Source organism: Trichomycterus rosablanca, chromosome 23, assembly GCF_030014385.1.
Source record: "Trichomycterus rosablanca isolate fTriRos1 chromosome 23, fTriRos1.hap1, whole genome shotgun sequence".
Lineage (NCBI taxonomy): Eukaryota > Metazoa > Chordata > Actinopteri > Siluriformes > Trichomycteridae > Trichomycterus > Trichomycterus rosablanca.
In genome coordinates, this window is record NC_086010.1 from 648907 (window position 1) to 766579 (window position 117673).

At 40.4% G+C, this 117673-nt stretch overlaps 4 protein-coding genes and 2 long non-coding RNA genes across 7 annotated transcripts; 1 reads left to right on the forward strand and 5 right to left on the reverse strand.

The window, feature by feature from the left end:
- Positions 1-12818: 12818 nt before the first annotated feature.
- LOC134301404 (uncharacterized) lies at positions 12819-25923 on the reverse strand. The gene is made up of 3 exons (XR_010007446.1): positions 25247-25923; positions 15353-15498; positions 12819-13290 (listed from the first exon to the last, which is right to left on the reverse strand). It is a non-coding gene; the product is annotated as an uncharacterized LOC134301404 (long non-coding RNA).
- Positions 25924-29642: 3719 nt separating this feature from the next.
- alkbh8 (alkB homolog 8, tRNA methyltransferase) lies at positions 29643-35969 on the reverse strand. The gene is made up of 11 exons (XM_062986059.1): positions 35835-35969; positions 34556-34790; positions 34091-34219; positions 33701-33796; positions 33500-33604; positions 33120-33190; positions 31802-31908; positions 31181-31332; positions 30830-31086; positions 30472-30621; positions 29643-30309 (listed from the first exon to the last, which is right to left on the reverse strand). Exons 1-11 carry the CDS (start codon positions 35967-35969, stop codon positions 29788-29790), a joined length of 1959 nt encoding a protein of 652 aa, XP_062842129.1. The 3' UTR covers positions 29643-29787.
- Positions 35970-37685: 1716 nt separating this feature from the next.
- Positions 37686-47232, reverse strand: fbl (fibrillarin). Its single transcript, XM_062986088.1, has 9 exons — positions 47149-47232; positions 42020-42142; positions 41676-41837; positions 41502-41596; positions 40255-40425; positions 40018-40150; positions 39050-39162; positions 38806-38951; positions 37686-38075 (listed from the first exon to the last, which is right to left on the reverse strand). The coding sequence occupies exons 1-9, from the start codon at positions 47156-47158 to the stop codon at positions 38051-38053; spliced, it is 978 nt and encodes a 325-aa protein (XP_062842158.1). The 5' UTR covers positions 47159-47232; the 3' UTR covers positions 37686-38050.
- A 1263-nt stretch (positions 47233-48495) lies between these two features.
- On the reverse strand, positions 48496-71859 carry fli1rs (Fli-1 proto-oncogene, ETS transcription factor-related sequence). Of its 2 annotated transcripts, XM_062986078.1 has the most exons (9): positions 71792-71859; positions 58656-58840; positions 57287-57444; positions 54512-54715; positions 54104-54175; positions 52292-52357; positions 51108-51173; positions 50896-50943; positions 48496-50567 (listed from the first exon to the last, which is right to left on the reverse strand). In XM_062986078.1, exons 1-9 carry the CDS (start codon positions 71807-71809, stop codon positions 50044-50046), a joined length of 1341 nt encoding a protein of 446 aa, XP_062842148.1. In that variant the 5' UTR covers positions 71810-71859; the 3' UTR covers positions 48496-50043. The 2 variants fall into 2 exon arrangements, with proteins under 2 accessions (XP_062842148.1, XP_062842149.1); XM_062986079.1 differs by lacking the exon at positions 50896-50943.
- A 5491-nt stretch (positions 71860-77350) lies between these two features.
- Positions 77351-83588, forward strand: etsrp (ETS1-related protein). The gene is made up of 8 exons (XM_062986100.1): positions 77351-77398; positions 78284-78365; positions 79202-79312; positions 80264-80338; positions 80755-80940; positions 81659-81901; positions 82076-82194; positions 82892-83588. Exons 2-8 carry the CDS (start codon positions 78284-78286, stop codon positions 83153-83155), a joined length of 1080 nt encoding a protein of 359 aa, XP_062842170.1. The 5' UTR covers positions 77351-77398; the 3' UTR covers positions 83156-83588.
- On the reverse strand, positions 81829-83060 carry LOC134301405 (uncharacterized). The gene is made up of 3 exons (XR_010007447.1): positions 82698-83060; positions 82026-82186; positions 81829-81917 (listed from the first exon to the last, which is right to left on the reverse strand). It is a non-coding gene; the product is annotated as an uncharacterized LOC134301405 (long non-coding RNA).
- Positions 83589-117673: the final 34085 nt, after the last annotated feature.

The following is a 117673-nucleotide window of genomic DNA, read 5'->3' on the forward strand; positions in this document are numbered from 1 at the left end:
CTGGAATACTTTTCCACTCCTCCATGACGACATCACGGAGCTGGCGGATATTCGAGACTTTGCGCTCCTCCACCTTCCGCTTGAGGATGCCCCAAAGATGTTCTATTGGGTTTAGGTCTGGAGACATGCTTGGCCAGTCCATCACCTTTACCCTCAGCCTCTTCAATAAAGCAGTGGTCGTCTTAGAGGTGTGTTTGGGGTCATTATCATGCTGGAACACTGCCCTGCGACCCAGTTTCCGGAGGGAGGGGATCATGCTCTGCTTCAGTATTTCACAGTACATATTGGAGTTCATGTGTCCCTCAATGAAATGTAACTCCCCAACACCTGCTGCACTCATGCAGCCCCAGACCATGGCATTCCCACCACCATGCTTGACTGTAGGCATGACACACTTATCTTTGTACTCCTCACCTGATTGCCGCCACACATGCTTGAGACCATCTGAACCAAACAAATTAATCTTGGTCTCATCAGACCATAGGACATGGTTCCAGTAATCCATGTCCTTTGTTGACATGTCTTCAGCAAACTGTTTGCGGGCTTTCTTGTGTAGAGACTTCAGAAGAGGCCTCCTTCTGGGGTGACAGCCATGCAGACCAATTTGATGTAGTGTGCGGCGTATGGTCTGAGCACTGACAGGCTGACCCCCCACCTTTTCAATCTCTGCAGCAATGCTGACAGCACTCCTGCGCCTATCTTTCAAAGACAGCAGTTGGATGTGACGCTGAGCACGTGCACTCAGCTTCTTTGGACGACCAACGCGAGGTCTGTTCTGAGTGGACCCTGCTCTTTTAAAACGCTGGATGATCTTGGCCACTGTGCTGCAGCTCAGTTTCAGGGTGTTGGCAATCTTCTTGTAGCCTTGGCCATCTTCATGTAGTGCAACAATTCGTCTTTTAAGATCCTCAGAGAGTTCTTTGCCATGAGGTGCCATGTTGGAACTTTCAGTGACCAGTATGAGAGAGTGTGAGAGCTGTACTACTAAATTGAACACACCTGCTCCCTATGCACACCTGAGACCTAGTAACACTAACAAATCACATGACATTTTGGAGGGAAAATGACAAGCAGTGCTCAATTTGGACATTTAGGGGTGTAGTCTCTTAGGGGTGTACTCACTTTTGTTGCCGGTGGTTTAGACATTAATGGCTGTATATTGAGTTATTTTGAGGGAAGAATAAATTTACACTGTTATATAAGCTGCACACAGACTACTTTTCATTGTGTCAAAGTGTCATTTTGTCAGTGTTGTCCCATGAAAAGATATACTTAAATATCTGCAGAAATGTGAGGGGTGTACTCACTTTTGAGATACACTGTATATATATATATATATATATATATATATATATATATATATATATATGTTTAGTTATATACTGTCATGGGCTAAAGTTTAGATACTCCTGCTTATTGATTTAAGTGAAAATAAAAGTCAAGATACGTGTTTTTTTTATTCATTCATCAAGTGACAATAAGTGTAATAAAATCACATATACAAGAAACCAGCATTAGTGCATAACTTATATTAATTTACTGAATTTAGACACATTGTATTTTTTTCTCCAGTATGGCAAAATCTATAAATAAACATAAAATGCAAAAGAAAATACTTTTATATTTAAATGTGCAGTTTTGTTCTCAGTGAATGATGTGTGTACGTACTTACACTGACAAAATCAACGAAAAATGGAATCTGGGCAGAGGTTTCCATACTGTACTTTATATACAATGAGATGTATTTAAATACCCAATTCTGCTATTAAATAATATTGGAAATATATCATAGGCAAGGCAACCTTCTATTTAAAAACACTTTTAATACATTTACATTTTCGTCAATTAGCCAACGCTTTTATCCAAAGCGACTTACAGTACTGTGACAGTATACAATCTAAGCAATAGTGTTAAGGGCCTTGCTCAAGGGTCCAACAGTGACAACCTTGCAGTGGTGGGGCTTGAACCAGCAACCTTTTGATTTCTTATCCTGTACCTTAACTGCGAGGCTACAACTGCCCCACAGTTGTAATACAGCAGTATGAAATTCATCGGGTAGTGAACTAAAAATATATAAGCTAAATTAAGCTTTAAAAAGGGGATGTGACTGGGTTCTATTAAAACTAATATATATATATATATATATATATATATATATATATATATATATCACTATATATCACTAACATGCAGAAGTAGTTGTGCCTCCAGATTTTCTTAGCGGTTAAATTATCCTGTTTAAATTAACTTCATACATTTTAAAAGCTATAAAACAATTAAGAATGTGTAGATTTGAGCACATTTCATCACAACTCTCAACATTCTTGCTTAAATGACCATTTTACAACCGTAATCACTTAAACTATTATATATTTATATATTTTACACATGTGTAACCTGAATGAAACACAAACGTCTCACATTGATTCACAAGTAAACGTGTTTAATGATGGCGAATACAAAGCCAGATTAGAATTAAATTCGCAGTTATAATAAATAATAAATGTATTCAATTGATTTATTTATTAAATTATTTGTGTTTATTTCACATTTCTGACTTCTGACCAACTTTTCTGGCGCCTCTGTGCTAAAGCGCGCGGCCGCCACGCGCGCACGCGCCCAACACTCAGCTCTCGCCTGCGCGCGCCAGTCTCCACCTCCCGCTTCATCCAGCCCGCCCGCGTGCGCCGCGCCTTTCGAAAGCTCTTGTTGCTATCCGACGCCACGGCAGCTCGCCTGTGATTGGCCCGATCGGGTTCATTCGCCGGTTTCGATTGGTCGGTTACGAAGCGTGGGCGGAGCACAGAGGCTGCCCTTTCTCCCCCCCCCCTCCCGCTGGTCTCCAACAGGCAGCGAGGAGCCGGAATGGCGCGGCCGCCAAAATAACATTAGAGTCCTTCTGTAGGTAAACTGATCCGAGTACTGAGAGACTGAGGAGCCTCACCTCAGGATCCCAAATCATCAGCCATTACACACCATAACAAGCTTTACAACAATTCATTCGATATAACCTATTACATATATAAAACACATTATTATACATTTATCTGTGTGTCTTCAAACAATGTATTCAGTAAGCTTAAAATTTCCTGAGGTAATTCATTGTTTAAAATTTCTTTCCACTATACAAAAGCATTTAGTATTTGGATACACAACCTCTTTTAATAACCATCCTGGTCAGAGTCACAGTGGGCCCAGTTCCACCATAATACACTGGTCTTTGTCCACCTCATCTTTCCATCATTACATTTGTTTACTTGTTATTTAGCAGATGCTTATATCCAAAGTTCCAAAGTGAGTTACATTTGTGTGCAATTCAAGCCGATAAGGGTTAGGGGTCTTGCTCAGGGGCCCAACAGTCACATCTTGGCAGCAGTGGGGCTCAAACCAGTGACCTTCTGATTATCAGTCCAGTACCTTAACCACTGAGCTAACATTGCCAACATAATCAATCATGTCTTTGTTAATAACTTTGTTGTCCAGATTCAAACCCAGATCTGGGGTACTGGCCGCTGCACCCTGCATGAATAAGTGTGCAATACCATTTGATAAACTGTTGTCTCGTCCAGGGTGTTTTCCTGCTTTGACCCAAGTTAAATAAGTGCTTAAAGATTTAGGCATTATTTTGTGGTGACCCATGATGTTTAAGTCTACTTTTGCTCTAACAGGGTGTTAATACACATCGTACAACTTTTGTTTAATGCATTTCATAGAACAGACACTTGTTAAAAGTAATTAAAATTTACAAGGGCAGCATGATGACTTATAAAACATATCCTGTTACTAATATTTTTAGCCCAGAATCTATCATACACTGCATGAGATTAAGTGCATTTACATTTAGTAAATGTAAGCAGAATTTAGTAGACACTTTTATCTAAAACGACTTACAGTTGTGACAATGTATTGTCTAAGCAATTGAGGGTTAAGGGTCTTGCTCAGGGGCCCAACAGTGGCAACCTGGCAGTGGTGGGGCTTAAATCAGCTATCTTTTGATTACTAGTCCAGGAGTATTGGTATAAGGGCTGACAATGGCCTAAAATGACCACTGGTATTAAATCAGACTAACATGACACAGATTGTGAATATAAACGTAAGAACTAAAGTAATGCGTGTCAGTGATGCTTTACATAACTGGCTTGGAAAGTCAAAAGTTGTTTAATTTAACTTTTTTAACTTTATCAAATATCACCCGGTTATGTTAAAGAAACCTGTAAATATTTTTTTAAATCAAGGAATGAAATGTAAGCCACTACTGAGCAAACTTTTAAACACGTGACTAATGTCCTCTAAATAAAAAACTTGTTCAAACCAAACATACTTCACAGGAACAAGTTATAATGATCCATAACAACATAACCTGTTTTTAATCTATAAAAAGCTCATGGATACCACTGTGAATAGGGCTGTTTCTGAGTTTTCATTCTAATAATAGACGCACATTAAATAAAAAGTTATTGCCTTGTGCAGGTGCTCTAATCCTTAACAGGATGTGTTTCTCCACTATTCAAAAGCACACAGATTAAATAGGTGTTTCTCTATGCAGGTACATGAATCATAATCTTTACTGCAATATTACAACTTATATAAAGTATTTCCATGTGACCTCAAACACCACAAAGTGTTTGTACACAAAAGTAAAGGAGGAAAACACAGAAACAGTGTTTTATTTCACTTTACTGACTGCAGTGCACAACCATTTACCATACTGCAACTTTTTAAACTGGGATTTTAATCATACAAAATAAATCTTTACATAAATAAAGTCTAAATAGGCTTAGTATTAAAAAGATTAAATACATTCTATAACTAAAGTATTAATAATAGGAACATGGTTTCCTTTCGTATTGCTCTGAGCAGGTGCATGTATGCTCATAAAGCGTACCTTTACATACAGTAGTTAATATAATATAATATAAGGTTACTTTTCCACATCATGCATGAGCTCAAACACCATAAAATTGCAAAACAGTCCAAAATTTTACAGAAAAGTGCTTATATTATATAAAAGTTTGAACACCTATGATTAAATTGTATGCTTTGCTTTGTTCACAATACAAAGAATAAAGTTACTGCACAGTTTCAATTACTGTTATAATGTTGTGTTTTTATACAATAATACTGGACCTTCATTCCTGTTTTCGGAGGAAATTTTTCCCCAATTTAGTCATATCTGATTCCCTGATCGTATTGCCCCTGTACTGGTGCAGACCTCCACTCCTGACCGAGGAGTGTCGTGAGTGACCCCTCCGAGACATGTGCAGCACCGACCGCTTCTTTTCACCCACACCAGGGTGAATATGGAGATCTGTATAACGCACGGAGAGTCAGTCATCCTTTGTCTCTGTGTAGCGCACAGAGACCCCTCGTACAAGCCCGTCGTCGTCCCACGTTAATTATATTCCCCTCCCGAAACCGGGTGTAAATCAGCCAGATTCCGTTTGTTTGTTTACTAGGATTTTAACGTGATGTTTTACACTTTGCTTACATTCATGACAGGAACGGTAGCCACTCATTACACAAGATTCATCAGATCTCAAGGTTATATTGAACACACTCATGGACAATTTAGTATCTCCAGTTCACATCACTTGCATGTCTTTGGACTGTGGGAGGAAACCGGAGCACCCAGAGGAGAACATGCAAACTCCACACAGAAAGGACCCGGACCGCTCCACCTGGGGATCGAAAACAGGACCCTCTTGCTGTGAGGCGACAGTGCTACCCACCGAGCCACCGTGCCGCCCGCCAGATTCCGTAAAATTTTATTGTTTTTAATGCAACTGTAGTTTGAAAGATTTAAAAACATTTAGATTTAGAGTTCAGGAAAATTTCTGAGGTTTTGAACTGTAAGGCAAATCTGGCAACCCTGATAGAAGTGGATTTGAATGCTTCTGCCTTTGGTCATATCCAATTCCTTATTTTTAGGCAAACTCTGCTTGTGAAACGATCCGGTTCAAGGTTCAGACTCGAATTCTACTGACATGGAACCGTGATGATTATAAGTAAACATGATTACATGGGTTACACTGTTTTGGGGATGGGTACCCTAGTAAAACACGACAATATAAAACACAAAAATGAAGATATTGGGGAAGAATGATTAGAATGATGAATATATAAGTTATAAATCCTGTTTGCAAATCTAACAGAGACCCGAGAGTCAAAAAAAAGGAAAAAGAAAAAGAAAGAAAGAGAAAAAAACGCCAAGGCGAAGATTCCGGGACTCACGTGCCTCAGAGCGAAATTCCACCCGGCAACTACACAGTGTGCCATGGCAACAGCCTCGCCATTGGTCCTCGGTGCGTTTTGAACTGACCAATGGGAGGGCCGGAAGCGGGTGATGCGTGTTGCTAGGTAAACATGATGCAGTGGGAAGAAGACACGGTTCAGGCGGAACTTGACTGAGGAAGAAGCAGCAGCAGCTAAAGGAGCGAATTACAATATTCCACTGCAGGAAGCTTTAGTTTCAACTGCACACGTTTATCCCCTCATTCCTCTCTTATAATAATAATAATAATAATCCAGCACACTCATCTCATACTGATCAGGATTTCTGAGCAAACCTACAACCACAAGGAGCCATAAAGCTTCCAGTTCCTTTATTTATTTTCTCTTACTGGGAGGCAGAAAGTGCCAGATATACATCACATACTTTCCACCCTGTCCAGCAACACGCCGGGCTATTTAAAATCCAACTTTATAAAGCCACAAGCTACCCACCATTTGACCCCTCGCTCCCAAAATATTCAACATTGCATATCTGAAATCTAGTGTTCCTCTGCTGTTAAAAACATGGCTGTGATCGGGGGGGCTGTCAGCATTATGTATGAAACGTTTAGTGATCGTGAACTGTGACGAATGGTTGTGATTGTCCTTGTTGAAATAATTTGAAGTAGAAATTCTATAAAGTTCTTTTGTCTTGACCTCCTAATTTAATCATTAGTGATTGAGTGACATCTGGTGACGTCTTTGTGACTATATAAATAAGGCCTAACTATATAACTCTACATAACTACACAGCCTAGCAGTTAGTTAAGGTACTGGACTAGTAATCGAAAGGACGTTGGTTCAAAACCTACTCTGTCTAGGTCGCCTCTGTTGGGCCCTTGAGCAAGGCCCTTATCATTCAATTGCTTAGACAATGTGTACTATCACAGTACTGTAAGTCTCTTTGGATAAAAAATGTAAATGTAAATAACTAAGCCATAAACCTCACTATCGGGACAGTTCTTAAAAATCTCAGGAAGCAGATCACAGATTTTCAATCACCCCAAGATTATTCATATCTGTGTACAAATGGAACAGTGTGTTCTTGGCTAGGGTTGAACAGAAAAACTTAAAATATGCTCCTAATATAGATTCCATATAACTCATTATAAACACAGAAAGGTCAGTAAACAGTAAAACATCTTCATAAAAAAGCAAATCTTATAATTGCCATCTAAATAGTTAGATAAGAGATAACCTACTTCTTGGCCTGTCACAATTATTACATAACTTGAGCTATCCATGCTTAGATCAGACTGCATTTAACCATCAGGTTACACAATCCTACATTCTCATGTACTAGGAAACAGTTTTAATTATTAATAGCCGTCAACATAATTAAATCACTGTTTATCATATTGTTTAGTTGTTTAACAGTTATTCATGCAGTGGATTTTATAAAAAAGAAATAACCCTGCTGTGTTAATCAGAAAAAAGTTTGTATATAAGTTTAACATCCATACTAGGTATATATCTATACAAAGTATATATGTATTATTATAGTTTTGTAGGATTGATCATGGACCTGCTGTGTGTTCTGCATGACTTCAGATTTAAAAATATAGGATTGCTGGATAATAATATTAATATTAATAGACTAGTGATCAAAAGGTTCAAATTCTAGTTTAAGCCCCACGACTGCCAAGCTGCCCGTGTGGGTCCCCTGAGCAATGCCCTTGACGCTCAATTGTTTAATTGCTTGCATTGTTTCAGTCACAATTTTATGAGCTTTGGATAAAAAAGTTAAACCCCATACATGTAAATCAGATGACTAAGTGATAGATGTGACAGGTCCAGGAAGCAGATATCAGATTTACTTCAGCCAAATGTGATATCAAGATACTTCACAAACTGCCAGACGCTTAACAATCCGTTTTAATAAAACATTACACAAACAAAAACTGAGTAACAACGTGCTCAGCAGGACAACTGAAGTTAGCGTTCATCACTAATCATATTATGTCAATACAAGTTTAATCATTGTAGTACTTCAGTAAGACTTGGTCTGCAGGAGGAAAATTAGTTCGACTGGGACCAAAATGGCTCAACGTTGCTAGCAAGGTTGCTAGGAAGGTGTCCATTAGAAAAGTTTTGCAGTGGCATCCATAAATAGGGGCCCTTAAGTTGAAGAACATGACACCAAAACAACTCACAGTGTCTATTAAAAATAGGTATGCTAAGGCATGAGCGAATACCAAGTTTATTACAGTTTATCATGTTATCTTTTGGACAGCATTCATGTTTGATGCTGCCTATAAAGCTTGCCAAAATAAAAACCCCTAGAACACAAATATACTAAGCTCACTTATAACCAGTTATTCCCGGTCAGTCACAGTGCTGAGAGCGAGAAGTTTACATACACGTCTAAAACACAAGATTTTTAATGCTTTTTATTATTTTAAATCATTGCAATACATCACTTTTAGAAAGTCTAGTTCTTTTTTGTGAAGACTTTTTTTTCTAAAACCATTTAAAATTGTTCTGTGTAAAGAAATATACAAGAGAGGAATAATTTGGTGGTCCTGAAAGTTCATAATTTAATTTGGTTAAATTAACCTAATTTCTTAATGTTTTAATGCTCAATAATCCAGATACGCAATCCCAAAAAGCTGAATTAGTTGAATCTCAAAACAAGGCTTGGTGTGAAGATACGTTTCATTGCTGATTCAAGTTCATTGTGTCCAGATGAACTGATTTAACAAACAGTACAGTACATGGAATAATAGTCTCTTGCCAAGATTTTGAGGAAAATGTTAATAATCAGTCACCTTATACTGAGAGAAAATGTGCCTGGATGGGTAAACGTAAAACATAAGTGAAACCGTCCACAGTAGAATGAGTTCACTTACACAAATTCTTAAACAAAAGTAGTAGTACCTCAGTGGTTAAGGTACTGAACTAGTGATCAGAAGGTTGCTGGTTTAATCCCACCTGTTGAGACCCTGAGCGAGGCTGTTGATTATGAAGTGCTTGCAATATATCCGGACAAAATGTAGAGCTAAAGTTACAAAAATTATCAACATGTCTCATACAAGTATATATAAATAAAGCTATAATTTGCCTTCTTCCATTTTTAATCAATTACAAGGCAAAATTCCACATAAAATCAGAAGGGTATTTGTTTGTAAGATTTGTAGTACACATCAGAAATAATTCATTAAGAGTTCACAGACAGTTTAAGGTTAAAATTCGAACTTAAGTGCTTTAAGAACTTTCAGAGATTGCAGGAACTCACCCTGAAGCTTTATGAGGGTAAAATGAATCGTGTGTGTGTGTGTGTGTGCAGTGATTGAGGTGAATGAGGAGTATTTGCTGTGTATTTGCTGCTGTTAGTGGCCAGACCTGCTCATTACACCCTCCATGTTCATGCACACTTTAAACATTCACACTGAACCTTGAACTCTGTGGGACTATTTGGGTGGTGGGAGGAAACCACAGAGTACCCGGAAAACCCCACAAAGACCCAGGAGAGAATGAGAATCTCCTCAGACAGTGACTGGAGCTAAGGATCCCTCCACGGTGGTGTGAGACGTCTACACATTCAGCTGTGTCTATGAGAAATGCAGGTAATAAATATATAATGGGACGATTCTTTATTCTTTATGCATTAATTTGTACGTTTAGCCGGTCAGGTTTTCATTTACACTGAGATCATATGTGAGTAGCTGTGTGGTGCAGCTATTAAAGTGGGTGCCGCAAAGCAACATGGGACACAGGGACCTGGGTTTGATCCTTGCCTTGTTTCCTTCCACCTTCTAAAAAGCTGCAGAAGGTGGACTGGCTGTTCTAAATTATGCCTAGGTGCAAATGCATGACTGTGTTGGCATGTGCTGGAGGGTTAAAACTTGTTAAAGCAGATGCCTTTTGGTTTTAACATTCTTATAGATTATACGGTTTCCAATTTGTTATACTCTTATATATTTAGCAGCATCATTATTGGAGCTGCACGTTTTATGTTCTTGCCATTATTGTTATTTATTGAAATAAGTTAGCTGGTTACCTGGCAGTACTGGCTGTATATAGTGAAGGACTTTTCAGGTCTTTGTAATTTGATTGCTGACTGATCAGATGGTATAGACTGTATATAATAATCGTATACTGTTATATTACAGTCTATACTCTGGGCTGATGGAGGGCAGAGCAGAAAAGCTCTTTCACTAGATATGCCACTGTAATCAGAAATATTTAACCGTCTTCAATCTAACAGGTATGATGTGTTGACGTGTTAGACTGCAATGAAAATCTACAACATAAAGTCTCAGTAAACTGAATATTTATTCACACATACAAGCAATTCTGAATGTAAATGAGAAGAATACAACTAGTTATTTATGATAAATGTCTGTGTGCACGATTTTTAAACCCCCAGCCTCAGTATTGGGTGGAATTACCAGCAAGGTTCAATTTTACCACAGATTTCTCCTCAAAATGCCCAGAATGTGTGTCTATAAATCCAAGATGTCAGTCAAGCGATTACAAGTTTCTGCAGCATCACCTCCATGCTTGTGGTCATAAGCCTCACCTTTCTTGCACCAGACGAACCACTGATCCAGATTTGAGATGGTCAGGTAGGTTTACTGCTGTGCCATAAGTCTGGAACCTCTGGACCTCTGGACCCAATGGTGTCTCTAAGAATGTTCAAGGTCTTGGGAATCTTATACCCAATGCCTGTTTAATGCAATGAAATTAGTTGTGCGATACCTAAATACTTAAATGCATGGGTGGTGTTTAGATAGCACATCACAGCTGAAGCAAACTAAGGGTCATTATTGAGTTCATAAAAGTTTAATCATGTTGTAACCCAACTTTGGGTCCTACAGACTAGCAGTAGGTTTATCAGCAATATTATGTAGAGGTTAAATAATTGTGCAAAATAGAAAAATACTGCTACTGCTACTAATAACACTACATCATTCATTCTTGTTTATTTACTGTATCATTGAACTGATAAATACTTTAACGTTTAGTTATAAATCATTATCGATTGCAGCTGTACACACTGAAGAGAAGCTTGGTCCTAAACTATAGTATTTAAGAAAACTTAATTTTAACCAGTATCCATTCTATAATGTCAAATTCACCAATCAATCACCAAAGAACAAACTGCTTACAGTGCATTATGGGTAATTCCCAGTTTCTCGCCCCTCACCGTGTCCTGTATGCACCATATAAACACACCCCCATATGGAAAAAAACACCATCAGAAAGTGGTCCTGTGTTCTGGAGTAATCTATACGATCAGTAATCGAGAGTAAAGCATTATGGGAAATGTATGCGGGCGGCACTGGGTCAGTCGCTCCTCCAAGAGAGACAAAAGTGGGTCAATTCAGAGGAGAAAGAAGAAAGACAGGAAGGAGTGAAACACAAGGGTTATATTTATAATAATTCCATCGTTCCATCCTAAACCACTGCACTACTGTAAGATTCAGCTGTGACTGAATATAATCCAAACAACTGAGGGGTTAAGGGCCCTGCTCAAGGGTCCAACAATGACAACCAGGCAGCTTCTCTCCAAGTACCAGTCCAGCACCTTCACCAGAAAGGGTGTCCCAAGACTTTTGTCCAAATATTGTATTGATAAGCCTTTACATAACAGACAATACATGAATCACTTACAGTATATTATAACAGGTATGTAGTCTATCCCAAAAATATTGGCCACAGGGAAGGAAGGAATACTTTCTGTCATTACCTGACATAACCGGACGACAGGGTCCAGTTACCCATAACAGCAGGAGTTTTGGGTGTTTTACTGATCCAGTGTGTTATTAAGGCACCTGTTATTAAATTACTGATTAAAATAAACAAAGTGATGGTTTTTTTTAATCCAATATCTGGTGATTGTCTAGTGTTACTCCAATTGAGCACATACAGTAAAATCTGCTGTATTAGTAAACTTATAAATTATTTATTAATATGTATTTGTTTATTAGGATTATAACGTGATGTTTTACACTTTGGTTCCATCCATGACAGGACGGGTAGTTACTGCTTACACAAGATTCATCAGTTCAGGTTTAATACTGAACACAGTCATGAACTATTTAGTATCTCCAGTTCACCTCACTTGCACGTGTTTGGACTGTGGGAGGAAACTTACAGACACGGGGAGAACATGCAAACTCCACACAGGAAGGACATGGATGGCTCCACCTGGGGAACGAACCCAGGACCTTTTCGCTGTGAGGCGACAGTGCTACCCACCGAGCCACCGTGCCGCCCTCTCCATACATATAGGTTATAATGCACCGTTTGTTTTATTTGTTTATTAGGATTATAACGTGATGTTTTACACTTTGGTTCCATCCATGACAGGACGGGTAGTTACTGCTTACACAAGATTCATCAGTCATGAACGATTTAGTATCTCCAGTTTACCAGTGGGAGGGAACCGGAGCTCCCGGAGGAAACCCACAAAGACACGGGGAGAACATGCAAACTCCACACAGAAAGGACCCAAACCACTTTACCTGTGGAATCAAACCCAGGACCTTCTCGCTGTGAGGCCACAGTGATACCCATTGAGCCGCCCTTATTTATTAGTAAACTTATAAAAACAACAAAAACATTTTATTTCACATCAGAAAAGAAACAGTGATGATCACTTTATGGGGTGTCTGTAATTGTCTGATTTCAGGTGATGATTCAGGGCTCTTCAGGATCAGCTTAACAGTGTCTCTAATAAACTGTTCTGATCTTCTTCTAGTTCCACCCACCCAGGCTCATGTGTTGGTACCGATGGTCCATCCTGAGAATAAAAAGGAACCCGTACAGCTCTGGAATCAGTTCCTGTTTGGTTCTGTACATGAGGATGAAATCTGGGTGTGAAATGTAAGTGAGCATGAATACACATAATAAAGAACACGTGTGTTTGGTGAACGTGACGTATCATGAGTGTGTCCTGCTCTCTGCGTGACTCTTTCTGATGATCTGGCGCTCTGTGATGACGTCTTCTCTCTGCTCCTCTTCAGAACCCCTGAACAGAACTCAACCCGGTCTCATGTAACCCTCACCACTGCTCTACAATTTACACAGAAATACTTTTCTTACTTAAATTAAGTGTCCAAAAAAGCAGGGCGAACTTACACTAAGAGCTAGCATAGTCTCACTGCTAACTGCACCTACTACGTTTATAGTTCTTTATATCTGCAACAAATGTGTGGAATGTTTAAAGAATCTGTAACAGCGAATACCAGAAGAAAGAAGAGAGAGGCGTGAGTGAGAGGACGACGATCACCAATAAACCACCACCACTACTCTCACCGTACTATACAGAGCCACGTTCAGGAAGCCTAAATGTTTATTAATTTAGGAACTACAGTTACAGATCCAGGGTTCGTTTCGGTTTCATTCACAACTATAAATATTGTGTGACAGATAATGTTGTTGTTTGGAAGTTGGGGTCAGAGCACAGGGTCGGGTATTGCATGGCGCCCCTGAAGCAGAGAGAGTTAAGGGCCTTGCTCAAGGGTCCAACAGTGGTTGAATGGCAGAGCTGGGATTTAAACTCTTGACCTTTCTGTGGATAGCCCAAAGCTCCACCCACTACGCTCCCACTGTAGTAAACCGTAGTACAACAGTAAAACTAAAGGTAAATTTCCCAGAGTGAATCCAAATTCTCTTCTAGCACCCAGGTGGTGCAGCAGGATATTCCGCTAGCACACCTGAACTCCTCGGTTCAAAACTCGGCATTGCCACCGGTCGGCTGGGCGCCATCTAGCGGGTATAATTGACAGTGCCTGCAGGGCGGGGTCTTCAAACGCTGTGTGTAAGGACCCTGATTGGCAGATAGAGGCGCCTGTGCAGAATGCATGGGTGGGAAAGAGTCGGAGGAGGCGTGAGCAGCAATATACCCACCCAACTACAATCAGGGATCCACGTGGTGTGATGGTGATGATTTGGTTTGTACCACCTCAGATTTCATCAGTACCACGGTAACCGTGATTGTCTCGTGTTGGTGGTTTAATGTGTTGGTGGTGATACATTTAATAATCAATATCTGAATATGAATGTGAGATGAAGACTTACCCAGCTCATCGTTTACAAGCCTTCTGATTGGGTCTGAAGTTTACTCATCTACTCCTCACCCACCGTCTTTCTCTCTCTCTTTCTCTCTCTCTCTCTCTCTCACGTATTTTTAAATCTCTTTTAAAACAGAATACCGCGGTACCTTGTAACTCAACGTCCCCCAAACTCAAAATCTTTGAAACTCAGCGCCCTTCGTCGAGAAATTTGTTCCCTTAAACTCAACGTGATCAGTTTGTTTTTTAAAAACGTATTTATTTCACTTCAAATTAACAATAAACTGTCGCTTTGTTCAGCGCTCAACTTCTGTGAATCTGATCTGAATCTGCATCAGTGTGGAATAAGGTGCAGATCCAGGGTTACAGCTCCACATGTATCTGTGTTTATCTGGATTCTCCTCCCTGTTTCACTTTTAAACTTGTGTTACAGCTCCAGCTTCTGAGAAACGGTGAGAATCAGAATCAGCTTCTCCCAGAGTCTAAAACGCTTCTGGTTGAAAATAAAGCTTAACGTGGTTTAATGTAGTAAAAGAAGGAGACAGGAGCACTAAACTTCTCTTCATTATTACTGCTCATAAGTTCCTCCACTAATCACATTCCTCACTCGCTGTTTTACTACAATAAGTCACGGTAGGTTTTGTTCTTATGTGAATGCGCCGGTGCTGAAGGGAATACGGTATTGCAACATCGAGCATCTCCAGCATTAAGAACCATCAGGAAACAATAAAGAAGTAAAACTAAAGTGCAGCTTTTATTGTATTTGTATTGATGTGTAACTGTTAGTAATTGTATTTCAGTGTGTTTATATTATATTTGTGTTATTTTCAGTGTTTAAGCGTCAAAAACAACCTCATTATTTTACATGAGACTAAAATATCTGCAGCTCCACGGGACCATGGACGCATTAACAGGTTCTCCAAACATCCTTATGGGGAAAAATACCTCGAAACTCAACGTCTTTAAAACTCAACACCCCTCCCAGAACCCACTGACGTTGAGTTTCAGGGTACCGCGGTATTATTCTGACACAAGAGTACCTGTGATGTGCATCCATCTACCTTCTCAAACTCCTTCTTCTCTTGCCTTCCTGTGGTTCCTTCACCTGCTCTTTACCTGTCCTGTCCTGTCCCCTGTTTTTATACCTGTCTGTCCGTCCTGCTGTCTCACTCACTCAGTGTCTGTTTCTCTCGGATGTATTAAGTAGCTGAAAGAGAAAAGCAGCACCACGGAGAGCAACCACCCTCACACCACACACACACACACACACACACACACACACACACACACACACACACATCACACATCACACACACACACACACACACACACACACACACACACACACACACACACACACACACACACACACACACACACACACACATCACACACACACATCACACACACATGTTACATACGTGTTCCTGTTTGTGTTTGAGATTCGGGCGGCTCTTTCTTTATTTGTATTATTCATTTATTTATATAATATGGGATTTATTTTCAAATTTCATTTCAGTTTTTTTACACATAAAACATTATTTAAACATTATTTTGCTTATAAAAGGACATTGTTTTATTTTTTAATAAATAATAAAAAGAAACTTTGTCATAATTTGTTTTCAATTTCATTTTTGTTTAAGAAAATCGGGGGGGAAATCGTATCGTGAATCGTATCGCATCGTGGGTAGAGTATATCGTTACATCCCTACGCATCACTATCATGGTTTTACTCTGGACGCGTCGCTAAACACCTGATTCAGTGTTTACACTGGACGCAAACAGGACAGTTAAGCGCTACACGACGTATATAGAATAGAACGCCTTTATTTGTCATATATACATATACCCGGCTCGTTCTGGAAGCTCGTTTGGGGGTCAGAGCGCAGGGTCGGCCATCGTCCAGCCTTGCTTAAGGACCCAGCAGTGGCAGCATGGCAGAGCCTGGATTCAAACTCTCAACCTTTCGATTGACAGCCCAAGGCTTCACCCACCAGGCTCCCACTGTTCCATATAGGGTGCAGAGGGTAATCCCTAGTGCAAGTGTGGTGTGAGCGCGTGATCATGTTGTACTGTTTCCTTCTACATGATCGTGACCTGTAACCTGGTGAGATCTCTCCTAATAATCTGCTCTGCTATGACAGACCGGAGATAAACACACTCACACCCTACACGTATATAACACTGAGAGATCTTACAGTGCCCCCTTGTGGCAGTGCTCGGAATACAGCGTGTTTCCTTAAAAATGAAACCAATGGAATCGAGACCTCCTCGCTCTGTAAACGTAGGCCGGTGTAGCCTAGCGGTTAAGGTACCAGACTAGTAATCAAAAGGTCGCTGGTTCAAGCCCCAGCACCGCCAGGTTGCCACTGTTGGGCCCTTGAGCAAGGCCCTTAACTTTTAATTGCTCAGACTGTCACAATGCTGTAAGTCGCTTTGGATAAAAGCGTCCGCTAAACGTCAACCTGAACGCGTCAAAATACAAACGATACACGCTAATAGCTTAAAGTAAACTAAATACAGCAATAAGAAATCGGGTATCTGAGCTAAAGCTGCTGCTACGACTTTGCTTTGATAAACCAAAAACTGGCTAGGCCAATCATCCGCTAAATACAGCGAGTGTAAGAGAACATCTGCATCATGCATCTGCACTTGGGGTCAAGATCGTCTTTCATTACTCTGAAACTAGTGATGGAGGCCTATATTCAAAGAAATAAATGAATGTGTTCAGGTCTCACGCAACTAAACACGTGTGAAATGCTAATGGCACTAAGTTAGCATCACCACATTAGCAATAACGTCATATATTTCAAAGTAATTCAAAGGTCGTGGATCAGCCACATATAAAACATCTGATGTTACTGGTTATTTGAAGGAGGTCCAGAACATAAAGCATGCTAGCAAAGATCTGATAGCATGACCCCGACTTAACAATGCTAACAGAAGTTACCAGTCATTTTTATCTAAGCTAAAAGATGCTAACTAGCTCCTAGCATCACGTACATGTAGTTAATCAGACTGAAGAACAAACAGATCATCATGAATGAGCCGGGACGCGGGAGGTAACGGTAACTATCGGGAGCTGGAACATTGGTCAGGGTCATGGTGGGTCCAGTTCTCCTGTAATTACAGGGTGCATCACGGTACCACACCCCAAACAGGACGCCAATCAATCACAAGTGCGACAGAACGTTTATTCCTGGCTGTGCTACACTGACGTGTCCATGTGTGATGATTGTGATGATTGTATATTGCTGCTGTAACACTGCAGCTTCCCTTCAGGGATCAATAAAGTACTCGATCGATCAATCAATCAATCAATCAATACCCTGACCCACCACCACAGAGACTGGAGCTGCGTCCCGAATCGCATACTTACAGAGTACGTACTAGATACGATGAAGTACGCGGCGCTCGGCCGGTAAAGAAGTACGCGGCGCTTTCAGTACAGAAGTGTGCAGTATGCAGTATGCACGCCACACACCTACATACTGCGTCCGCCATCTTACCAACGTCAAGTGATGACGTGAGGACGTGATATCACCATAGTTACAGACCGCGCCCTCATTACAAGCCCCATTCGGCAAAATTTGGGATATTTATCGTCTTTTTGCGCTAATCATAACGTTATTTAGGGTCGTATGCAATCATACCATTTTTATTTTGTTTATCTTACTTACACTCGTAAACAGAGGACTCTCCGTTTTCCGCCATCTTTCTTCTTCCACTTCGAACGCCTACGCAGGTCATCCGGGTACTTCTCACGTACCTCTTTATGTATACTGTGTGTTCGGACGTACCGACCGCTCTCGCGTACCGCTTCATTGAGTATGGAAGTATGCGATTTCGGACGCAGCTCGGGATTTGAGACTCAGGTGGCACCGGCCGGGTACGGCGCTCTACCGACACAAGTAACGGACATGAACGCCGTATCACGACAGTACTGACCCCTACTGTGTGGTCAGAGCGGGGGTCACTCCTTACACGTCTGGCCCCGGCTTCAAAACTGCCAAAGGACGCATGTACCAGCCAGCAAGGGTGTGGTGAGGTGTAACCGACGGGGGTAACCGGGGTGCACAGGGCAGAAAAATCCAAATTGGGACAAAACAAGGAACTGATTTACAAAATTAAATTGTTAACAACAATTATAATTCACTGTGAAATAGATTTTTATCATTTTAAATGTAATTTTATAGCATCAACCCGAATCTGGCCGAGGAGAGTCGCAGACTATCACGCACCCGCTCCGGCACATGAAGTCAGACCGCTTCTTCTACTGGCGGAGAGGCGTATCACGTACAGAGAGTCACGCTATGCCCTCTGTGTATCATTCACCACTTGTGCCGGCTGAGATCACAATTCCTGCAGCATCAATGAGGAAAAAGCCATCGACCTGTCATCCCTCAGGCACACCCCATAGTGCCTGTTATAAGCACGGCCAGGCTGATAGCACTCTGCTGTGATGCCCTAGCATATTAGATCCATGCACCATCCAAGCACCTCCATGTCATACATCACTTTTATGGTTCATACGGTACCAACATAGGCGCTCCGAGTACAAGACGTGCCCAATACTGATCCCAACACTGATCCCAACACTGATCCCAACACTGATCCCAACACTGATCCAATACTGATCCCAACGCTGATCCCAACACTGATCCCAATACTGATCCCAACACTGATCCAATACTGATCCCAACGCTGATCCCAACGCTGATCCCAACACTGATCCCAACACTGATCCCAATACTGATCCCAACACTGATCCCAACACTGATCCCAATACTGATCCCAACACTGATCCAATACTGATCCCAATGCTGATCCCAACACTGATCCCAATACTGATCCAATACTGATCCCAACGCTGATCCCAACGCTGATCCCAACGCTGATCCCAACACTGATCCCAACACTGATCCCAATACTGATCCCAACACTGATCCCAACACTGATCCCAATACTGATCCCAACACTGATCCCAATACTGATCCCAACACTGATCCCAACACTGATCCCAATACTGATCCCAATACTGATCCCAACACTGATCCCAACACTGATCCCAACACTGATCCCAATACTGATCCCAACACTGATCCAATACTGATCCCAATGCTGATCCCAACACTGATCCCAATACTGATCCCAACACTGATCCAATACTGATCCCAACGCTGATCCCAACGCTGATCCCAATACTGATCCCAACACTGATCCCAACACTGATCCCAACGCTGATCCCAACACTGATCCCAATACTGATCCCAACACTGATCCCAATACTGATCCCAATGCTGATCCCAACACTGATCCCAATACTGATCCAATACTGATCCCAACGCTGATCCCAACGCTGATCCCAACACTGATCCCAACACTGATCCCAACACTGATCCAATACTGATCCCAACGCTGATCCCAACACTGATCCCAATACTGATCCCAACACTGATCCAATACTGATCCCAACGCTGATCCCAACGCTGATCCCAACACTGATCCCAACACTGATCCCAATACTGATCCCAACACTGATCCCAACACTGATCCCAATACTGATCCCAACACTGATCCAATACTGATCCCAACGCTGATCCCAACACTGATCCCAATACTGATCCCAACACTGATCCAATACTGATCCCAACGCTGATCCCAACACTGATCCCAACACTGATCCCAACACTGATCCCAATACTGATCCCAACACTGATCCCAACACTGATCCCAATACTGATCCCAACACTGATCCAATACTGATCCCAATGCTGATCCCAACACTGATCCAATACTGATCCCAACGCTGATCCCAACGCTGATCCCAACACTGATCCCAACACTGATCCCAATACTGATCCCAACACTGATCCCAACACTGATCCCAATACTGATCCCAACACTGATCCCAACACTGATCCCAACACTGATCCAATACTGATCCCAATGCTGATCCCAACACTGATCCCAATACTGATCCCAACACTGATCCAATACTGATCCCAACGCTGATCCCAACGCTGATCCCAACACTGATCCCAACACTGATCCCAATACTGATCCCAACACTGATCCCAACACTGATCCCAACACTGATCCCAATACTGATCCCAATGCTGATCCCAACACTGATCCCAATACTGATCCCAACACTGATCCAATACTGATCCCAACGCTGATCCCAACGCTGATCCCAACACTGATCCCAACACTGATCCCAATACTGATCCCAACACTGATCCCAACACTGATCCCAATACTGATCCCAACACTGATCCCAATACTGATCCCAACACTGATCCCAATACTGATCCCAATACTGATCCCAACACTGATCCCAACACTGATCCCAACACTGATCCCAATACTGATCCCAACACTGATCCCAACACTGATCCCAACACTGATCCAATACTGATCCCAATGCTGATCCCAACACTGATCCCAACACTGATCCCAACGCTGATCCCAACGCTGATCCCAACACTGATCCCAATACTGATCCCAACACTGATCCAATACTGATCCCAACACTGATCCCAATATTGATCCAACACTGATCCAATACTGATCCCAATATTGATCCAACACTGATCCAACACTGATCCAACGCTGATCCCAACACTGATCCAACACTGATCCAAAGCTGATCCCAACACTGATCCCAATATTGATCCAACACTGATCCAATACTGATCCAACGCTGATCCCAATACTGATCCCAACACTGATCCAACGCTGATCCCAATACTGATCCCAACACTGATCCCAACACTGATCCCAACACCGATCCCAACACTGATCCAACACTGATCCAACGCTGATCCCAACACTGATCCCAACACTGATCCCAACACTGATCCCAATATTGATCCAACACTGATCCAATACTGATCCAACGCTGATCCCAATACTGATCCCAACACTGATCCCAACACTGATCCAACACTGATCCAACGCTGATCCCAATACTGATCCCAACACTGATCCAACACTGATCCCAACACTGATCCCAACACCGATCCCAACACTGATCCAACACTGATCCAACGCTGATCCCAACACTGATCCCAACACTGATCCCAACACTGATCCCAATATTGATCCAACACTGATCCAATACTGATCCAACGCTGATCCCAATACTGATCCCAACACTGATCCCAACACCGATCCCAACACTGATCCAACACTGATCCAAAGCTGATCCCAACACTGATCCCAACACTGATCCAACACCGATCCCAACACCGATCCCGACGCTGATCCCAATATTGATCCAACACTGATCCCAATACTGATCCAACACTGATCCAACGCTGATCCCAACACTGATCCCAACACTGATCCAATACTGATCCCAATACTGATCCCAACACTGATCCAACACTGATCCCAACACTGATCCCAACACTGATCCAACACCGATCCCAAGACCGATCCCAACACCGATCCCGACGCTGATCCCAACACTGATCCCAACACTGATCCCAACACTGATCCCAATATTGATCCAACACTGATCCAATACTGATCCAACGCTGATCCCAATACTGATCCCAACACTGATCCCAACACTGATCCAACACTGATCCAACGCTGATCCCAATACTGATCCCAACACTGATCCAACACTGATCCCAACACCGATCCCAACACTGATCCAACACTGATCCAACGCTGATCCCAACACTGATCCCAACACTGATCCCAACACTGATCCCAATATTGATCCAACACTGATCCAATACTGATCCAACGCTGATCCCAATACTGATCCCAACACTGATCCCAACACCGATCCCAACACTGATCCAACACTGATCCAAAGCTGATCCCAACACTGATCCCAACACTGATCCAACACCGATCCCAACACCGATCCCGACGCTGATCCCAATATTGATCCAACACTGATCCCAATACTGATCCAACACTGATCCAACGCTGATCCCAACACTGATCCCAACACTGATCCAATACTGATCCCAATACTGATCCCAACACTGATCCAACACTGATCCCAACACTGATCCCAACACTGATCCCAATACTGATCCCAATGCTGATCCCAACACTGATCCCAACACTGATCCCAATACTGATCCCAACACTGATCCAACGCTGATCCCAACACTGATCCCAACACTGATCCAACGCTGATCCCAACACTGATCCCAACACTGATCCAATACTGATCCCAATACTGATCCCAACACTGATCCAACACCGATCCCAAGACCGATCCCAACACCGATCCCGACGCTGATCCGACGCTGATCCAATATTGATCCAACACTGATCCAATACTGACATCCTTAGTAACTGAGTAGAGAGTGTTAGCGGATTATGCTACACATGTGAGGTGTGGTGGTGGGTGCTTTTGTGAATCATGTCAGAGTCAATCAGGTGATGGTTAAACAAGTATTAAGACTTATTATTTATTCGTTCATCTGCAAGAATTATTTTCACTTGGTCAGTATCACTCTGGGTCCAGAGAATCGATCCTGGACAGTACAACACACACACACACACACACACACACACACACACACACACACACACACACACTCATTCACACTCACATACACCAAAAAGCATCACGATTTAGCAAAAAAGGAAAAACACTCCTCACTGTAACCAAAGGAGAGGACTGAACCTTGGACAGTGGAGATGTGCAGCACCTACATCTGAGCAGAGCTGCCATACTGCAAGACTTTCGGTCCAACTAAACCAAATCAATAAAAACGCCATAAAAACTGAACTGAAGCAGTGCTATAGTGAGCAGCACGGTGATAGAGCAGAGTGGGTGCTGCACAGCGACCGGGGTCATGAGGACCTGGGTTTGAGCCGCATCAGATACACCTGTATACAGTACAACGGAATTCTCGTTCTGTGTATCCCAGCTTGTCTGAAGGTTGGGTTTAGAGCGCACAGTGTCAGCCACTGTACTGCGCACCTGAAGCCAGGAAGCTTAAGGGCCTTCCTCAAGGGCCCGACAGTGGCAGAGTCGGGATTCAAACTCTCAATCTTTACATTGGTAGCCCTTTCTCTATTGATACCACTGTCCCTGTGTTGTTGCCAGTACCAGCACAATGAGACCCCCATATTCCATCACACCTACCTGTCTGGAAGACTGATGGCTAGCATGTGCTTCCTCGTGAAAGACACTGCACTACGTGTTCTGAGGATTTGCTGAACGGGCCCGTTCTCACGGAGCTTGGAGACGCCCAAGTGGCTCATGGTCTCCGATTATTGAACTCTATTGGACCTCTGGTCAAAGTTGGCTTTCATGCTCCCAATGATTAAAGAGCTCTTAAAAAGCGATAACCTTACGCTTAATAGCCATCAAGCTAACACAACCGACTCACCTGACAGCGAACACTGGAGGTAAACCATCTAACTCCTACCAGTATTCCTTTCTTTGTAAGCTAGCTTGCAGCTCGCAGCCATTTCTCAGCATTAAACCCACCTAAAGTACACAAGCAGTGCATCATGGGTCATTCACACAGATCCTAACCCACCACACGTACGTACGCACGGATGTAAAATAAGCCCCGTTCTGAGCAGACGTCTCTTCCTGAGGATTTGGGATGGAGCCTTAAGATGGCTGAAGTTCTAGCGAGAACCCTAGGAACCGAGCGAATACCGCGTGCGCCCTCCGTAGTGCACTAGACGAAGCACGAATCCATTTTGAACCGGCACTGTAGTTCGGCAGATCCTTGCAGAAGGGTGTAGGCTCATCACACCACACACACACACACACACACACACACACACACACACACACACACACACACAAAAAAAAGCAAACGACACCCTCATAACCAGCTGACGAGACGGGATTGGGGTTGTTTCTTACACGTGTGGGGACGTTTGGGTGCAGCAGGAAACGTCAGCGGCTTGGATCTGTGACAAAATGTGACTGATAAAAATGCAACACCTGCTGAAGGCAATGCAATGGGCGAGTGACATGCAGCGCTGCAGATTTCCACCGATGTAACCGGCGTGTGTGTGTGTGTGTGTGTGTGTGTGTGAATGATTTTTCCCTCTATATGTTTAAAACAGAAATGAGAAACGAGATCAGAGTCATGAATGGAAGTATTAATACGTGACCAGTGATGAACCCCTAACATAAAACAATGCAAAATGCACCGGATGCACACTAGTGCAGATCCACACCGTTACTTCATGCATTTCTGAGCACAGATCTCATCTGATGAACACAATCAGACACCGTTAAATCTGATCTCTCCTGCATTAATCAGACCTGCTGCAAAGGCAGAAATCCCGTGTGCCGGAGCCTGCCCTGGTAACACCTGAATAACCTGCACGGGCGTTCTCACATGCTCATGCTCATGCTCATGCTCATATTCATGGTTAGATGCAGAAAATATAGGCTGGCTGAGGATTAGGAAGCGAGCGGTGTGCTTAATGACCGGCCTGCACATCACAGCACATCACATCTACACAGCTGCACAGCGGTGCTGCTGCTGCAGTGCACATTTAGGGGCTGAAATGGGTGTGTTAGGGCGAGAACTGAAATGAGCAATGTGCAGAAGATGGCATATACACAAATACATACATACATATATATATATACATATAGAGAGATTATACAGTCCTGCAACTAGGGTTTGTAAGGAAGGCAGAGGAGCATCTGATACTGGTATCCATGCAAAAAATTCACCATCCACCAGTGTGTGTGTGTGTGTGTGTGTGTGTGTGTGTGTGTGTGTGTGTGTGTGTGGGGCATGTGCATGCACTGCACACACACATCCACAAGTGCAAAAGTCTGCATGAGTCTATAGGTGATCATGTATGCATGTGTGTTATATGTGTACAGGTGTGTGCATGTTCATAACCGTGTGCAGAACTGAACGCATGAATATCAGTGTGTTCATGTGAGTACAGGTGTGTGTAGGTGTGTAGGTGTGTGTGTCATATCTCACATCAGGCGGCGGTGGTTCGATCCCGGGTTCCCGAATCAGCGGCGGCTGCAGGAGCCATTAGCGGCAGCCTCTCGTCTCTGCTCGGTTCCCGTCCTAAATCTCCACAATACCCCACAAAAAACCCCGGTGGACCCCGGTGGAACCCCCTCCCCCCCGGAATCAGCTCCCTTCTGCCGGGTGCGATTATCTCTCAGGGATAGAATCGCGTCTCCGGTTGTGGATGAAGATCCTCCTCAGATCAGGCGAGTCCCGGTCAGGTAAGAAAACTGTAAATATCGCGGGTAGTCCGGCGGTGTGGTGCTGACCGGTACAGCCTCCAGGACGGTGAGGTAAATGTCCAGTTATTCAGGTACACCCCTGTGATTTAGCGCTCGGCATCCCCGCGTCTGCCTCTCGGTTTCCCCAACTCACAGGGAGCGATGTTGTCGGTGTCGGCGCTAGCTCTCTCCGGCTAGGCTAGTCCGCACCGCCTGCCATTGCTTCGGCTGTGTGACCGTGTCCTGTCGTGGTGCGGCCGGCGGCCAGCCGAGGGGGCAACGAGACCGCGGATCGGATCCACAACACACCCGGCGAGTAGCCGAATAAAAGACAAAACACAGAGTGTCGCAGCGCTAGCCACAATTAGCTCAGTGGATCGGCGGTGAAGCAAGCCCCCCTCCGCTACCCGCTCATCTCGATCACTCCGCCACTGGCTGCTCTCCGCGCCCCCGAACCCGAGCGCGTTCCCGCTTCCCTGTGCTCGTCCCCGCACCCCTACCCGAGCGCGCGCGCCCGCCCGGCAGTTCAGTTCAGTTGACTCTTCTCTCCACACAAAATGGCCGCCTAAACAAACCCGAGCTGAGGGCTGAACATAATCGGTCCAAAAACTCCCAATAAAATTATAATAATAAACATTTAATCAGCGTTTATTATAAATAATCACAACTTTATATTATTAAACAAGAACTTTACACTATTACTGTAGTTATTACAACAACAATACATTGTCATTATGTTATTCATTCACACCTTACATTACCTAAACTTTTAGAAGAAGAATGCACCCTTATTTATAAACTTCACATACATAATTAAAATAGGCCTACATTTACAACGAATTATTGTATATCAAGTATACATTTGTACATTAATAAAACCCTACTTTAGTAATGTATGTATAAAAAGAACATAGTAAAACGTTTTGAATGTAATGTATTTGAATATCCCACAATTTGCTTATAACTATACATTAATGTACACTTTACATGTTTGGTTTTTTTTACTAAGGCTTTTAGTTTAGTATCAGTGTGCACTGTTTTATGTCGTGGTTTTAGTTGTTAAGATGTCTTAACTTTTGGTTATTTTTAGTATATTTTAATAATAATGATTATTATATATTTTTATTGATATGTTGTTTTGTAATGTTATTGTTTTTGCTTTGATTTTTAATTAACTACCAATACAATCACTTTTTAGCAGTGACATTTTTGGTGAATAACGTGTTGGATATTATTACTATATGTACTTTATCTTTGACTTAAATGATTATTAATTGATTGTATAAGACTTCTTGGGGATGTGCTTGTTTTTTAATATCAATTTAATTAATGTATGTAATTGTTATTACTTTGTTATTACTTTTTCTTTTTTTGCTAAGTGTTCCTGTTAGGTAAAGAAATTATTTGTGTTCTTTCATTTTAGTTATTTGCCCTGATCAGTATTCTTTACATTAGATCGGGGTAAATCCACCTTATTAAGCTCTAGTAGCTTTATTTTTTACTCACTTTTAAACCTTAATGATCTTGTTCAGAAATCTATTTGCTTACTATAATGCTAGACTTGTATGGTGAGTACAGTCAGGTGTTGCATACTCCATTATCACTCCCTTCAACCTCTTAAATGATTATTTAATTTAATTAATTAGTGTTATTTAATGTACTTTATCCTATTCTCACATGCTTTATATGTGTACATTTATATCTTTATATTTCTAAACTTTTGCCACTCTCAGTGCTGTATCAATGCAAATTTCCCCCGTGGGATAATAAAAGGATATCTTATCTTATGCGTTTATATTTTGTATATGTTTGTTCATGTAATTCGTGAATGTGTGAATTGAAAATGTTATGAATTATCATCCTATATCATTTTTACCAATAATTAAAAAATACAAAGACAATTTTGTGTAACATTCAGTATTTGTGTAAATGAGTAGAATACACAGCACCTAATTTACCAGTTATAAGTTAGTTTTAACTTCTTTTTCATTGTAAATCATTTTGTAATGTTACCTAAACATTTCATTTAAAATGCATGTATTAATCCATGTTTTATCCCCTAAAACATGTATTTAAATCATATTATTTATGAAGACATTGTAAATATTAATTGCAAAAGCATTCTCTCAGTAATGTGATGATAAATAACAGAAGGTTTGGGTTGTTTTTGTCTTTCTTTAGCTTCCATAAGTTACTCTCTGATACTGCAGTGTTGCCCACCTGTATCCAGACAAGCCCCGCCCCCCTGCACCGTCATTCGAGTGTCGTTTGTTGATTTGACCTTTCTTTTGAATCTGAACTCTTAGCCAATCACAGTGCAGAAAGCCAGATTCCATGAGCCAATCCAAATAAAAAACGAGTTTATTTAAATGTGGGTGGTAAAAAAAGTCGCGCGCTATTAACGGTTTAGTTTGTTTACAGTTATTAACACTGTAAGTTACTGTCCAGTCCTGAGTTTAAACAAAGCGGCTCGATCTCAAACAGCCGTATCTGCCCTTCTACACAGGTTACATGTATTCTACACTTTAGGTAGTGTACTTCATGTTTAATACAGAGTGATTTAGGATCAGACCAGGGCTGCTGAACTTTCCCGCAACTTTTCCCCCACTCAAAATGGCGGCGTTGTTGCTGTCAGTTCGATCTTGTCACAACTTTTTTCCTCATTAAAGTTGATTTATAACACAATAAAATCAAATTTTGGATAAACTCTAAACTGCTATTAAGCGTATTATTTTATTATCATTTAAATTATAATATTCGTACACTTGATTTACCAACTTTTTTGCTGTACTGTCTGAAAACATCAATAAAAACATCAATATGCTGCTAGAACTTTAAAGCAAATATAAAAATATACCATTAAATTAGTCATTACAGACTTAAAAGGGGTCAGATATTAAAAGTCTACAATAAATAACCTATTTCATGGCAGACGAGTTTCTGGAACACCTTAAATACTAATAAGATAGTTTAATAGATTAAAGTGTTTTTTTGAAGAGGAGAAACACTTTTATACAGTACTAGTATACTAGTATTTGTTTAATTTTACATACATTTGGATTTTTGTTGAGAACATGATCAAATATAGTTGTTAAAATGATAAAATCCTAGCTATTGTCATTCATACCTCAAACACAAACATGGTAGACTCCTGAGCCTTAAACAACTTGTTTTAATACTGTTATTACTGTACAATTAAAAACTATAAATGTACAGTAGTTGAAGACTGAATGTATGAGAATTGTGGCACATGTACGTATATGTCTGTGTATGTGTACATATGCACCTCTTTGCACATCCATCCACATATTTTGTATCTTAGCACTGTAGTTCATTTCATAATTTATACTTTACAGTTGATACTTTGCAATCTATACCAGCCTTACGAGGTATACTGAAATAACACCAGCCATATGTACTCACAGGACCTGTTGTTGTGATTATACAGGTACTTGTTTGTATAATGTGAATCTTTAGTTTGTACTATTAAGTAACCTGCTGCTGAGGCCCTAATTCCTTTTGGAATGAATAAAGTATCTATCTGTCTGTCTGTCTGTCTGTCTGTGTGTATCATAACTGTACAAGTATTTATTTAAGTTATTTTAGGGAGATTTATATGAAAATAATGTACTTACTAGTCACATTAAAAGCAATTACTAAAAACAATAGTACACATGCTCACTCACTTTAATCAGCTGCAAAAATTAGCTGTAAATTTGCATATTTATTAAAACAGAATTGTTTTAATTCACACACACACACACTCACACACTCACACACACATACAGGAACTACAGCTCTGATTTTGCGCCACCTAGTGGTGATCACAGCCCGATCAATCACCTTTAGAATTCCTTTAGATTCACGTTACAATAAAAGAATCCATGCGGCAAGTGGCACTGGGCACCACACACTCACACTCTCACAGCAGCCAATCCACCTTCTGCATGCTTTTTTTATATCTAGAGGAAACGTATGGGAGAACATGTCAAACTCCTGACAGGCAGCGACTGAAGGCAAGGATCAAATCCAGGAATCCTGGAGCTGTGTAACACCCACACTACCTGCTACACCACAGTACAGTCTGATAATAATATTAATTTATTAACATTAAAAATGTATGAAGTCTTTATGCTTCACATTCCTAATTATTTTATTACAACAGATCATTAATATTTTTATTTACAAACATTATTTGACTGAATCATGACACTCATCATTTTATTTTTTATTTATAATAAATAATCCAATTAAAACCATAAAACTCCCAGATCTGCTTCTGTGTTACTGGTGCATTTTCTGTAGAATCACACACCAGTTTCCCTGATCATAGTAGCTCTGCTGTACCTTCACTCCTCCCACTGACTCACTCAGACTCTCCAGCTCACCCTGCTGGAACACGTGGTAGAACCTGTGGAACACCGACTTCTCACTGGCCTTGGCTTCTCCTTTTAGGTGCCACGGAACCAGGAGGTCCTGAGAAGCGAACGCCGTACGATTGGTGTGGACGCTCAGCTTCGGGGGATTCGAATTTCCACAGTCCTGCTCCGAGCTCACGTTCACATCGTTTTTGTGATCTGTCTCCAGTTCCACACTCTCTTGGTTCTCCCGGGGGTTCCTCTCACCCTCCTGTTGGTTCTGCAGGTTCTCCTGGTTCTCATCTCGGTTCTCCTGGTTTCTGGAGGGTTTGAGGTAATTGGATTTTTGGTTCTTGTACTCCTGCTCCATGGCCCAGACGTAGATCAGAGCTCGGCCTCCGACCTTCAGCAGACGCACCAGCTCTGTAACCGCTGCCAGTCTCCTCTCCTGAACACACACACACACTGTAATCTCACCTGGCACTTTTTGCCAGTTACCTGAAAGCGCCACGCCCACTGTACCACATTATAGGGCCAAAAGTTTGTGGACACCCTCACTAATTGATGCATTCACCTATTTCAGCCACATACTGTTCTAAGGCGTATTTACCTGCGTGGAGAGGTGATGGATGACGGCGATGGAGACGACGGCGTCGAACGTGGAGCTGCACAGTGGGACGGATAAGGCGTCACAGACCAGCGATTGGAATCCTCGTTCGGCGCAAATGGACACCAGCTTGGCGCTGCGGTCACACCCCACCTGATATTAACAACAATGCATGTGTTAATGAATAGAAATGAATACAGCATTTTAACTCGGGCCAATGCATTCTCAACATCTGCCTCACACACGACGTCCATGCTGACCCAGGAGAACCACAGACTAGCACACGCCATGCGTGCACAACAGGAGGTGCTGTTGCTATCGAGTCCCACTTTCATAGAGACCCCCGTGTATGTGTGAGTACCGAGAACACACGAGGGTTGACGCCCAGGTATTTGCCATTCCCGCACCCGACGTCGGCCACCGTGGCGCCCTCCGGCAGCGACAGCAGGAAGTCTCGGACCCTCGGCCAGGGCGTGTGTCGCGTGCCGCTGAAGTGGGAGGAGATCTCCTCGTACACGCGGTGAACGTACTGCTCCTCCAGCTGACACGCGTCCGTCCGGGCGACTGGAACCCGGGGTGGGGACGGCGGGCGCTGAGTGTCGCACTCCGAGGGGTACGCTGAGGGGTAACACACACACACACACACTCACACAGTCATACTTGTGCTATAAGTGCTAGAACGTGTGTGTAAGAGTGTGTGTGTGTGTCTTACTGCAGTTACAAGGTGTGTGTCGGACTTTGCGGAAGGTGAACGACGTCCTGGTGCCACGCTGGGTTAGGGTCAGATTGCTGAGGTCCAGGTTCACCACGCCAGAGCCCTCGGCGTTCAACGCGGGCACCACGTCAAACTTCCTGGGTGTGATACTGACACACACACACACACACAGATTCTCCTTAAAGCTCAGCATGTCTGGAGGGTCGATCATTTATTCATGGGCTGTTTATCACAGCTTTATCCTGGTCAGGGTTGCAGTGGGTCTGATGCATTGGTAGAAAGACTGGCAACACCTGGACAGGTTGCCAGTCCATCACATGACACACACACACACACACACTCAGGGCAATTTTATACCTCCAGTTAACCTGACTGCACGTCTGTGTACCATGCAGACACAGGGAGAACATGCAAACCCCACACAGAAAGGACTCTGGGCGCCCAGCTGTGGAATCGAACCCAGGCCCTTCTTCCTGAGGTGACAGCACCACCCACTGAACCACTGTGCCACTCATGACTATATGATATAAATACAAAGTGGCTGCATTTTTACATTCCACTCCAACAGAAACACTCAATAATAATAATAATAATAATAATATATAATTATTTATTTACCCATGAGTCCAGAGGTAGCGACTCTCACCCTTCATCACTAACAAACTCCTCGCCGGTAAAACCACGGCGACAGATCGACCGTCAGGGTGTCGAAAATCCATCACGGTCTACAGAGAGAGGAACACCAACATCATCACCTCTCATCATCATCAGTTTATTTCATGTAATTCTAATTAATCCAAACGATCCTCTAGATCAGCGCTTCTCACACGGGGGTCTACAGTGGGGGTCCCAATGCATTTAATTAAGAAGTTTGTTTGTTTATTAAGATTTTAGCATCATGTTTTACACACTTTAGTTAGACTCATGACAGGACAAGTAGTTACTGCTTACACAAGATCAAACACAGTCATGAACTATTCAGTATCTCCAGTTCACCTCATTTACACGTCTTTGTACTGTGGGAGGAAACTCACACAGACACGGAGAGAACATGCAAACCACACAGAAAGGACCCGGGCCGCCCCACCGGGGGAACGAACCCAGGACCCTCTTGCTGTGAGGCGACAGTGCTACCCACCGAGCCACCGTGCCGCCCATTTAATTGAGAAGAGTTAAAAAGAATCACACGTGATGGGACGGGGAAATCAACAGGCTGTTGGCGTATGGGAGGTTTCTTGTAATGCTGTTCAGATCATATGGATTTATTTTTAACACCCTGTAGTCTACTGGGTCTTGAGATTAGACACATATTTGATTTAGCCACCCAAGAGTGAGAAAGATTCTGATTCAGTTGTTGATGCAGATCACAAAACCTTCACAAAACCTTCTATCATCCTCGCTGAAAGCGTAAGAATAACAGCATAACCCGTATTATGAAAAAGGGGGTCCAGGAATTTATTTTGAACGTGGGGGGTCTAAGAGAAAAAAGGTTGAGAACCTCTGCTCCAGGTCGGTTCTGGGTGCTTGTAACATTTAGGGAGCTTTCCTGTCACCCTCGGCTGCTCAACAGGGGATCTGAGATGATGTTTATTGCAAAAATTGCTGTCCAAATACATTTGACCTGACCTGACTGTATCATCATCCATCTGCAGTGTCAGTTATTGACTTAATATGGGGCTGAAATGTAAATTATAAATGTAAAATGAAGCCGAGGTTTCTAATGACTCGGACTGGGTTAACAGGAACCGTCCACATTTCCAGTGAGACAGAGGATGAAAAACCAGTGCTGTACATCACAAAACATCCCGGAGTCTTTTTAAAAGTTAAATAATTGTTTTATAAACGTTTTGGGACTGTAGGTATTGAGTACTGATACGACGACAGTCCGTTATTATTAGTGTTGATGAAGGTGTTCAGGTGTGGTTGAGTATCAGACCTTGGCTCCCAGACTGAGAGACAGGATGGTGTCTTCAAACGGCGAGTGTGTGTCCACATGAGGGGGGATACCTGCAAAAGAAAAAAACACATACATGTTTTCTACAAAAACCCTATTTACACCTACAGAAACCCCCCAAAACAACAACACAGAGGTTACAGAGCTCTGATTCCTTCTAGTTTGCATGTTTGTCTGAGTAAATTGTTTAATTACAGAAGAATAAAAAGTAATAAATATAAAAGCCTGGATGGGGTCACACACACATTCATTTCTTAAATTATGGAACTCCAGTGAACAAAAGTGAGAAGCATTATCTCCACATGGTTCTCCTCCCATTGGTGGAAGTGTGCATGTGTGTGTGTGTGTGTGTGTGTTCTCACCCTGTCCAATCTCATACTGGTTGACTGTGAGCTGATCAGGAAGAACGCTGATGTGACCCTCACACACACACTTCTGCAGCACAGCGTCACACACCGACGGCAAACCTGTGTGCGCACACACACACACACACACATATATTCAGACATAAAATGGAAAATATTTCTCAAAGTACAAACCCCCTTGCTCCGAGTAACACCTACCCCCAGGTAGAGGCTTGTCCTTATCCACGTTGTTGTTATCATAGCGGAACTCGTACCCATAATGCTTCACTCTCCGGTGCTTCAGTTCTTTCTGCACTGAAATCAAAACACCAGTCAGAAGTCACCTAACTTTTACCATTTTAATCAGTAAGGTATTGAATTTTCTGGCGATTGGGTGGCACAGCGATAATCACACTAGCCCACTACTACAGAGGTCCAGGGTTTGAATCTCAGTAGTGGTGCTATCAACCAGCCAGGCGTGACTGGGGTTTTGAAACAGCCAAGCTATTGGGAGGTGCCGGTCCCAAGCCTGGATACAATACGTAGGGGTCCATCAGGAATATCATCCAGCATAAAAACAGCAGCCAAATAAGTGTGTTCAGGTCTCACCTGTGACATCAGAATGCGACGTCCAGTCCACGGCCTGCAGCAGCCGCGCCTCTAGTTCAGGAGACACAAAATCTTCTAGTACACTCAGTCCAGGAGGAAGAGAGGAACACACACTCACCCCTCCATCCACTAATCAAGAAAAGAGATAAACAAAGCTTCAGATGGACATCCTAAATGTTCTCATACACAGAAATCTCTGGTTTCTGATTGGCTGACTGGCTGGTCTGGAGTAAACTGGAGTCAACACAATTCCTAGGGTTAGAGTTAGAGTCCACATTATCTAGATTATCTAGATTGAGTGTGTTTACCTCCGGTCTGTCATGACCAAGCAGTGGATTCGAGCTCAGAGCCTCTTCAGCGCTACAAACATGTTTATGAAGCTTCATCAGATCCTCTGACGTTCACTCGGAGAGGGCAACCGCTGATATATGAAGTACACGTACAGTGTGTAGTAGGTACATTTACCTTTATGTACGTAGCTGCAGTAGAGTGTGATGTCACGCCCGTTACACGTCAGCACTCGCCCGTTAAACAGCGCATGAGTGGCCCGACTCTCCTCCAGTGACGTGTAGGTGACATACGAGTACGGTTTATCAGGGGGCATGAGAAGCGACTCGACCGTACCCGCTTCATTCAGGAGGTCCGACAGCAGCTCTCTGCTCACACCGTTCCCCAAACCTCCATTAGATACGACCAGGTACTGTGAAGAACAGTCAGATTCATCAAAAATAACCAAATAAATATTTTAAATCCATATTTACTCACCCAACATGAGAAAAAAACCCTGTTTACTCACAACAAACGTACTACAGGTTAAATGTCACTAAATTTCATTCATTCATTGGGATCAACATTTTTGGCATCAATAATTCTTGTACCAGTCTAGACGATCAACCATCTTCATCTAGTACTTCCTTCATGATATATTAACCATACTGATTAAACTGGTGACTGTATGCAGCCATGAGAAACCAGTAAAGAACCAGTGTGTTTGTCCATTTTCTCTCCTGACTGTGGATGTTTGTGTTTATACTTGAATGCAGGATTTGTGTATTTTATTAAAAACTTCAGAGCTTTAATGTGCAGTTCATCTACAACCAACCAGTGTGGTGTAAAAATGTGCACCCAGTGCAGCCTGCACCCCAAGGACCTTTTGGTAGCTTTGTATTCGCATGATTTAAATGTGTTCAGGAAAACACAACTGACCCTTAGTATGTTTATTTAATCTGAATTAAATCAATAAATCTGATCTTTTAAAATATCACTCGGATTTGCTTACTGTGTTCCGTACAGTTTTCATTCTATTTTACTCAGGGCAATAAAACAAGTCTGTCCGCACACTGTCTCTCATTGATTCTCCAACAGAAGAAGACATAATTTGACCATAATTAAAAAAACAACAATTAAAACATGATGGTTTTAAGTTTAATGAAATACACGCACGGAACACTGTTACCTTACTTTAGCTACAAGTGCTAACTATGCAGTATTATACAAAAAGCTTCCAACTAAGCGTTTAATTCACTACGTTTCTTCAAGTTAAAATTTTAAATACATTTAAGTTAAAAAAAACATCTCAAAATAAAAAGCAAAAATATAAAAATTAAAAAATATTATTCTCGCAGAACCAGAAGTTTAGTGGGTGCAGGATATAGTGGGTGCAGGATTCAGTGTCACACCGCCCCGCTCCGTATGCAGCAGTATTACTGTGTAGCAGCCAGTTTAAGACGTGATGTTTTATTACCTTTGTAGGTTGAGTTGCAGTAATTATTCCTTCATGTTTCAGAAGCGTGTGAGAAGTTTTAATGTTTCTTTTAATCACTTTCTTCTCTTCTTTACTTCTTTTAACGCTCCTCACGTTCTGCACTGAGCCCTCCATCGGTGCATTAAACAAATCAGCCCTCACTGCAACAGGACGTGTAACATTAGTTCCTACGTGTTATTCAAGCGATGTCTCTGTTCCAATAAATGTGGTAGTTTTAAATGTTTTGTGAGCTAAAAAAAACATTTAAAAGACTTTATAACCTCAAAACACTCAGCTGACCATTATCACAAGAGTCTGCCATGTCTGGGTTTGATAAATGCAGGACCTTTAGGGTCTGTAACATGATTCTTTGTATTTCAGTTGCTGGTCTGATCAAATCCATCTGGTCCAGATTTTTTCAGTTGTTTTAATAGTAAGAACAATTTTAATCAGTGAATATTTACTTTTATGGCTTGAGTTATATTAAACTTCCCTGTTGAGTCCCCAAATATTTTACATATTATAAAATACTGTTAATTTAGTGTACACACACACACACACACTCCTCAGCTTTTGTTTTATATACTGTAGAATATAATTCATTTTGAACCTGTCAAAAGGTTTGTAGTTTTTGTGAGAGAAGTCATGCCGCACTGAATGCTGGGATTGATCTTCAGCGCTGAGGAGGCGTCGGACGCTCCCTCGTTATTCAGTCAGATCATCACTCAGAATTAAGGCGCCTCAGTTGGAGCATTTTAAGGGATCTAAGAATTGACACGCCCTCTTCTCAGGAGTGTAGGTTTTCAGACAGACCCCAGGACAACATAGAAGATTTCCCCCTTATTGCCAGGACTCCACAGTTTACACTCATCTGCAAGCTAACAGTCACTCATTTAATGATGATGTAGATTCTTGATAAAGGGAACGCTGGTTCGAACAGGGAGTCTAAGAGGGAACGATCCTCTCTTAACCTGAGCAAGAGGGGCTGAGAGTACACCATCGCCAACTTTCACCATCTTACAACTGATTGCAGCTTTATCCCAATCATGTGTGAAATGCAGTGGTGTTGCCAGTTTCGGTCTTTATGTAAATGTGCTCCATATAAGGTCAGGGTCAGACTGAAGGGGTCACTTGAATAAGTGATGAAATGTTTCTCCACACCAAACTTTGTGTCCTGATTCAACTTTGAGCACCAACAAATAAATGAAGAAGAAACAAAAGTGTCTCTGAGTAAAATTAATTTGGACCACACTTTTTACCTTGGAGCAGATTCAGATTCCAAAAATCCAAAATCCCCAAATGAGGAACAGGAAAAGCTCCCTAAAGATCATCAGGACTGCAGTGGATCAGTGGTTAAGGTACTGGTAATGAGAAGGTTCCTGGTTTGAGTGCCACCACTGCCTGGTTGGGCCCCTGGATAAGGCCCTTAACTTTTAACTGCTTATAATAAAGAGTCGCAAGTAAACCACACATTCACTCAGTGCATGTTTTTGGGATGTAGGAGGAATACAGAGCACCCAGAGGAAATTTGTGTGAATTGGGAGAACATGCTAAACTCCTAGATAGTAACCAGAGGTGAAGATGGAACCCAGGTTGCCGTGGAAGCAGGTATATCAGCAGTGCTACCATGCTTCCCCTTACAGTACATAGTGGTGATGTAGAACAACTCAAGAGGGAAAAGGTGCTGCTCAGTGATGTCTTTGCATGTGTCAATTAAACTTGGGGAGGCGGGACTAAAGACAAACATCATGACCTAAATAAGAATTAAAATGTAAATAAAGATTCTTATTTTCAACTCTAAATCACGTTCAGTGTTTGATAGCATCATGATTAAACACCACAACACAGATACACACGTTAGAGATTTTTAATAAAAAAAGATAAGTCTGTACAGTCACATGACCAACCCGACCAACAGAAAGCTATTTTTACTATCATAAACATCATAGAAGAAAATAAATCATAATCATTCACACGGACGTCGAGCTCAGTTCTCACGTCAGAAGTGACTATAATACAGATCAGAACTTCACTAAACGGGTTCCTGTGGTACCACGAGCCCTGATGAAGCTCGCTGAGGAGTAACGTTCCACTGGTAGCTGCTGAAGGGAAGTTCCTCTCCTGCAGAAGCAACACTATGAACCCTCCTGAGATAAGCAGACGGAGCAGTGAGGGAGGGGAAGGTCCAAAAAAAACAACAAAAAGCATCAGTCGCTTCATTTCTTCTGTTTGGTCAGCGGCCTGAGGAGGAGAAAACCAAAACACGGGTTACATGAATAATGAACCAGAACATCTTCTGCCCCATGGTCAGAGGTTCTCACAGAACATTCCACGCTCCGGATCCGCTCCCACACACAACAGACACCCGTCTGAGCGCCTGAGAAACTCCACACCGCCATCAAGAGGTGAAATTCTGCTCTGATGTTACACCAAAGATCCAAAAGTATGTGGACACCTGACCCTGAGATTGTTGGGCGTCATGTTCTTACACAGGGTTTGAGAGCATGTCTGAGGGAATTTGTGCCTATTCACTTAAACAGAGCATCAGAGAGGTGAGGAAGGTCTGAATCCCAGTCAATGTTCTAATTCAGACCATGTCTTTATAGACCTCGATTTGCTCTTGGGATAAAGTCATGAACAAGACAGGGACTTCCCTAAACTGTTGGCCAAAGTTAAACAGTAAGCATATTTATTTTATACACCTACTGGTAACCAGTGTGACTGGAACAGCAGCGATGAGGGCAGCGGAAGCTCAGTGGTTAAGATACTGGACTAGTAATCAGAAGGTTGCCGGGTTCAAGCCCCACCACCACAGCCAAGTTGCCACTGTTGGGCCCCTGAGCAAGGCCCTTAAGCCTCAATAGTCATTTTGGATACAAGCGTCTGCTAAATGCTGTAAACGTAAATGGACCACACGTACTCGGGAGAGGCGTCCACATACTTTCGGACAGCGGGAAGTGAAACCCCGTACCTGTAGATGCCGACCACGACGGCGTGATCCCTCTCGTACGGCTCCAGCGTGAGCTGCTCCTGCGGCTTCATGTTCTCGGCGCTCATCTTCTTCACCTCGGAGGCGAACACGGCCTCGGGGGGCGCCGTCGAGTCGATGCAGTTCGCCTGAACGTACAAACACGGAGCGTCAGGAACGATTCCACAGAGGACGGCTTCAATAACACCACCGCGGGGATTCGAACCGCCGCCGCCGCGCCGTTTACCTTAATACTGATGACGAAGTGGCCGCCGTTCTTGAGGAAGTTGTGAGCGTTTAGAGCCACGATTCTCGTCTGGTCGGGCTGAGCCACGTCGGCGAAGATCACGTCCACCATCCCTGACACACAGAGGTAAAATGATTTAGGATTTTATCATCGTCACTGCTTACACAAGATTCATCACATCAATTTTGTATCCCCAATTCACCTCCAGAAACCGGAGCTCCCGGAGGAAACCCACACAGACACGGGGAGAACATGCAAACTCCACACAGAAAGGACCCAGACTGCACCACCTGCCCCGTGCTGTGAGGTGACAGTGCTACCCTTTTAGGATTTTAATCGTTCCTTTGTATCAGGGCTTCATAATTCCTCATTTCTGATTATGACTGGCTACAGACCTCTGACTGACTTCTCTGTGCCCATATAAAAAAGCTACTTGGACTGACAATTGACTTTGGTATTTAGCAGACGCCTAATCCAAAACGACTTACAGTACAGTTACAGTATACAGTCTGAGCAAATGAGGGTTAAGGGCCTTGCTCAAGGGCCCGACAGCAACCAGGCAGTGGTGGGGCTTGAACCAGCGACCTTCTGGTTACAAGTCCATTACCTTAACCACTAGGCTCCCAACAGTGTCCTGTACACACACTTATATTTAGCAAGTATTAATATAATAAACATGGAACAGTGGTCCTCTTACCAAGGGCAGAAATGTTTTCCTTTCGTTATGGAATAAATAACAAATAAATAATTTCCTAATTAAGCTACAATCCCAGCCTGGTGTTCCTAAAGCCTAGGAGAAGTCCACACGGGTCCAATCTGCCGCCACTTCTCATCACCTGCCAGGGTTGGGTGGCGACACAGAGCTGTATCGCATACAGAGAGTCACGCTAAGCTCTGTGACCCCCTCCAACCTGTCAAACACGTCCGACTGTGGTTCATTTCTGATGATAAAAGCTTCATCTACTCACCGACCAGCATGCGGTACTTGTGTGGGTGCCGCGCGTCCTCGATGATGGGAATGATGTTGGTTCTCTTTTTAGCCACGTTGAGTAAATCTCGGCCGGACCTGTGTGAGAACTCCACGGCGTACACCAGCCCCTCCTGCACAAAAAAACCCCCAAAAACAACCCGATTCATCCGCCCGTCTGCGCCATCACACCAGACCGAGACCCCCGACTGTAAATATAGACACACGACAGACGTACCGGCCCGACGATGTCCGAGACGTGAGAGACGGTGGTCCCGGACGCTGCTCCCAGGTACATCACCCTCACTCCGGGTTTGATGTGGATCTGATCGACTCCGCCCAGGATGGCGGCGGCCAGTTTGGATCTGAACGGGTTCCAGGCGCGGTACTCGATCTTCGTCTCTGCTTCCTGAAAAACACCAGACGGGTTCCTCAGAAACGTGCACACACAAACGAGCCACCAGGGCAGGAATACCAATCCGAGTATTGATCCAATTCAGTAAGTTATTGGTTAACCCCCCCCCCCCCCCCACACACACACACACAACTGTAACAGATCCTCCAACAGAGGGCGCACTCGAGTGCTCAAAACTGCACCTATACGAACAATGATTGGCTTGTTCACGCATCAGTGCTGAGATTACTCCCTCTGCAGGCTGGTCGAGGTGCTGCACATTACATTAGCAACTTCACATTTTATTTATTTTATTAATTCAATGTCGTAAACTGTTTATATCTCATGAAAGTACTTTTTAAAAATCATGATCTGGGAATAAACAATAAATAAATTATTTCCTAATCAGGCTATAGTTCCTAAAGTCCAGGAGAAGTCCACACACCTCCCATCTGCCGCCACTTCTCATCACCTGCCAGTGTTTGGTTCCCACAAAGAGTCATGCTAAGCTCCATGTGACCCCAACCCTCCCTCCCATCATCAAACACGCCCGACTGCATGTGTGTGTGTGTGTGTGTGTGTGTGTGGACGCCCAATCAGGTCAGCAGCTCTGCTGGGATTCGAACTAAAATCAGTGTTTTGCTCAGCGAGGATTTAAGTCAAATGAATTTGCTAAATCTAACGATCATTTAATCATCATTTAAAATTAAACCAGTTTTTTGTTACATTAATGTAAACAAACAAGCTGCTCCCACATTTACAGAGACCTGAAACAAAACCTAACTCATCTGATATTCACATCTTATTTTTACATTAAATTGTTTCAGATCCAGTTTGTGCAAATAAAAAAGCAAAACTGAATAAATTTAATTAATAACAATAAATTATTTATTAATAAATTCCAAAATAACTGTAAACGTCTTGTATAATCAGCTCCCTGTGAGAATTGTAATGCTTAATAGTTTAAAATCACCACTTTATAACGTTCTACTGAATCCAAGAACAATAATAAACCCCCTCGACTCTCTGACGTTCCTGTAACTAGGATGAAGGATTTATATTTAATATTTCGGGCGGGGTCGGTCTCTCACCTCCACACTGAACCTCTTCTCTCCGTACACCGACTCCCCGATCACCATGTTCTTGGTCACCAGAGCGTCTTCTTTACCCCGACAGATAAACACGCCTGAAACACCAAACGTCATGTCACGCCCAGATTACAAACATTTTAATCCTTTATTACTGACCCGACCCGACCCGCTCACCTTCGTGTCTGTGTGGCTCCACCGTCACTTTCCTTCCTGCTCCGAACCCGCCGCGTCCTCCGCCGAACCCACCACGTCCACCGCGGCCCCTGGGGGTCCCACGGCCTCCTCCTCTCCCCCCTCTGAACCCGCCGTCGCCACCCGGGGATCTGAACCCTCCACCTACAAACACAGAGCAGGACTGAAGGACTGAGGACTAAAGAGGTCTGGAAACTTCTCTGTTCCACTTTAGCTGCTCAAACAGCTGTTAGCTCCGCCTGACCGTGATTGCAGTGTGTGAGGAGCTTGAACATGTGACCCTGAAGCAGTTTTGGAATCAAATCTGTGATAATGGTTTGTTTTACCTCCTCCTCCTCTCCCTCCTCTAAATCCTCCTCTAAATCCTCCTCGGTCTCCACCTCTGTCTCCACCTCGACCCCGTCCTCCGAAACCACCGCGGCCGCCGCCGCCTCCACGCGGACTGAATCCTATTGGAGTCAAACACACCGTCAGGGTTTAATTAACGAAGCTCTGTGTATAAACACACAGTCATAACGACCTAAAGCACAACACCAACGGCCCCTCGAGCCACTGGGTACATTTCACCTCAATTCTACACACCAGTAATTCTAACATCATTTCAGCACAGTTCTTTAAATAATCATTTTAGAGACAAACTGGTTGGTTTTGTAATTCTATATTTTAAATGATTGTTATTCTTACTGATGGCACAATGTTTCCTACCACATATTTATTAGATTAAAACAATAATAAAATGTTATAGCTGCTATTTTTGCATCAGCAAAATTCTAACTTGTAAATAAAAAATGATTTTATTTGCTTGTAATCGGTTTACTACAAAAACTTATTTTTTTACTGTTGATATTTCAGCTAAATTTACTGATTTTATTTAAAACTGCTTTTATTATATTTAAAATAAAAAAAGTAAAAAATTTAGTTTTAATAGGTGCAAGTTAAGGTAGTGAAAATGAGCTGCTTTAATGAGCTCATTAAAATAATAAATGCAAATTGATTTAAAGCTTAAATTTAAAAAATATATATATAATAATAAACAAACATTTCTGGCTATTAGATTCTAAAATCAGTGTTTTTCTCAGCTAAAATTTAAGTAAAATGAATTTGCTGAATATTATTTATCAAAACCACTTATTAAAAGAATATAAAATATAAAACGTAAAAATATATATATAAAAAAAAAAATATATATATTATATATATATATATATATATATATATACAGGGGTTGGACAATGAAACTGAAACACCTGGTTTTAGACCACAATAATTTATTAGTATGGTGTAGGACCTCCTTTTGCAGCCAATACAGCGTCAATTCGTCTTGGAAATGACATATACAAGTCCTGCACAGTGGTCAGAGGGATTTTAAGCCATTCTTCTTGCAGGATAGTGGCCAGGTCACTACGTGATGCTGGTGGAGGAAAACGTTTCCTGACTCGCTTCTCCAAAACACCACAAAGTGGCTCAATAATATTTAGATCTGGTGACTGTGCAGGCCATGGGAGATGTTCAACTTCACTTTCATGTTCATCAAACCAATCTTTCACCAGTCTTGCTGTGTGTATTGGTGCATTGTCATCCTGATACACGGCACCGCCTTCAGGATACAATGTTTGAACCATTGGATGCACATGGTCCTCCAGAATGGTTCGGTAGTCCTTGGCAGTGACGCGCCCATCTAGCACAAGTATTGGGCCAAGGGAATGCCATGATATGGCAGCCCAAACCATCACTGATCCACCCCCATGCTTCACTCTGGACATGCAACAGTCTGGGTGGTACGCTTCTTTGGGGCTTCTCCACACCGTAACTCTCCCGGATGTGGGGAAAACAGTAAAGGTGGACTCATCAGAGAACAATACATGTTTCACATTGTCCACAGCCCAAGATTTGCGCTCCTTGCACCATTGAAACCGACGTTTGGCATTGGCACGAGTGACCAAAGGTTTGGCTATAGCAGCCCGGCCGTGTATATTGACCCTGTGGAGCTCCCGACGGACAGTTCTGGTGGAAACAGGAGAGTTGAGGTGCACATTTAATTCTGCCGTGATTTGGGCAGCCGTGGTTTTATGTTTTTTGGATACAATCCGGGTTAGCACCCGAACATCCCTTTCAGACAGCTTCCTCTTGCGTCCACAGTTAATCCTGTCGGATGTGGTTTGTCCTTCTTGGTGGTATGCTGACATTACCCTGGATACCGTGGCTCTTGATACATCACAAAGACTTGCTGTCTTGGTCACAGATGCGCCAGCAAGACGTGCACCAACAATTTGTCCTCTTTTGAACTCTGGTATGTCACCCATAATGTTGTGTGCATTGCAATATTTTGAGCAAAACTGTGCTCTTACCCTGCTAATTGAACCTTCACACTCTGCTCTTACTGGTGCAATGTGCAATTAATGAAGATTGGCCACCAGACTGGTCCAATTTAGCCATGAAACCTCCCACACTAAAATGACAGGTGTTTCAGTTTCATTGTCCAACCCCTGTATGTATGTATGTATGTATGTATGTATGTATGTATGTATGTATGTATGTATGTATGTATGTATGTATGTATGTATGTATGTATGTATGTATGTATGTATGTATGTATGTATGTATGTATATATATACACACAGTGTATCACAAAAGTGAGTACACCCCTCACATTTTTGCAAATATTTTATTATATCTTTTCATGGGACAACACTATAGAAATAAAACTTGGATATAAGTTAGAGTAGTCAGTGTACAGCTTGTATAGCAGTGTAGATTTACTGTCTTCTGAAAATAACTCAACACACAGCCATTAATGTCTAAATAGCTGCAACATAAGTGAGTACACCCCACAGTGAACATGTCCAAATTGTGCCCAAAGTGTCAATATTTTGTGTGAGCACCATTATTATCCAGCACTGCCTTAACCCTCCTGGGCATGGAATTCACCAGAGCTGCACAGGTTGCTACTGGAATCCTCTTCCACTCCTCCATGATGACATCACGGAGCCGGTGGATGTTAGACACCTTGAACTCCTCCACCTTCCACTTGAGGATGCGCCACAGGTGCTCAATTGGGTTTAGTCCATCACCATTACCTTCAGCTTCCTCAGCAAGGCAGTTGTCATCTTGGAGGTTGTGTTTGGGGTCGTTATCCTGTTGGAAAACTGCCATGAGGCCCAGGGAGGGAGGGGATCATGCTCTGTTTCAGAATGTCACAGTACATGTTGGAATTCATGTTTCCCTCAATGAACTGCAGCTCCCCAGTGCCAGCAACACTCATGCAGCCCAAGACCATGATGCTACCACCACCATGCTTGACTGTAGGCAAGATACAGTTGTCTTGGTACTTCTCACCAGGGCGCTGCCACACATGCTGGACACCATCTGAGCCAAACAAGTTTATCTTGGTCTCGTCAGACCACAGGGCATTCCAGTAATCCATGTTCTTGGACTGCTTGTCTTCAGCAAACTATTTGCTGGCTTTCTTGTGCGTCAGCTTCCTTCTGGGATGACGACCATGCAGACCGAGTTGATGCAGTGTGCGGCGTATGGTCTGAGCACTGACAGGCTGACCTCCCACGTCTTCAACCTCTGCAGCGATGCTGGCAGCACTCATGTGTCTATTTTTTAAAGCCGACCTCTGAATATGACGCCGAACACGTGGACTCAACTTCTTTGGTCGACCCTGGCGAAGCCTGTTCCGAGTGGAACCTGTCCTGGAAAACCGCTGTATGACCTTGGCCACCATGCTGTAGCTCAGTTTCAGGGTGTTAGCAATCTTCTTATAGCCCAGGCCATCTTTGTGGAGAGCAATAATTCTATTTCTCACATCCTCAGAGAGTTCTTTGCCATGAGGTGCCATGTTGAATATCCAGTGGCCAGTATGAGAGAATTGTACCCAAAACACCAAATTTAACAGCGCTGCTCCCCATTTACACCTGGGACCTTGACACATGACACCAGGGAGGGACAACGACACATTTGGGCACAATTTGGACATGTTCACTGTGGGGTGTACTCACTTATGTTGCCAGCTATTTAGACATTAATGGCTGTGTGTTGTTATTTTCAGAAGACAGTAAATCTACACTGCTATACAAGCTGTACACTGACTACTCTAAGTTATATCCAAGTTTTATTTCTATAGTGTTGTCCCATGAAAAGATATAATAAAATATTTGCAGAGATGTGAGGGGTGTACTCACTTTTGTGATACACTGTATATACAGTATATATATATATGTGTCAGTGTTTTCTTCCACAAAATCTTCATATCAGAATATTTACACATTTTAAATAAACATTTAAAACTTAACCATAAACATTGTTATGACATTGATGTAAACAAACAAGCTGCTCCCACATTTAAAGGGACGTGCTACATAAACAGTGAAGCTCTCAGGTGAGATTAACCATTACTGATCTGATCTTCACGTCTCATTCTTACACTACACTGTTTCAGATCCAATAAAAGTTTGTGCAAATAAAAGACCTACTGGTATTCATTTAATCAATCAATTTACATCTGAAAGCAGCTCATGGATTTTTTATTAAACACTGTAGAAGAATCAGGATCCACAAGATTATAAAGTTAATTTGTTTTATCTTCAATCTGGATTAGAAACTTTGTTCAGGTAACTGGAGGTGAAAAAACGATCCAGATTACAGGAATAAAAGCAGAAAGTTAAAAGGCAAATCAAACCACAAACTAAATATATAGAAACTGAACTGATGTGTTAAAGTAAAGAAATAAAAGTAAACAAACTCGAATATAAAATTTTAATCAGTTTTATCAATTTGCTGAATTTTGAAAGGAATCAAAACAGTAAACTTGTACAAATACCACTTTATAAAAAAGTAATTACACATTAACTTTTCCCTTTGTAGATCATTATGTATCGATTATTATTATTATTATGATCGTGAATAATCGATGATTAATAATAAAATGTGATGAATCGTTCAGACTTGGTGAGAAGTGAAGCACATGGTGAGAACAACGTGGTCTCACACACCAACTTCAATCCAGAACATACAAACTGTACACACACATTTACTACTATTTATACCACTAAATTACTTAATCATTATTATTATTATTATTATTAATAATACATGAATTAAGTTACGAATTTAAGTGAGTGTAAAATCATTATTGTAATGATAAAACTCCAACACGTGGATGATAAGATGATAAACCTGCGTGATTAAACGTTTCCTAATTTACCAACATTCATTTGATTATGATAATGATATGCAATAAAGCACATAAGCGAGAAAATCTGCTCTTTAAATCATTTATATTAACGTAAAAAATTATATAAGGTAGTTAGCATTAGCCGCGGAGCTAACCGAGTACACGCGTGATTATTAAATCTACTATAAAACCACGTGTGTATTTATGTATCACGTATTAAACTAAACAGCGGTGATAATAAGATATAAATAACAATAATAATAAATAAAACTCACCGGGTTTCATGCTGGATGTGAGTATTTGGTGTGTTAATGTGTGTGAGTGTGCAGGATCTGATCTGTTCACTTCACCACGTGTTCTGCTACAGTCCTCTACCCAGCATGCACCGCGAGCCGCTTATCACGTGATCCGAACATTCCGCCTTTCAGAGCTGTTAATTCATTCGTTCAGCCTGGTCAGGGTCACAGTGCTTCCTGCGCCACCTAGAAACACTGGCATTAAACCCACATATGTGCAGCCAGTCCACATTTCTCGTGTCTGTGTGAGGTGGAAAGTAACCCTTGATCTTGGATGAAATCCACATGAAGATGAGAACATACCAAACTACACACAGACTATGTCTGTTCAGTAGTGTTAAGATCAAGGCCAGGTCCCTGGACCCATTTTGCTGGCTTTCATTTGAAAGAGTAGAGCAGTATTCGTATTTCACTCTTTCATTCACTCTTATACAGATATCTGTCCTGGTCAGGGTCACGGTGCTTCCTGTGCCACCCAGAAACACTTGCATTAAATTCTCACATTCGCAGCCAGTACACTTTCTTCGTGTTTTTGTAAGGTGGAAAGAAACTGTTGATCTTGGATGAAATCCACATAAAGATGGGGAGAACATACCAAACTCCATACAGATAGTGTCTGTTCAGTAGAGTCAAGATCAATTCCAGCTCCTTGGACCCATTTTTGCTGGCGTTCATTAAAAAGAGTAAAGCAGTATTCACTCTTTCATTCACTCTTAGGTGACACGGTGGCTCGGTGGGTAGCACTGTCACCTTACAGCAAGAAGGTTCTGGGTTCGATTCCCAGTTCTGCTCATTTACAGACCTGAAACCTTTCCTTTACATTTTCAGCATTTAGCAGATGCTTTTATCCAAAGCGACTTACAGTTCTGTGACAGTATATTATCTAAGCAACTTAGGTTTGAGGAAACCAGAGCACCCGGAGGAAACCCACACAGACACGGGGAGAACATGCAAACTCCACACAGAAAGGACCCGGATCGACCCACCTTGGGATCAAACCCAGACTGGGCGCTTGTTGATCAGTCGGTGTTCCGGTTCGTCCCAGAGCTGTTGAGTGGGGCTGAGATCAGGGCTCTGTGCAGGACGCTGGAGTTAATGTCTTTATAGAGCTCACTCATGCTGGAACAGGAAAGGTCCTTCCCTAAACTGTTGCTGCAAAGCCAGAAGCATCTCATTCCCTTTATATAATTGATTTATTACACCTGTTAGTATCTACTGTGGCTGAAACACATGAATTCAGTCATTAGAAGAGGCGTCCCAATACTTTTGTCTATTTGATGTCAATTCTAGATGTAATTATGTGAATAAAACAGAACTCGGTCTGACTGAGATTAATGAAATTCTTTTATTGGTTATAAAACGGTACAATATGAAATAAAGAAGTCACTTTAATAATGATGATTCTGTACAGCGACACAAACATCAGAACAATAATACAGAGGAACATTTCATACAGACCTGGGGGGTCTGAGGACGTCCCCAAAAATATTTACACCCCAGCCTGTGTGTGTGTGTGTGTGAATGTGTGTGTGTGTGTGTGTGTATGTGTATGTGTGTGTGTGTGTGTGTGTGTGTGTGTGTGCTGTACAAACCTAATGCAGATGTTCATTACTGTAACTGCTACAACTGATAGAAGGTTCATCACCCCAGGTTTTATTTAATAACGTCATGTTTTATTTACCAGAAGGTCCTCAGATCGAATCCCAATCTTGACAGAAAGCGACTGCTGGGATTCTGTCTGTCAAGTTTGGAGTTGATATTTAATAATAATAATGTGTTTAAAATTTTATTCGGCTGAAATATCTCTTTAATTTCTGCTAATCTTAATTGAACCTGGTTAGTCTGGTGAAGGGTCTAATTCCATTTAGAGACACTAGGTGGCGCAGCTAGAAAACGTGCAAACCCACCAGTGCTGACATCTCAAACTCTCTAATCTGAATGTCAGATGTGCTACCAGCAGGACGGGTGCCCACACAGACACTCAATCGACTGAACAGGGTTCCTCATTGCTGAAAGTGCCTGCACGGGAGGGGGCCCTGGTAGGTGAAAAGAAGCGATCAGCGGGCGTGTTGCAGCCTCGGCCCTACTCGATCGGGTTTGGCAACAACAAGAGAGGGAAGCTCCAGTTGGACACGGGGAAATTCGACTGGGGGAAACACTCACTCACTCATTCAATCATTTATGTATTAATTACTTATTTTTATTTATTAATTATTTTATTCATTAATTATTTTTATTCATTAATTATTTTTATTTATTAATTATTTTATTCATTAATTATTTTTATTCATTAATTATTTTTATTTATTAATTGTTTTATTCATTAATTATTTTTATTTATTAATTATTTTTATTTATTAATTATTTGTATTTTAAGATCATGTAATAATGAGAATTTAAAGGCAGATTAAACGAGGAACCAAAGAACGTCTGAGTGTTTCATTTGTGACCAAAAGTATTTGGACACCAGACCATCCTGTTCCAAAACCATCGGCTTTAAAACGTAGGTAACACGAGATGGACGAGATGGCCTGGCTCACATTCAGCATTCCAATTCATCCCTGATTCATCCTGAAGGTGTGAAAGCCATGTCTCTGTGGACGTCGCTGTGGGGTCGTGGGACAGGGTCATGTCCAAACAGGACAGAGTTGCTACAAGGTTAAAGGTTTGTCCACATACTTCCGCTGTATAATGTGAATAATTGAGGTGATTTGTTTGTTATTTGTTGAGTTATTATGATCATGACGTGACGGTGTTGTTGTGGTTGGGCGTCGGCTCTAAACCGTGTTTTTATTTCTTGATCTTCTCCTCCTTCTCGAGGCGGGTCGGACCCCGGGGCCCCGCTGAGGGACGTGATTAAGGATCAGAATGAATTCAGTAGTAAGAGTTTAAATGCGAGTGCGTGGCCGGGTGGCGCGGCATGGGCGAGCTGGGATAAACCACTCCGGTGGCCGAGTTCCAGTAGTTGGTGCTCGGGGAGAAGAATCCTCCCGAGGAGACGGGCATGGGGCCCGGGTGAGGGCCCACGAAGTTCACTTTGGGCTGGTGGCTGTGATATGTGGCGTAGGGCCCCTCGGCGGGGTACTTGATGACGGCGCCCTCTGTGGGGGGGTGGTTCTGGTGAGCCTGTGAGATGCCCTGGAAGTCGAACTTGTAGGCGTAGCGTTTGCCGTGGACCTTGGTCATGATGTTCTTGTCGTAGTAGTAGCGCAGCGCGCGGCTCAGCTTGTCGTAGTTCATGTTGGGTTTGCTCTTGCGCTCGCCCCAGCGCTTGGCCACCTCGTCCGGGTCGGTCATCTTGAACTCGCCGTTGGTTCCCTCCCAGGTGATGATCCCGGAGTTAGCGCTGTCCGACAGGAGCTCCAGCAGGAACTGCCACAGCTGGATCTGTCCAGAACCTGCTGGAGGGGGGTAACCCTAAATTAATCATTTATATATGTGTGCTAATGCTAACTGTAGTTACATCAGTTTATGTGTGCTAATGCTAACTGTAGCTACATCAGTTTATGTGTGCTAATGCTAACTGTAGCTACAGCAGTTTATGTGTGCTAATGCTATCTGTAGTTACATCAGTTTATGTGTGCTAATGCTAACTGTAGCTACATCAGTTTATGTGTGCTAATGCTAACTGTAGCTACATCACTTTATGTGTGCTAATGCTAACTGTAGTTACATCAGTTTATGTGTGCTAATGCTAACTGTATAACATGAGTAGGGTTTTTGTACCTGGATTAGCGAGGCGGCTGCTGATGGGTCCTAACGCCTGGTACGGATCTAAAAATAAAATAATCTAATATTTATATTTATATCACAGAACTAAATACCGCGGTGGTACTGTGTTTACAGTCAGAGTTCAGGGTGTGTGTGGAGGTGTTGGGTGTGTGTGTGGGGGTGTAGGGTGTGTGTGTGGGGGTGTAATTGTTTGGGGGTGTTGTTACCCTGAGCCAGTCGGGGTGAGGGTTCTGTGATCCTGCCTGGATTGTGTTGCTGCTCCACTGGAGAACCTGACAAACCACACAAACAACAACAGGATTATTACTGTCTCATTTACTCACTCACTGAGTGTACGAGTGTGTACAGAGTGTGTATCAGTGTGTATTGTTCTGTATGGGTGTGTATTAGTGTGTGTATTAGTGTGTGTATTATTCAGTATGGGTGTGTATGAGTGTGTGTATCAGTGTGTATTGTTCTGTATGGGTGTGTATTAGTGTGTGTATCAGAGTGTATTATTCTGTATGGGTGTGTATGAGTGTGTGTATCAGTGTGTATTGTTCTGTATGGGTGTGTATTAGTGTGTGTATCAGAGTGTATTATTCTGTATGGGTGTGTATGAGTGTGTGTATCAGTGTGTATTATTCTGTAAGGGTGTGTATTAGTGTGTGTATTATTCTGTATGGGTGTGTATGAGTGTGTGTATCAGTGTGTATTATTCTGTAAGGGTGTGTATTAGTGTGTGTATCAGTGTGTATTATTCTGTATGGGTGTGTATGAGTGTGTGTATCAGTGTGTATTATTCTGTATGGGTGTGTATGAGTGTGTATCTGTGTTTATTAGTGTGTGGGTGTGCATTAGTGTGTTATTAGTGTGTATAACTGTGTATTAGTGTGTATTAGTATATGGGTGGAGCAAACCACAAATAAACTTGTACACAAGCGCCCCCTTGTGGAGGCTTTGTGTTACATCTTGTAAACCACAGTGGGACCAGATTGTACAGAGAGCGTTAGATGAATTCTTTGTGTTGCCTGGGTCGCATGTATCAGAGTGTGTGTTATTGTATGTAAGTGTGTATTAGTGTGTATTATTGTGTGTTTTTGTGTATTAGTGTGTATTATTGTGTATGAGTGTGTATTATTATGTATTAGTGTGATTATTGTGTAATGATGTGTGTTGTTATGTATTAGTGTGTATTATTGTGTGTTATTAGTAAGCTATGGTTGTGTATGGGTGTATATAGGTGTGTATTTTTGTGTATGAGTGTGTATTGGAGTGTAAATAAACATGTATTATTGTGGATTAGTGTATTGGAATGTGTATTAGTGTAATTATTGTGTAACGGTGTATTATTGTGTGTTATGGGAGTGTATTATTGTGTAGTATAGTGTGTATGGGTGTGTATTATTACCTTTTGGAACACTCAGAGCTCCTGATGTCCAGCTGTTTCTCCTGCTGATCTCCTCAAAACTGTTTTCTGCACCAAAATCATCAAATTAATTGAACAAGATCAACAACAAACCGCTGCACATGAAACACAAATGTTCAGCTACATATAAAATATAAAATATAAGGTGATGATCGAAGCCCTGCCTTGTGTCCAGTGTTTCCCAGTAAACCCGGACCCACCGTGACCCTGACCAGGATGTAGCAGCTGATGAAACACAGCAGGTTTTAATTCTGATATAAATTTTAACATTTTAGCGGAAAGAAAAGCGACTTCACACAGATAACGCACCAAACCAGCAGCAGTGGAGGGAAATACAGGACTCGGGAGTGTTCAGGACTCGGGAGTGTTCAGGACTCGGGAGTGTTCAGAACTCGGTGGTTTTAACACATTCAGTGAATTTTTAACTCATTAGAATAAAATCTAAATCCATCCTGAAGGATTAAATCCCTACAGACTGTCACTCTCCTTAAATACTGAGTGTTCACCGCCTGCCTCACTGTGTTCTGAGATTTACGGGGTTCGTTTCCACTCTGAGGAAGCACATGACTGCTGTTATACTCCCAAACCAGAAATAATAAGTTTAAACGTTATTACACTTGTTTATTACACTTGTTTATTACACGTGTTTATAACCGTCCGTATATTTCTGGAGTCGGTGTTTACAGGACTGGATGATAGCGGGAGATTCAGCAGGAAGTGCAGGAAGGAAGTGCCGCTTTAAAGACGCCGCCGACCCGAACAAAGAAGCTGAAGGTGGGCTGAAGACGACCCACGATCCCTCGGGGCGAGAGTCCTGGCGTTCCAGTCTGAAGTATTCACGGCGAAATAGTCGATTGTGTCTGAACGGGGCACAAGAAGCCAGTTTCCTGTCCCAGAGCAGCTGCTTCCTGTCTGAAACTGTGACAAACGTGCGACGACTCGAGAGAGTTTTACTGCAAACTGAACTGAGACGACGAGTTTGAGCTTCTGAACGTTTCACTAACAATTGATTTTAATTCATTAATAAAGTAAATTAATAAATAGTGAAACACATTTTACTTCCTTAAATTATATAAATATAAATAAATATAATATATAATATCTGAGTGATTTCAGAACACACTGCATATATAACATCAGTTATATTCAACAGATTCTCTGCTATCAGCTTAGTGGCAACAGTTTAGGGAAGGTCGTGTGGTTTGGTGAGGAGGACTGATCTTAATCTGGCTGAACATCTATGGGATGAATTAGAATGCTGACTGTGAGTCAGGCCGTCTGCCCTTCACAAACGACTGATTTCAATTAATTACATAATAAAGTAAATTAATCAAAAGTGAAACTAATGATACTTCCTTAAATTATATAAATATTAATACAATTAAATATATATTAAATATAAAAACATTAAATATAAAAATATAAAAAATTTAATTAAATACAAAAATAGTAAATATAAAAACATTAAATATAAAAATATTAAATATAAAAATATTAAATATAAAAATATTAAATAAAAATAATAAAAATATTAAATATAAATATTAAAAATATTAAACATAAATATTAAAAATATTAAATATATATAAAAATTTATATTATATATATATTAAATACATTAACCTCTACACTTTTAATTTCCTTTAAAATTCCCTCTAAAATTAGACGAGGCGTTCTGATACTTTTGTCCATATACTGTATAAACGCCTTATCATGGTCAGGGCTGCGGTGGATCTAGGCGTGTTTACCGGACTGCATTTCCCAGAATTCCCTGTTCAGACGTTTGGGTCTTACCTGCTTTGACCTGCAGTCTCGGCTGCGGCTGTGTGTTGGTGGGGGTCGTCGGGTACGAGAACGTCGGGCTGCCTGCAGATCAAACACAATCCAAACGATAAATAAATAACTAATAATAAAATAATAAAAGGTTCGTCTACCCGTACACGTACCGCTTCTTTTCACCTGTGCCAGGCGGGTTCATACGGAGATCCGTATCGCGCACGAGGAGCCACACTTTATCCCCCGTCTCTGTGCAGTGCCATCGATCAGCCAGCAGAGGGCGTCACAGCTGCAGCAATGACGCCCTCTGCTGGCTGATTGATGATGCTGCACAGAGACCCCTCGGACAAACCCATCGTCATCCCACATTATTTATTTTCACCTCCCCAGACTGGGTGTATGATGGAAGTAACATGAGTCTCTTACTCTGGCGGAGGTAGGTGAGGTGAGACAGCAGGATGTCGGTGTTGTAGGCCGAGGTGAGACGCATCATGTCGTCTTTGGTCATCTTGCAGAGCGTCTTTCCGTCCAGCGAGAGGAAGAGCGAGACGTCCACGTCCCCCAGGCTGTACTCCTTGATCGCCCACTCCACCCACTGACGCACGTGGTCCTGCGTCCACACCTCCGGGTCTGAGAGAAACACCAGCCAGGAGAAAACTTATAAATCATGTCGCCTCATTAATAAATACACAACGTCCCCTAAACTCAACACCCTTCGTGGAGATATCTGATCTGAATCTGCATCAGTGTGGAATAAGCGTCAGATCCAGGGTTACAGCTCCACATGTATCTGTGTTTATCTGGATTCTCCTCCCTGTTTCACTTTTAAACTTGTGTTACAGCTCCAGCTTCTGAGAAATGGTAAGAATCAGAATCAGCTTCTCCCAGAGTCTAAAACGCTTCTGGTTGAAAATGAAGCTTAACGTGGTTTAATGTAGTAAAAGAAGGAGACAGGAGCACTAAACTTCTCTTCATTATTACTGCTCATAAGTTCCTCCACTAATCACATTCCTCACTCGCTGTTTTACTACAATAAGTCACGCTAAGTTTTGTGCACTTTTTGTCGCTTCTCATGTGAATGCGCCGGTGCTGAAGGGAATACGGTGTTTATATTATATTTGTGTTATTTTCAGTGTTTAAGTGTCAAAAACAACCTCATTATTTTACATGAGACTAAAATATATGCAGCTCCACGGGACCATGGACGCATTAACAGATTTCCCAAACATCCTTATAGAAAAAAAATACCTTAATAAACTCGACGCCCCTCCCAGAACCGACCAACGTCCAGTTACAAAATACTGTAATATTCATGACAGAAAGTTTAAGTCACCCAGTGATATTTTATTACTCATCATTAACCAGTCAGTCGTTAATCATCGACCTAGTGGTGACCAGTATCTGATCCCAGTTTCCAGGACTCACGCTAACTGGAGTGGACAGGAAACGCTCGGTCAAAATGACCAACGAAACCAGTCATAACTTCCTCCTGACGTGAAGCTCCTGTAATCAGCGCTAACGAGCTCTGAACTCAGCCCAGTCAGTCTGACGTTTCAGACACCCGACGGACGGACTGACCGAAGCCCCGTCACCAAAGTGTTATCGACGTTATGAGTGAAGCGTCCACACTTCATCAAACTCTGAAGAGCGACGCGTAAAAACGCTCTCACTGGGCGTGGCACAATCAGCCATCCAGTAAAAACACAGTGTCCAGTATCAACCACAGTAATGACTGGTTTTGTACTTGTGTTTAACTGATCAGGTCAGTTTTATCTTCTGGGGGTCACTGACCTCAAGAACCTTCTAAATAGTTTAAATTTTTTGAGAAAGTCTGTTTCCCGGTGATTTTGGAATGTAAGTAGTTTGGCTGTGAACCATATTAAGATTCGTGTCCTTCTGCATCGCCAGTGTTAACCAGCAGAGGGAGCACAGAGGTGCAGATGATTGATGTGTCAGTTTCTCTTGATTGACAATCACCTCTGTGTTTAGTCTTAGTCTTGTCGCCTGAAATGTTGATCGCTCGTCGCCCTGCGTTCACACCGGCAGCATCATCGTCCTCGGTGGGCGTTTGGTTACCGTGGATTACTGGCACCAAGCATAAAAAAGTACTTTTATTTTATTTTACGGGCTCGTATCTACAGAGCGTCTGGAATAAACAATCTGACCACAAATCAGACCTGTTCCCGCTAAAAATCCTAATAAAAATCCTGGAGGGAAATCGCTATAAACGTCTATAAATTTCATCCCTGTGTAGTCCATCACTGACTGTACAATCATGATAAGTAAACTGTGTTTGTTCTTTGTGACCGCAAAGTTAGTTTCTCTTCCATCTCTAGTAGGAACGATTATCTAGGAACCAAAAACGGAGTGTAGTGCCTCACGGGGGAGGAGATAAAGCACGTATGGCTCTGCTCAATGCTCGATTCTTATTGGTTAATTGCCAACATGGCTTCGCTTCTAATTTGTATAAATTAAACTTCGCTAAAGTTTGTCGTCACTTTCTGTCACGGGAAATCGCAGCTCTAATTATAAATGAACAACGTCCAGTCTCTTTGTTGCACCGTGTTGTTGCCGGACTGACCACAGGGTTCATTCGCTCCAGGTGGAGGTTCCTCTATACATCACGGTTTCTTCCTGTCACACTTTCGCGATTCTACACCCACTGAACCCTGATACGGACACAGTGATGTTACAGTTTTATTTCTCTTTTAATTAACAGTAAAAATATAGAATTATTTTTAATCTCTGGCACTACAAAGACGTTTCTGATGAAATAAATAACAGTTAAAGTGACGTCCAGTAATTTTGTCTCTTTTTATTTACAGCTCAGGTTCAGGCTGAACTGCACTTTGCTCTACAGACACAAATCTACTTCCTGTGTAATGCAAGAGCCTGCGGTGGAGGCACCACCACCACCTATTAGTGTGTGTGTGTGAGTGTGTGTGTGTGTGTGTGTGTGTGTGAGTGTGTGTGTGTGTGTGTGTGTGTGTTAGACCACAATCAGGTTTATTTTTTAACCTCCTTTAAAAGCAAGTAAAGACGTCACAGCTAATAAAAACGTTCAGTGTATTCGTGTGTTTGTTTCAGGGGCCCGACGGCTTCCTGCTCAACAGCGTTTCTAAAAAAAAGGCGAAGCCTGAGAGCGGTGCATCATGGGATACCGGGTGTAACATGCTTCACGAGTCGGTGGGAGTCTCTGACCTGCGGGGACGATGACCCTCTTCTCCTCGGTGCTGTTTTGGGGGCTGCTCCTCTGCTCGGGGTAGGTGGAGGGGTGGTACGGCGGCTGCCCTCCGTCGGTGCTGCTGATGTGGCGACTCCGTTTAGCAGCACTGACCTCCACCGGAGACTCACCGCGGCTACGAGAAGCACACAAACACAAACAGCGGATCATTATTAGTGTGATCAGGAGGATCTGAGAGAACCGGAGGTCACAGCACTGGGTCACAAACACCAACCGGGTCTGAACGTTGCCAGAAGGTTGCTGGTTCAAGCCCCGCCACCACCAAGTTGCCACTGTTGGGTCCCTGAGCAAGGCCCTTAACCCTCAATTGCTCATCGTGTTCCGCTCACTGTGTAAGTCGCTTTGGATAAAAGCATCTGCTAAATGCTGAAAATGTAAATGTAAATGTAAATGAACGTTCAGCGCCAAGGCTGAGAAAATAGTGCCTCAGGCTTTAAGGTGCTGGACTATTGATCAGTTGGTTATGAGTTCCAATCCTGGTTGAGCTGAGTAAGGCACATAGCCCTTTAGGGTTAAGGTCCTAAAACCCCTCATTATTATTATTATTATTATTATTATTATTACTATTATTTTTTAATTATTATTATTAATAATTTAATAATTATTATTATTATTATGCATTATTTAATAAGTATTATTATTATTATGCATTATTTAATTATTATTATTATTATTATTATTATTATTATTATGCATTATTTAATTATTATTATGCTATATTTATTTATTTAATTATTATTATTATTATTATGCATTATTTAATTATTATTTAATTATTATTTAATTATTATTATTAATATTATTATATAACAATTATTATTATTATTAATGTTATTACTCTTATGCATATTATTATTATTATTGTTATTATTATAATTATTGAAATTATTGTTATTATTATTATTATTATGCATTATTTAATTATTATTATTATGCATTATTTAATTATTATTATTAATATTATTATGTAACAATTATTATTATTATTAATGTTATTACTATTATGCTTGTTAATATTATTATTATTGAAATTATTATTATTATTATTATTATTATTATTATTATTATTATCATTATTATTAGACTGAGCAGACACAGGGTGTGTCTGAGGGGGACGAGGTTGGATCGGGTTTCTCCTCACTGCTGATGCAACAGTGACTCCTGCTGGCTGACTGAAACATCAACACAATGACAGAGGAATAAAGAGAGAGCAGCGTGGTCCTGCATTCAGAACAGGTTACTGGACCCTGGAGTGTGTGGTGCTGAGGTATCACTGCATGTGGTGTGTGTGTGTGTGTGTGTGTGTGTGTGTGTGTATTCTCACACCTGGCCCCGTTGACGTGCTCGTTCTTCTTGGTGTTGTTGCTGGTGTTGTTCCACTCGGACTCGGTTCCCTCCTCTGATCCCTGTCTGAACACGGCCTGAGCCGCCGGAGATCCCATCTCAGCCTTCATCGTTCCAAACGCCGGCTCGAATATGGATTGGTCCTCACTCACCACCGCCAGCGCTTCCTACACACACACACACACACACACACACACACACTTATTAACTTACACTGTTTGGTCAAAAGCACACTTTCTAATTACTGTGGATTGCGAGGCGAGCAGTGTTTGTTTGATGGAATAGGCATGAATTCCCACAGGTACATTTCAAAATCTTGTAGAAAACCTTCCCAAAAGAATACAGGCTGACATTGTTTTAAAGAAAGCATGGTGGTGCCACTATATTAGTGCTCAGGGTTTGAAATTGGGTGTCCAGATACTTTTGGCCATATAATGTATATGAACAAAAGTATTGGGATGCCCCTTAACATTTTTGAATTCATGTGTTGCAGCCACAACAGTTACTAAATGTAATAAATCAGTCATATAAAGGAAATTACATGCTTCTGACTTTGGAGCGACAGATTAGGGAAGGTCCTTTTCTGTTCCAGCATGACGGGCTCTACACAAACACACATCACACAGACACACACAGACTCTAAACGAACACACACTACACAAACACACACAGGCACCGCACCGCATCAGGACCAGCCTCCCCGGAAATCAATCAACATTAGTAAAATTGTAGCTCTTCAAAAAGTAAAGTACCTGAGTTATTGGAGAAGCCAAACACAAGCACAGAGTAAAATGTGGTGCTATTCCACCCTAAATCCACACTGTAGCTGATTACCTGAGTACAGTGACTGACACCAAACCCAGAACCACACTGACAAAGTACAGACTCAGTGCTCACAAGCTGGCCATCGAGACCGGACGCTACAGGAACTCCTGGCTCCCCACAGAACTAAGAGTGTGTACACAGTGCAACACCAACACCACCGAGACTGAGCTGCACTTCTTAACTGAGTGTCCAAAATACACTCACATACAGGAGGTGTACTCCAAAAAATTCCAAAAACTTCACCCTGAATTCTGCTCCCTCACCAACACCCAGAAACTCTTCATCATGTTGGGAGAGGAGAAGAAGAGCAGCGCAGTAGCAGCTCAGTACGTATCTGCCTGCCACAATCTGAGAGAGACGGACTGATACAACCAAACACAGGAACAACCCTGATGGACCCACACAGAGACAATGTTTAATCTTTATTTTTCTACATCTGCCATTATTCTAATTTCCTTTTTATGTTTCTTTGGAGCCAGGAGTTCCTGTAGCGTCCGGTCTCGATGGCCAGCTTGTGAGCACTGAGTCTGTACTTTGTCAGTGTGGTTCTGGGTTTGGTGTCAGTCACTGTACTCAGGTAATCAGCTACAGAGTGGATTTAGGGTGGAATAGCACCGCATTTTACTCTGTGCTTTTTTTTTTATTTAAAATTTAATATTTTCCATAAAGTTCTTTAGTTTTGTATAATTATTTCTACATCTTCCTTTCTTACATCTTTTCAACGCGTTCGCAATACTGTAACCTCTTTAACAGTCATGCTAATAAAGCTCTTTGAATTGAATTGAAATTGAGAACAGATCCCTGAGCTCTGGGATGAACTGGAACACCAGCTGATCTATCAGTGCCCAGACGGACTACATCGACTGAGCGGGCACAAATTCCCACACACAGACTCACTTCAAAGTCTTGTGAGGAGCCTGAAAAGATCACACTGAGGGTCACTCTGTTTTAATACCGCTCGTTTTTTTAAATAGGAGGTCCGACACGCTCACGGTCAGGCGTCCGAATACTTTTGACCACATAGTGCACGAAAAAAAACGCATTTTATTTTATTCTTTTAAGAAATGCTCAGACTAGGCCGCTCAGGCCAGCAGCATGAACAACGTTTGGCTGTTGTTCAGGGTTAGGGGTAGAGTCGGAGCACAGGTCATCGTAACTGGTGCGACTGCGGCCCCTGCTGGTTGACTGACGGTGCCTGCACAGGGCTGAGGAGTAACACTGAGGGTGGTGTGACCCTCCGTGCGCAGTGTCTCTCGGTGTATGAACTCGGTTCGTGCGGGTGAAAAATGCCGGCTGTACTGATTGCGTGCCGGAGGGGGCGCAAGTCAGTTGAGTGGCATCCTCAGTCAGCGGCAAAAGGGTCGAATCAGTATAGAGGAGCAATCAGGGGAATTGGACATGATTAGAATAGGGATAAAAGTTGGGGGAAAAACGTGGGAAAAAATTGATAATTAAGAAAAAAAAAATGTAAACAATAAAGAAATCACGCTGTGTTTGGTTTTATTTATTTACCGGCATTAATCAGCTGCTTTCAATTATATTAATTAATTAAATTAATTAATATTCCAAATTATTGTCCACAATATTTATAAAGCTGTTCAGGTAAAAGAACCAACAAAGGTTTTAGATTTTTAATCTAGAGAAAATGTGTTGATCCAGAAATCTGGTCGATGTAAAAGCGAAAAAACAAAACCAAAAATAAATGATGTTATTTATAAAAGCTGAATTCATTTGATGAATGTATTACAATGATTATGAGATTAATTCTTGATTTTAAAAGCAATAAAGGTAAAATAAACAGTAAAAACAGACTGAATTTTAATCCTGCAGTCACTGAGGTGTGGTCAGTTACTGGACGGAATAATCAGGATCTGAATCGATTATGATTCTTAATTCGTCACTTCGTGCTGACCAGATTTTTCATGATTTTCCTTGAATTGTTGTGATGTTTAGTGGAAATGCAGTATAAATATAGACACCAGTAATCCCACAGTGCTGTGAGTCAGGGGTTTACCAGTAACACCTCGTCACCAGTATAGGGAGGGTCGGACTTCCCAGCTCAGTCGGAAATCTGGTGCTTTAATAAAGAGGCTGGAACTGGTCACTGGTTTGAACTGGACGCTGGTTTGAACTGGTCACTGGTTTGAACTGGACGCTGGTTTGAACTGGTCACTGGTTTGAACTGGACGCTGGTTTGAACTGGTCACTGGTTTGAACTGGACGCTGGTTTGAACTGGTCACTGGTTTGAACTGGATGCTGGTTTGAACTGGTCGCTGGTTTGAACTGGTCACTGGGTGCTTTAGGTGTTTGATGCTGGTTTTACTGGTGTCCTCAGGACCTTCTGGTATCACAGATTTAATCTACAGTATAGAATCTGATCCTGCATCATGAAGCTCGGATCCACATCAGCTCAGCGGTTCAGGTTTCTGTATTCAGGATCTTATCAGTACCAGACCCCCCGCCCTAACAACACTGCGACCCTGAGCAGGACTCTTAATCCCAAAGTGCAACAGGGTGCCTGAAAGGTCACTTCTGCACCCTGACCCTGTACGTCCTGTCGTGTGTGTGACAGGATGCCAGGATACACCAAGAGAAAGGTTCAGTGATACATGCTGATGATTTATGGTGCAAAACACCAGCGCACAGAATAAATCACAAAAATAATGATACACACACAGTTTACAGAAAATTAATATATAAATATAAAAATGACACTTTATTAAAATTATTAAAACGCTTCGAACTAAATATTCCAGCTGTATTATTATTATAGTTGTTATTATATATTTATATTATTATTCTTGTTATTATTATATTATTATTATTATTTTGTTATTATATGACTATTATCATTATTTTACTATTGTTGTTATTTTTGTTGTTGTTATACAGTTACTGTTACTGTATATTAATGTTTATAATGTTATACACATAATTATTATTATTTTTATGATTTTAATTGTTATATTATTTTGTATTATTATTACTATTATTACCTTTATTTTTATTATTAGTTATTGTTATTATATGACTATTATTACTATTATTATTATTTTCGTATTCTTGTTATTAATATTTAGTTGTTGTTATTATAATTATTGCTATTAATGTTATTTAATAACAATAATTATTATTATTTTCGTTGTCATTATTATTTTTATCATTATATGATACCTTTATTTTTACTATTATTATTATTATCATTATTGTTTTTAAAGTTTTAAATTATTATTATTATAGTTATTGTCATTATATAACTATTATTATTATAGCTATTATTATCAGTTTACTATTATTGTTATTAATATTGTTGTTGTAATGAATGTTATTGTTGTTATATTATTCTTATTATTCTTATTATTGTTATTGTTCCAAATAAACAGAACATGAAGTCCTGAATGTTGTAAATAGTAAAATAATTTACAGCATTGCTATGTCCACAGTCTCTGTTTTCCTGAAGCTCAGTTGTTATGGGTGGTGCCGGAATAACCACAACCCTGACCAGGATCAAGCTTTTAATATTAAGTCCATTTCTTAATCGGACCACACCCACTACACCCATCCACCAATCAGAGAAGTGTGTTTAAGGTCAGTGTTTAAGGTCAGTGTTTAAGGTCAGTGTTTAAGGTCAGTGTTTGGGGGCCAGTGTTTAAGGTCGATGTTTGAGGGCTGGTGTTTGAGGTCGGTGTTTGAGGGCCAGTGTTGGGCCCCTGGGAGTGTTTCCTGTGTCTTGGTGTGTTTGTGTTTGTTTGTGTTAGCTGTGGGGTGTTTGAGGTCAGTGTTTGAGGTCGGTGTTTAAGGCCGCTGTTTGAGGTCAGTGTTTGGGGGCCAGTGTTTGAGGCCGCTGTTTGAGGTCGGTGTTTGGGGGCCAGTGTTGGGCCCCTGGGAGTGTTTCCTGTGTCTCGGTGTGTTTGTGTTTGTTTGTGTTAGCTGTGGGGTGTTTGGGTGAGTGCTGGACGCTCTCTCATTGTCCTCAGCGCCTGGATGCGTCACAGCTCTCGGGTTTGGCGGTTTACAGGAAGTCGATCCCCCATGTGCAGAGGAACCTTTTGGCTTAGGCTGGGAGAAGCGGAAACACAGAGAGACGGGGGGGCGATCAGAGCTGAAAAACAATTTACACCAAGATTTTTTTGGGGGTGGGGGTGGAAGGGGCTGGAGTCACCGAGCAGGGAGGAGTCGACCTTCTATACACCCAACAGCCGAAACATTAGGACCACCCCCCAAAAAATTTAGAGCAAAAGTGAGGGTGAGGGTGAGCGATCTATTAGACGTGGATCTGATGGTGTGTGTGAGGGTGAGGGATCTATTAGATGTGGATCTGATGGTGTGTGTGAGGGTGAGGGATCTATTAGATGTGGATCTGATGGTGCGTGTGAGGGTGAGGGATCTATTAGATGTGGATCTGATGGTGCGTGTGAGGGTGAGGGATCTATTAGATGTGGATCTGATGGTGCGTGTGAGGGTGAGGGATCTATTAGATGTGGATCTGATGGTGCGTGTGAGGGTGAGGGATCTATTAGATGTGGATCTGATGGTGCGTGTGAGGGTGAGGGATCTATTAGATGTAGATCTGATGGTGCGTGTGAGGGTGAGGGATCTATTAGATGTGGATCTGATGGTGTGTGTGAGGGTGAGGGATCTATTAGATGTGGATCTGATGGTGCGTGTGAGGGTGAGGGATCTATTAGATGTGGATCTGATGGTGAGGGTGAGGGATCTATTAGATGTGGATCTGATGGTGCCCAGCATCCAAAAAGCTCAAGGTCAGGGCTGCTGGAACTGTGCAACACCAACACTACCAGTTGAGCCCCTGAGCCTTCAGTACACGGTTTGTTTAGCAGATGAACGGTGGGTCACGTTTAGCTCAGATACGTTTGGAATCATCTCGACCTTCAGCCCTCAGCGTCTCTCTCGCTCTGTTTCACTCTTTGATAAATTCTTGCAGAGCTGAAGCCGCTGATACCACAACCCACTTCCTGTTCGATGAGTTTCAGATCAGTTGTTGTTGCTGCGAAACCAAACGCTCAACTGGTGCACAAGATCATCCTGCAGACTTTCTGCAAACAGTCCAGCCGTGTCGACACCGACAGAATAACGGTGGAGCCCGGCGCTCGATCATCTAATGCAAATGTGGATCCTCCTGCACCAAGCATGAAGAACCTCAATCAGCTCAAATACGCTGGTACCTAAACTAAACCAGAGGTCTAACCTGGTGCTCTTCTACTGAAAACATGACATCTACTCATGCATCAAGAAAACCAAACATCTCCAGTCCAGTCATTACTCAGACTTAGAGACATGGAAACTCAACATCTGGATAAAACATCAACGTTAAAAATCATCACCAGTCCATTTATATCAAGATAAAGTTAAAACCTGGAGCTCATCTGCATCAAACATCATTAAAAATTCTCACCAGTTCACTCATGAGCCTGCAGATCATCCACGTCAACCATCAAACATCAACATCTCCAGCATCAACCATCAAGAACACCAAACATCACCAGTCTAGTCATTACTGACACTTAGAAACATGGAACTTAACATCTGGATCAGTAGTCAACATAACAAATAATCACCACTTCACTCATGAGCCAGCAGATCATCCACATCAACCATCAAACATCAACATCTCCAGCATCAGCCATCACCAAACACCACCAGTTCACTCATTACCCAAACTTAGTAAGAGTGAAACTCAACATCTGGATCAACAGTCAACGTTAAAAATCATCACCACTTCACTCATGAGCCAGCAGATCATCCACATCAACCATCAAACATCAACATCTCCAGCATCAGCCATCACCAAACACCACCAGTTCACTCATTACCCAAACTTAGTAAGAGTGAAACTCAACATCTGGATCAACAGTCAACGTTAAAAATCATCACCAATTTACTCATGAGCCTGCAGATCATCCACATCAAACATCAGCGTCTCCAGCATCAACCATCAAGAACACCAAACATCTCCAGTCCACTCATTACTGACACTTAGAACATGGACCTCAACATCTGGATCAACCATGAACATTAAAAATCATTACCACTTAACTCCTGAGCCAACAGATCATCCACATCAACCTTCAACATCTCCAGCATCAAGCTTCAATGTTACAAGTCCTCATCCATCCACTCATTTCAAAACATTTTATGTAATGGTAAAACCTGGAGCTCATCTTCATCAAACATCAAGAACACCAGTCACCAACAGTCCACTCATTACCCAAACTTAGTAAGAGTAAAACTCAACATCTGGATCAACAGTCAACATAAAAAGTCCTCACCACTTCACTCATATCAAGATAAAGTTAAAACCTGGAGCTCATCTGCATCAAACATCATTAAAAATCATCACCAGTTCACTCATGAGCCTGCAGATCATCACGTCAACCATCAACCATCAGGAGCACCAAACATCTGCATTACTGACTCTTAGAAACATGGAACTCAACATCTGGATCAACCATGAACATTAAAAATCATCACCAGTTCACTCATGAGCCTGAAGATCATCACGTCAACCATCAACATCTCCTGCATCAACCTTCAACCCTCATCAGTCCGTTTATATTAAAACAATTTAATTAATGTTAAAGTCTGAAGCTCATCTGCATCAACCATCAAGTTCACCAAACATCTCCAATTCAGTTATTACTGAGACTTAGAAACATGGAACTCAACATCTGGATCAACCACAAACATTAAAAATTCTCACCAGTTCACTCATGAGCCTGCAGATCTTTCACATCAACCATCAACGTTAAAAATCATCATCAGTCCGTTTATATCAACATATTTTAATTAATGTTAAAGTCTGGAGCTCATCTGCATCAACCATCAAGAACACCAAACATCTCCAGTCCACTCATTACTGAAACTTAGTAAGTAAGAATGAAACTCAACATCTGGATCAACAGCCAAAGTAAAAAATCTCACCAGTCCACTCATGAGCCTGCAGATCATCCACATTAAACATCAACGTCTCCAGCATCAAAGATCATTAAAAATCATCACCAGTCCGTTTATATCAAAACAATTTATTTAATATTAAAACCTGGATCAAACATCTGCATCAAACATCAAACATCAGCGTCTCCAGCATCAACCATCAAGAACACCAAACATCTCCAGTCCACTAACATACTCAGCAGTGTCTGTGTGGTTATTAAGACCTGATGGAAGCTCAAAACTGGATGATTTTATATATAAATTCATAGATATAAATATAAAACAGAATATGGAGTCTGACTGATCAAACTCTACAGATTGTTAATCATCCAATTATTTTCTACACGGATTATTAAATCGCTTCATTAAAATAAATCTCATGAGGAAAAGCAGAAGAACAAAATATTAAAACACTTTCTAGTTTTCACACCGTTTCCCTTTTCTGTGCTGATCTGCTCTTCATTCTTCTATATTTATGTACTGAAACATGATTGGTTGAAACATTTTATGACGTAATAACACACACAACATTTTCCACACCGGACCGATCAGGATCTTTAACTTCTAGTTTCATCCTGGATTTATAAATGTGATTGTTGATAGTCTGAAAAATTCAGAAGATCTCAGAAGATTAAGTACTTTCATTTAAAAATAAATATTTGGGACGCATTAAATCAATCATTAAGCCTCACAACTCAGTAAAATATTCTGTTATCAGAGGAGGATAAAATCCCTGAAAACTTGGCTTTCTTGCTTGAACTGTAAGTAGCTGTATGCTAATATTCATTACAGTATATTTGTCATTTTAATACAGTAAATCACAAAAAATATAATGAGGTAAATGGAGACTCCTGGACTGCTGACATTCTTTAGGTTTAGGCTGCATCCTAAATCACATCCTATGTTAGTGCAAGAGGACAGATGTCACCGTGTTAATTGTACTGTTTGTACTGTTCAGTGGAGATCATTAAATATTTAGGTTTATTTTGGGAAGTGGTTGGAGAGTCACTGAATCTAAATATAGATGCCTTTAAACAGCGCTGAATATTAAATAAATCTGTAAGATTATAAGACCATAAATAAAGTGTCCAGTCCTGACGTCCCATTCAGGAACTACCAGAGATCATGATGTCCATTAGCACGTTACTAGAGGTCACTAGGGTGTTTGCACATTACATTTTTGCCACTTTTGTTAACCAAGAACAGAATCTGAAGCTACAGTGAACACAGATCCACCAAAACTGGTGAGCTGAAGGCTGGACGTCTGTGGCCTGGTCTGATAAATGTTGATTTCTGCAGCCACATACAGACGGAGGCTCAGAATTTGGCATCACCTGCATGAATCCACTGACCCAACCTGTCCTGTGAAACAGTTTTAACCGTGTGAAAATGTTGTGTTGGATCACAATGATCCCTTTAATACAGATCAAGCATGGTCTGCATGTTCCTGCCTCTCTAAGCATCGTTGCTGGACACGTGCTTCCTTCTATAACCACTAGTGATCATCTTATAATCGAGTCAAACTCAAACTGGTTTTAGGTATCAGTACCAATAAATTCAGTCTTATTTAATGGCCTCCTCAGTCAGCAGATCTGAACACATGGGATCTTTGAGGCGTGGTAAAATTGCATAAATGTGCATGCCACAAATTTAATACTAATAATAATACTAAATCAAAAGTAAATGTGTTTCTGTAATGTTTCTTAAGCCACTGTGTCATTCTGAGTGTACTAATGTTTTATTATCCATATTATTAAGCTTCTAAATCAATAAATCTGTCCTGTAATGTCTTTTATTTATAATACAGTGTCGAGTCTGATCTGTACTGGTGCATAAACATGATTTTCATGTAAAGGTTTTGGGATTCATGCTGAAAGAGACCTAGAGGAGGAAAAGCAGAAGTTGAGCCACTGCTGATTTTGCAAACAGACTCGCAGCTGCAAAAAAAACAACTGCAACCTTGTGGTTTTCACAACTTTTAATCATCATCATCATCATCAACAACAAAAGGACCAAGAGCACCAACAGCTCCGTGTGTGTGTGTGTGTGTGTGTGTGTGTGTGTGTGTGTGTGTGTTTGTGAAGGCCTCTTAAATTTGCTGCATGCACTTTAGCACTGAACTGATGAACAATAGTTGGCAGTGCAGAATGTTTGATGTTCTTTTTTAAACTCGGGCTCTGCAGGGCGGAAGTGTGTGTGTGTGTGTGTGTGTGTGTGTGTGTGTGTGTGTGTGTGTGTGTGTGTGTGTGTGTGTGACAGGAAGTGTGTTGAGCTGAGATAAAGCCACCTGCATGGTTGCTCAAATCATTCCTCAAAATTACTAAATCAGTCGGTGGAAAAAACAGCCGCAAATTCCCTCAGTCCTGCAGCAGAAGGTTCAGCCAGTCTTCAGTTTAGTGTTTGTTTTTCCTGATAAATACTGAAAGCAGAACTGATCATGCTGCAACTTCTTCAAACACTAAAGATTCATAAAAAGGCTTTTCGAGCTGAACCTCATTCTGCTCATTTATTCACAGATTCTTCAAATGTCGGCCGTCAAAAATCATCTTTTATTTTCTGCACTGGTGTGTTTGCGAACAAAACCCTCGCTAAACTATAAAGAAATGATTATTATTATTATATTCTGGGTTTCAGTTCCCATATTTTTATCTATTTTAATCATTTGTAAACCCTTCATTAATCTAATCTCATAAACGGTAAAATAACAAACCGATTATTCTTACCGATTATTATTTCATCCTAATATTTTATTATTTTCGGCCCTCAGTTCGTGTTTGACTCCTTTTAAAAATGATCTTCATTTTGATTAGAAAAATAAATAATTCTAAGTAACTGTAATGTACTTGCTTTAAACTAACCGAGTAAACTAATTTAAGGATCAGACATGGAGCAAGTAAAACATGACGAGGTTAAATGTACATTTATATTTAATCATCGATTAAACGAGTATTTACTGATCACAGCTTCTAAATCTCATGAACAGATTATTCAAACAAAATGTGAAATTATATTTTTTAGATCGAATTTTGTAATATCGAATTAACACCCAGCCTGTGTGTGTTCAGCTGGAGGAAGAATTTACAAGCACTACAAGATTAATAACTGTGGGGCAAAAATAACCAAGAATTGCATTAATTACAGGCCACTAAATGTTATAAAATCACAAATAACAATATTACAACTATCTAACATGATTTATTGAATTTAATGATGTCGTTTTGTTGTAAGAGCTGTATTAATGTTAGTTATTTTAACAAGGGTTTTGCTGAACACTTCTGGCTAAATACAATCAAAAAACTTTATGCATTAAATAATTTATCTCTAAAGGACTAATAAACAATAATTATTTTAATGCTACATGGATTTATTCTTGTCTATTAAAGCTAATTCAACTAAACTGATTTTATTCAACACTGTGTGCATGTTAATGCAGCTTTATAATGTGTTAATGCTTCAGCCTTTACAGAAATGCTTGTTATGATTGTAATAATGTGATTAAAATAATATCAACACCATAAATAATCCACAGTACAGTTTTATAAATGACAAAATTAACATGCTAATTTATACGAACTCTAATTAAACTAAACACTTTTATTAATCTACATGAACATGAACATTTTATACTTCATTATTATTTAAAATAAATCAGTACACCGTATAAGATTCATCATCTGTAATTCTGAGAGTAAATAAAACTTTAGTGCTAAATAAACAGGAGATTTTTTAATATAAAAAGCTAAAAGAACTCAGTCAGCACAACACGATAATAATAACAATTCGATTAATTTAACAACCGATTAAAACTTAATAAAATGTAAAAGTAATACAGCACAGCAGAACAAACTTTTATCAATTCACCTGTTTAATAACAGTTTTAAACTTATTTTAAAGGGACGCTGTAGCCTAGTGGTTAAGATACTGGATTAGTAATCAGAAGGTCACTGGTTCAAGCCCCACCACTGCCAGGTTGCTGCTGTTGGGCCCTTGAGCAAGGCCCTTAACCCACAATTGCTCAGACTGTATACTGTCACTGTAATGTAAGTCGCTTTGGATTAAAGTGTCTCCTAAATGCCGAAAATGTAAATAATTTTATAAAACGTTTTAAACGAATAATCTGCTGTTTAGGAAGCAGTTCAACAAGTAAAATCAAATAAATGATTATTAAATACGAAATAAAAAATGTAAACCTTTTTGTATATGATCATTTAATGCTGAACAAATCTCAGTCTGTAGTGTAAAAAACGAATTAATTAATATGAACAAATAAATTAACTCAGTATAAATGGAGGTAAATTCTAATTCATTACAGGTGTTTATTTAACCCACTAGCTGAAGCAAACAGTTTAAAATTAAATTCTACACTGTGGGTTAAATATATGATTCGTCTATTACAACTTCATCTATTATAAATGATTATTTTAATTAATTATAAACACTGTGGGGGTTTAACATTTTAGAACATCTATTGTTTGTCGGAGCAAAGGCCTCAAACACACGAGTTATTTATGTCCTTTAAAATCAGTTCAATAATAAAGGAGATCATTTAAATCCTTGGTTCACTTGCTAAATGCTAAAGCTAATAAATCAGGAATTATTTAAACATCTGAAATCATTTATAATATTAAATTTAATTCAGCACAAACGGTGCAGTAAAATATCCAAATAAAATCGATTAATATTTCCATGCACTGCTCGATCATTCGAATTATTGTCGAAATCTGATTGGATTAAGCTCTTCATTTTAGGTCTGATTGCACCATGTTCAAAAGCTGATGGCGGGTAAAACACCTGCCTCACCTGAACACCCCAAACCTCCATCCATCATCCATCATCCATCCACCTGACCCCCACTGTACCGACTGCAACTCCAACCGCGCATTTACAACCAATCCACGCACTTACTGCAGAGACAAACCTCACAAAGAGATCAAAAGGAAACGAACGAGAGCGCGAGGCGCGAGCTTTACCGTGCATGGTGGCTCCACGCGCTCCGGACTCCACGCGCCCCGGACTCCACGCGCTGCCGTTTCACTCGTTTTAAACGTGAGTGTAAAAGTTGAAGCGGCGGTTTTGGTCTTGTTGTTATTAAAGAGGCGACATTCAACCACCAACGGGAAGGAAGAGGAAATTTTGTACGAGAAGGAAAAGAGCTGTATCACACACCGACCGCCTCGTTTCAGCACACAGTGGGTGGCTGAACGCGCACGCACACACACACACACGAGTGCACACACACACACACACACACACACACACTAGCGCGCACACAAGACACAACACTAACACAACACACCGAACACACGCAGTGATAATAAATGCGCAATTACGCGCGTACCTTAATAGTGCAGTCCATTCCCGGTGTGCGTGACGCTCGCGGCGGAACGTTTGCGCATTTGGAGAGGTTTAACGGTGCTCCGGTGCGCGCGCGCTTTCTCTCATTCAGCACCGCCGCTAAATTTCTCTACACACCAGAAACCGGATGGCAGAGGGTTTGGTTTTTTTTTCTTTGAGCTCTGCTTTCTAAAATTGGGAAGTGAGATCACACACACACACACACACACACACACACACACCGAAAAAAAGAGCTGCGTTTCTTATTGGTGAGGCGGTGGAGCTGTTAGTGCTGCAGCAGAATAAACAAATCTGCACTGACAAACACACCAGTCAAACCTCAAAATGCACCAAATATTATTACATATTATTAAAAAATGCACCTAAAATAATGAAGAAACGGTATAGAGGAGTGCATATCTCACCCTGCATGGAGCCATAATTGTTCTTGTTGTGTTACCTGATGACATGTTTACTGATCAGTGTTATATATAATACATGTTTTGCTGATGGTTGCAAGAAAAATAATTACTATTAATTGAATGAAGTCTGATGAAGTCCAGCATGTTTAAATGATGGAACACAAGACTGCACAATCAAAATAATAATAAAGAAACAGAGTTCGGGAGAAAAGAATTTAAGCGTTTGATAAAAACGGGGCTGCAAATGTGAACGAGCCTTTAAATTAAAGCTGGTAAATAAATGTGCATAAATCTACACATTTACACATAATATCGTCCTTTTTACCAAAAATATGTAAACACCCCTATAAGGATCGAGCTCATGTTCCTCAGCGCTGCCCAGGAGGTCCAGCTAGACATTGACAAAGTTGGTGTGAAGGAACTCCAAGGAACTTATTTCCAAAGGTGTTTAGTTAGTTTGAAGTCTGGACTCCAGTTGGAGTTCCACTAGAGTTCCACTAGAGTTCCACTCAGTTTCTCCTCATCAAACCCGTCAACCCGAGTCTGTATGGACGTCGAAGTCATTCTGGTACAGGACAGGGACTTTCCCATACTGTTGCCACAAAGTTCAGCAGTTAAAGCACTAGACTAAACAAGAAGGTTGCCAGTTCAAGCCCCACCATCGCCAAGCTGCCACTGTCGGGCCCCAGAGCAAGGCACTTAACCCTCAACTGCTCAAACTGAATCAAGTTGGCAGTTTTAGCCTAGTGGTTAAGGTACTGGATTAGTATGCAGAAGGTTGCTGGTTTAAACCCCACCACTGCCAGGTTGCCACTGTTGGACCCTTGAGCACGGCCCTTGACACTGAATTGCTCAGACTGTATACTGTACATCGCTTTGGATAAATGTGTCTGATAAATAACGTACAGCAATGTTAGCAACGTGCGTGGCTAAATGACTTGAACACAATAATTTAAGGGGCTGTCCACATACTTTCGGAAAAGTGTATAAGGAATCTGACCTATACAATTAGACCTATATTTTATTGGTGTATTAATGCTGTGTTCCCTTTTGCTCTGTCAGTTACCTGTACCCCATATCCCAAAAGGTACCTCCATAAAACCCCTGTGATCAGATGATGTTTGGGTGATGAACCATTTTAGTACTATGACACTAACATGGCAATGATAGGGTGTTTGTTGCTCTGGTATGACAGTAGCAGGTGCAGCAGTGTTGTTAGGATTTTTTATTAGGAACATGACGTGTTCATCCTCCTCCAGCTCTTCCTCTGGTCTTTAATCATTTATGGGATTTAGCAGAATTACAGTTGTGACCGAGTACAATTCGAGTAGTTGAGATTTAGGGACCTTGCTTAGAGGTCCAACAGTGGCCATACATACATATACATACATACATATAGAGTATTTTGTATTTTGGAGCACTGTTGGGTTCTTCACATCCTAATGGGTTTAGATTCTGCTGGACAGGAAAGAAGCTCAGAAATCAGAATCTTAAAGATCGACTTCAGTCACACAGAGGAAGTAAAAAAAAACTAAAGTCAGGGATTTTTAACACGACTGTTTATTTCTAACTCTTTTTGGCCAGTGAGCTCATTTCAAGGTCTTTAAGGTCTTTACGTGACCCCACCAAAACCCCACATCCTGCTCCATTAGCTTTTTATTGCAGTGCTAAGAGGGACGATGCTAATAACTACAAATCAGTGTCACTTATATATCTGGTTTAGAATTTGCAGATCAATATAATAATAATAATAATAATAATAATAATAATAATAATAATAATAATAATAATAATAATAATAATAACAATACTAATAATAATAATAATAATCAATATATGATTTAACATTAAATAAAACAGTGGAGTGTGTGTTATAGTGTGTTATGGTGTGTGTTATAGTGTTGGCGTGTGTGTAGTGTGTTGGAATGTGTGTGATGGAGTGTGTGTTCTAACGTTAGTAGTATAGATCACGTGACCCTCTGGTTTTGTGTTTGTCCTGTTTTAAACAAATTATTCTGATACCGATAATAATAAAATAATTTAGTAAAAAGAATAACAGCTATTGGGGTCTTTTTGGTTTTAAATATCAATAACTAGGATGAGTTTTTTTTTTAATTATTATTATTATTATTATTATTATATTAAATGCAGATTAACATCAATTTCATTAAAAAAAAATTAAGCTACAAATAAATACATACGCAAATTTGTAGCCGTAGACTAGTGGTTAGGTTACTGGACCAGTAATCAGAAGGTCGCTGGTTCAAGCCCCACCACTGCCGCAGGTTGCTGCTGTTGGGCTCCTGAGCAAGGCCCTAAGCCCTCAACTGCTCAGACTGTATACTGTAACTGTACTGTAAGTCATGTTGGATAAATGCTGTAAATGTAAATTTAACATCACTACTTTAGTTCCATATACGAGAGATTATAACAGATAAGCACTCTTATAAACTCTTATAACTCTTATAAACTCTGTTTTTGTTGAGCTGTTTTTAAACTATTGTTAAAATATTGTTAACTCAGAATCTGGTTCTGTTCCATGCATTAATTTTTTAGAAAGTAATTAAAGTAATTTGAAATGTTTTGTTTGTTTGTGTATCTGACAGAATTGACTCTTGTGTATAATTTTTCTGCAGTAAATGACAGGGTGTGATTTGGGGACCCCCCCCCCCCCCCGATTTGGGGACCCCCCCCCCCCCCCCCGGGGACCCCCCACCCCGTAACCCGAGCGTTAATGTGTCTTGTGGGTCTGAGACGCATCACGACTCCGTGTTCTCTCTCTTTTCCAGATGGACATGTGTTCGTGTTCGTGTTCGTGTTCGTGTTCGTGTTCGTGTTCGTGTTGGGTGTCGCGGCGCTGCTGGGGTTGTTGTTTTAAGGCCCCCGGGGTTCAGGCTTATCTGCTCCCAGCACTCACGCCGAGATTTGAGTTCCTTCAGCTCAACATTTACTGCTCATTGTTCTGCTGCGTGGAACCTGCTGATAACCTCACAGCTACAGACCCACGGACACGCGGACCCACAGCAGCACAGAGTTCTGATTAAAGCTTCTACAGTCCAGAACTTCTTAAAAACTCTGATTTTTATTTCCTTCTTCCTCCTGACATCTCACACATCAATACAGATCCACATTCATCATCCTGCCACTCAAACCTGCATCATTATTCATGTACTGATCAGAATAAACACAACAATAATATTATTATTATTATTCTCGTTATTTGCTCTTTTTAGAGTTCTGCTGATTTCAAAATCAATTCTGATTTCATTTTAGATCGTTAAATAGGAACCAATTATATAAAATATATTTAATTATATGCATATCTATCTTAGACAAAAGTTTGTGCACCCCTGACCACATTTCATGTTTATTTGCTAAATTTAACCAACTGACCAAAATAAAAAAAATACACAAAATGTTCCACACGCACCTAAACAGCACTTTTAATATTTTATGTGTATTTTTATAATGTTCATTCTGAGATTTCAGAATATTTTCCTGTGATGGATGGGTTCACTTACTTTCTTGTACTGCCGATATAGCGACTAAAATGTATTCATTAATTAATTCATGTATTTATATCATTATAAATAGATTATAAACATTTCATTTTATGACTGTTTTTATTACAGTTCAGTTTGTTCATCAAAATCACATTTTATCATTTATAAAGCAAACATGGAGCTTTATTAAGGTACAAACGATCATTTAAATACAAATTTATATCGTTCAGCAATATATTTAATATACATGATATGATTTTGCACGAAGTTTCTTTTTTAAATGATCATGTTCTTATTCTACTAATTAAACATATTAAGTTAATATATGTGAACAAAAAAGCGAAAAAGTATTTTAATGATCTAAATGACATGTATAAATCTGTATAAATCTGTAGAGATGTTGAATGTAAATTTACTGAACTATATAAAATTATATAAAATACTGTCACTCCTATATAACGTTGACATTTTATTAATAAATAAATCACAGTTCATTTAAAATGTGATAGATTTGCCAATATTGAATGAACAAGGGTTTAAAAGCACAAACTGATTTATTAGAATTTTAAAGCTTGTACATGTTCTTGTTATTAGTTTTGTATAATTTTAGTGAATGATTGTTGTAATTAAATAAAGTTTCTAAAGCTTTAAGATTTTTAGCCAAATATTTAAAAGTTAATAAAACATTTAAATATTAAGCTCTGATCTAATTAATAAAGCAGTAATTAATGACTTAATTTCTTTAATGTTTGGTTTTAAAGTTACAGTTACAGAGTTCAGCATCTGAATAACAGCATTAATCTACACAACTGGATTTTATTTTAGATTATAGTTTATATAATCGAGTGGAAAATACAGTCAGTTATCAGGCCTTATGCAGTTCTGTATATAATTCTCATACTGTGACGTCATACTTTTTATTTTTTGCAAAAAAAAAAATGACAGAAAGGTTTTTTTCTGCTTAGTTTTTGATTTATAAACTCTGAATCCTCACAGCGACCTGTTTCTGCTCTTTAATTACAAACTCTACAAAGTCCTGATCATTTGGAATAATTCTAACTTTCAGATGGAAATGATATAAAACACTTGTAGATCTGAGGGCAAACAGGACTGTGTTAAACCGTATTAAACCGATTATATATTATATATGAATAATCGATCTATACCGCGATATAAACGGTGCAGCAGAATCTCTACAGGACACAGTTCTGGTCAGATGTTGTATGATAACAAGATAATAAGTGACCACATCAAATCAGTTTGCATCATTTTTAAGAGCTCGTTTATAATTTTAATACAAGTTAGAAATTCTGAATATCTAAAAGCTCTGAGATGAGCCGAAAACTGAAGAGTTTTAGGTGAGTAAATTAAATAAAATATGAATTTATATCGTCGATATAAATCAGTGCTGGTTAATTCACTCACCGGTTCATTTCTCTCTCATTAATGAACCTGCTCGGTTTATCTATGAATGAATGAGTAACTAAATCAGGGCTCCTGACCCCCCGCGGCCCCCACCTGACGTCACGCAGCACGCAGTCACGAAGCCCCGGCCGGGTCACGCCCCCCCCTTCGGCACGGAGCCCCTTTATAACGGAGCGGCGCGAGACCGAGACCAACTCAAACCGAACCTGCAGCAGCGCGAGGACACGAGGAGACCCGGAACCGATCAGCAGAAGACCAAAGGTACCGCATCACAGGATCAATCACATCACAAACAATCAGATCATAATCAATCAGATCGATCAGTGATCGGGAATCATGCGCGGTGGTTTGGAATTTTAGGAATATTAATGTGTTTATAAACTATTTAGACTTAATCTGGATAACTAGATTGTCAGAATAATCTGATACACTATCAAGTTGAGATATTAAACACTTTATTTAATATCTTTTCCTGACGTGAACTGAATACATTAAACTGTCAAAGCAGATTATTATTTATTAAACCAAATTATTATTATTATTATTATTATTATTGGATGGTTCCCTTTTTATGTGATTAAACTTCAAATTCTGAGTGAACCATTAAAACACGTACATTAGGATTTTATTTACTTTTTATAAGGCTGGATAGCAAACAGATTAAATATTTAATTATTTGTTCCATTTAACAACTTTATTCATCCATACTGTAAATAACACCTTAGTGCTTATTAAAAGATAGACCATTAATAACAAACATTTCAAACTGGGCCGTTCTGGTCTAAATGGACTCATAACTAATTAAAAAATTCCTTATATTTACTGACATTTTATTTATATGTTTACATATTTATACTACACATCTGTTATTATTTAACACTACAACAGCTATATGTCACATATTAAATATCTCATCTAAAATATTTAATACTAGGATACTTCTTAAGTTTTTTATATGACATACTACATTTATTCTATTGATTCAATTACATAGTGTGTACAACATTTCTTGTGTACTTTAATAAATTTTTTTTAATGTACCTGGGGCTGCTGTAATAACTGACTTTCCTTATGGGATTAATAAAGTTATCTATCTATCTATGTCCAAACGTTTGCTGTAATGTATGTTCTGATGTGTTGAATCAGATGGAGATGTACCAGGCTGGTTATTACACTGAGGACTTCAGGACTCAGGAGGTTCCTGCCGGATTCGACTTCAGCTCATATGGTAAAAAATCAGACGTATTATTTCTTATAAGTTTTGTTTGATATCTCTACACTTCACTCACTGTGTAAAAGTAAAGAGATGGAAATCATTATTTTGGTGAGCTGGTTCTTGGTAAACTGAGTTTTAAAACAACAAAATTGACTAAATTCGGATGTTTAGCCTGTAGTGTGGAACTCCAAATATATATATATATATAGACCCTGCTATATATCTTCCTCCTCCTCTTCATCACTGATGTGAGTGCTGGTGATTGTGCTGCTCAGATTTTGTTGGGCTTCCTGAGTGCTCGTGCAAAACATTTCCTCTGTCCTTCAACTAAAAGCCCCAATCTCAGCAGCTCTGTCAAAAACACAAGAAAACACCCCAGACTGGGCCTTGACACCGCACTCATTCATGGCTGATCAGGAAAAAGGGGGCTTTTTAGGACACAGGGTGGAATGGGGTGCAAAAACAAGGGGCTGCAGTTTAAAGATACACCTGTTTTTTTTTTCCTTTCTCACAGCCCCCTCCCTGTTTTTCCTAATCCTTTCCTCCAGACTTCCTTCTCGAACAGATTTAGCGCCCCTCTCCTCCCCTTTTCATCGTCCCCGAGTTCCAACCTCGACCTGCTTCCTCCTTTAGACTAACCCTGCAGTACAGGGTGGGGTCGGTCCGCATGGAGGAATGAACTCGGCTTCATTCTGCTTCTGCTGATCAACCTGAAAGGACTTTAGGGCTTTTATAGGGGTTTCTGGAACCATGGGACTTTTATAGATCTCATCCTGAGCCTGATTGTTTTCAGTAAGCAGTCATGGCTCGGTTTATTCATTCTTATATTTCTAATAATGTACCCACAGATTACAATGGTGAAGACCTGTCCTTTCTGTTAGACAGCAAAGGAGCGACCCAAACGCAGTACCAGGATACGTACGGAGAGCCGGTGAAGGACCACATGAGCACAGCCAAAGGTAAGAACCAACCAGAGATCCTATTTATCCTAAATCATTACTCCAGCAGTTTATAATGAGATATTTATCCACTGTATCTGTAGTGCAGGTCTGATTATCATAGACAAAGATTTCAATCATTTTCCTCTATCAAGAACAAAACCTGTTAACTGTAACCTCACTTCTAATGGAAGTTCAAGTGGATATGTGGAATTCCATCAATAAATATTTAAAATGCACAATTTACACCTGTCTGACCAAAACTCTAAAGAGAAGAGACTTGAATTTAGCTCCATCTCCAAAAAATCCAAAATAGATTTTCATGGTAATAAAACATGTACTGCAGCAAAAGATCCAGCAGCCAGGAAATACCACAGACTAGCACTTGACAGATTAATAATGAAGAAACAGATCTTTAGATGTAAAGATTTGTCTTTACAACCAAAGATCAGAATTGTCCAGACTATAGCTCAGGCTTCTCTGAGGTTCTTTATGGACACAAATGTTGAACAATAGAAAAGCAGGACAGGAAGAAGATCTGTGCCTTTGAGCCTTTGAAGTTTGGTGCTGACGAAGACTCTTGAGAGACCTTGGACCGCAAACAAATGGATCATCAACCGAATCCAAACCTCTCACTTACAGCCAAGCTAAACAAAACTGAAGCTTTAAGAGAAGAACCAGTTCATTAGAAAAGACGACTATAACTATGCCTGGAAGGTAAAAGAGGAAGAGGACGACCGGCAATGAGGTGGATGGAAACACTTATAGGAATAATAAACAAGTCATTAAGAATCCTGAAAACTTAAAGAGTAAACAAGAGACAAGGAAGAAATACAGTAGAGAAATAAAACTGTCCTGCTTTAGTATGTTTATTTATTAAAATGTTTTGAAGAATTAAACTTCCAGTATAGATCTGACTCGAACAGACCAACTAACCCTGAATTAATGTCATTTAATTTCCTTTCATTCCAGTTCATTCTATGGATTCTGGATTATTTAATCTGGATACGTTCCCCGAGGTTAACAGTTGGACATCATACACTAGTGGTGAGTGTATTATTTTGCTTTATTCCTCATGTGTCACCTACAGATTTCATTATAAAATATGATCAATATTATTGACCAAGGCAGAAAGTTCTGTTTGGAAGGGAGCATAAACAACGTCCATAATTCTTGCTTTAGATTCATTTGATAACCTTTCAGTAGCAAAAAAGTATTTGTGTAAGAAAAAAGCTGAAGAAAATTGGACCAGTGATGTCATTGTGTCTGAATTGAGGACAAGTGCTTATGCTTCTTTCCAAAAGGCCGCCATGATAATGATGAATCTTTTCCTTCCAGTTCATGCTGCCACGTTGTTTGTTGGGAGTTGAGTGCTATACATGCATGATACAGACACAGTGATGTCACAGTTTTTGTGCTAATGTACATGTTTATGAACACTCTGCTTCCCGTTTCATTCTCAGTTCCTGATGGTATTCTGATGGACCGACAGCAGGGTGGATTTCAGGATTCTGCTTCTCAGACGTATCAGAGTCTGTTTCCTGCACCAGTCCAGAGCAGCTCATTCAGTCCTGCTGTAGATGCCAGTGGACTTTATCAACCCGCTAAAGAGCTGAATCACAGAGGAACGTCTGGGTTCGAGCACTCAGGTATGAAACTTTGGCCTCTTTTTTCTGGAACAGGTTGATTAAAGTGGGTTGAATGAAATGAATGAAAACATCGAGATTCACTAACTTGGTGAAGAACTTGGTTACTGATTGGAAGGTTGAGGGTTTAAACTGCCAAGCTGCCGCTGCTTGTATAGAATCCTGTCCTAATTAGACGTCACTTTGGATTAAAGTGTCTCTTTAAATCTTGATATTGTCAAAAGATGTTTGGGAATAAAGTAAAATTTAGCCAAAACTTGGACTGTTATTAGTTAAAAATAGTTAATTGACATTTTAATATTCAACATTTTGTGAATAGTCTCTCATTGCTCCCTAAATTTCCTTTAAGATCAATAATGTATCTATAATCTATCCATCTATCCATCCATTCATCCATCCATCCATCCACCAAACAATGGTTTCCACATTGTGATGTGTCTACTAGTAAAGATCTGATCAATATTCACATCACAGTAAGCTAAAATTGTTCTGCAAAACAAACGTCTCAGCACATCGTCCCAAAATCAGAGAGAAACTTCCAAATCCATCCACAATTCAACCACGTATGATGTCACAAAATGGGTTTAATTTCAGTTTTGAGTCAATAAATCAAGGATCAGATGCTGGGTAACAGTCACTGTAATAGCATGTCTGAGTACCAATTATTAAAACATCAACCCCAGTAGTTAAGAACTCTCTCGTCTCGTCCTCTGTGCTGCAGGTGATTCGGAGAGGACGTACGGTCTGTACGATACAGAAACACAGAGTAAACCTTTACCGTACTGGATGGATTACTCTTCGTCCACTTACTGCAGTCCACTGCTCGGCCATTCACCATCCTCCTCCTCATCAGCTCCTCGTACCTCAGAAACCTTCTCTCCTCGGGTGGTGAAAAGACGCCCGGCATCATCTCAGAGATCAGAGAGAGAGGGCGAGGTCTCGCCGGGGATGTCGGCCTATCCAGGTAAGATCCGTCACACCTAGTGTGGAAACAACATCATACCCTGTTATTACAGTACACACAATGTTTCCAATGTAATTATCCTAAACTCATCACGATATTCCACCAAACTAAAATATCACCACACCTCGCATAGTCTGAATCTGTATCAAGGGATTCTTTTTCATCTGTTTACAGGATCAGGGCCGATCCAGCTGTGGCAGTTTCTGCTGGAGCTTCTTTTGGACTCAGCGTGCCACACTTTCATCAGCTGGACTGGAGACGGCTGGGAATTCAAGATGTCTGACCCTGCAGAGGTAAGAAAGAAGGAAATAAGAACAATAATTCAGTCTATATTTAATATGATAAAAGAAACATACGTTAAAATGACTAATTAATATATACTAATATATATACACATACATGTAAATGTCCTAAAGCAATATGGCTGCATTGTATGTGAAAACAGAATACTGACCTAGCTCTAATGCTTTAATTTAATACAAATACAAAGTCCTGGAATTATAATAATTACAATAATTATGTGGGTGCTCAGGTGGTGTGGCTGTCTGTTTTACTCGTCCACCACCAATGAGATCCGGGTTACAACCTCAGTAGTGCTATTGGCCCACCGGGCATCTACACAGACATGATTGGCTATGTACGAAACCCATGGATGGATTGGTGCCCCGTCCAGAGTATTACTGCCTTGCATCCAGAGTTTACTGTTGTAACCGGACCTGCTGTGACACTGACTAGGAAAAAGTGGATAAGAAATAATATGACAAGCTAACATCCTAATTAGCACGATTAAACTAACCAGATTTGGATGTTGACCATCCGTAGTCCAACAAGGGTCATGAGAATTCTGCTGAATGGTGTCTGGCTGAAAATACGCTACTGTAGCTTAGCTTTTGTCCCCATGAGTAGCTAAACGAATAAATAGTAGCCCACACAAAGTGTACAATTAACTATACATTTGAAATCTCACTGTCTGGTTTGTCTGGTGCTCAGGTGGCTAAACGATGGGGTCAGTGCAAGAACAAACCCAAGATGAACTACGAGAAGCTGAGCCGAGGCCTGCGCTACTACTACCACAAGAACATCATCCACAAAACCGCCGGCAAGCGCTACGTCTACCGGTTCGTCTGTGATGTGCAGGGCATGCTGGGGAAGAGTGCACAAGAAGTCCTGGCCAGTATGAACATCTCACCTCTGAGCTCCACGTCGCCAAGATCAGCGAAGTCAGAGGACACGGCCGACATGTGGCAGCATTAACGACCCCCCAAAGAAAAGACTGTGAGAGGACACTGTGCTCCAGTCCTCTACTAACACCCCCATCGACCTCCCAATGCATCCCAGAATGACTGTGATGAACTGAACTGTGTTTCACAGGAGCACTTGCTACACGAGGAAGAGTTTAGTGTGAAGATCAGGAAGCAGATCTTTCAACTTAGACACACTTAAGATATAAAAATATCAGACATTTTCTAACACGTTTACTCTCTTACATCCAACTCTGTACATTCAGCTCGCTAGCTAGTTACAGTGCTGACTAGCCGTACTTCTGACTAGCTAGCATGCTAATTAGCCAAACACGGTCAATCCGAAGATATTACTTATCGTTAATATAAAGTCCTGTTCCAGTTTACTGTTCACATTTATTAATTAATACATTTTGTAAAAAATCTGCTGTCAGTGTTTATTAAAATTACGGGAAAAATACGCAATTTCTGTGTAAATAATGTAATTAAATTTTAGTCATTTTAAGAGTTCCTGCTATCAAGCCTATGATATGAACTTCATAAATATAATTTTTTATTCATATAAATTCGTTGCTTTACCACAAAGTTCGTTAGACTTGCAGGTCAGAGATTCTAGAACAGATTTAAAAGTTAATAATAAGATTATCGAGGCTTTATTTGAGGTATTTTTCTGTGGAATTGATCTGCTTTTACTCGGTGGTGGGGATTTGTGTTTGTTTGTAAGTAAATGATTGTTGAGGTACATTCTCCTGCTGTTATCTATCCGTCCACAAGATTTTGAATTTATTTCTCTGTAGTTGCAGAACTTTCACAACTGTAGGTGCAGAAATCCAAATAAATAGGGACAAGAGGATTCAGTACCTATTCAGTGAATTCTGCATCCTGAGAACCTCCTGAGTCTCTTCAGAACCTATAATGATGGATGGTGGATCATGTTGAGGATGTTCAGGATGTCTGTTTCACAACAAATTGTAGAAATGATCATTATGGACTTGATATTTGTTTTATCTACATGAGCTCTTTTTGTCCAGACACTGTGGGTCAATGATGTGTCCTAAATCCACCATTTCAACCTAATACATTTTACTACATTATTTACAGTGTCGTTAGCTACCTCGTTTTGAACACCAACATGACAGTTTTATGTTCAACTGCTTTGGTGTATTAGCATCAGATTGTAAATGTTTTGTAATTGTTATAAATTGTTTTATATTATTAAAGTCATTCATTACAAGACGTCGGAGTCTGCTCATTTAAAACTGTTTCTTTTATTTTACAGTGGTCGCCGCAACAACCTTTTTGGATTGTCAAGTATCATAAAATTTAGGTAGTAAAAAATCAACAGACAATAAAATTTATTTCTCAGTGTGGCTTTATGATGGCCTGTTAATCTTGATAAAATCAGCACCTAAAACTGGCCTTACTGGCTCTTACAACGTGGGTTTCCCAACGCCTGGACTGAACATAATCACCACTTATTATTAAAACAAGTTTCTGGGTGAAATTATATAGGAACATCACAAACTCACAGCTGCCCACAGCTGGACTGAAGTGGGTCAGTAGTAACAGCTAGAAGTTCTGTCTGTGTATACATTTCTACGATTCGAACAGAATTCTTCTCAATTTTAACAGAATTCCTCAAGAGTGACATTATATCACCTGCTAACTGAACTGAACCCTGTAGCCATGGTACACTCCTAAATGTATACAATGCTTTTATTTTTTAGGTCTTGTAAAGATAAGTCTTGAAGAACTGGCGACTGAGCCTATAATGTTTATTAAAAACTACACATACAGTCTCTTGATGCATGCTCAATAATCCAGGTACACAAGTCCACAAAGTTGAATCAGTTCATCTGGACACAAGTTTGTTGTAGAGAAACGTTTCCTCTCTCATTCAAGTGACTTCTAACATACAGTCATTTTTTAAAAATGCATCCTAAACAGATTACAGAAATGCAAACATCTACACAAGTGTAAATCGTTCCTGTAAATGAAGTGTAACACAATTTTACAACATTATCTGAAGTACTTTGAACATTGCTCGAAGCATTTTATGGAAGACCAATGATGTGCAGGAGGAAGCAGGAAGGGGCTTCACCTGAAGAAGCAGCCCGCTTATTTACTGTGGCTTCAGGACACAGAGCCACACCTGAAGAAAATATTGGTAAAGTTTTTCTTCAATTTTATTTTAGTTTAACCGATTACAGAAAAGAAACTGAGTTCCTTGTAAAAACTGAAATCCGTTTATATAAAACTGATGTGAAAGAGTTTCATATGAAATGTATCTGTGCTCCTCCATAGATTTCCGAACTTTAGGTTCTCCGGTGGGTTCTTCTCCAATCTAACTGCACATCAGCATAAAAACTGTAAGTATTTGAACAAGAGCATCGAGTCTGTTGTTTTTAAATGTTAGTATTTTACACAGACTGTTGTGATAGTTTTGTCTTTCATTTTCACTTTGAGTAAAACTCACAGCAGTGGTTCTTCTACACTCAGTGAAAGGGGCTTCAAATGAAAAGAACCATTAAAGTTCTAGATGCATCTTTGTTCCCAGAGTAAATTGGATAAAACATTTACTTTGAATTGTGCAGTCTTACATAAACAGTTCCAGTGAACCATTTACAGTCTGGTATTTTTACCCGGTGCTACACCGCGGTAACAGGTTACTAACATTTAACATTCATAAGAGTAAACACACTCCAATCCAACTTCAGTTTTATAATAAAATCGAAGATGTAATGTATTTATTTGGAGGAAAAAAACATTAAAATGTAAATGTATTTGAAGAGAAAAAAGAAAAAAGGCAGAACCTAAAGCAGAAGGTCCCGCCAGTATTAGGGAAGGTCGTAAAACTACTTCACCAATCCTTCAGAGGATGAACAAACAAATCCATGAACGTCTTTTAGCAAATTTATAATTTATAGATGAATCCTTCCTTTGTAAAACAAAACTTATTTTTTTGAGTATTTGAAATGATACATATTGTAAAATCTAGGTTTTGTAGTGTGTGAGGAACATTTATTTGTGTGTTTATCAGTCGGTTTGACATTGACGTAAAATGAAATAGTAAAAAACTTGGATGTTTTACGACGCTCCCTAAAGCTGAAGCAGCGGTCGGAGCTTTTACATCCTGGTCGCTTCGCTTTGTTTAGTTTTTCCTCAAATAAACTCATTTAAACCTGTTTATTATATACAAAACTGGATTGGAGCGCGTTTACTTGTTTTCATCCATCTGCACAAGTTTAAACTGAGTGAGTATTTTGAGTATTTTGAGTATTTTGAGTATTTTTGCGTGAGATGAATCGGGATGAGTCCAGCAAACTATTAGATGGGTGGTTTTTTATTCAAACTCATTATTATGTAAGTTAAGTAAATCGGTTATGAACATGATAATAAATGTAAACCTACCACTGATTTTTCACTAGATGTCAGTGAGCAGTAAAAAACGTCTAAGATGTTTAGAAGTCTGTAAAGGCTCACTGTTTATCCCATTCATTCTTAGACAAAGTTTAATAAACATCCAAAAAGAAGAAATGTATCTCAAATAAACTCTAATGTTTTAATAGTTTTACTAGTACAGCAATATTCTCTGATTTTGTGATTGAGGTGGGACAGGAATAACATTCTGTAAGGCCCAGGTCACTAACATGTGTTAATCAATAAAACAATAAATATATAAAATCTCATTACAATTTTTTGGTCTGAACAATCAAGAGCTCCCAATAAAAACCCAAAAAGTGAAATAAATTAATTTATTATTTATAAATTTTCAGCTCATGGATCGCCAGGAACCGGTGAGCACCAACTACTCCAGTCATGCACACCCACTTCTAAAGTGAAGCTGCTGTTCCAGTACATTCCTGGAATTGTTTCATTATTATTCAGATATTTAGGTTTGTACAGTATATGGATTGGTAATGTATTAAAAATGATTTAATTGATTGTTTTTCATTTTGCAGATGGATCAAGCAGATGGATCTGTTCGACAGGGTAAATAAAGATTGAATTTTTCTAATTTATTTCAGCATGTTGGCATCACAAGCACAAACTCTGATTTTCTCCATTTCTTCATCAGTTCTGCAGAGACTTAAATGTTCTGGGTGATTTTAATAAACTACAGGATATTTTACTGAGCCAGGATTTATACTTGCATTTCAAATGAGCACAAGGGGGCGCAGTACTGGAGATTTTGTCTTTCACATGTACTCATGAGAATCTGTTGTGTTGCAGAAGCTGCTTTTATAGATCAGAATCAGCACCAACTCATCCAGAGAGCCTGTGGTGTGGACGCCATCCTGGACCAGCTCCTGGGTTTAAGGGTCATTAACAATGAGGATTACAGTAAAATCCGGGCGGAGAGAACATCTCAGGAAAAAATGAGAGCTTTATTTGAGGGTCCTATGAGGGCAGCTGGAGATTCAGGAAAAGCTAAGCTGTACGAGATCCTGATGAGGGAGCAGCCATACCTGATGAATGAGCTCCATGCTGCTTCTGGAAATCTGCGTTAAACTGCAGATAGTTCCTCATGTCATGTGATCCTGAAAATACATTTTTAATCTGGAAAGTATAGTAAAGTATAGTCCCCCCCCCCCCCCCCCCCCCCCTTCCTTAAGAATTTAGAGCAAGAGATGTCAAACCTGACTTTAGAGCCTGCACAGATCTCCCAGACTCTTCTGGACCTTCTCTTTTAGTCTCACCTTACAGTTCCAAAGCTTTTCAATAGGTTTTAAATCAAGCAACTGGTGGTCATGGTACGTCATTCTGCTTATCCTCCCATTTCTGAGTGGATTTGGATTCATGTTTTGGATCTGAACTGCTCTGCTCCAAGGATCCGTCCACAATTAACATTTTTCTTCTCAGAAGAGCCAGCCATATCTTCATTTAGCATCTACCGGCACGTCATGGAGTCCATATAGTCGTGTTTACAGGGCATTAAAATGATTATTTGTATGCAATTAATATTCCAGTAGTGACTAGTGACCTCCAGGTGCTTCCTCATGTGGTTTAACGTGACATTACCTGCCAGTGACACGCCCCATTACACATCTTGATGAACGACTAAGGGACTCTGGCCTCTTTACCTCATATTTATACCTCAGTGAAACAGGAGATCATGGATGCTCTAAACACTAATATAACAGCTCCAATTGCATGATTTTGTTCAAAAGTATTTTTAGAATTTTTAAATGGATTTACTTGATTTAAAGATGAGATTTAAATAAACTTTTTATGCAATTTTTACCAAAGGTACCAGTTACTATTTATGGCATTTAGCAGAAGCTTTTATCCAAATAATCAAATACCAGGCAAGCAACCGTCTTTGTCCAAAATAAATAAATATCAAGAATTCCTAAAAAATAAATCTACAAATCAAAGTGAGAATTTACTAACAGCAGCTTTTATGATTGATCTGGTGGTGCAGAACGTTCCTAATTCCTCATTACTGATAAGAACTGAATAGGCTGGTGACTTCTCTGTGCCCATACATGTAGAGCTGAAGATAGAAGGCCTTATCTGAGCCAGGTTCCATTTTTTTGCTGCAGATGTTGTGATGTTTTCCTGGTCCAGTCCCAAATTATATGGTGCTGCTGCCCTCTACTGGACATAAGTTGAGGTCCATCACGGTGAGTCTGTGTCCACTACTGCTGTCCACTATTAGATTTGTACAATCATAAGTATTTAGTGTTAGACGACACGTGATGTAGAGTCAAAGGAACATTAGAAACAAGTTCAGTATGAACTTCTAGAGAAGAATAGTCCTAAAGAAAGACCCCTCAAAGGGACACGACTGTGTTACATCATCCCACCAATAATAAATAATGTATAAAAATTATTGATCAGTGGGGCTTTTTAATAGTCTATCAATCTGGATAAAATCAGCACCTAAAAACTGCTCTGACTTATATGTGCGTTTCAACGCCTGAACTGATCGTATCAGCCACTAAACACTAAAAAAATTGTGGTTCACAAGCTCATACTGCCCAGGGACTGCAGTGGGTCAGTAGTGACATGTTAGCTCCATGTCATGTCTGTGTTAAATATTTACATTAGATGTCGCCTATATCCAATTATACAATGATTCTTCACAATTTTAACAGAATTCATCAAGAGTGACATTATATCACCTGCTAACTGAACCCTGTAGCCATGGTACACTCCTAAATGTATACAATGCTTTTATTTTTTAGGTCTTGTGTGGATAATTCTTGAAGAACTGGAGACTGAGCCTATAATGTTTATTAAAAACTAAACACAGTCATTTTGTTAAATTCTTTCTGAAACAGATTACAGAAATGCAAACATCTACACAAAGTGTAAATCATTCCTGTAAATGAAGTGCAAAACAATTTTCCAACATTATCTGAAGTAGTTTTAACAGTGCTCGAAGCATTTTATGGAAGACCAGTGATGTGCATGAAGAAGCAGAAAGGGATTCACCTGAAGAAACCAAAACCGGTGTCGATTTGTCCTGTAGTAAATATTTGTAGGTTTTATCAATTTATTCTTATTAAAACCAGACTACAGGCAGGGCTGATGAGGTTTTTAAACACCTCACTGTCACTGCTGGACTGAGAATCGTCCACCAACCAAAAATATCCAGCCAGCAGCGCCCCGTGGGCAGCGTCCTGTGACCACCGATGAAGGTCTAGAAGATGACCGACTCAAACAGCAGCAATAATACAGCACACTAACACACCAGCACCATGTCAGTGTCACTGCAGTGCTGAGAATCATCCACCACCTAAATAATACCTGCTCTGCTTCAGTATGGTAAGTGGAGCTGATAAAATGGACAGTGAGTGTAGAAACAAGGAGTTAATGTTATGGCTGATCAGTGTATATGCTTATGTATGTGTAATACATTTTGACATATATTAAACATATGTCAAAATGTTTATTACTATGTAATATATTAAGCCGAATCTCGAACCTAAGCAGCCCCGGTTCTGGACTGCGTTGATTGGGGGGGCAGTGAGAAAATCTGGGGGAGCAATGTCCACCCCAGCGCCCCAAAGCACTGGCCTTGCATGTTTTACTTTAGTTAAGCCGGATTAGAACCTAAGGTGGAAAACTATGCGCGATGCGCTCTGTCCACTGCACTACTCAAACAGCGGTGTAGTAAACACGTTATAATGCTGATATAACCTGCACACACATTGCGTTACTAAAAGTGAACATAGAACAACACAGAAAGGAGAAACAGAATGGCATCTGTTTACTGTGTAATCGATTGGTAAGCCTTAGCATTGATCGGTCTGCGAGGACTGAGGGGAGGAAAACTAGAGGCCCCCGCTGCACCTGTATCATTATAAAGTGATGCGGCTGTGAACTCAAAGTGTCCTGTGTCTTTTTCCTTTATAATTTTCTGTAATCCCCTCTGTCAGGTATATATAAATTGCATAAGCAATATGTATAATATCTAAAGAGATAACCGCTTGTGAAGTTTAGTGTAATTTGCTTGATGATAAATTAATTGTTTTAATCAATGTTTATAAAAACGGCAGGTAGCCAGCTATGCTAATTAGCACCATGCTCTGGTTTAGGTTTATGCTAAGCTAGCGACTTTGGTTCCAAGAAGTTGTGTCGTCAGTTTGCAATCAGGGCTCTCAAGTTTTCAAGTTTGCTTTGAGTGAGATTAAACAGTGGTGGTTATTCTGTCCCTCTGTGTGTGTTTGTGTTTATGAGTGATGTTGTGTGTTGTAAGTGTTTGTGGCAGATTTTGATGCCTTGATGACCGATACTGGGGGCTCCCATTTAAAGCCCTGTGGTTCAATGTCCATTAATGAGTTCCATCCAGCGCCAAACGCGTTCCTGGTTTTGGTTTTATTAAGCCCCACCATGGAAAAAACCCTCTCTGCATCTGCATTTGAGTGTGGCAGAACTAATACCAGTTTGGCAATCGTAGACAGCCTCGGAAATCTGCTCATACCCGTCACCTTTGAAAAAAATGAACCAAGGAAGCCTAATTACACTCCTACATATTTTTGCAGTTATTAAGTTGCTCATGTCAATGGGCGTGTGTTGAATATTTCTTGTATATATAATACAGTATATACAATGTCAAACATGGCTGGGTCTTGGGGCATAGGGATGTCCATCAACTGGTAGTCCAGGAACTCCTCACCCAGCAACAAGAAATTCTATTTTCTGATTGGCCGATAGGTCGCTAATTCAAGACTGTATGAGCACAGAGTAATCTGCCTTTGACTCGTGTGTAGCATGGCTGGATTACTGACCGGGCCAGTGGGGCCAGCGCCCAGGGGCCCTTGAGGTCAGGGGGCCCCAGGGGGGCCCTGGCCCAAAACATTTTGCGATGCCTATCAACATTTATGAAACAATATATTTTTATTTCCGAGGGCCCTCCATTTTAAGGATCCTCTGACTATTAGGGACATTGACCCCAGGGCCTCTTGGGGGCCCTAGCCACGCTTTTGGGGGCCCCTAGCCATGCTTTTGGGGCCCCTAGCCATGCTTTTGGACCCTAGCCATGCTTTTGGGGGCCCTAGCCACGCTTTTGGGGGCCCCTAGCCATGCTTTTGGGGCCCCTAGCCATGCTTTTGGACCCTAGCCATGCTTTTGGGGGCCCTAGCCATGCTTTTGGGCCCCTTATGAAAATGGATGAGGCGTTGTGGCACTGCTCTGACTTCGACTTCTGGCTATTAGGAAAGAGGAAAAGAGGAAAGAGGGGGGCATATTTTTTGAGGGCCCTGGTTATGAGAGCTCCTACCAGGGGGCCCTAGAGAAGAGCAGGGCATACCATTAGAGGGCCCTTGATCATGAGGGCCCCTGCTATGGGGCCCTTGACTTCCATAGAAGTCGTTTACCATGGCACAGGGTGGGGGTTGCCCAGGGGCCCAGACTATCCTTAATCCGTCCTTGGTGTGTAGGATAGGTTATAGTCATTTCTGTGCGTGAGAAATACCGTGTGTGAGCTTGTTGAAATGCGTGTCTCATGCTCAATGCGTGAGACTTGAGAGCCCTGTTTGCTATTCTAGTTTTTGTTGTTTATATTTTATATGAAACGAATTAGTCATTTGTATAAGCTGAGTATTTATGTTATTTGATCTCAAGTTATGGAGAAATATATTATTATATATAATATTATATATATATATATATATATATATATATATATATATATACACAGTATATATATATATATATATATATATATATATATATATATATATATATATATATATATACAGGTCCTTCTCAAAAAATTAGCATATTGTGATAAAGTTCATTATTTTCCATAATGTAATGATAAAAATTAAACTTTCATATATTTTAGATTCATTGCACACCAACTGAAATATTTCAGGTCTTTTATTGTTTTAACACTGATGATTTTGGCATACAGCTCATGAAAACCCAAAATTCCTATCTCAAAAAATTAGCATATCATGAAAAGGTTCTCTAAACGAGCTATTAACCTAATCATCTGAATCAACGAATTAACTCTAAACACCTGCAAAAGATTCCTGAGGCTTTTAAAAACTCCCAGCCTGGTTCATTACTCAAAACTGCAATCATGGGTAAGACTGCCGACCTGACTGCTGTCCAGAAGGCCATCATTGACACCCTCAAGCAAGAGGGTAAGACACAGAAAGAAATTTCTGAACGAATAGGCTGTTCCCAGAGTGCTGTATCAAGGCACCTCAGTGGGAAGTCTGTGGGAAGGAAAAAGTGTGGCAGAAAACGCTGCACAACGAGAAGAGGTGACCGGACCCTGAGGAAGATTGTGGAGAAGGGCCGATTCCAGACCTTGGGGGACCTGCGGAAGCAGTGGACTGAGTCTGGAGTAGAAACATCCAGAGCCACCGTGCACAGGCGTGTGCAGGAAATGGGCTACAGGTGCCGCATTCCCCAGGTCAAGCCACTTTTGAACCAGAAACAGCAGCACTGGACTGTTGCTCAGTGGTCCAAAGTACTGTTTTCGGATGAAAGCAAATTTTGCATGTCATTCGGAAATCAAGGTGCCAGAGTCTGGAGGAAGACTGGGGAGAAGGAAATGCCAAAATGCCTGAAGTCCAGTGTCAAGTACCCACAGTCAGTGATGGTCTGGGGTGCCATGTCAGCTGCTGGTGTTGGTCCACTGTGTTTTATCAAGGGCAGGGTCAATGCAGCTAGCTATCAGGAGATTTTGGAGCACTTCATGCTTCCATCTGCTGAAAAGCTTTATGGAGATGAAGATTTCATTTTTCAGCACGACCTGGCACCTGCTCACAGTGCCAAAACCACTGGTGAATGGTTTACTGACCATGGTATTACTGTGCTCAATTGGCCTGCCAACTCTCCTGACCTGAACCCCATAGAGAATCTGTGGGATATTGTGAAGAGAAAGTTGAGAGACACAAGACCCAACACTCTGGATGAGCTTAAGGCCGCTATCGAAGCATCCTGGGCCTCCATAACACCTCAGCAGTGCCACAGGCTGATTGCCTCCATGCCACGCCGCATTGAAGCAGTCATTTCTGCAAAAGGATTCCCGACCAAGTATTGAGTGCATAACTGAACATAATTATTTGAAGGTTGACTTTTTTTGTATTAAAAACACTTTTCTTTTATTGGTCGGATGAAATATGCTAATTTTTTGAGATAGGAATTTTGGGTTTTCATGAGCTGTATGCCAAAATCATCAGTATTAAAACAATAAAAGACCTGAAATATTTCAGTTGGTGTGCAATGAATCTAAAATATATGAAAGTTTAATTTTTATCATTACATTATGGAAAATAATGAACTTTATCACAATATGCTAATTTTTTGAGAAGGACCTGTATATATATATATATATATATATAATTTTTATATATTAAATATATCATTAATGTGTTTAACATAAACTGTGTTTAGTGTTGTAATGTGTTTAGAGAACTGAATGTAATTAATCTTGGTTCTGTGCATAAATCATTATAAAGTGATGCGGCTGTGAACAGTACTCAAAGTGTCTTTTTCCTTTATAATTTTCTATAATCCCCTCTGTCAGGGGCGTAACAAACAGTACTTACAAAACGCTTTCTAAAAAAATTGCCGGTAACACTTTACAATACGTGTACATAACTAAGCATATACTAACACTTAACTACCAGTGTATTAACAATGAGTTAATATATCAACTAATAATTAGTGCATCATGAATTAATGATGAATTAATTATATGTATACATTAACAATTTAATGAGTGACATGAATAGCCATTAAAAAAGCCATCTGTTAACTATTAACATATTAATTAATGCTGAACTAATTACTTACTGTATTAATTAACATTCTTTCAGTAATGCACAATAAATTGTATATGCAGAGACTATTGAAATTAGACACTGTTTATATATCATCTTTATATATACATGTATATAGGTCAAATTATATACCTGTAGTTATCAGATCTTGAACAACAGTTGTAGTTGGTGTTTTTAAGAAGGTAAATGGAATCAGTATTCCACAGTTTTCTTGTCCTTTACATTTCACACACAACACTGAATAAAGCTGGGAAATGCATGGAAAAAATATTGACATTTCTGTTATACATAAGATAATGACCCAAAACACACTGCCAAATCTACAAAGGAGTTCATCAGGGGCAAGAAGTGGAAGGTTTTGGACTGGCCTAGTCAATCTCCAGACTTAAACCCTATAGAGCTGCATTTTACCTGCTAAAGAGAAGGGAGTGAAGGGAGTAACCCCAACACCAACAAACACCAACTGAAAGAGGCTGCAGTAAAAGCCTGGAAAACATCACAAATGCAGAATGCAAAAGTTTAGTGATGTCAATGGGTCACAGGCTTGATGCAGTTATTGCAAGCAAAGGATTTGCAACTAAATATTAAGTCTTATTCACTTAAATCTGTTTTTAAGTTGATCTGTTCCAATACTTTTGCTCACAAGAAAAATGGGTGGGTTCAGACAAAAGGTGCTATCTTCTGAACTATGTATCAGATCCAGATTTAAATACCTGGAAATGAAAGCTGAAATGTTGATCTTTTGTCTCATATTCATCTTTTAATGTCAAACCCAAATGTTTTCAGTCTACAGCAAAAAAATTTGGCCTCACTGTTCCAATACTTTTGGAGGGGACTGTATATTAATAAATCATTAAGTATGAGTAACTTAGAAATTAGTGAAATGCCTGCTAATAAGTTGCATATCTTTTGAAGTCCATCTACTAAAATGCACAATTTCCAAACCTTTTTTTGCTACATAAAATATGAGATCATAAGAAATAAACTGAGCAAACAAGCATGTTTTACTTTATTGTATTTAGCATATACTTATACCTATAACATATACAATTATACAAAAACATCTCTACACTGTAAAATGTGATAAGTTGATCTTACTTAAAGAAATCCAGGAAACCGGTTGCATTGAAAAAGTTAAGTAAATATAAAACTTATTTTCAAGTTATGGTTACTTAATGTCTACCATTAAAGTCTACTTAAGACAGTCTTATTTATTCAGTGTAATTCAGTAGTTCCTACTTTAAACAGAATATACATGTAACATGTAAATAACATTGAAGAGTTATTATTAATTACACAAATAAAACATCCACATTTAAGACAATCAAAATATTACTTAATTTGGCACAGTTTAACAAGCACACACGTTCAATCATGTTTAATGTATTTGTCCACAAGTCAAGCAAATAGCTTGAGTGTGACTTGCAATGCCATCCATAATGATATTACATTCCAGTATGATACCAGTGCTGGATGGCTCAAGGTGCAGGGTATTTGGACCTGGTTGCTGGCTGTCTTCAGGTATAACAGTTATTATCCCAACAGGAGTCTGCAAGAAATCTGTAACAGCATCTGAATCCTGCAGACAAAAATACTGTAAAGGATCTGGATAATCTAGGGCAGATGGAATAATTTAGTCATTTATACATATGCATGTTTACAGTACAGTGAAATTATTTATTCACATTATTATTATTGTGTCTCTGATGTTTGTAAACATGTTGCAGTATGTGCATAGAGTCAAATTTGAATTATATTTAAAAGCTGACTTAAAATGTTGCCGACCTGGCAACCAGTAAATATAACCATAATCAGAAAGCACAGCCAGCAGTTCTCTTATTGTGTATAGCGAGTCTGTCAGACTAAAGCAACACGGTTCTAAACATCAGAATTGTAGCAGTGCAGAGATTAGTGATTAGTAATGAATCACATTTCATTACAATTCATACTCGTCCTGTCGTCTGACTAGAGAAACACTAACTACATTTTAAATAAACACATCAAATTATCACTTCAAGTCAATAAAAATGAGCCAGGTCAACAATTTTGTTAAAAATGTCTTGTTCTGTTGAGGCTGTGTGACATGTCAGCTAGCAAACACATTAAAAAAGCAAGAAATTCCAGAAATTAACTCTAGACAAAGCACAAACATTAATTGAAAACCGTTCCAGGTGGCACCTCATGAAGCTGATTGAGAAAATGCCAAAAAAGTGTACAAAGCTGTCATCAAAGCAACAGATGGCTACTTTAAAGAATATAAAATATAAAACATATTCTGGTTTGTTTAACACTTTTTTGTTTACTACATACAACCCCTGGCAAAAATTATGGAATCACCACTCTTGGAAGATGTTCTTTCAATTGTTTAATTTTGTAGAAAAAAAAAAAAATCACAGACATGCCACAAAACTATCATTTCTCAAACTGTCAACCCTCTGGCATTAAGAAACAATAAAAAAAGAAACAAATATAATAGTTGTGGTCAGTCACAATTGCTTTTTTTTTAGATCAAGTAGAGGAAAAAAATATGGAATCACTCAAATCTGAGGAAAAAATGATGGAATCATTAGAAAACACTGCACCATTATTACTTTGTTGCACCACCTCTGGCTTTTATAATGGTTTAAACTCTCTGAGGCATGGAGTTAACTAATGACAAACAGTATTCTTCATCAATCTGCCTTCAACTGTCTCTTGCTGTTGCCAGATCAGCTTTGCAGGTTGGAACCTTGTCATTGACCATTTTCTTCAATTTCCACCAGAGATTTTCAAATGGATTGAGATCCGGACTATTTGCAGGCCATGCCATTGACATTATATGTTTTCTTGAAGGAAAGTTTTCACGTCCTTTGCCCTATGGCAAGATGCATTATCATCTTGAAAAATGAAGTCATCATCACCAAACATCCTTTCAACTCATGGAATAAGAAAAGCGTCCAAAATTTCAATGTGGACTTTGGCATTTATTGAAGACCATCTCCCCTGTGCCTTTACCCGACATGCAGGCCCATATCATCAACAACTGTGGAAATTAACATGTTTTCTTTAGGCAGTTATCTTCATAAATTTCATTGGACAGACACCAAACAAAAGTTCCAGCATCATCACCTTGCCCAATGCAGATTCGCGATTCATCACTGAAGATCACTTTTATCCAGTCACCCACAGTCCACGATTGCTTTTCTTTAGCCTACTTTAACCTTGTTCTTTTCTTTTTAGGTGTTAATGATGGCTTTTGTTTGGCTTTTCTGTATGTAAATCCCATTTCTTTTAGGTGATTTCTTACAGTTCAGTCACAGACATTGACTCCACTTTCCGGCCACTTGTTTCTCATTTGTTTTGTTGTGCATTTTCTGTTTTCAAGACATATTGCTTTAAGTTTTCTATCTTGATGCTTTGATGTCTTACTTGGTCTACCAGTATGCTTCCCTTTTACAACCTTCCCATTTTGTTTGTACTTGGTCCAGATTTTAAACACAGCTTACTGGGAACAACCAACATCTTTTGCGACATTCCACAATGATTTATCTTCTTGAAGGAGTTTTATAATCCTCTCATTTGTTTCAACTGACATATCTTGTGTTGGAACCATGATTCATGACAATCTGCTTTGTGCAACAGCTCTCCGAGGTGTGAGCACTCTTTTTAAACTGAAGAATAATTAGCAAATCTAATCTGCTGCAGATGTTTTGTTTTTAAACTGCAAATTACAGAGTGATTCCATAATTTTTTCCTCAGATTTGAGTGATTCCATATTTTTTTCCTCTACTTGATCTAAAAAAAGCAATTGTGACTGACCACAACTATTATATTTGTTTCTTTTTTTTTATTGTTTCTTAATGCCAGAAGGTTGACATTTTGAAAAATGATAGTTTTGTGGCATGTCTGTGATTTATTTTTTTTCTACAAAATTAAACAATTGACAGAACATCTTCCAAGAGTGGTGATTCCATAATTTTTGCCAGGGGTTGTAATTCCATACGTGTTTCTTCATAGTTTGAATGTCTTCAGTATTAATCTACAATGTTGAAAATAAAAAAAAAATCAAGAAAAACCACAGGAATGAGAAAGTGTGTCCAAACTTTTGACTGGTACTGTATATATATATATATATATATATATATATATATATATTAACATGTCACTACCAGGATAGGCCATGTGTGTTTATTCAGTGTTGTGTGTGAAATGTAAAGGACAAGAAAACTGTGGAATACTGATTCCATTTACCTTCTTAAAAACACCAACTACAACTGTTGTTCAAGACCTGATAACTACAGGTATATAATTTGACCTATATACATGTATATATAAAGATGATAAAAAGTGTCTAATTTAAATAGTCTCTGCATATACAATTTATTGTGCATTACTGGAAGTATGTTAATTAATACAGTAAGTATAATTAGTTAACAGCATTAGTTAATAATATGTTAATAGTTAACAGATGGCTTTATTAATGGCTATTCATATGTCACTCATTAATTTGTTAATGTATACTGTTAGAATTTTAAAACCTGTTAGTGTTAGGGTGCCTGCGACGTCTGGTGAGAGTAACATCAGGTCACAGCGTCGCAGGCGTTACAGAGCAACAAAGAGCTCGGCTTTATATACCAGGCCAGCTCGTTAGGTGCAAACGCGCGGCACCTGTGATTCCCCTATTTAAGGGGGCGTCACCAGGTTGCCGGCGTCGCACCTTTTGTCTTTTGTTTCATAACCATGACTGCCGAAGTCGCTTCTTTTGTAGGGTCAGTACGGTACCCCGGGCACTATTTAGAGTGGTCGGGTGTGTAAATCGAAAGATTGAGGTAACGGTAGGGTTTTATTTCTGGTGTAGGGAAAGCGGTGCAACTTCGTGCAGCCCTCGCGCTGTGTTTGTTTTTGTCAGCGCCTTTATCTGCCTGCTACAGGGCGGTTAGCCTCTTGGCTAAAGCTAGCCAAACAACCGCGCCCACTGTAGTTGGTCTGAGCCTCCCGCTACGCGGATCCTTAGCAACCGCTTGGTTGAGTGGGTTAAGTCACGCCCACTCAGCGCTGGTTCAGATCCGCGTTTCACTAACGCTGTATTTTGTCTCTCGCAAAACCGGTTTCTTTCCAGCGGCATAACACCGCTGGTGACAATACCGGTCTCTATTATCCCCACTGGTGTGGGAATACCTGGTAGCGAGCTCGTATTGCTCCGAGTACTCACTACTCTTCGCGCACGCTTTTAGTGCGCTCATTCTTTCAATACAAGCGCTCTCAGTTAGCGCCGCGAGTAGCGCGAACGCCCAGCGTCTGTGCGACCCGGGTTCGCGCCTCGCATTTTGTGTTTTGTTTAACCTTGTTTCTTTCTCCTCTTTTTCAGTTTGCCTGCGGCGCCAGCGGCTTAACTCGGCATTTAGCCTGAGTTGTCTTTTTGTTCTCATTTTTACTTTAGTTTTAAAGTATCATTTTATATCATTTAATAAACTTTATTTCTATACTCTGCATCCTTGGGTCCGTCTGTCTCCTTATAACAGTTAGGGTTTTGGCACAGATTTCACCTTTTTGTGTGTTCTTAATGGCACACCTGATGTCAGTAGGCCTCATGACGGACATGTCGATCTGCACGTACACAGAAAACATAGAGTAAAAAAGCAGAAGATGGGGGGGCAATGCCCCCTCGCCCCACCCTCCCTCGCCCCACCCTAGCCCTGATAGACTAGTGATGTGCAGGAGGAAGCAGAAAGGGATTCGACCTGAAGAAGCAGCCCGCTTATTTACTTTAGGAGCCTTTAGGACACAGAGCCACACCTGAAGAAAATATTGGTAAAGTTTTACTTAAATTTTATTTTAGTTTAACCGATTACAGAAAAGAAACTGAGTTCCTTGTAAAAACTGAAATCCGTTCATATAAAAGTAATTTTAAAGAGTTTAATAGGAAATGTCTCTGTGCTCCTTCTTCTGATAGATTTCCGAACTTTGGGTTCTGCTGTGGGTTCTTAACTGCACATCAGCATAAAAACTGTAAGTATTTGAACAAGAACCTCGAGTCTGGTGTTTTTAAATGTTAGTATTTTACACAGACTGTTGTGATAGTTTTTGTTTTGGAGGAAAAAAACATTAAAATGAAAATGTATTTCAAGAGAAAAAAGAAAAAGGCAGAACCTAAAGCAGAAGGTCCCGCCAGTATTAGGGAAGGTCGTAACTGTGGAATTTCAACACATGTGATGAGTGTGCTCAGGGACGGCACATACTGTTGATTTAAACACAGTAAATGTGTCATCCTGTTTTTTGCACACCCACTGTGTCAGGATAATTAACACACAATGTGTGTTAATTATGTGTAATCAAGAAAATGGGTAAAATAAAGACTAATACAAATGGAAACAGGTGTAAAAATTTGTAGCCAATTTATTTTACTGTATAATATTACAAATGTTTAAATAACATTTTTTTGTGACATGTAATAAATTAAAACAAGATTACAAACAGTTTAACAGTAAAGGTACAAAAATGTATTAAAATATTCAATATTTTGTAATGAATAATGGATTAAGAATGTATTGAAAGTAGGGCTGTTTAAATGGTAATTTAGAACAGTATTTCCCAGTCATGTTTCTGCACAAACACAGTATTAAAAGGTTTTCTTAATAGATCTATGAAATAATCATATCTGTGTTTTGATGCTTTATTGATGCCTTATATTAGATCAAAACATTATGGTTGGTGCACCTGTTTTCAGGGTTATGAACAGGAAAAGATCCTCACTTTTGTCAGATAATGTGCTTTCTAAAATGAATTTAGATTGAATAATTTTATCATATTTTATGAATGTTTTATTGGTAAACACGTTCTTGCAATAACAATGTGCATAAATGTTAAAATTTTGCTTAATTATTAGTTTGCGATTAATTGAGATTAAACGCGATTAATTTTGTTCTTTAATCGCGATTAATCTCGATTAAAATTTTTAATCACGTGACAGCCCTATTGAAAGTAGTAAAGGCCCAAACACACTTTTAAATATTCAAATGCAGTTTCTTTCGTGTTCTTTCCCATTCTTAAAGATGGTTGCAAGAACTCGTAAAACATCTGTTTCTCTGTCCTAAAAGAAAGACAAAAAAAATACCATTACAATGTGCTGTGATTCTCTCTCAGTCTTGTGTACACAATACAAAATATTAACTGAATTAAACATTTACAACATTTAATATTTTGAATAACATTCCGATATTCCTCCAGATTTGTCATCAGCTGTCTAATTATTCACATCGGTCACCTGAAAACTACAGTTACAGAATACAAGCTAAAATGTTTCCTTTACCAGAATAAAGTAAATCGAGTTTTATTATTTAATTAGTTTCTTTACCCTAAATATATCCACCACTAACAGCTTTAATGCTAATGATGTTAGGCAATGTTGCTAACGGTTCGATTCGATTTAAAGAACCGATTCTTCCGAACAACTCGTTTCAGTGAATACCTTTGCTTCCAGGGTGGATAAATAATACAAATAACATTAGTTCTCTGAATTCATGCAAGTTATGACTGTGATATTTGAGTTAACTAATTATTTGAAGTTTTTGTTCCACCTTAAGTAGTTTAGCATTTACATCCAGGCATCCACTGTTATACTGTTTAAGGTGGAATGTGAGCCAAATAAGCAGCTGTGATTAAGGAGTCAAACTTTCGATTCTTATGAATGAACTCAGCCTCTTAACAGTCTTAATGAATCAATCGATTCAGTTTTTTTTATTCGTTTAAACGGATGATTTAAAAGAACCGATTCAGTAAAACGAACTGAGCTAAACTAAGCTAAAAATGTTAAAATGATTAAAATTCGCTTCTCATAATGAGATTTAACTTAAATAATGTTACTCAATCACTGTAATTACACAGTCTCAATAGATCAGTTAAGTAAGTTACCTTGAGAACACTGAAAACACAGAGGGTTGCTATGGTAACCTCATCCACAGTCAGTCTGTTTTGACGCCATTTTGAGCAACTCAACTCTCAACTCAACTTTATTTATAGAGCACTTTAAAAACAACAACAGCTGTGACAAAGTGCTGTACATAGATAATTATAAAACATAAAACAAACACTAGAAACAATGAGAAGTCTCATGCTGGATTGAAAGCCAAGGAATAAAAATGGGTTTTAAGACTAGTTTTAAAAATAGCCAGTGAAGAGGCCTGTCTAATATGGAGTGGTAGGTTGTTCCATAATTTAGGGGCAGCGATTGAAAAAGCTCTATCCCCTCTGAGCTTACGCTTTGACCTTGGTACCTCCAGGAGCAGCTGATCAGCTGACCTGAGGCACCGAGCAGAAGTGTGGGGATGGAGCAGTTCAGCGAGGTAAGGCGGGGCAAGTCCATTTAAAGATTTAAAAACAAACAACAGAATCTTAAAATGTACTCTGAAATGCACGGGCAGCCAATGGAGGGAGGCCAGAATGGGGGTTATATGCTCTCTCTTACGTGATCCCATTAAAAGTCGGGCCGCAGCATTTTGCACTAACTGGAGACGTTTGAGGGAGGACTGGCTGACTCCAAAATAAAGTGCATTACAGTAGTCCAGCCGAGATGTGATGAAGGCATGGATCACTGTTTGAAAGTGCTCATGTGAAAGGATTGACTTCACCTTTGCCAGCTGCCTCAAGTGGAAAAAGCTGGATTTGACTACTGCACCAATTTGACGGTCCAATTTAAAATCACTGTCCATCTTAAAACCCAAGTTAGAGATTGTATGCTTCACATGCTGTGTCAAAGGGCCCAAATCAACAGGAGGGGCTTCACAGGAACCACTGGGACCAAACACCATCACTTCTGTTTTCTTTTCATTGAAATTCAGAAAATTTAAGGCCATCCAGGCTTTAATGTCATTAAGACATAACAGAAGTGGCTAATAGAGAAAGCATCTTTCTTCTTCAGCGGGACATATATCTGACTGTCATCAGCGTAGCAATGAAATGAGATGCCATGCTTTCTCAAAATGGAGCCCAGTGGAAGCAGATAAAGTGAGAAGAGGAGGGGCCCTAAAATTGAGCCCTGTGGAACCCCATACGGCAGGGGAGCTGGGGAGGAGTCTGAACCAGCAAAACTCACACACAAAGTTCTGTCCGTCAGATAGGACCTAAACCATTCCAAAGCACTACCACGAATGCCCACTAGGTGCTGCAACCGGGAGACTAAAATGTTATGATCTACCGTGTCAAAAGCCGCGGTTAGATCCAACAGGACAAGGATCACATGGTCACCAGAATCATTGGCCAGGAGGATGTCATTGAAAACCCTAAGCAACGCTGACTCTGTGCTGTGCAGGGTTTTAAAACCAGACTGAAGGACCTCCAGGATATTATGCTCATCCAGAAAAACTTTCAGCTGAGCATAAACAACTTTCTCCAAGATCTTTGAAATAAAGGGCAGCTTGGAAATAGGCCTATAATTAGCCAATACCGTGTGGTCAAGGCCAGGTTTCTTAAGCAGGGGTTGCACTACAGCATGTTTAAAACTCACAGGAACAACACCAGAGGATAGACTGCTGTTAATAATGGCCAGAACCTGTTGCCCTATACTATGAAAAATCTCTTTAAAAAAGTGAGGAGGCATATCGTCACAGGGAGAACCAGAAGGCTTTAAATGGCCTACCACATCCTCCAAGTGCGACAGAGTCACCGGCTCAAAACTATCAAACACAGTCAGGCAAGGGACAGAGTCAGAGGGGTCGAAGGCAGGAGCTGTGGTAGGAGCTCGTGCTGCGACAATCTTGTCAATAAAAAAGTGCAGAAAGTTATCACACATTTCAGGGGATGCTTCTGAACAGATGGGCTGAGGGGCCTTAAGAACAGAGTCAATGGTTTTAAATAACACCCGTGGATTATGACAATTTGCCATGATAATATTTGACAAATATTTTCTTTTGGCTTCTTTGATAGTGTTCTGGTAAGGACGCCAGCAATCTTTTAAGATTTGAAATGAAACCTGCAGCTTGTCCTTCTTCCATTTGCGCTCAGCTTTGCGACACTCCCGCTTTGCTGCACGAGTTCTGTCATTAAGCCAGGGCTCGGGTTTAACTTTCGGCTGTATGGTTCTTAATGGGGCCACTGAGTCCAGTATGGTTCTGCAAGAGACATCAAACCAGGAGCTGAGCTCCCCCGTATCAACAGAGGCTGAGTCAGGAGGGGGACAAAGCTGATCGAAAGCAGCAGAGAATTGACCAGCAGTGAGGGGGTTAACACACCGACAAAGCCGAGCAGGAACGCAAGATTTAACTGCAGCACAGGATAAAACAACATCGAATAAAACAGGCATGTGATCAGAAAACCCACTGTCACAGATCTCTAAATTTGACACAGACAAACCATGAGAAAGAACAAGGTCTAAGGTATGACCATGTTCATGTGTGGGACCGGACACATACTGCACTAAATTAAAAGAGTCAATGATGTTTAAAAATTCCCTCACCAGCGGTTTATCAGGACAACATACATGAATGTTAAAATCCCCGACAATAAGGATGCGATCATAATTTGGCATAAGTCCAGCCAGGAAATCAGAAAAGTCATTCACAAAGTCCTTATTGTATTTAGGGGGTCGGTAGATGACCGCACAGCACCAGGTCAGCGCGACCCACCTCAAATAAGGTGACTTCAAAACTGGAGAAAGAAGATAATACAGCGTGCTGTTTACATTTAAAGTCATTTTTAAACACAGCCGCCGTTCCTCCTCCCCGGCCTGACATCCGCGGTGAATTAAAATAATTACAGCCAGCCGGCAAAAGTTCAACAAGAGCGCTGTACTCACCGGCACCAATCCAAGTCTCAGTCACACAGAGAAAATCCAGGCTTCGGAAACAGAAGAAATCCTTTAGGATAAAAGTTTTATTTGCCAGTGATCTGGCATTCACCAAACCGATCCTGGCGGGAACTGGGGCCTGTGGTTTAGCGAATCTGGAAGCCCGGAGCAACGTCCTCAAATTACCTGGATTCACCCCACGCTGGCGGACCCGAGGAGAGCAGGGGCGGCGGGGCCCGAAACCTTCATCCAAGTCGGTGACAGGTACCAGGGAGATGTCGATGGGCTCCAGAAAGCGCCGGGACACACTAAATGGAGGGGGTAATTCATGTCCTGTCCGGGAAATGGACGGAGAATTTGCCAGATAGACTTTCAGCTTCACTAACCGACCGGCACGTTTACCGCGGCGGCGACGGCGCTTCCGCCGGGGGATTAGAGCCGAGGCCCGGTACAGGTGAGTCGGAATATCCGATAGGAGCGGGGGCAGAGTGTTTTGTCTATCATAATTAAACACATTTAGATAGCTGACATTATGTCTAAGATCCAGGAGAGATTGGCGATCATACACCAGTAGAGACTTAATATGTGAGATGCCAAAGCTTAGCAACATTAACAACGCTAACCAAAGCGAGAGTAACAGACGGCCTGCCACACACACTGGCGCCATCATGTCATAGGCCACACAGACTAGTTAAAATAATTGAACTAACAGACACGCAATTAGCGCAGATTAGCGCAGCAGATTTGCTTACCCAAAAACTAAGCAAACTAAGTCCAATTAACGGTTCGCCAGTTGGCTAACGATAAATAATACCAATAAAAAGAAAGACTAGTCAGGTTTAACAGAACATTTATTGCTGAATAGGAACAGAAAAGCAAACTTAGGTTTATATTAATGTAATTCAGTGCCTCCTTTTTTACTTAACTAAGTCAATTGTCAATTAAAGTCGATTGTTAAAACAGGTCACAGGGTTAAAACCTACTTTTTATAGCTTTGCTTGACTTCATAAAACACACAACAAAACTGATAAACATGAACTAAATAAACATTAATAAAACATACTCAATACTAGTTCCTTTTGCAACTTACCAATAAGGGTATAAGGAAGGAGGGAATCCACCATGAAACTGAGATATACTTGATAGGAGAAATGTGATTGGTTAACGCATATTTTTATTTATTCATTTATTTTTAATCTTACATGTGAAATAATTTTTAGTCATAAATGCCATTATTTTATCCAACAAATTTAAGTAAAATTGAATAAATATATATTTTTAAACAATGTATTTTCATAAATGTGTAGACTAACTATTGGAGTTACTTTACACGTGTCTGTGTAAGAAGGGGCCAGAAATAACACAACACATGTTACAGACCGCAGGACACAGTAGCTGTGTAGAAAAAATGACACATTACTTCTTAGAGTGTACCTTACTGGGTCATTAAGAGTTTGTATTCCGGTAGTTTTATGACGTTTCCTAAAGCTGAAGCAGCGGTCGGAGCGTTTACATTCTGGTCGGTTCGCTTTGTTTAGTTTTTTCTCAAATGAACTGTTATTTATATATAAAATATGTTTGAAACTTTAAACTGAGTGAGTATTGTGAGTATTTTGAGTATTTTTCGTGAGATGAATCGGAATGCCGAACGTCAAGCAAACGTCAAATACCAACCTAGGAGATGGGGTGCATGGTTTTTAATCCAAACTCATTATTACAGGTTTATCAGATGGATTATGAACGTTATAATAAATGTAAACCTGTTGATCTTTGGATCATTTCACTAGATGTCAGTGAGCAGTAAAAAGTCTGTAAAGGCTCATTTTTATCCCAAAAATGGGTTTAGGGGATTACAAAACAAGTTGTTCTAGGAAGATCTTGCTGGCATTCTTACCCAAAACCAACATCAAAAAAGAAGCAATTTAGCACAATTTGTGAAGTTGTGAAAGTTCATAGTAAAATTGTGAATTATTTTCCATTTTTACTATGAATTTTTAATGGTAATTTGACCACTTCATGGTTCTACTGTGAAATTATATAGTAATGTACAGGGCTCTCAAGTTTTCAAGTTTGCTTGGAGTGAGATGGGGGTTGTTGTCAGAGGTTGTTCTGTTGATGTCCCTTTCCGGGGGGAGGGGGGGAGGGGTGCAGGTTTGCACAATTTGCCTCAAATGGGCCCCTTGAACAGCAGTGCTCATTGTCTCTTCACTTTACACTAAATTCTGTAATAGTAAATAAATAGTTTTAGCTATGCCTTTCTAAACAAACAAACAAAAAAACAGACAAATTAAATAAAGAAAAACAAATGGGCCCCTTGAACAGTGGTGGTTATTCTGTCCCTCTGTGTGTGTTTGTGTTTATGAGTGATGTTGTGTGTTGTAAGTGTTTGTGGCAGATTTTGATGCCTTGATGACCGATACTGGGGGCTCCCATTTAAAGCCCTGTGGTTCAGTGTCCATTAATGAGTTCCATCCAGCGCCAAACGCGTTCCTGGTTTTGGTTTTATTAACCCCCACCATGGAAAAAACCCTCCGTGTGTGGCGTGTGAGCTTGTTGAAATGCATGTGTCTCATGCTCAATGCGTGAGACTTGAGAGCTCTGGTAATGTAGTTGACAGTTTCACTATGAACTTTCACAGTTTAACCTTTGTGTGTGTGTGTGTGTGTGTGTGTGTGTGGGTGGGTGTGTGTGGGTGGGTGGGGGTTGGTGGTGAACTGTGACATGAATTATACCGTTTTCCTAGCGTTACGTGCCATGGCATGTATGGGTTTATTATATTGTGAGGTTGACATCCCTGGGATCCACAAATCAGGATGAGCATTTGCTCTTGACAAAGAAGAAACCAACGCCAACACGCCATATGAAGTCTTTGAAAAATGCCCGCTTTCTCTCTTTGCTTCGCTCCCAGGCATGTCAATCTCCGACACAGCTCATGCAGTTTGACAGAGAAAGAGAGGCAATCACCATGAAGCATAAACATCTCACAATATAATAAACCCATACATGCCTGGGCACGTAACACCTAGCTTGTCCACATTGTTGAATGTGCTGGTGAAGAGCACTTTCTGGACCTTCTTCATGGGGAAAATCTGCTCGGCCACCTTTGAAAATGCAAAAAGTCATAAATCAAACATTTGCCTCCATCAGCTGTAAGCTACAGGGGCCCTAATATATCTGATCAGCAATGTCTTACATCTGATGTGTCATAGGGCATAGACTTGGTGAGAGTATCAGTATATAAATGCAACATATATTTATACATGGTTGGTAATTTCAGCCCTCAAAGGTGCAACCAAACCTGAGTAATTAGGAATGTAATTTCTGGAATAACCTGTCAAGCCAAGAAAAGACAGAAGGTGACTCACGGTAGTTGGCTTCGGGTGATTCAGGATGCAAGCTCTAGTGTCAGCAGTCAGGGAGTGACCCTTGCTGGAAACCCTCCGTCCTAGAAATGTCACGACAGGTCGGCATATCTGCAGTTTGGTTTTGTTGACTTTGTATCCTAAGTTCGCCAGATGAGTAAGAATGGTAACAGTATCCTGTAAACAGAGCTCTTCAGAAGTACAAGCGATTAGCAAGTCATCAACATATTGAATCAACAGGGTGTCACTGCTCAAAAGGTTCTGTGTTAGTAAGACAGAAAGGTCTTCCACCAGACATTTGTTGAAGATGCCCGGGCTATCCTTATAGCCTTGAGGCAATCTGGTGTAAGTATACTGTTGGCTTCTGTATGTGAAAGCAAAGATTGGCTGAATGTCACTGGGAATGGGAATACTAAAAAAAGCATTCGCTAAGTCTACCACAGAGAAGAAACAATGATCAGGAGTCAGATTCTGCAGGGATCTGTAGGGGTCTGGGACAGTAATGTTTTCCGTATGTGTGACTTTGTTTATGGCTCTTAAGTCATGGACCATTCTGTATTCACACCTGTCTTTGCCAGCCTTAGCCACTGGCAGAATCGGTGTGTTCCAAGCAGACATGGTCGGAATCAAGACGCCACAAGTCAGTAGATCATTAATGGTGTGCTGTATGCCTATCTCAGCTTCTGGCTTCAGCGGGTATTGTAAAGAAACCGTCAGGGATGGCATTATAAATGCAGTTCTTTTTCAGAAAAGGGGGAGTGGTGTCAGAGCTGTACTCTTGTACCATAGCTCAAGATTGGACCCAGTGGTAACAGGTCAACCAGGTTGTGTCAGATACCTAGCAGCATTGTCCACAGCAATTACCAAAACAGCACATTTGGTCATGTGTCATCCCCTTATAGTCAATACAAGTCATGGTGTGACTGCATTTTTGATTTCCACAGCCTTTACCCTGTCAAGAGCGAGAAAAGACAGAATCAATAGTATTCTCACTCAACCTCATATCTCATACACTACAGGGAAAATGGTGAACATGACTGAAGGTCTGAATTCCGACCCTGATGCAGAACCACATTGCTGTGAGCAAATTACACAAAAACTGTTGAAGTGTAGGGAAGATTTGGAAGACACTCCTTTAGAGGACCCTGACTTGACTCTATTCTGTGACGGATGCTGTTACAAAGGGGACAAGGGACTTGTAGCCTCATATGCAGTAGTCAAGCAGACTAATGAGGGTTTCATCCCTGTGGACTCAGGAATCATTGAACAACCAGCGTCTGCCCAATTGGCTGAGTTAGTAGCAATCACCAAAGCATTGGAGAAAGCTGCTGATCAAACAGCTAACATCTACACAGACTCAGCTTATGCCCATTCTGCGTTGCATCTTGATGGGCCGCAGTGGATAAGGAGAGGACTAGTGACTGCACAAGGGACACCCATCAAGCATGCAACACAGATTTTTCAGCTGTTGAGAGCAGTAAATAGACCAAAGAGAGTGGCTGTGATTAAGTGTAAGGGTCATTCAAAAGAGCCTGGACTAGTGACACTAGGTAATGATGCAGCAGATCAGGCAGCAAAGAAAGCGGGAGGATACATTAGCCAAATGGTGGTGTTGGCGTCAGAAAACTTGCCTGAGCTAAAAGAAGAGCAGGTAAGGGAAATGCAGGAAAAGGCAGGAGCATATGAAAAGAACAGCTGGTTAGATAAGGGAGCTAGTGTAGTGGAAGGACTGTGGAAAAGTAAGGAAGGATTGATTGTGGCACCATCACATTTGCTCACACTGTTGATGAAAGAAGCACATGGTCCAACACATGTAGGTACGTCCAACATGCTTGACAGTCTGATGCAAAATTGGTGGCATCCACACATTAGGGATATGGTGAAGAGGTTCGTGGTTGACTGTGAGGTGTGTCAGAGCTACAATCCAAAACCAGGGTATAGAGTGACTGCAGGACGGTTTCCTGTCCCTGAAGGACCCTTTAAAGAAATTTGCATCGATTTCACTGATATGGGGGTGGAACACCGAGTGAACGGCTATCGTTACATCCTAGTCATGGTAGATAGATTCACTAGGTGGGTTGAAGCAATCCCAGCCAAAAAGGAAGACTCTAAAACGGTGGTGAAATGGTTAAAAACAGAACTAATACCCAGATATGGAGTTCCCACTGTGATTCGTTCAGATAATGGGGTTCATTTTAATAATGCCAAATTACAGGAGGTGGAAAAAGCTTTGGGGATAACACACAGATTTGGAGCTGTGTACCATCCCCAGTCCCAAGGGCTGGTGGAAAGGGCCAATAACACCATCAAGACTAAACTGGCCAAAACTTGTCAAAGCTCCAAATTAAATTGGGTTGAGGCTTTGCCCCTGGTGTTGATGTCCATGAGAGCATCGCCCAGGAGTGACACTCACTTTTCCCCACACCAATTGCTAACTGGCAGACGCATGCCAGGGCCACCTAGAGACAGGGTGGTGAACAAAGCACTAGATTTGTGGGATGAAAAATTGGACAGCTACATGAAAGCCTTAACTAAACTTATTTCCAGCATTAATCAACAGGTTAGACCCAAGGACAAGAAGAAGGAGCCAGAACCAAAGGTAAAGGTTGGACAGTGGGTAAGAACCAAGGTTCACAAAAGGAAGTGGGACAGCCCAAGGTGGACCGGTCCATGGCAAGTAACAGAGGTCACCTCACATGCTGTGAAAGTCAAGGGTAAGAAAGGAAATCTGTGGCACCACATCATACATTGTACCCCTGCAGATCCACCAGGTAGAACCTGTGAAGAGACCAGAGAAGACCTGAGCAAGAATCTGCCCCTTTTCTGGCACGAGACAGAATTACCAGAGAAACACTCAGGCTGGTGAGAAGAGAGATCCGGTAATGTAGTAACTGAAGGGGGTAAGTATATTGCACATTGTATTGGTAATGGTCTTGTTCCAGAAGCCGGAGCTGCAAAACAGACAGGAGAGCAATTTGGAGTGAAGGACTTGACAGCAGCTCCTGTGGGTAAATACACAATACACAGTGCCGAGAGGAGTTCCTGATGAGTTCAAGGCTAGAGACCAGATTGCTGCAGGCTTTGAGAGTGTATTCTTCTGGGGGTCCACAATTAACAAAAATGTAGATTGGATTAACTATTTGTATTATAACCAGCAGGCGAAGTCCAGGAAACTGTGCTCTACACATGCAAATCGATGGGCCAAAAGAAAACGTAAAGAATGAGGAAGATCAGGAGTACTGGACTTAACTTCAATGTTGAGTGTTTGTCTGTCTCATTTGTCAATATTCTTCTGTCTAGATTGCTGATCGATGGATGACACCAAAGGGGGACCCCAAGAAGCAAGAATAGAAGAAAATGTTATGAATTAATGTTTTGTGTGTATTTAGCTACAATACAACATATATAGGGTAAAGGACATATTGATAGTTTAAGTAAATAGTAATGTTAAGTTGCAAAACACATAGGCACATATTTGATTAATGTAATCCTTGCATGATTGGTGATGGTTCAAGTTGTCCAAAAGGAGATCTAAAGGGGGACCATGGATTTCCTGTCCACAAAAATATATCATCATCAATACATAAGGGAATTTAGCTTACTTTGAAGATGTAACACATATAGGGAAGTCTCTAAAGGACTGTAAATTTTGAATTTCTTTCCTATCCGGTTGCTGAAAGGTCCAGAGTAGCTTTTATTGTGTAACTATAGCCTTCTGATGCTCTTTGTTGAAGTGAATGCAATGTTTTGCATTCAAAGGGGGAATTGTTATAATATAAATTATTATTGGGCATTACAATATGGGTCTAAAACATTTTGGTATTCCAACAATGAAATAGTAGTTCGGCCTAATGGCCACGTGGCTTAAAACCAGTTAGAACTGGCTGAGTGGAAGCCTGAAACAAAGGGCATACCTTATATGGAGTAGTTCCACACCTGGCCACTAGGGGGGGGACGGCAAACTATAAATAACGGCTGCGCACTCAACTCGTGGTCTATTGCATCTCTTCACTTAGAGGCTTTAGAACGCAGCTGCCTGTGAACTGGAGGAGAAACCAACGTTTTCTGAATAAAACTTTTAAACAACGTCACCTAGCCTCCTGATAAATTTGAATCGATTTTAACAAAAGATTCACAACACAACAATGGTCAGAAGATTGATCTTAAGCAGAAGTGACGGAGTACCATGTATTTTATTTTTGAATATAATCTGTTGTTCGAGTGCTCAATATATGATGAGATACAAGAACTTTGTGATCTCACCATTAATTCTTATGGTGCACAAAATAAGTATTGCTATAAAAACATGACTTACCTTCATCTGCACGAATGCGCTGCTGCAGACAGATCTTCTCTCTTTAATTTAGTTATTTTAGTAGCTCAGACCGCCTTAAGATGGATCAGCATGGAGCATCTGAATCATCAGAAACCTCTGATTCACTAGTAGACTGAAAAAGAATCAAACAATTAATTAATATCAGCAGCTATGTAATCAGTACACAGTTTAGCATTTACCCCGTGGTAACACACCCGACAGAAGCTGAACCCAGTCAGGGCTTTAAGCATATATAGATGGACAGGCGGGCACAAAGGTGGATGAATGGATGGATGAATAGATAGTGTCAGCACCAAAACTGTAAAGAAGTGAGTTGTTTCACATATTTTAACACAAATATATTTTAAACACAATATATTTCTCAAAAAGCAACTAGCACTTTCATTTGTTCATTTATAGTAATATTATCTGTAAACTTAGAATCATAAAAGTGATATGTTTATTACAGTGCAGTTCAGAACTATAACAGCACTATAAACTAAGTAATCGCACCAGTCTTAACATGCTGCAAGCATTACTAGGCATTTAAAAAGCACACAGTCAACTAGCTAACAGACTGGTAATGCTAATGGTAACGTTTAGCTAACGTCCAAGTAACTAATTTGAAGACATAGAATCCTGAGACCTGTGTTATTTTCAGCTTTCTTAAATGGCCACTTATTTTAATAACATTTCAGGCATAGTGTAGATATTTCTGTTTATTATTATAATCTGTTTAAGTTTATGACTTACCATCAAACTTCAGGGTTTAGCAGAGCGCCGCTTCACCAACGTCTTTTTATCCATTTCTCACTTTCCAGATAACAGTTTAGGCGTTGATGAGATCTTCCGTCGTCAGATTCTTGTTTCCTGTAACGAGCTCTGACTTAATACCACATGTAGCAGGAACTTCATCTTTAAGCTAACACACAGCACGTACTTTCACAGACTCGTTTCTGAGAATGAAAGAACTGAAAACACCACGTTTGTATTTGGTGTGGTTAACCTGAGGTGAAGCTCTGTGTGTGTGTGGAGGCAGAGACGGCTGGTTAAGATAAAGGTCACAGGTCAAGTGTGCATGTCCAGAAAATAACTTTAGGTGCTTGCAGAAATCTGTAGCGTGTCCGTACATAGAGACTGACGAGGTGTCTGTAGAAGAGAGGTTTGAGCAGAATAGACATAATAAAGGAGCTATAAAGTCTGTCTGAGTGATTTATAATGTAATATTTGTCCTGTCTGCATGGGGGTCTTTGTATTTTTGTAATATTATAAATATGTACATTTGTGCTGTATTCTCTCTCATTGGAATATTATGAATATATTGAACATTTGTATATATTTAGTATTTTTAGATGTAAATAATGTAGTGTTTTTGACATGTTTTTCATGTCATGTAATTAACTTACTTACCCCCCCCCTGCACACATACACTTACACCCTTCATTCCCATACCTCTATTATATACATTAATATTCTCTTGCCTTTCATTTACTTATATGATCATAGTTATACTTTAAATTACTGTAAACATCAGACATTAGAAGAAGTAACTATGAACTATTCTTAGTTGAACTGTAAACTGTAAGTCGACTAAAACTGTTAAAACTGAATCTCACAGTTCAACAATATCATGTTTATAGTTGAATTGTAAACTTTACAGTCAATATTATTAAACACTGTAGAGGTGAACATGAACTTCATAGTAACATGAGAGTTCACAGTTGTACTCATGGTCGAACTGTAAAGGTGACAGTAGAACTATAAACTATTATGGTTCAACTGTAAACTTAAGAGTTTTACTGTAAAACTTCACAGTAAATTTTTTCCTGGGTGAGCACCAACTAGTCCAGTCACACCCACTTCTAAAGTGAAGCTGCTGTTCCAGTGCATTCCTGGAATTGTTTCATTTTATTCAGATATTTAGGTTTGTACAGTATATGGATTGGTAATGTATTAAAAATGATTGAATTGATTGTTTTTTATTTTGCAGATGGATCAAGCAGATGGATCTGTTCGACAGGGTAAATAAATATTTATTTTTCTCATTTATTTCAGCATGTTGGCATCACAAGAAAAAACTCATCTGATTTTCTCCAAAACATCATTAAACGTTCTGGGTGATTTTAATAAACTACAGGATATTTTACTGAGCCAGGATTTATATTTGCATTTCAAATGAGCACAAGGGGGCGCAGTACTGGAGATCCTCTCTTTTCACATGTACTCATGAGAATCTGTTGTGTTTCAGCTGCTGCTTTCATAGATCGGAATCAGCACCAACTCATCCAGAGAGCCTGTGGTGTGGACGCCATCCTGGACCAGCTCCTGGGTTTAAGGGTCATTAACTATGAGGATTACAGTAAAATCCGGGCGGAGAGAACATCTCAGGAAAAAATGAGAGCTTTATTTGAGGGTCCTATGAGGGCAGCTGGAGATTCAGGAAAAGCTAAGCTGTACGAGATCCTGCTGAGGGAGCAGCCACACCTGATGGAAGATCTCCATGCTGCTTCTGGAAATCTGCGTTAAACTGCAGATTCTTCCTCACATCATGTGAGCCTGAAAATAAATGTTTAATCTGGGAAAGTATAATACCCCCCCCCCCCCCCCCCCCCCCCCTTAAGAATTTAGAGCAAGAGATGTCAAACCTGACTTTAGAGCCTCCACAGATCTCCCAGACTCCTCTGGACCTTCTCTTTTAGTCTCACCTTACAGTTCCAAAGCTTTTCAATAGGTTTTAAATCAAGCAACTGGTGGTCATGGTACGTCATTCTGCTTATCCTCCCATTTCTGAGTGGATTTGGATTCATGTTTTGGATTTGAACTGCTCTGCTCCAAGGATCCGTCCACAACCAACATGTTTCTTCTTGGAAGAGCCAGCCATATCTTCATTTAGCATCTACCGGCACGTCATGGAGTCCATATAGTCGTGTTTACAGGGCATTAAAATGATTATTTGTATGCAATTAATATTCCAGTAGTGACTAGTGACCTCCAGGTGCTTCCTCATGTGGTTTAACGTGACATTACCTGCCAGTGACACGCCCCATTACACATCATGATAAACGACTAAGGAACTCTGGCCTCTTTACCTCATATTTATACCTCAGTGAAACAGGAGATCATGGATGCTCTAAACACTAATATAACAGCTCCAATTGCATGATTTTGTTCAAAAGTATTTTTAGAATTTTTAAATGCATTTACTTGATTTAAAGATGAGATTTAAATAAACTTTTTATGCAATTTTTACCAAAGGTACCAGTTACTATTTATGGCATTTAGCAGAAGCTTTTATCCAAATGATCAAATACCAGGCAAGCAACCGTCTTTGTCCAAAATAAATAAATATCAAGAATTCCTAAAAAATAAATCTACAAATCAAAGTGAGAATTTACTAACAGCAGCTGATATGATTGATCTGGTGGTGCAGAACGTTCCTAATTCCTCATTACTGATAAGAACTGAATATGCTGGTGACTTCTCTGTGCCCATACATGTAGAGCTGAAGATAGAAGGCCTTATCTGAGCCAGGTTCCACTTTTTGCTGCAGATGTTGTGATGTTTTCCTGGTCCAGTCCCAAATTTTATGGTGCTGCTGCCCTCTACACTCTAAAAAGTAATTCAGATGGCCTTTAGCCAATACTTAAATATATGCACTGCTGTATGATAAAAAATCAAGTTACATTATATTACACAACTTTTTACTTGCAGTTGTTATTTTATTGAGTTCTGATAACGCACAAATTATAAGTGTTGTTTCAACACACTATAATGAATCACCTGAACTTAAGATATTTGGTTAAACAATAAAGAACAAAATTTAGCTTCTAGCAACTTAAAATACATACACTGTACGACTTAATTTTCTCAGTAGTTTGAATTCGCCCCGCCCACACGGACAGAAACGGTCTGTGTTCTCAAGGCGCCCTTTCTTCATTGTGGAGTGAGTTTTTTACAAGCAAGGTGAGCATTCTAACTGTTACAAACATTTTTGGACCTACTGTATATATCTACAGATTTCACTTTTATGATTTGAATAATTTGCCCGCTTTGCAGGTGAAGGTCGGTAGGCACAGACTACAAGAGCGAGAGAGCGGGAATAAAGCAATAAGCCACGAGAGGCCGTGCGTTACTGTGATTTTAGCACGGGGATGACGTTTTTGGTACGACGCATAGCGGAGTGCCTAAAACTTCTTTCCCCGTGCTAAAATCGTAACAGTAACGTACGGTCTCGAGTGGCTTATTGCTTTTATAAAACGCCGGTCAACATAAAATATAATAAATACAACAATGTTTAATTCATAAATGTATTTATTGTGTATAAACTTACAATAAAGCATTCTTCCGCGACGCAAAATAGTTCGATTAACAGTGTTGCTAGGCAACATGAGGGCGAAAATAACATTAATTTTTTCTTTTCAGTGCCGTATTAATATGGAATGATGTGAGGTGGTCCTAGGTGTGTGTTTATCGGGGATTTTACAACGGCTTCGAACGCGGCTCAGCCAATCAGATTTTAGGACCGGAACTATCCGTTTTATAATGAGAGTTTGAGTGCTATGCAAATTAGCTAGCTAGCCAGCTTTTCTTCAGCCTGACATAGACCGACACACCATTTGGTGTTATAAACTGAGTAAAACTTGACTTTTTCATGGATTAAAATATTTCCATTGACATAAAATTTCCCTGGTGAGCTATTAAAAACGTATTTTTTTGTTTAGTCTATTTTGCGATGTTTGTGTAGCAAAAGTAGCCAACAACTATGCTAAGGTTAGCTAGCTAATTATTACATGTTTGCATTCTAGGTAAAAAAAAAACTAAACAATAATTATTACTCATTTGT

Bases quoted from the DNA above. Each gene is read 5' to 3' on its own strand.
- fli1rs (XM_062986078.1), bottom strand. The intron at 52,358-54,103 runs GTAAGACCCAAA...ATTTTGGTGCAG, and splicing joins GAGACTGCAGGTCAAAGCAG to AAAACAGTTTTGAGGAGATC. The intron at 50,944-51,107 runs GTAACAACACCC...TTTTATTTTTAG, and splicing joins CTCACCCCGACTGGCTCAGG to ATCCGTACCAGGCGTTAGGA.
- alkbh8 (XM_062986059.1), bottom strand. From the start codon at position 35,969: ATGGAGGGCTCAGTGCAGAACGTGAGGAGCGTTAAAAGAAGTAAAGAA. The intron at 33,191-33,499 runs GTGAGAACACAC...TTTCTTTTGCAG, and splicing joins CCAGTATGAGATTGGACAGG to GTATCCCCCCTCATGTGGAC. The intron at 31,333-31,801 runs GTAAATAAATAA...TGTGTGTGTCAG, and splicing joins CGCTACCTCTGGACTCATGG to TATCACACCCAGGAAGTTTG.
- etsrp (XM_062986100.1), top strand. From the start codon at position 78,284: ATGGAGATGTACCAGGCTGGTTATTACACTGAGGACTTCAGGACTCAG. The intron at 78,366-79,201 runs GTAAAAAATCAG...ATGTACCCACAG, and splicing joins ATTCGACTTCAGCTCATATG to ATTACAATGGTGAAGACCTG. The intron at 80,339-80,754 runs GTGAGTGTATTA...TTTCATTCTCAG, and splicing joins TTGGACATCATACACTAGTG to TTCCTGATGGTATTCTGATG.
- fbl (XM_062986088.1), bottom strand. The intron at 40,426-41,501 runs GTGAGAGACCGA...GGTGTTTTTCAG, and splicing joins AGAAGAGGTTCAGTGTGGAG to GAAGCAGAGACGAAGATCGA. The intron at 40,151-40,254 runs GTACGTCTGTCG...TTTTTTGTGCAG, and splicing joins TCTCGGACATCGTCGGGCCG to GAGGGGCTGGTGTACGCCGT.